This window comes from Triplophysa dalaica, chromosome 18 (assembly GCF_015846415.1).
Source record: "Triplophysa dalaica isolate WHDGS20190420 chromosome 18, ASM1584641v1, whole genome shotgun sequence".
Classification (NCBI taxonomy): Eukaryota; Metazoa; Chordata; class Actinopteri; order Cypriniformes; family Nemacheilidae; genus Triplophysa; species Triplophysa dalaica.
The window spans coordinates 4,324,617-4,430,722 of NC_079559.1; the positions used below are offsets into that span (position 1 = coordinate 4,324,617).

The window sequence follows — 106,106 nt, forward strand, 5'->3', positions numbered from 1 at the left end:
CGGAACAAAACACTGTTAAACTCACTATAATGTGTCATTTCCCATTTAATATGGTAACACCCGTTGAGGCATGCTGGAGTTACGTCATCGGTGCATGTTGGTGTTACGTCATCGCTACTTGCAGATTGATTTAGATTTGTATTACTGCTTGGCCCTACTACGTTCAGCCTGGTAAACTTATATAAGAATTTATCGTAAAGGTAACGTTAATTTACGACTTGCCGCTGGGTATTTTATCTGCTGGATTTTAAGCCCAATACGGTTGCTTTGGCTACATCAACTGTCCTCTCGTCAACAGCCTGCTCTCAGCCAATCACGACACAGAGGGCGGGACTTGTGGCGGAAAAAAACTAGCGCAGTTCGAACGTCCCCGCGCACGCGCTCTCTGAGCTCTGCCTCTTTTATGTCTCGCGCTGCTGGCCGCCTCCCGGTTTCGAGCAACACGGAACAACAAATGTGAAAAACAAACACAAACATTATTTTTGACTTCCCACACGACCGTCCGATTGAGAACTCCCTCCCTTTCATAAATGAGCCATGGCGGTAAACTTCGGCAAGATCGTCGTGGGGATTTATGTGGAGATAAAGCGTAGCGATGGTGAGTGGATATTTGGGTCGCTTGCAAGCGTCCGTTAAAGTCGTTAACACTGTTCGGCTAACGGGTGGTAGCGATAATTCACACATAAACCCGACAGAAACGATAGTGTTTGGGGATAAGACCTGTTAAAAATCGATTTGTTGAGTTGGGTCTGTTAGTGCTGGTTGCCAGGGAAGTTAGCGAGCTCATGTGTCAGTCAACAGGCAGTGGTCGTTACACGTTAGCCATCTGCTAAGCACGGGTTGGTTGTTCATATTGTGTATGATCATATCTGATGCCAGTCCAGTAAAGTTTTTTATCAGAACATCTACTTGGTTGGGAATATTGTATTTAAATCTTGTGGTTTCCAGACTAATGTCTTTTACTTGCTAATAGATGTTTGGTTTTAGAAATTGAGTGTAAGTTTGTGTAGACTAAGTAGTAGAGGTTGACACAAAAGAGTATGTAGATTGACATTAGTATTATGTCATGTCTCTACCAGCCAAGTTACTGTGGGTCTGATTTTACAACAGGGAATTGTTTGAGGTCATGACATATTAGATTATCCATCTGTGTAAAGATCTGATGTATGTTTCTGGACAGATGGCTGTTTCCCAAGTGTCATGATCTTAGATTGATCAGCAAGTCCACTAAAAGCTGGCGGTCTGTTTATTGAGTTATACATTTTATTTATTCTGTACACAAAATCATTCTGGTGGGCATTACCGCTCTTAACCTGTTGTTATTCTGTAAAATGTGTTTTTAAATGTGATGTCTCTCAGTATATAGTCACTGTGTACAATACAGTGTTCTTGACTTATAGTCAAACTCTTAGCTAGTGAACAACATCAAGATCATTAGATGGTCTGTTTGTATCTGGTTTGATAGACGAACAGATTAAAATGGTATCTGATGTTATCACTTTGAGAAGAAGACTGTACAGTATTAAAGATGGGTTTGAATGGCTTCAAGACGTAAGAGAAATAAGTGGGCCTGGTTCTGTTGACGTAAAAGATAAACCACTCCTATTTCTTAAGGAAGCGCTGTTTACAATGTGTTGTGCAATCCTGACAAGCTCTCAACTCTTGACAAGCAATCCTTGTGACATCTCCGAAAAAGAGGATGTCTCTAGTGTCATATGCATCATTCAGAACTTGTACCGAAGAAAAGATGCATCTGTACCTTGGATGCACAACTTGTGTCAATGTGAGAGCCATCTCTTACAATGCTCTGCACATCTCCCGACACTTGACTTTATGTTGTTTTTTGACCAATTTATTTTTTGCTTTCACCTGTCTATATCAGATTCAATATGCCTGTCTAGCTATTCTTAATAATCCATTCGTCAGAACTCCTTACATGTTCCTACAAAATCAGCACAGACATTAAATACGTAATAAGTATTTTGTACATTAAAGATGTTTATTTATCCACGTCATGCAATAAAACTCAGCAGATTTAAATTGGATGCAATATGATATATATGTATGTGTTTATTAGATGTTGGGTTGTAACTTTTCTTTTGACTTGATGTTGCAGTAGTTTTAAATAGCTTGTTTTATGGCAGGATAATAATATGTCCTTTCTCCGGCTAATGCTGCTCTTGAATAATTGCAGGGATGGCGACATGTGAGGAGGAAAATCTCTGAATAATAGATACAGAAACACGGCTGTTCGTGTTCTGTACCTCTCAGAGATGTTTGAATAGTCGAAAGCACAACTTCGGAAATGTTCTGAGAACTTTTCTTGCTTTCATGGCCATCTTTATCATTACCTTTTTATGATTTCTTCAAACTTTGTTTAAAATTTAAAATGCTTGTCTTTAAGAGGTGTTGTATCCCTTACAGGACGAATACACCAGGCCATGGTGACCTCTTTAAATGAAGATAATGATAGTGTCACTGTGGAATGGATAGAAAATGGAGACACTAAAGGGAAAGAGGTGAGAGCTTTTTATTCCCATGTTATTAATAATAGATGATAAAACATTCTGGTTCTGTTAGGGTTTAGTTAGTATAAAACTTAAGAGCAAACTCTTATATTGGACATGTGCTGTTTTGTTTTAAAATATAAATATTGCTTTCATGTTCTCTGTGCAGATCTCCTTTTAAAGATTGACCGATTTACATGTTTGGCTGAAATAGATTTCTTAGTGTCATCTTTACAGCTGTGTACTAAATATTTTGTCTTATTTACAGATTGATCTGGAGTGCATATTTTCACTAAATCCAGATGTCGCTCAAGAAGAGGAGATTTCTTTGAGTCCTGTTACCCCTCCTCCTCCTGCACCCAGTTCTGTTAAGGTTAACAAAATCCCTAAGGTCAGTATGAAGATAAAGTTGCCTTTTGGTTTTTAATTCATTGCATTTTTTTAATTTATGTTTTATATGTGCAGAATCGTAGAACTATTGCACCGGGAAGGAGTGAAATCCCATCAAGAGACAACAGAGGTAGATTTATTTCTAATAATGCCTAGGTGTTATAAGGCTTGATTTGCTGACAGTTGTGCGTTCTGTTATTAAGTTGCCTCGACCCGGGCACGGCAGGCCCAGCAGCAGCCAGAATCAGCGCCCCCTCCACCAGCACAACAGCCGCCACAGAGCCAGACCCAAAGTCAGCTAACTCAACTGCAAAACGGTGATATGACTCTCTTCATTTGTTTTAAACGTGTTCCCGCCAACCTCTGTTTCCCCCAGGGAAAACATTGAAAACCGAAGGGAGGCCTCCTGTAGAGGATGCACTGTGACACACATCCTTTTAGAGTCTGGGTCTCGCAGTGAACTTAAAGTGCTCATCTGTCCTTGTCATGGCTCGATCTCAAGGGGTGTGGCTTGGCCCTTTCTATGAACATCAGATTTTTTCTAGACTGTTTGTGAGTGAGCAGCTCTGACCTGACTTTAACCTCGCCTGATTAATCCTCTTGCTTTGAATTTATGGAGCTTACATGTTTCTGGCGGGGTTCAACTTTTTCAGTTTTCTCACTGACTAGGCGGAGTAAGAACCAATCCTGACCAGATTCAGTCCTGACCACTGTTTCAAATTCTAAACACGCATTGAGGCTTCGTGATTCCTATTCAAATGTTTTGGAAATGAAAATTTGAAAGGATGTGCATATTTAATTCTGTATAAGCATTCGCAGGACAAAAAATGGTTTAATTGTTGTAAGTGACAGAATGACTTAAATTAGAATCAGAAAGAGCTTTATTGCCAAGTATGTTTGCACATACAAGGAATTTGGTGACAGGACACCATAACACAATAGAATACAGTACACAGATGATTTAAATAAGGGCCTATGAGAATACAAATTAAGAAACACAATACAACAAACATTAGATAAGATATAGAGAGTAAAGCCATGTGTGTATGTAAATATTTACAAGTAAAAATAAGAATAGACTATTGTAAAGGGTATGTGCTATATACAGCAGAATGAATGAAATATAATTTAATGAAAAAGTTGTATAAAAATAGATTTACCACTTAAATTGAAATTGAATCATGAGGTGTTAAAAAAATTCCCACCTGTACTTTAGTAGATGAGTCATTGTTTCACTTATGTATTGTTTGAAGTGGTTACAATTATTAAGTCACATGAATATTAATGACTTCATTATAGGACCTACACGTTAATGCCATGTGGTGCCCAATGTCACTGTAGCTCTTTAAAAAGCAGGTGCCAGCTATCAAAGCTCTTAAGCCACTTAAATTCTACTTTCAAACACAAGTGGAAAGAGGCAAGCAGGAACTGTTGTTTTATTTAATGCTTGTGTATCACTCTCTAACAGCGAGGAGGAAGTCGAATTGTGTGAAGGAAGTGGAGAAGTTGCAGGAGAAGCGTGAGAGACGCAGGTTACAGCAACAGGAACTGAGGGAGAAGAAAGCACAGGTCAGACGTCTCATCTTTCCTTCATTATGCCTCTATAATGCACATGTCTCTTCGGTTAGACAAATCATTTCTGTTGCGTAGTTGGTGTTAGCGTTGAATGTGGGTTGTTTTATTTTGAAGGAGACTGATACAACTGTTCCAAACTATGAAATACTGCAGATGATCAGAGACTTCAGAGCAAGTCTGGACTATCGACCCTTAACCACTACAGATTTGGTAGGTATCCTTAGAAGCGCTTTATTTTATTTTACTTTATGCATTGTGACTAGCATTGTTCAGTACATTTTCACAATTCCACAACAAACATGAGATTTAGTGCTAAGAAACAGAAATCTATGATTCTTGTGTCGACAGATCGAAGAACACAGAATATGCGTGTGTGTGAGAAAACGTCCCCTGAATAAAAAAGGTAAAGCCTTGGAAATGATGATGTAAATGCATTACTTCTATACAATTTTTTGATCGACCTAAATTGATTTCTCAACATGTGTTTTAGAGTTGACTGTAAAGGACCTAGATGTGATCACTATTCCCAGTAAAGATGTTGTCATGGTTCATGAACCAAAACAGAAGGTGGACCTGACTCGATACTTAGAGAACCAAACATTTCGCTTCGATTACGCCTTTGATGACAGCACAACAAATGAAATGGTTTACAGGTACAGGAGCAAATCATTCTATTGATTCTTTTGTTAGTTTAAGAAGTATCCCTCTCGAGAGAGCATGTCAGTGGATGAAGAATAAAGTTTCTGTAATTGTTCTCTCTGCAGGTTTACTGCAAGACCGCTTGTGGAAACTATCTTTGATAGAGGAATGGCCACATGTTTTGCTTATGGCCAAACTGGAAGTGGGAAAACACATGTAAGAAATGTTTTCGTATCATATAGTCAATAAAATAAAACTAATAGGATAAAACAATACAACTAGTCATAATGCTGTGTGGTTTGTTTAATTTTATTATACTATTCTAATAATAAAACAAAGCTTATAAAGATGACTTTGTGTCTTAGACTATGGGTGGAGATTTTTCTGGAAAGAACCAAGATTGTTCGAAAGGAATCTACGCATTAGCTGGTAATTGATGTTTGTTAGATCTTGCGATGTGTTTAATTATTTTATTTCTTGTGACCTCTTTCGTATGCTTGTTCACACAGCTCGAGATGTTTTTCTCATGCTGAAGAAACCAAACTATAAGAAGCTGGATCTTCAAGTTTACGCAACTTTCTTTGAAATCTACAGCGGAAAGGTTCTGAGTTACATTAGCGCTTTGTCTATAGATAACATGTCATGAATACCATGTGAAGGATTTTACCTCTTTGATGAGATGCACCATGACACCAAGAAAGCACTGTCTGTTTAGCAAATTCCACCTGACAGGAAATACATCCTTAGTGTGTAACAAGAAGTTCATCCACCTAGAAAAGTATTGCCACATCCAGGATGATGTAGACAACATAAAGATGTAAATGCTTAAAGCAAAAAGATGAGCTTCATGTTTTGGCATTTAACCCAGCAAAATATCATGTGTATGTTTGGGTACTAACAAAACGAGGGAAATTGCACCAATCTTATCTGGTCTTTTTCAACTTTAGGTATTTGACCTGTTGAATCGCAAGGCTAAGCTTCGTGTGCTTGAAGACGGGAAGCAGCAGGTACAGGTAGTTGGGCTTCAGGAGCATGAGGTCAGATGCACTGAGGATGTCCTTAAACTGATTGAAATGGGGAACAGTTGCAGGTAAAGTGATGATGGGTAAATACAGCCAATGTTTGTGGAATGTATTACGAATATGACGTATAACCTGTCTTCCGTTTTAGAACATCAGGCCAGACTTCAGCCAATGCCCACTCGTCCCGCAGCCACGCCGTTTTCCAGATTATATTGCGAAGGAAGGGCAAGATGCACGGCAAGTTTTCACTAATTGATCTGGCTGGCAATGAGCGTGGAGCAGACACATCCAGCGCCGACCGTCAGACTCGGTTGGAGGGAGCCGAGATCAACAAGAGTCTTTTGGCTCTGAAAGTCAGTGTAGTTTATAAATGTATATCGATATAAATATATTTGCTTTTGTTTGGTTAAAATTATATAAATCTTTATAAGGCAAAATAAATATATTGGCATTCGCCTGACCTGCAATTTCTCTCTTGATCTTGCATTTATCAGGAATGTATCCGAGCCCTCGGCCGTAATAAACCCCACACCCCATTCAGAGCGAGCAAACTCACACAGGTCCTTAGAGACTCATTTATTGGAGAAAACTCCAGGACATGCATGGTACGAATCATTGAAGCTTATTTCTCACATTGGCACTACTTTTGCTTGCGCCAACTTAATTATTTGTGTTTCCCCTTCAGATCGCCACCATCTCTCCTGGTATGGCCTCCTGTGAGAACACGCTGAACACTCTGAGATATGCCAACCGGTCAGTATAGAACACTGTTGTGTATTTATGAAAACTTAAGAGATAACCATCAGTAAAGACCAACATTAAGAATTTTCAAACATGCTTGGTCAGTTTAGCTTTTTGTATTTACTAGTGATTCATTCAACATGCAAGTGCTGATGGGAAAAGTCTTGTTCTAAATACATGTCTCCTGATTGGCTCTGCTCTTCTTCTCTTCTTTGCTTATCTTGACTGTCTTCAGAGTAAAGGAGTTTGGGATTAGCCCCTCTGACATCCCCTTCTCTCAAGGGGGAGGAAACCGCTCTGAACTCTCTCCCACCAACGAGTATGAGCACACGTCTATGCAGCTTCCCACCTTGTTCTCAGTCAGATACACTCTGTAGCAGTGTTGGGGCTAACTGAAGTTTGTGACGATGTTAACTTCAGTACAGTTTTAGGTAGCATGGTAGTAAACTCAGTTGGTATCAGAACAGAAGGATTGAGGAGATTAACGTCTTATCTAATAAACCTCTTTGTTCAAAGGACTCTACGTCAACATATAATTTATATCCTCACTCGTGAAATTTCTATTATAATTATATAATTGTAATAACAGCTATTATAGTTGTTAAAATTAAAAATATTTAGTTGCTTTGCAGGAATTATCTTTTGTAGTTAGTTTTGTACTTTTGTTAACTCGATTGTACTTTAAAGTTTAAGGGGCCTCCTCAACACTGCTCAGAGGTCTAAAAACATCTCATTGGCTTGTAACTAATGCATGGACAGACTCATGCACATCGATGCATATAACCACAGTCTGCTTCATTTTATTAAACATATTTGCAGCACTCACATTAATGGATTTGCTTAATATCAACATTTATCGTCCTGTCCCTGCCCTTCCCCAATTTGCTGTCATGTATTTTTTTTTAACCCTGGGAATGTGTGAATATCTGCCGTTTCATTTTTTTCTCCTTTATAAATTACAGTGTGAATGTCCTTGCAAATAATTGGAAAAAATGTTATGACACCATAAGCAGTCACAATTTAATGTTATTCTCACATTTTAATTAAAATAGCTCAGTGTAGAGTATCGAATGTCACATTAGGTTTAAATTTGTGGCTTTTTTATTTGTTGATTTAAACCCCAGATTATACTAAAGCAACATCTTGGACTTGACTAGCACAAAGAGGCTCCTCGCCCAAACTGTTGGAGCCCTGTGAGCTGTGCCATGGTGTCATTGAGGTCAGTTTGTTAATAAGAAGAAACATCTCATCAACACTGGTGTTCTGTGCCTGTAGAGTGAAAGAGTTGACTGTGGATACCAATGCCATGACAGAGGGTGTCCGACCCAACGCCATCACCATCAACCAGCTGGACATCATGGATGAGGAGTGGGATCTGGGCAACTCCCTCAAAGAGATGACCTCAAACTTCTCTGTGAACAAAATGTAAAACACATGTACTCACTGCAGGTTAATGTTGAATCCCTTTCTGCAAAGCTGCATCTCTTAAAAGCTGTTGCTCATGTATTGACAGGAAGAGGAAGTTTCTCCTCAGCTCTTCACTTTTCATGAAGCCGTTTCTCAGCTGGTGGAGATGGAGGAGCAGGTACTGGAAGACCACAGGGCTGTGTTTCAGGTGCTTATCACTATTACGAGTTTTGTCATTCTTTCAAACCCACTGCTAAGAAGTGTTAATGATGACGTTGATGCTTGGGGCTGACAGGAGTCCATCAGGTGGCTTGAGGATGAGAAAGTTCTCCTGGAGATGACTGAGGAGGTGGACTACGACGCGGAGTCATACTCATCTCAGCTAGAGCAAATTCTTGACCAGAAAATTGAGATCCTCATCGAGCTACGAGGTAACTCGACCTCTGGAATGATCTTTGACTGGTTTTGTCCTTTCATTAGCCAAAGATTTTAGGTTGTTATTTCCTCCTGATGGATTGGTTGTGTTTAATGGATGTATATCTTCTCACATCATCAGATAAAGTGAGGTCATTCCGTTCTGCGCTCCAAGAGGAGGAACAAGCCAGCAAACAGATTAATCCAAAGCGGCCCCGTGCACTGTAGCCTGGAACGCGTATTCGAAGAGGAACGACAAATACAAGAGTCCTGTAGGCTTCTTGGTAGTATTCAGAAGTATTCTGAAAAAACTTTCCTATCATTACATGTGAAATGATTAAAACTGTTAGTTTTTTCTCTTACAAATCAGCCGAGGACAAAGAAGGGGATTTTGTTTATTATTAAACCCTTGTTGAATCGATTTTGAGGAAAGCTTTTCTCGTTTTTTTATTAGTATTGATTTTATTTATTTACTTTTTCATTGTAGGTTAAGGGTACAAACTTGTATCGGTTGATACTTACATGTTCTACCCTTTTGGGTTTCACTGAAGTCCTTTATTTGATCTTCTTCTGAATCATATGCATGAACACTTAGCAACAGTTTACCACTCCGTTCCTAGCATGACTGACTTGGTTCATCTGCACTTTAAATAACCTTGTTTTGGGGATTGTTTTTCATATTTGGCGGTATGTATAGCAGTTTCTGTTGATGGGCTGTCACAGCATTTTATCTTGCTTTTTATTAGGGCATAATAATCAAAGGACTTCTCATGGAAGCATTTAATGTCCTGGAAGTGAAATGCTGAGGTTATGTAAATGAATGTGAGAATTGTCAGCGGTTATATTCATTTTTGTTGGTTTGACCGCTGTTCCCTCCCACAATACCTTCTTTAAGTTTCCCATTTGCTTATGTGCCATATCATGAAGTTAACGGTTTACCAAAACACTTCTCCTTCAGTGTTTTTTTCCAAGACTTTCAACGTTCTCACATCAACTAATAAACTTTGTAATAACATATAAATCTAGAGTAAAACTCTCATAGCAAATGAATAGGAAATACCACTTGTCTACTGCTGTGTGGAGTGTTACAGACACCTCTCAACTTAATAAATAAATAAAGAATCATTCAACAAAATATGCCTTTTTTTCGTTTTGCTGCTTGCTGTTATGAAGAGCCCTTAAACTCCGAATAAAACTGTCTAACGCAGTTTTTATTATTCTTTCACTGTATATGATGAAATAATTTTAATATTAAATATACATCTACGCGTAATTTTATATATATATATATATATGTGTGTGTTTTTTTTTAATATATTTCTATTATCCTAATATGAAACATGCATTTTATAATTTTATTTTAGAGAGAGAGAGAAGGAAAGAAAACTACTGGTTATTTTTGCGTGCTTTCAACTGGTCCTATCTTTTCTCTTATATTTAGAATACATTTTAGCACGATTGTTTTTGTGAATCATGATTTGTTCGTGAAAGATTTCGTACGCAGGTTTCACACACAAATTTGTGCGTACGCATGCTAAGTGAATGAGAGCCAATGTTTTCTTGTCAGATTGAACTGGGGTACAATACATGTAATCACTGGAAAAATAATTGTCATGTGAATAACGACAGACAGGTGGGGATGCAACTGGAATTTTTGACAAACTGGGATGGAGGTTGAATTTGGCAGCATACTTTCAAACAGCTCCCACGTGGCCCATAGAGCTTTGGACAGAGTAACTTCTTACTCTACATGCCAAGAAATCAGACTGACTTGAAGCCTTTTCTTACATATTTGGATTTTCAAGTGGTGCCCCAACCATGTAAAAAATGATGGCAGACATATTCTCAATTTTTAGCTAGAAACTGAGAATGTGTCTGTTCTGATGCTTCGTTCTTTGGGCCACCACTGTTGCTGCACTGACCTGTACTGTAGTGTTCATTCTAAAAACAAATGCAACTTTATATTAGACATTAAACACCAATTTATTTGTTTAATTGGTGAACACTGTTATTATATGGTAAAATTATGATGAAATACCACTGAAAATGATCAGTAAGCAGCAGATTACACATGGCTACCGTTTTGTCCATCTCTGTAAAAAAGAGTGATAACGTTACTGAATGTGTGTGTGTTAATACTGTCTGTGGTACTGATTGTAATTAAAGACAGTATTGCCATCTTTAATGAAAATGATTTGTTCAACTGCCTAAATTCACTAGCTTACGTGGGGTAAAGCAATGGACGTAATCATTATGTTACACCATGCTATTAACCAGCTATCTAATTTGAACATTCTCTAATATCAGGATACTGGCTGTGACGTCACCACGCCGTAACGCGGACGTAACATTATCGTATCTATAAAAAGTTTGGTTAGGTGTATAGGCCAACAGCATACTAAAAGATAGCTGTCAAATCACGTTTATATTTTATTATGAGTTGTTTGTCCCCTCCAGAGAGTCCAGCGACCTCCAGTCACAGATTTTTGCACCTGGTTCAGGGGTCAGGGAGGAAATATGACGCAAAACTATTTCAGAAATTAAATTCGCCGACAGACCCCCTTAAGGACAACATAAAATCGACAGAACCGAAATTAAAACAACATGTAAAAAAGTATATGCGTAATAAATCCAACTTTGAAATTGTAGGAAACATGGTCACTGTTATTTTATTTTAAATGATAGGAATCCTATCTGTTCAATCGATGTATATTCAAATATAATAAATAATCAAGTATTACTTTGATTAAAATATTCAACTTTGCAAGTGCAAGCGCGACATAAAATCAAATTTTCTTGCATTACTTTTATTTTGAAATGAGCACATCCGGAAGGCGTTGTCGTCGCATCTTTGAAGCGTTTTCACGTCCTGCATCTCATCTTATCCACGCTGTTTCCGATCGTGTAGCTAAAGCTCCCTCAACTCGCAGCTTCTTCTCCGTTGACGTAAACGCTTGTGCGTGAGCGTATGTCGTCCCGTTTTCTCCTCTCCTCTCTTGTTTATAAATCATATAACGTTAACAATTCAACTTTTGTCGTCACGGAAGCACCTGCTGCGTGGAGAAAAGACATCACCACGTAAACAAAGGTAACGTTACTGTTGTTCAGAAAATGACACTGTTACCTCACTGGACACAGATGTGCAACGTTACATGAATCAAATCACGTTTTTAATGTCGCCTGACACGTTTGACAGACTGTTATCAAGCTGATGTCATCATTGCTCGGATTGTTATCATGCAGACGTCATTCAGCAGTAGGATTTTACATGGGCTTTTATAGATCTTATTATTATATTCTACAGTCTGCCGGTGAGTGTTTGAAGAAGTCGTTCAAAGCAGTTCATGGATATATTTTACTTACCGTTTGTGCATTTGTTTCTTGTAGATCAGGTGTTTTCTGGGGTGGTGGTTGAAAACAGGCCATTTTGTTCAAGTTGATTTGTTTTCTCTCTCTCTCTCTCTCTCTCTCTCTCTCTCTCTCTCTCTCTGTCTCTCTCTCTCTGTCTCTCTCTCTCTCTCTCTCTCTCTCTCTCTCTGTTTCTCTCTCTGTCTCTCTCTCTCTCTCTCTCTCTGTGTCTCTCTCTCCTCTCTGTCTCTCTCTCTCTCTCTCTCTCTCTCTCTGTCTCTCTCTCTCTTCTGTCTCTCTCTCTCTCTCTCTCTCTCTCTCTCTCTCTCTCTCTCTCTCTCTCTCTCTCTCTCTCTCTCTCTCTCTCTGTCTCATGAATAGTTGACATTCTGCATAACTTGAAATTGCAACACACACAGTTTGTACTGAATGTACAGTATGCATTTTCTTTGGAACACACCTTTCTGAACATATGTTATTCATTATATTTTAAACCATTCAGTCAGTGTATGTCTGTGAGAACTGGAAGCTTTTAATAACTTTTCTCATCTTGCACAGATAGGATTATACCCATAGGCATATAAATAGCAATAGCAAAGCATAACCAGCATATTCTGGTTAATGGTCACATGCTATTTAAAAAGCCCTTCGATTTGTCCTGACCGGAGTTCCTGCTTAACTTTGTTCTCTATGTGTTTTTAAAATGTTCTGCCGTATCGTCCTTGACAAACACATGTAGCCCCGGGTCATTCTGTACTCCATTGTAGTTTGCATGTCTTGAAATCATTTACTTAATAGGTGCATGCAAACTGTTACACCACCTCACAAGACATATGTGACCTGGACTACAAAACATGTTTTACGGGTCAATTTATTGAAATTGAGATTTTTACATAATCTGAAAGCTGAACAAATAGCTTTCTATTGATGTATGAGTTGATAGAATAGGACAATATCTGGCTGCAACCGTTATATTGAGAAATACTGCCTTTGAATTTGTCAATCAGGGGCACTGTGGCAGGCCATCCACTTACAAAAATAAAGTTTTTATATATTTAAGGTGGGAAATGTACAAAATATCTTCATGGAACATGATCTTTACTTCGATAAAATCAATAATTTTGATCGATACAATGTACTTTAGTCTTTTACTAAAAATGTTAAGACTGGTTTTGTGGGTCACATATTGTTATAAATAAAACACAGTTCTAGTTGTAATTTTTAGTGACGATCACTTATAAATAGCAATGTTTTTGTTTCCATAGATTAAATTGCAGTTTCATACACAATTCCCGGAGAGTCATGAGCTCGCATAGGAAATCTGCCCGGCCTCATACGGATTCTGATTCGGGTTCCTCATCGAGCCGTGACTCGGCCGCACCCGGCATAGAGGAGGGCGCTGGTCTCTTTTCCAAGCTGATGGAGCTGCCGGTAGCCAGACTGTCGCGGCAGCAGCTGAGAAGGTTGGAGGATCATCAATACAGCAGTGAGGGACAGTCCGTTCTTGAGCCTTTCATGCAAAGATACTGGTGCTGGCTAGTGAGTAAAGTGCCTCTTTGGATGGCCCCAAACCTCATCACTATAGTCGGACTTGCTACTAACATAATAAGCACTCTGATACTGGTGTACTATTGCCCTACTGCCACCGAACAGGTACATGCTCTTATTAAACACACATATAGTAGATTATTTTGTATCTACTACGTGTGATGATTTTCTTTTTTTTGTGGATTTTTACATAAGGCACCTACATGGGCATATCTGGCCTGTGCTCTGGGTCTGTTCATCTATCAATCACTGGATGCCATAGATGGGAAACAGGCACGACGGACCAATAGCAGCACTCCGCTGGGCGAGCTTTTTGACCACGGCTGTGACTCTCTTTCTACAGGTCTGTTTCATTTGTGTTTGCGAGTACATCTTTATTGCTATGATATTGCACATCAACTTAACTTTAATTATGCACATTTTATTAATCTTTGTGCTGTCTAAAGTCTTGATTGTTGTGTGTTGCAGTGTTTGTGATTCTGGGCACATGTATAGCAGTGCAGATGGGTACTCACCCCGATTGGATATTTTTCTGTTGTTTCGCGGGCATCTTCATGTTCTATTGTGCCCACTGGCAGACGTATGTTTCTGGAACGCTGCGCTTTGGCATGTGAGTGCTCTGGGGTCTTGGTTGTGGTGGGGTCATCATTAAATGTTTGGAGATTTCGATGAGAGTAAGATGAAAATGGTTTCCTTTCTTCACTTTGACAATTCATAAAGACAGCTGTGTGTGTACTTCAAAAGAATGCACATTTTGATTCATAACTGAATCTGTTTGGCGTTTGCTTGTGCAGAATTGATGTGACTGAGGTTCAAATCTTCATTATAACCATGTACTTACTGGCCGCCATCGGAGGAACAGCTTTTTGGGAGTCTGTGGTAATTTAAGAAGACTTTAATTATTTGTAATTAATTTCATTATTATTTATATTAGTTTGTGAGCCGTGTTTTAAATCTTTATATCTTGCTGTATAATCACGGTCAGAAAATCTGATTCTTTTTTGTATTAATCAGAAATTGTAGTCGTTATTCCTTTTTATTTTTTTAACTTGTATGTAAACATGTATACATATTAAATGACATGACTTTTGAAAGGAGACGTCAGAGTAATTTGGATTATTTCATTATTTCCCAGATCCCTGGGATAAATATCCAGGTTAAAATAATCCCTGCCCTATTCACTCTCGCGGGTGCCGTTTTCTCCTGCACAAACTACTTCCCGGTTATATTCACGGGCGGAATGGGCAAAAATGGATCGACTATTGCAGTAAGTTCAAAATGAGCATGTTATTTTTGTGCCACTCAATAATGAAGAGAATTTCAAGCGATGACTGTTTTGACATCAATTCTGTACTAGTTGCATCCATGTTTGTATTTTCTTTAGGGAACTAGCGTGCTGTCTCCATCATTTCATATAGGAGTGGTCATTACTCTTGCCCTGATGATCTATAAAAAGTCTTCAGAACAGCTCTTTGAGAAACATCCCTGCCTGTATGTTATTGCGTTTGGGTTTGTCTCGGCCAAACTCACCAACAGACTGGTGGTAAGATCATAGATGAAGACTAAATATTATAACTAAATATTACTATTAAATTGCATTTAGTAAAATAATGATAAATCGTATTGTAATACTATAAATAATTAGTATATATAAAATATGTACTTTTATTTACTATATATAATTCTATGTAAATAGTATAAGAGTACTATTATACGTAAATAGCAAAGTATATAAATACTATTACATATTTTAATATAATAAACCTTTTTTAGCTGCTTGATTTTATCTGGTAAATTCAATTTTGGATTTGTATCATTTAGGCTAGGTCTTGTCCTCTGTAGTTTATAGAATTGAAGCATATCTCTGTGTAAGACAGCATTAGTATCAGTTAATCCGATGTCTGTGGTCTGTTTTGTTTGCCAGGTTGCTCATATGACAAAAAGTGAAATGCAACGTAACGATTTGGCCTTCGTGGGACCAGCGCTGCTGTTTCTGAATCAATACTTCAACAGTTTTATTAATGAGTACTGTCTGCTGTGGATCGCTCTGGTACGTCTGTTGCCTGTCTGTCTGACTCATGTGAAATTTAAAGGGGATATGGCATGCAAGACATGATTTTCCTCGCGCTTTTATCTTAAAGAGCTCTATGCACTCTTATGTTAACCATGCAAAGCTCCTCGGTTTTTGACTCTTTGGAACCGAAACGCTTTTAAAAAAAAGTGTTTTTTCTTTCTTATGATTGTGAACATCTTTTCTCAGGCTTTCAAATGGTGTAATAGCATCAGAAAATAGCTCCACACGACTTGTGTGGTGTATGTCATGATGGTACAACTAAAATATAATCGTATATATATTTCTCATATTTTGGTTCCGAATTGAAAATCGATATTGAAATCAATACAAAACATTTGTTAACCCTTATTTTTTTGTGCATGTTGTTCTAAAAAAAAATACAATACAAATTAAATCAATTGATCTAATGTGATTATGTCACTTATTGTTAATCAATAGCCAAATGACTATTTAAGTTATGTCTTAGTAAACACATAGTCAGTTTTGATGAAATCAAGGTTCAGAGAGAGTGTTGAAAACACTTATGAAGTGAAGAAAAGTGCACATTTATAAAATACTCATATTTCATATTTCTTTCCTGTTTCCCTTTTGTTCGTAGGTTCTGTCAGCATTTGATCTGGTACGGTACTGTGTGAGTGTATGTAACCAGATCGCCACACACTTAAACATCTGTGTCTTCTCCATCCAACCTCCCTCTCCGTCCTCACTTAAGCCAGATAGCAGAAATCACCACTAACCTGTGTCCCTGAAACACTTTCTCCAATCGGTCATGCACTTCAGTGAATGTAAAACATGGAGTCTGAACGGTTGCAGTTAGGAATCACTGTAACGTGGTATTTCGTAATGATTCAAAAATATATGAAGAACGAAAGGGAATTATGAAATCGTATCAAAGTATGATTGTTTCATCTTTAGTTCACCGATTATTTTGGCTAGCTTTGTCTTGCCTTTGTTTGTTTGTGAGTATGTGTGCACCTTTGATTGTTTAAAGGTTTTATTTTATAGTTGTAATGTTCCGAAGTGAACCAATATTTTGTATTTGGAAAAAGAGTCATTTTTTTTGCATCTGTTTTGGCTAAATTCATAATTTATTTCAGCAAACAGGCAACACTTGAGATCAATTTGTTAGACGTTTTTGGGACTCTGTAGGTGTCAAGTGATCATTTTTGTTGCCTTTCATTGGTACAAGAAATGGGAATTTCAACCTATGCCAGTACACGTCACTCTTGCCGGTACAAAGGAGTGTTGTTGTCTGAGTAAATCATAACACACAGAGTCTGAGCGATAAGATTAGAGCAGATTTTTATAAGAGGAAATCTTATGACAAGCAGGTCAGCCAGAAGACTTTCAATTATAATGTCAGACATGCAAGCCCTGGTTTTACGATGCTAATATTCAAGCAGTTCATTTGATGACAGTAATAATCTATGCAGTATAAATGTATCCGTTTGCTCACTATGCATATGAATCTTATAGTGTTATGGAAGGGATTAAACTTGTTTAACTATGCCTGAGAAAAACGGTATCGCTAACAGTATTCTGAGAGTGTCATTTTATCTGAAAAATTACTGGCTTAGATATGACATTCAAAAATAGTTCTGAGTTTGATTTCTAAGATAACACTATACATATGAACTTTTAAAGGGATAGTTCACCCAAAAAGGAAAATTCGGTCATCTTTTACTCGCCCTCAGATTGTTTCAAACATGTATACTTTCTTTGTTTGATGAACACAAAGGAAGATATTTGGAGGAATGTCAGTATCCAAACAGATCTCACCCCCATTTACTCTCATAGTAGGTAAAAAAAATACTATAGGAGTCAATGGGAGATGACATCGGTTGGGCTCCAAATATCTTCCTTTGTGTTTAGCAGAACAAAGACATTTATACAGGTTTGTAACAATCTGTGGGTGAATAAATTATGACAGAATTTTCATTTGACTTTGATTCTAGATAACAAACCTAAAAAGTAGTATTTGTGGTTTAAAGAAATAAACGTGACAACCTGTGCTAACTTATTTTGTGCCTTTTATTTCTCACAGTCTGTAAACTTCTCTAATGATAATAATAATGATTCATTGCACAGTTCTCTATGCACAGTAAAATTGAGCGATTTTAATCACGAAGTTCAAACAAATTCTGTTTATAGCATCATAATTAACAAAGATGTAATTTCTTATGCTGGAGGTTGAGTTAAAGTCTTCACATTTGCAAGTTGACACTTGTTATGATTACATTTATCGGATATGTTTATTATTTTAACCCTCTTATTCTTTTTTGGTAGAAAACTGGATTTTCAAAGTGGGTGGACATTAAAAATATAGTTACGCATTGTGTGCTTCCAGGGGTAACATTTTTAAATTCCCAAACATAGTGTACATTTCTCTAAATATGTCATTGTTTTGCATCTACCTCCAAGTAGTTACTTATGTTATTTTGGTCACTGGGTTTGTTTCATGAACAAATTTTAATACTGTTGTAGTTTTGCGTTGTGAATGTTATTTAAGTGGTTTGTCTGTGTATTTGTATCTCCTCTGTTAACATCATACGATCACTCTGTAGGCCAACCAAATGTGCAGTACACACACAGTTGAAGCAAGTAATGTCTCCCGCTGCAACTATATTTACAGACATGTCTATCTTATCAGGTTTTTTGTTGCTCTGTTGAAACGTTTTAATATACTAAAGGACATGAAATAAAGATTGTTATATTTATGTTAACAGATTTCTTGATCACTGCCTCTGTTTGTCTTAATGTTTAATTTACACAAAAAAGATGTACGATGGGTTTTTATTTTTTTAGGATATGTATGCATTGCTCGTTTCCAAACTCTGCTGTACTTTGAAATGGCGTGTGTGCGTTTGAAAGTCAGAAAGTGAAATCACGCTAAATGAAGGTCAGCTGATTTTGGTCACAGGACTTTAAGCAAAGCATCACACACAAAATCATTCACACAGAACAAAACATTCGATTTTCGAGCACACACTTGATTCTCTCCTACTAACTCTACTTATTTGCATGTCCAGTATTTCCTAACATTCATTTCTGTGTCTAATAGAAGCTTGTCTGATGATATTTGTCCATGTCATCGACTAACACGCTGTGACCTTCTGGGCTGTTATATCTGATGCTGAACAACAGTTAACCTTGCTTTCTATTCTTTGTGTCTGGATGTGTAGATAAGATGGTTCTTTGCAATGGGCTTTATCACCGTTCCTTTGCTTGTGTTTAAGTGTTTTTTTGCTTTCTCATCTTTGGCCTGTTTGTTGGGTTGATGTTTTCTAAGCTCCATGTTTCATATATGTGATTGTTTTTGATGGGCCGTTGATATAATTTGTCTGTGATTGAATATCTCTGGACCGGCTCTATGTGAGGCATCATGTGTTGGTTCAGAAGAGGACTCTGCGCTCTCCCTGTGGCTCTGGTCATCTGGTCGTCCGCTACATTACTCCTCTCGTACGCCACAGCGGTCGTATTTGGGCACGCTGACCTGATCATTCCATACATCAGGTGAGTTCTGCCTTCATTTCATTGTGGCTGCACTTGCAATTTGTGTTTTTCCCTTTTATGTTGGATATGTGTTGAGTTGCATGTAAAGTTAAATTGCAGGGATAACAATGTCATTTTGGGAACACTTGAAATGAACTTTTTATTTCTGTCATACTGTGTTTTGTTTGTAGTGACACGGGCACTGAAGTTCCTGAACGATGTGTGTTTGGCTTCATGCTTTCAATCTCGGCTTTCTTGGGTAACGTTTCTTAGATCACTCACATTTTAACCTGAATCTAATTGTTAAAAATTTGCTTGTTTTTAAGCTTGAACGTTTAAAAGATATTGAAGGTTGGACAAAAACAGCAAGAAACAAACCCGGACCGCCTTGTCAGTTTGTTTCTCTTAACACGTTCAATGACCTAATTTAGAAATAAAATGATATTTAAAGACAATGTTTGTACACCAGTCTTTAAGCGTGGGTTTGTGTTTGCAGGCTTGGGCACAATGTATGTGCGATATAAACAAGTTCAGGCTTTGATATCGGCCTCTGAGTCTGTTTTACAGCTGATGAACTACGCAGGTCTTCTTTTGGGCATCTTCAGTTCTGTAGGGATGTGTGTTGTCGCCAACTTCCAGGTAACACAACCGAAACATAGACGTTCATTTTGAGGGCATGGCTATATTGATCTGTGTGTAATAACAGTCATATCTCTAAATGTATTTACGTTCTTTCAGAAAACAGATATAATATCTGTACACCTCTTGGGGGCGGGGCTGACCTTTGGCCCAGGGACATTGTATATCCTGGTTCAGAATGCTATGTCCTTCCGCATGCAACCACGTTTCCACGGCAAAGATATTCTATGGGCACGTATGGCGGTTGCATCATGGTCTCTCATTAGCATAATAACATGTATCCTTTTATATGTGCTGTCTGTGAAATAATAAAAAAAAGTCTAAAAGTGCAACCGTTTTGAAACTCTGGAATGCAAACGTGGCATCTTTTGCCTATAGTTTTTAAAATCCATTTTTATGATATTATTACTTTAATAAGTTAACTAAAATTTTAAGTGATCTTTAAAAACATTTAAAGAAAATTTCGCTCAAGATGCTCTTTGTAACGTTCTGAGTCTCTTGATAATGTGGATTATAAGTGCATGGTGGGAGAAAATAATAATACAATCGAATTCTTCAGTTAATATTTTCAATAAAAATCAGTCTCTGTCTTTTGGACCCACCTTGTCTTACAAAAATATTCCAGGTTGGGAGACTCGTATTGGTAATGTTAAGCGCACAATAATAGCCTATTTTACTTTAACTGAATCTAAGTATTCATATCCTCTGTGTTAATGTATGATGCCCTGCCTGGTGTGGACGTGGCCAAGAAGTTACACTGGCAGCCGGGAGAGAGAGTAAGACAGATTATGTGCTTGACTACCTGCTATGTTTCCATTTAATATTTCAAACACAAAATAGATTGAAATTCTTAATGTTACACTAACATTTATGTGATAAGACAGCATGATACTGTTAGAAATGTAAACCATTGTCTAACGTGTAATGCTTTATTGTCACAGTATATCACATACATATCTATTCTGATGGTTTGTATGTGATGTTATTGATAACAGATGCGTGTACAATCTCCTCATGTGTGTTGTAGGGTTTGGTAGCTCATCATGTAAGCGCTGCATCTGAATGGTCCCTGGCGTTCTCTTTCATCAGCTTCTTTCTCACATATATACGTGATTTTCAGGTGTGTTTCATGCCATGCGATTGTAAAATGATGATCTGGGGATCTGTTTGACTGTACGTTCTCTTTTTTTACGCAGAAAATGAATTTGCACGTTCAGCCTGTTCTTCACAGTAACCATCTTTATCATCACTATCCTCACTATGAAGGGAGGGAGTGTGTCCAGCATGGAGAACATTCACCCCTGTTGGCTGGCACCTTCTGAAAAACTCTGCCATCTTGTGTCAGACATCAAAACTGCAGTGTGTGTACAATACTTCACAAACAGATGCTCTATCTGTCCAAATCTGAATAATCCTGAAGTGGAAACGTATTAGTAGAGAAGCATTTATATTTCTGGTATATTTCAGCATAGCTGCATTGTAAATGTAATACAGTTACTAACTTTTAGTACCGGTAAGTCTTTCTATGTTACAGGAACCATCTGGAGATCTTTCAGTGCTTTAACAGTAATTTGCTAAATGTTGATACGATGAGATCTACATTTGTTCACAATTTGTGTTGTTTTTCATTGAAAAAACATGGAGACATTTTAAAAAACCTTTTTTATTTAGCATGTTTTCACTGGCTCAGCTTTTGCAACTTTATGGTCAAAAACTACAGCCAAAGCTTCTAGCTGAAACAGGTCTTAAAGACATTAAATACAGCAGCTTATTACAGTAGAAAATCCCCCGACACCCGTCAAGACCCGAACACAAATGACAACAGCAGTAAAACTAACAGACAACAACCATAAATAAAAAAATAGTCCAATATAATTCTATCTACAATCTTTAAAATAATTATACTACTTGATTTATTTCACAGCAGATTTACAATCAGACATTTGGCGAGTCTTTCCGCTAATGTTTCTTTGCCTCTCTCATCTTTTTCTGGTATTCGGTGATCTTTCTCTCAAAAAATCCTGGAACAGAGATAAGATGTTTCGGGAAACCTTGTTAATTCAAAATGTTAATTCAGATTCTGTGTTGCAAAGATTCACAAAAAGTATTTTAAATGCAGCAATTGGTTTGTTTATTTCAAATACACGCACACAAGTTCTTAACCCTTGTGTCTGTTAGACATGTTTTCTCGCCAATATCAAAGACTTGTCTTCTTCAGTGTATTTTATTTACAGAACAGATTAAAATTTGTAAAATGATTCACAAAGTCTGACATGCAAACGTAGTGACAGTAATAAATTAATAAAATTGATTAAATGAGGCATCTAGTCAAAAGAGGGCGTGTCTTACCTGTGCCATCCTGTGATGAGGGTCTCTGCTCCACCTCCTGAATGAAGAGGTCGAACATCTGTGTCTGTATGAACTTCTTTACAAAATGACGTGAGCTTTTAGACTCTATAGCTTTATAAAAATTCCTCTGCTGGAACTCGCCCTGCTTGTCCTTGTCGTTCCGCACGATGTGCTTGGCGAAGTGGCCGACAGTCTTAATAAAGAATGGCAAAAAAGCTTCTGGGACCACTTGGTTCAACTCCTCAAGACCTGCAATGATGAAAATGAAATAAAAAATTCAACCTTGCTAGATTTACTTAAAGGGGTCATATGGCTCGAACACATGTTTTTCTGTGTCTTTGGTGTGTTATAAGTTGCCCCTTTATTAGACATGTAAAATAGCAAAACTTTTAAGTGTCGGAACAAAGGATGCATTCTATCTAAAAGCGAATGCTCACCCAGACCTAATACATTACATATTCGACCAATCACTTTGAACTAGTTAACTGGCCAATCATAGTACACCTTGCCCTTCAGAGCGATGAGCTTTGTTAAAATTCTGCGCGTTTTAGAAAGGCGGCCAAAGAAGAGATACAAACATTTTTGAACCTTAAATCGTGTATACACATTACATAACATCTAAAACAATGAATGTATGGTTCATATCTTATTAATGTTGGGTTAGTGCGATTTCATGTGCAATGTTTCTTGCTATGATTAATTGCTTGAAATGCTAACATTCCCGCCTTCTATAAGTACTCAAGTCCTTTTAATACCACTTCACATAATACATAATATACATAATATGACCCCGCCAAGTAGTAACAATCCTTACTTGATTTGTCGTTTTTGGCCCTGAGGGCCTGTCTGATTTCCTCTTTGAGTTTGTGAGGTAATATTGTGTCCTCATCTCCCACCTGTGTGAAGAAACATTCCAACCTCAATCGACAAATTTCAGAATAAACGTTCAAAAAAACTCTTCATTACATGCACAGGATGGCCAAACTTACACACTTGATAAACGTCTCCTTTCTGTCTTCTGACAAGTCAACAATAAGCACCTATAAGAAAGTTTGTGAATTTAATCAAGATTGAGATTTCAGTGTTTAAAACTGTTTGCAAAGTTTCATTAATGGCGCTGACCTCTGTCTGGTCAGTGACCTGATCTGCCAGGCGTTTCTGGACACCCAGCAGGTATGGTGTGGGTGCCATGACGACGTCGATGAGGATCTCAGGAATGATGGATATGAGCGTGTGCTGCCAGATGAACGGATACAAGAGAACAGCCACCGCGTGGATCACCTGAGATAACGTACTGCCGAGAGACAGAGAAGATGGTGAACTTTTTCTATTAATTTTACAGTATTTCCAAAACAGGCAAACATGTTTAATTTAAGGCAAATATATTTGTCTGCAGTATAATGAAGAATTTGAATCTCAAGCACTATTTATAAAATCATATAATAAAAAAAAAGTTGATTGAAAGCTGCATCTAATATAGTGTTTTGTATACAAAAATGTTATATAGTTAGTAGACACACTCAACCCTGTAAGTCAATGACGCCCTCTGTCGGTCATTTTATGAATAATGTCAAGTTATAAAATACCTCTTTGAAACAAGTTGAAAATAAAAACTTTGAAAACATTTTTTTTTTAAAAGCATTTAACTTTGTTGTTTTATTTTCTGGAAGCAAATGTGATATAATACCTCTAGTTTTTGTGGAACTAAATAATAATAAAAAATGGCTGTATTTAAACAGTGTTCGCTGAGGACTTTATTTACAGTAAGTGTCGCTATTACAAATCTATGCCTCAAAACACTATGAATACAATGGTACATGTGCAAACCTACAGATAATTATTTTCACAGTTTTAGAACCGCTAATATGCATATTGTGTCCATAAGCGTCTTAAAGTCTATATGACTGTGTGTTTGTGTGTTGTATTACCCAAGCTCCTCAGCGATGAAGATGATTCTTCTCTCTAGTACAGTAGCAGCAAACACCAGGAGCACCTCCTCATCCGACAGGCAACTGAACAATGTGCGGAAATCAACGTGCTCCAGCCAGGAATCTGTCGGACGAGTCAAACTGATGGTCTGTAGATAGACAGACATACATTTTTTTTTTAGAAATAGCACTAGTATGAACCTGAAGCTACTGGATGTGATAACCACCTGCCTCATCTATAAACGCCCTTCTGCCAAACTTCCAACTGAGGTGCGCATGAAATTACATATTTCATATTTCATATATCATAATTATGTATTACTTTTTATAATCATTTAAATAATTAATTGACAAATTAAACAAAAATATTTTTAGTAGTATTGAGGTTTTTCCATCAATATTTTTTTAATAATTTAAGCTTTAATAATAGCTTAATATGGTTTCGTACTTTCAGAGTAACTACTTTGGTGGGGAAGTTTGATAAGAACCAGAAATAAATATATAAATATTTTATATAAAAAAGTATGTAATTTACATTAAATGTAAACTTTTTTAAAAGAGATATACAGTTTCAAAGTAGAGTCCCCGATACTTCTGTTCCATATAGACCTCTAAATTTCAGCAGAATAATGAGCGATACTATAATGTGAGGCATGTGAAGATCACTTGAATGGAACGTTACATACAAAAATGTGCTCAAGGAGAAATTCAAGCAGAACGTAGTCAAGTCCATACACAGCATGAAGACATACCTGCAGAAACATCTCTGACCTTCTACCCTGCGGTAGTGTATTAGCTCAGCTCTTTTTCCTGCAGCTCTGACTGTGTGTTTGTGAACAGCGTGTCTATGCCTGCAGATGTGCTTGGTTGGCTTAAGAGATGGATTATATTACACCGCCTTGAATTTACTATAATTTCACTCCATGGTTTATAATTACTAGGTCACCAGCTCTTATTCTCTTCTCTGGTTTTACGCCCATATTTTATTTCCTCTTCCTCTCTCTTGTTCTTGATAGGAAATGGTTGACAAATGCCAGTTCTAACAAACCTGTTTTTTGACAATTTTTTGCAATTATTAGTTAATATATTGCCCAACACTGCCTTTGTAATCTCTTATGAAAATTAACCGTAGTTTTGGTAACAATGTTTACCCCACATTTCACCCATGGTTTTCCTACAGTAACCATAGTTAACCATGGTATTTGTATTAAAATCAATCTAATTTAAAACGTGCTTTACCACACTTTTACTATAGTAAAAATATAATTAATTTTGATAATTTTATTCACTGATGTGTCATTCACATTGATTCTATAGTGCATTTACGAGGCTAAAAGAGAGGGTTTAAGGACATTTTTTTATAGTTTAAGCATCTTTTAGCATGAGCAGTGCAAGCAAGTCTAGTTAAGGAATACTCTGTGTTCTGTCTCTATATAGATTTTTAAGCATTAACATTTAAATCATTAAATTTTGTGAAACGTGTTTGATTCGCATATGGTGGACATAGTTCCCTAATACAAACTTTCTTATCAAAATGTATTGTTTTAGCGCTAGTTTATACCTCTGTGCCTCTGTCTGGAATAAAGCTCTTGATGCTAACGGTGTGTCCGGGGGCAGGAAAAGCAGACTCTCTTAGGCTCTGCATAAATGGATAGATCATGGCCATGGAGATCTTTCTGCGCTTCTCCACCTCATCAAGGATCTGAAATGTCAAAGAGGCAAGTTGAACAATAATGCAAACAAATATCGACAAATAAAAAATATTTTTTCATCAACAAAATAAGGGTTTTCATCTACTTGAGAAGTTGATTTATATATAACCTCATTAGCATACAAGTAAAAAAATATAAGCAATCACTTTCCAAATAAGGTCACTGGCTTTGTTGTTTTTCCTGAACAAACAAACTCATTTCAAAGCGAAAAGCTCTTACCGTAACAGTACCTGAACAAAGTCCAGCCGTAACAAACATTTACCAACAACTGTAGCATTTTAGCTACATATTTATGTCGTGTTTGTCTGCATGTGGAAGCCTGACAGATGTCTCTTTATAAACAATAGGCATGCATTTGTAGTGTGTTTTTCAATTTGTCTATTTATTTCAATGTGGTATGTGTCGCAAAACCAGCCTCTGTGTTCCAATCCAATTTTCGCTCATCAACATCACTATTTGGCTTTTGTGGTCTGCGTGAATCTTTTGACCTATTAAAATGCAGTGTAAAATAGGTAACAGTGCAAAATAAAAAAATGTTAAAGAGGACGTACATTGGAAAAAAGTCCGAAGCAGGCTACATTACTGATGATACAGTACGCTTCCGGTGGACGTGCTCCCTTCCCATAAGGCTAAGCATGAAAACAGAAACAAGACAAAAAAGTTACTTAGAAACATAACATCATATGCATTTATTTTAAAGGGGTCATATGACACGGCTAAAACAAATATGATAGTTTGTTTTAGATGTAATGCAATGTGTATACACAATATAAGATTAAAAACGCTGCATTTTTAACATACCGTGCATGTTTATATCTCCTCTCTGCCCCACCTCTCTAAAACGTGCAGATTTTTTACAAAGCTTTGAAAAGCAAGGTGTGATACGATTGGCCTGTGAACCGGTGATTGGTCGAATACTGCAAGCGTGTGACGGAAATGTAACGCCTCTTACCATAATTGGAACATCAGGTTCCTAAGCAATTGTACTGGCAAGTCCGCCCACTTTACTTGCGTATACATGTGGGTGGTCTTAGTCAAATCATACCACAAACTGACGTAGATTTGTGGTGGGGTGGTTACACGAGGCGCTTCAGGCAGGGGAGCGTCCGCTTTTAGATAGAATGCATCTATTGTTCTGACACTTTAAGTTTTGCAATTTTATGTGTCTAATACATGCATGGGTAACTTAATAACACACCAAAGACACAGAAAACACATATTCACGCCATATGACCCCTTGAAATATTTATAAGAAAATATATAGCATTTAACAATATCTTTTTAGGCGTTACAATAGTTTTTTGAGAAAAGTGTGATGTGACAAAAAGTTTTGTGAGTGATGTTGCTATGTGGTGGTTAAGGTGTTCTGAGTATTGATATTTAATTAAATAAGGCCTTAAACACAAGTTCTTACAAGTAATATTAAAGAACCAAGTCAAAATTTACCAGCAGCCTCCTACAGTATCCGTTCTTTCTGCTTCCATCAACATCTGTAAGCACGAAAGAGAATGTTTCACTGTGAAGCAGAGAAAAGGAGAGAGTGAAATGGAGAAAGTGAAAAACAGTGCGCCCACAGTGCATGCTGGGAAAAATGATGTGTCCTGCGGTCACAGTACCTGCAATATTCTGTCAAAGGTGCCCAGTTAACACCTTCTGGAAAGCAAAAGAGTTTGAGAGCCTTTAAGGTCTTCTCTTCCTCCTCCTTTTGAAATCGGACCATTCCATCCTTCTGTGGTTATTAAAGAATAAAATGTAAAATGAAAATTCTTTTATCATTTACCAACTCTAATGTCATTCCAAACCTGACTTTCCTGCTATGGAAATCAAACATGTTAGGTATTACATTCTCGTGTTTATCTTAGTCTCTTAACATGCACATTTTAAATATTCAGTAATCTGATGAAACAAAAGTCTACAGACTGAGAGAAAAATGTAAATACTTTAATAAAAAGAAATCCGACACCTGAATACTTTCTAAAGGTACTGTACATGTGCCTACACGCAGAGCACATGGTTCTGTCTGTATCACCTTAGGGAACTGGTAGATGATCTGTGGTTCATACGTCCCCTCTTTTGTAAGTTTAGGAGTAACCACCACCAGATACTCGAAGAAAAACTGCCCACTGGCGTAGCGCTGCTCTTTGGACTTTTCTTCAACGGGAGAAAGCTCTGTGCTGACAAGTAGGTCTGGTTCCTTGGAAGCTCCTATAATCACACACATATAAGATTCAATGGTTGCCTCTTAATGATTAAGAAAATTGTTCACTTATAAATATTGTTTTGTTTTGACCTCTTTGACTTTCTGTGGAACACAATTTATTTAAGAACTTTACTGCATGCTCTTTCCAATAAAAAAGACAGTCATATGGCTTTTGGAATAGAATGAGAATAAGTGAATAAGTAAATGATGACATCATTGTTTATTTTGGTTGAACTATTCCTTTAAGAGATCAACACATGTTCTTAAACAAGACTGTAGTTTCTTTTATGTTAATGCAGATGATATCTGGTATTAACCAACTGTTATATTCTTCAACGATTAAAGATAAGGCTTTATAAAGAAAGAGCACAGTATCAAACCACGTGTGGACTCCACTTTAGATCAAACAGGGAACGCTGCACCACCAACAAGTACAAACAAATTCCCGGCGGAAAGAATTGAGTTTCTTAACATTGCTTTGACAGCCTCCCCCAACACAGAGCAAACAAAGCCGAAGGAATACCATAGGAGTCCACTTTAGTCTTGTTCTAGCTTGACTTGTGTCACCATGGCAACTCTCAATGTGCCTTTCTAGAAAGGATAGAACAATAACTGCTGCTGACAAGTGAAAAGACTAGAAATGCACTGAAGAACACATTCAAATTTTGTGCTTTCAGTAACTTTGAACCTTCCTGAGACTTTACCTTTTATTAAACTCTAATGTTTAACCATTAAGGGTTAACTTGCCCGTTTCTCAAACGTTTGACTAAACAAGAATATGTTGAGATTTTTTTAAATTTAGGAGTAAATGTATTTAAGATGACATAAAACTAACACCGCTAAACGTAACATAGCTTTGCAGAGTCATTAAAGTTATAAACTGATTTGAATTCATTCAAGTGCTTATAAAAACACTTCGGCACATTAACTATACAAAACGTACGTGGTCAAACATATTATGCAAAAGGAAAAGAACGGTCTAATGGGATTATTAAAGCACATAGACTGTGTTTGTACAGATTATTAAGTACTTAAATAACTCTTTTCTTACTGTCTTTGTTGATTTTCCCACGGAAGGACGAAAACATACTACTGAACCTCTTCATGGCTCCCATCTCTTGGTCTTGATCTTCACCTGGAAGGAAGACACCTGAGAAATAACAGTACAGAAACAAACAAGTTATGGATTGGATTATCTCCTACAATGTTAACAGAAATGCCTCCGGCACTTAAGATCGTATACTATTACATGCATTATGTAACATAAAGAGCAATAACATTTGTCAGCATGTATGAGTCTTTTCTGTCAGTTAATGTCAACACAACTGTTCGCGTTAGTTCACTGAGCTGATGTTAACAGATACAACTTTTAGAAACGTATTAACAAATCCTGAACAAATATCAATAAATGCTGTTGAAGTCCTGTTTATAGTAAGTTCATGATAACTCATGTATAACAAATACAATGTTTTGTAAAGTGTCAGGCTTTGCCTGATTTGTAAGCATTCACATTTAGTTTAGTTTATTTGTACATTTTCTTAAAATATATATTTACTGTTTCAAATATATATGCAAAACAAAGGTCATTGCTCAACCTGCATTGCATGTCATTGAACCGCATTACAGCATGTTTGATCAAACATCAATATCACTGATCCAATATTGTTACGCAACCAGTCAAACCAGCACAATTAACTGTCATATTTAGTTTTTTAGACATATTTTTACCAGATGTACCAAGACTATCATCATCCATCACCTAAAGTTACATATAAAAGGTGTTCAAGCAGCTTGCTCAGATAGTAACTATATAAAAGTTATTAACACAAGTTTTAAAGTCTTTAAGGAGTTTTTCTTACACGCTTGAGAGTAATAGAATAGGAAATTCACAAAAGTGGCAGTATTATTTACACAATGTCTAATAATTATAATCTCTTTGATATTAACATGAATTTTACAGAGACACTTTCTACAGAAGTGCAACTTACTCCGGTGTTTGGCGGATTTGTTCTTCTTTCCTCTTCTTTTTACACTAGAAAGAGTCACTCCGTTCATATTACAATCGCTTTGGTACTCAATTTTGCCAACCAGCGTGATATTTAGATAAAGATCTACCGAAAGTATTTCCCACGGTCGGTGCGAGATCGCGATATTGCCAACGAGTGCGCGCGATGTGCGTATGCAGAGCGCTGCTCAGGTTCAATTCGAGAGTCGATGTACTGAAGCGACTCTTGTGAACGATTCTTTTGTGCCGAGCGTTTGTGAATCACTCAACTGTAGGTTATGTTTTGAAGTGTTTGTGAACATAAAATGGGTCTTACAATTCAAAAACGAAAAGGTTAACCTTACTTTTAAGACTTTTATTATTTTTTTGATTGTATTTAACATAAGGATATTAATAAACAAGTGTGTTACAAAAAAAATAAACATTCATAACTTCTACCAATACAGATCAACATTTTTCATGACATCATTCTGCACTTTAGAAGGCTGACGTCAAGGCACCAAAGACAGCTGCGCATTTTAAGGCGCTTTCAACTTATTTAAAGATCGTGTTGACTGCTCTTGTTTTCTCTTAAAAAAATAAAAGGCTCTCCCCGGGGCAAAGGCCTTATATGCTTTGAGTTTTCCATTCGCTCAGCGTTGGCAAAAGATCCCATATATGAACCACAAGAACTTTATCTTAGAATCGAACAACAACCAGGTTGACAGATGTCATGCAAAAGCACTTTCTGGACACCATTTCTGAAAATAGCTGATCAGAGGTTGTGTTTATCCTTTCACTGTCCGACCCACTTCCATTAGTGGAAAAAGTTTCACTTCAGTAAACTCCAAAGGTTAAAGTCCTACCTTTGCTGGTCTCAAGTCCACCATCTGACAAAGCTCGTCTCTTTTCTATATCTGTCGTACCGTCTTCTTCTGCTCCTTTAGATCTTTCTGCAAAGAAGGACAGGACATTACCGATGTGTTAATTCACCAATATGTGCATCTGTCAGTTTATTTACAGAGCTTTTATGCCTAAAGTAAAGAAAGGTGTGTAAACTGTAGGACTCACGTCGTTCACCTCTGAAAGAGGAAAATAAACGCCTCCTGAAATTATTCTCCCCTTCATCCTCCGATGGTCTGGCTGCAGAAGTCAAACAAAGGAATCAGAAGTCTGTCTAGTTGTGTTGTTTTGAGTGTTGTTATTCAGACTCATTCACATTGCAATGCATATATTATTGCAAGTTTACTTACGCTTAGAACGCATGGAAGAGAAAATCCAGGTTCCCCTGGGTGTTGTCATGGTGTCCCCTGTTTACAAGACAAAGTCGTGTTCAGTCGTCAACTTTTCTTTTAGCACACAGATGTCCACAAAAGCTACACTATTTTTTGTCTCCATATGTGATTAAATTACGTAAAATCAGTTGACAGGAAAGTTTCCGAGAGAGCTGTGCTTCATGCTCCTCATGTGTAAAGGTTATGATTGAAACTCAGATATAAGAAACGTGTATTATTTTTCCCAGAGAACAAGGTCATAGTCCTCTGGCACCTTAAGTAAATATTAACAAACTAAGTCTCCGTCATTAATGGTATCACATCTTGTTTGAGTTCAGGACACACCCAATACGGCAGGCATGTGGACATCACAAGAATAAATAATCTGCTTCACCATTGCTATACGCAGTTGTGCCAGCTGTATACAATCTCGCTTTTCTCTTGGCATAAGCCGCTTGCTGTTACCTTTATAGGTTTTTTCACATTTTCATATTCAGAGCTCAGTAAACAACTGCAATGTGCAAAAATGACATGAACGTCATGTTTATCTTCATACTGAAACCCTTCACATACACTTTACATGCCACACAACCACAGGAAGTGACAGAAATTCAGTTGCTTTGTAGCAGAAAGATCAACTAGTTTGTGAGTTTGTCACATGTGATGAGAGCTTGCGGCGGCACCAGATGTCAGAACTCAGTTTTTAACGTAAACTACACTGACTAAAACAATTGTGTAATGATAAACTGCATCTAACATTCGTATTTTATTGCACATTTTTTAATCACAAGTTGAGTTGTTGTTTATCCCCAGTACTTCAAACAGGAATGTCCACCCTCTCCCATACGTTTATGAGCATGTTTTCGTGAAAGACGTGGTCATTTGGTATAATCTGGGTCTTTTTATAGCATACTGTATTCCCCACAGGACGGCTTCAGGTCAGCATTAGGTCTTCCTGTTGCCCCAATGACTCTATCTCAGTTATGTGGGAATATTTTGAGGTTGCACTTCATGACTTTTGCATGATGCAGTAACCTGGTAAAGATTTGGAGTTAAACATGCTAATCTAAACTTATTCAACTTTATTTTTGGCTTTTTATAAAATGGGACACATTATTCCATTCTTCAAACAATGATTTCTTAAATGAATTAACATACATAAAAACGTTTTTTATTATTTTGGTGTGAAGTATAGCTTGTAACTGGCATGGAACAGCATGTCTCCATAATCACTTTGAACCAGATATACAGTGAGACAGACTGACAGACAGACAGAGAGACATGGATATGTAAAGACGTGGGCTGTGTTGGCGGGTGGAAACCAGTGAACTCCTCTAGCCCAGACATCAATCAATCATTGACTTGTTCATTTACTCACACATTCATTCTCTTGTTCTCTCTTCTTATTCCAAATTAAAAGTCACGAACTTTAACAAACAACACATTTTTTGTTGTCATTATGAATATGGTGGGACACAACCAGTACATGATACATGTGTCTGAACTATAGCTGTTTTACTCCACAGCACTGAGCTTAAAATGATAGTTTACCCAACCCTTCCCGCCCCCCAAAAATCTGTCATCATTATTTATCCTCATGACATTCTGAACCTGTACCACTTTCTTTTTTTCTCTGAAACACAAAATAAGATATTTTGAGAAATGTCACTGTGGTTTTGTTTCTAAAGAATCAATGATGTCCATTGTTGTTTGGTTATACCAACATTCTTTAAAATATCTTTTTTTGTGTGATTCACAGAGGAAAATAGACATATAGTTTGTAATGACGTGAAGGTAAGTAAGGGATGGAAGAATTTTCGTTTTGGTTAAACTATCCCTTTAAACCTGTTATGTCAACAGTGGTTTACAACCCTTTGTGTATTTTTTTGCCTTCTTTATCAAAATAAAAAGATGAATGCCAGCTGTACTCTGTGAATGACAGAGAATAAAGTGACAAGATCTGGCCTCAGATCAGTTAAAAATAATGGGAAGGTAATGTTGACTCTAGAACAGCTAAAAGGAATGTAATTCTCTTTTCAAAAGGTTCAAAGGAGGGCAAACAGATGTTCCTGCATGTTTCTGACCCCAGAAATAACAGTGCTTGCCTTTAACCCCCTAAACAAGGTCCTCTTTAAGAATCAGTTTCTTCTTAAGTGTGTATTTAACCACACATCATTATTGTAACCGCAGTCACCCTTTAACCAATAGCTAATCTAAAAATATAAATTCCATAGTGAAATTACAGAATGGTATATTGAAAGAAAAAAAATATAGGGAAAAAAGATCTTTCACAACCACATAGTCTGATTAAAAAGAATTGTACTTAGCTAAAGTTTTAGAATCAAACTCAAATATTTTTGGAGTTGAAGCGCTTTAAAAAGTCTTTGGATGAAGTACATAAATTGACTGTCAGTCAACAGACGGACAAGCATCAACACGTGTAGGCTACAGCACCCTTCTTTTTAAAGCAGGTCATTATTTAATGCTAAGGCTTCCCTTTTACTGCACAGAAGGTTTATATTTAATACAACATCACCTAAATCGTGTAATAGCCTGTGAACGTGTGCAACAGGCTTGTTCATAATTGTCAAAACTTTTCAAAACACTTTTATTAAGTTCCTGCTTAACAGGACGTAACTCTTGCATCACATCCAAGTGTAAAAAAAGTCTTAAGCATGAAATGCATGAAATGTGTAATACATTTGAAATTTCTTTCTCATATCTTTTCTCTTTCATATGCTTTTCTTTCTCTTTAGAACTAGTCTAGAAGATGTTTTCAACTGTAATTTAATGCTGTCCTAGACCACTTCCCCAAACATCAAGCCCAGGTGCTCCTTTATCTGACACAATCATCGGTAAGCCCTCTAGAGGGCAATAATATGACAAAGATGTCTGTTTAAAAAATCTTAAAAACATCAAGATTTAGATATGATTGATTGTATACGCAACTTTGACGTGCAATGTTTTTCAAATCATGCTCTCTTTTATAGTAAGCATACAGTAAAAACCAACTAAGGTTATTACGTTTCATCAGGAAGTTCAGTGCTGAGTGTGTGCTGTTTCCACTACAGGAAATACAACCTAGCAGTGAGTTAACGTCACGTGTCACCAGCATCTACAAGCCTTAAAAGTTAAACCATTCAACTTAATTGTGTGTTTCTGGAAATCAGAAAAGGTATTTAAATGGACTGTTACTTGCAAAAGACACACATGTCTTCATTTGCACAAACTTCACTGTCAATTGTAGTAACTTACACATTTGTAAGTACTTAAACATTTGTTCAGTCTAAAAACTCACTCACAATTTTTCTTTTTTAAACAAATAATCGCAAAAGAGGTTAAAACATAAACATTAAATAAAAGGGGACATAATAGACAGTTCCACTCTCAACATTTCTTTTTTTTAATAAGAGGGTGACTTAAAATGGTGTGCACCTGTTCAGCTTATTCATGTTATGTTCATCAAATTATTTATTACATCTACCTTATTTTACTATACTATACTACACTAATGCTTCCTGTTTTCAACAGTTTAAGCTTTATTCAAATTTTAAACACAACTAATAAACAGGTGCTTTCTTGAAGAGAGAGAGTAGTGTGTTTCTACAAAGTGAAAACACGGTTAAGACTGTGAATAAAGGTGATATTTCATTAGCAGATGCATGTGAAAATCTGTATGAAAATCTGTTCAAGGTCACTTACCACAAAGCCTCTCAGTTACTCCCGCTGGTAGATTAGGTATGTCGGCAAACTTCAGATTGACTTGAGAAAATATTTACCTCGCTATAATAGTAAATGGACCACAATGGCAAGTTGTCCCATTTCGGTTTACCTGATGAACCTGTTTTTTATTTAATATCCCCTGACGCCCATGGAAACAGTCCACACCTCACAGCCTTTCTTGTGTCTTTGCTCTCTCGCAGTCATTCTGCAGCTGCCCTGTGTGTGTGTGTATTTACTTTGCTGTGTTGGAGTTGAATTGCTTTGTGGCTTCTGCTTTAATTTAGAGGAAGTGTTCATGTAACAGAAGAACTGAAGCGGACTTTGACACATGCAAAGCAATCGTACAGGGGATTTCCTCACAATATATTCTGATGTTAAACAGCCTAGGTTCTCGTCTGTTTTATCATTTTCTGTAATATTTTTGTTGAATATTGTAAGTCTTTAGGTGCCCTAATCAAACAGCAAATAAAAATGACTTCAAAGGCAGTCATGTGAAAAACATTGTATGTGAAAATTTCGTTTAGAATGAAGGTATGGAGTAAAAATCTCATGTCTGAGGGCGATTCTGTGTCTGCTTGAGTTCTTGTCTGATTGTTGTATAAACAAAACAGTCCATACGTGGACTAAACACATACGTATAACAGGATTAACTGTCTCACTGTGCTTGATAAGCCTGTTTTTCCACAAGGGTTTTTGCTTCTGCTTATTGACATTATAAAAACAGAAATGAGAGTCAATTTTAATAAAAGCTAACTGTCACAACACACTTTCACATTTCCAAAACATTGTATTTGTGGTTTTAATCGATACTGTACATTTCACTTCAATGGCTGATAAAAATAAGCCACTGACATAAAAGCCGGTTTGTAAACCAGGTAGTCATTCTGGTCATCTCAGAAAAAGTTATTTGGACTGTGTAGAGATGCTTAATCGATAAGATGAATCAAACCTAATCTTCTCTTCTGATTTTTTCCCCTGTAGCTTGTCAGAATGATGGGGGGTTGATACTACAAGTATAAATATACGGCACATTACCTGAGACCAAAAACACAGATAACCCTTATATGAAATCTGAACAGTACAGTATATGAAGTAACTTCAGCTTTCAATCAACTTAAAATCCTCCATTAGTTTGTTCATGGACAGGCCTCCATCTTGTTGCTTCCCCACAAGTGACAAGGAAGATTTTTTCCTAGCTTCTATTTACATTTCTCATCATATTTGCATGACATGACCTGATTTAGATCTTTCTGACAAAAATTTTCATTACCTTATGTAAAGCACAAAAATATATAAACAACCCATTGTGATTTGAATGATAGAATGTAAATATATATCTCTTAAAACACACAGACATATTCTAAGAAAACTGAATAAAAAAACAATGAATAAAATGTATGAATTGAATAAATAATTAAACTGCATAGACATCCTTTGTGCTAGACATTACAAGGACTATAAGTAATAGAACCAACAGAAAGTTTCCATTTTGCAGTTAATTGATAATATATTACCTCAGATGGAATTAATGAATTCCCCTTCCTTGAGATGGGTGGGAATGATGATGTAATCGTCGTGCTTGAATAAAAGCCAATGAAAGAATCTATCTTTTGGACAAGGCATTAAAGGGACAGTTCACCCAAAAATAAACATTCTGTCTCGAGTTGGGGTTCCAAATCGCTATACATTTATTAATTCTTATGATTAGGAAATATTTCTTTACAAATTGCATTGATATTTTGAAGAATGTAGGAAAGCATGTACTGTGTACACACCAGTACTTCATGTATCTGCTCTACCGGACTGTTTACACGCATCATTTGCACTCTATACTGCTCACTTGCACACCAGGAACATTACACTGAATGCTCATTTGCACTAATGGACTACTTTCATAACTGCATTAACTCATCTACTGCACTGTAACTTTCATAACTGCATTAACTCATCTACTTCACTGTAACCTTAATAACTGCATTAACTCATCTACTGCACTGTAACTTTAATAACTGCACTAACTCACCTACTGCACTGTAACTCATCTATTGCATTATTGCATCTATCGCATAACTAACTGCATCTACTCATCTATTGCACTATAACTTCAATAACTGCATTAACTCATCTACTGCACTGTGACTGTATATCTGCATCTACTCATGTATTGCACCGTACCTTTAATAACCACATTAACTCATCTACTGCACTGTAACTTTAATAACCACATTAACTCATCTACTGCACTGTAACTTTAATAGCTAATGTCTGTAACTAATGCACACTCAAGTCACTTGCACTATTGTATAGTCTATATTGTTATCTGTTCATAACCTCCTGTACATTAATGTTCACAGTATATAGCCTTCTGTATATATTGTTCATAGTACATACCGATTGTCATATTTTCATAGTACATGCCCAACGTAAATTATTTTCCTAATATTGTATTCTGTATTTATTCACACTGTATATCTGCACTTGCTAATTGCACTTCTGGTTAGACCTAAACTACATTTCGTTACACTGTACCTGTATATGTGTAATGACAATAAAGTTGAATCTAATCATCTAATCTAATCTAATCTAAGCAACAGTTCTGGGGCACTTTTGACTACCATTGTATTTTTTTCTTCTATGGTAGTCAGTGATGGCCGAGAAGAACTGTTTTGTTACAAGCATTCTTCCAAATATCTTTCTCTGTTTTCATCAGAACAGATACATTTAATAAGTCATTTAATTTAACAGATTTGCAACAATTTGGGGGTGAGTAAATAAAGACAGAATTTTCCTTTTTGGGTGAACTATTCCTATTCCTAGAAATATTCATACAGATCATCATTTAAAAAGCACAGATATGACACTTTCTGTTGTGTACAAATCATTATTTAAAAAGGTTCGATGTTAGAAAACAAATACATGACTGAAAGTGGTAGAAAAGAGACCAGTTTGACAATACACAGCTTGAATGAAAACTGTGACCTGACCTTGTGACTCAGTGTGTAGTGTGTGTACGAACAGCCATTGTGAGCTATATGAAGAAGATTTCTATATCTCATTCATTTTAATGTACCACAAACAGACAGAACATCACTCTAAAAAGTGTTGGGTTGTTTTCTTGTCCCATGATGGATAAATAAATAGTGGACAGAACATATTGCTGGGTTAAAATCATCCAATGTTGGGTTGTTCTTAACCAATATCTTTTCAAGCATCACGCACACCTGTGTGGCAGCTCTCTCTGCTGGTGGAAGATGGTAATGCACGCGTCACCTGCACGCTCCACTGTCTTTCTTCAGCACTTTTCAAAGTTCCTCTCGTCCCGTGTGAACACAACCCGCACATTTTACATTTGCACTACAACGCAGACATCGATTGAAATAAATGTGTTTTCCTAGAAACACATTAACAAGGCGCGTTTTGAGATTACCTAAAATATAAGTTCAATGTGTGGTGAAATTGCCTGTGCATATTGTTTTAAAGTAAATATCTAGTTTATATATTCACGTCACTGAATACCAATTGACTCGAATAACTTAAAAATGCATACTAGAACTAACTCACCTGGTCGTTATAGCGCTTGGATTCTGAGTGTAATACACGTACTAGCCATTAGTTGGCGCTTCTGGCCCTTTCCCTTTTCCAGCCCCTTCTTCGCTCGCGCAAGGAATGTGCTTGCGTTGCGCAGGAAACCGCTAGTTTCTCAAGACTTATAAATGCGGTGTATGCACAGTTACTCTTATTAAATTCACATTTTAAGAGAAAGTCACACCTTGTAGAGAAACTGTTTCATTATAGCTCGATGTAACCCTTACCGACAGCCACCAGGAATATTTTTGTGGAGAGTGGGTGTCGTTTATCCGAGGACTTGAGTTTTATGTTTCACTCAGCGACCGTTGACTTCTGTGCCAGCATTAAATCTACTTCATAAGACTTTTTTTCGCCGAGAAAAGGGGAGTTCGCTTTGAAGATGTCCGTGGCGGGCTTAAAGAAGCAGTTTTACAAAGCCAGCCAGGTTTGCGAAATACTTTTTCCCTGTTGTTTTCTTCCATTGAACCGCAGTGCCGTGCCAGTTAGCTTAGCTAAAAGTTAGCCTGCTAACGCTGCGCCAAACTTCCCTCCGCTGGTCAGCACTTTCAAAGTGTTTCGTTTGCTTTTGCATGGTGTATGTAACAAGTTATTGACCTGTTCGTGTGTGTATTTTGAGATTGTGTAATGTCATGCATTTGAACTATATAAACTGCTTTCTTTGTGTTTTATTGTTGGATACTGTCTTAATTCTGCTCTAGTGTTACAATGCGTCGGCTTTCTTTTGCATTATAAATAGCCAGTGTCACTTTAATGCTACATTCACGCCTTAGTAACGTTAGATGTGATAATGTGTTGCATTTGTGCAGAAGTGCCGGTTTGCTTGAGCCAGATGATGAAATACAGCGCGCCCGTTTTAATATAACGCTCCATTTGCCACGTTTAATGCAGTAAATGTTTTGGCACACTGATCGTAAAGTTGAGATTGAATCATGAATACACATAACAAAATCATTTCAGGAAAAAATGTGCATGTATTTATGTGCAAAATAGATGTACCACAGCATCAAATCTGCCCAGTATAACCGCAGTTTCCCTTTGACTTCACTTTAAATACCATCTGTTTGCCAAGTACATTTTCAGTGGGTTTTTGTGTTTGCTTTTCGTGTTTCCATGGCTGTAGGTCACACTTTAAGCTGACGAATGTAGGTGGAAACTGTTAGTTTGCTGAGCTGGTTTTCATTACAGTATTCTGCATAGCCAGTTTTATGTGGACGTACAGTGTACACAATTTTGTAGACTATTGTAATGTCCCCTAAAATGCTCAAATATAGTTGTTATTGAATTTACTTTTTTTGTTAGGAGAAAAGCAGTAAAATAGTTACGGAGATTATGGATAGTTGACAAATAAACCATCAGCCAACATAAATGTTATTTATCTTTGATATGTTTTTTCTAAATGTTTGCTGTCACACGATAGGACATATGTAATGTTTATTTGTCAAGTACACTCAGTTACAGTGGTTTTCTTGCCGTCTTTAATAGATTTAATTGGTTGAATTGGTTTAATTTAGTCTGAGTCAAATTTGGGTCTAAAATATATACAATATATATATATATATATATATATATATATATATATATATATATATTTTTTTTTTTTTTTGACAGATTCCTAAAATATGATTGTTGTCAGCCGGTATGCTAAATTTGCTAAGCACTGTACATATATGTGTGAAATGGAGGAGAAACCTCAATTTCATTAAATAACTACTGATGTTTTTGTAAGTTGTCATAGAATTTGTTCATATTTATTTTAGATGAAGTGTTTTATTAAACTAGTTCCAGTTAAGACTAAAACACGTTTTTCTGTTTATGTTCTTGGCTTTGGAGCAGCCATTGTGGAGGCATAAAAAGTGTTTCACTTTCAAGGGAGTCAAATCTGTGATCAGGAAACCCTTCCCTTGAATAGATTATATTTTAATTCTGGTGGATCAAAGGATTCTTATTAGCATCTTGCAAATGCATAGATTTTATTCGAAGCGACAGAATGAGAGTGCATTAAAGGTATACGTTATTGTGTGTTCTCTGGAAATCGAAGCCATGACACTTTATGTTGCTAACACAATACTTTCCAGTTGTGTTACAGAAACACCTACAGCAGCCGTTCCAATCAGACACTGGAGAACATTTGTTAATAGCTGTCGTAGGTTGTTTATGGCATAATTGACTCAACGCAGTTAATGTGTTTTCGACAATTTGTTAGTTTCGTTGCCTGTGGTCTTTTTCCTGAGGGCACATCGCAGATGTATAGGAAACAGTGCATCTCAATCTGCACTCGGCAGGAAGGGACAGTTTCCTTTTCGAAGCAGACTCAGATCCCCTTTGGGGTGATGAAAAAGTGAAGACTGAAAGTACTGTGGGGCAGAGAAAGCGGTACTGGTGGCGAGTGTTTGGGACTGAGAGGCGTAGTATGATTCATGCAGCATGATTCTGCTTGGTTCTTTTTTTTTATCGAACTGAAGTGCTGCAGAAAACATATTCCAGCGTTCCACAGTAATCAATACTTGACCGAGACAGGAGACCCCGCCAAAGACAAACTCTCACACCACCAGTCACTCCCTCGATCCAGCTGAGAACGGTTTAAGCTTTGTTGTTGTTGATTTGAATGTAAATGTAAATGAATATGTATTTGAAATTGTGGCACTTGAATTGGTTATTTTGAATGCATTCTTATATGCATGTTAAATGCTGCTTCATGAAGTGTTATTGACAAAAACTACAGTTTCTCCAGTTCTTATTCTCAGTGGGATAATGTCAGCCTTAAAGGGCAAGTGTGTTATTTCTAACAGAACTGCGAAAATACAACTTGGCCTGCTAGCTGGATGTGTATTTGTGTCAGAAGAGAATTTAGCCTTCAGTATCAGCATTGTGTCACAGCCGAACCCCTGCATTATCTCTTACGCTGCTGATAAGGCCTCTTTTATGAAAAAATATAATCAATGTGTTGCTCATAGTGTGAGTTGAGCAGTTGCATTGTGGGAGTGTCTAAATGAGTTCATTATTCTTGGGGGGACCAGAGAGTCCTCTTGTCTCTCTGGAATTTTCAAACATATTTTCTGGAATATGCATGAGCTAAATTGACGTCATGCCTTTAGCCCATTATTTTTGTGCAGTGGCTCTATTTTAAATACTTTCTGGTAGTGAATTTGCAGTATTATTTAGCCTGGACGCAAGTTCTTTCAGTACCTCTTTCAAACTCTTATAATTATCATCATAATTGTACAATTGAAACTCTTTGATCGGTCTGATCAGTTTTTTTCCTTCCACAAGGACTGAACTGAGATCAAATAGTGATCTAAGTGGAAAAGAAACCAATTCTCTTATAGTGCAAGTTTTATTTACGTTTGGAGCTTGATCAGTGTAACAAAAATTTGAATCTGTTGTTTACATCATAACTGACATTTACGTTAAGCTGCAATCCGCAACATTTACTTTTATATCGCCATCTCCGTTTGAAATGTAAAATAACAGGTTACTTTACGTACTTGTCAGTTTGATATTATTTGACTTCAAAACACGTACAGGTATTTTCTGCAAAAAGGAACCTGATAGGTGAAGTTATAAATCATTATTTTAAGCTTGCCATTGCAAAATGTTCTTGCACATTAATTGTACGACGACATACTTCGTGGGATTTTTGTGAATTAAAATGGACAAACCATAAGCACTCATTCCCAGCAATTTAAAAAGGAATGGCTCTTCAACATCAAATATTTATTATAGTTTAATAATATTACTAAGCAAGCACAAAACTCCCGATAAGGTCAGAAAATCATCGCAAAACTTGAATCTTTTAAACTGCCACTTTACAGGAAATACAAAACAAAACCTTTTTCACTGCATTTCTAATATTATAATACTTTTTTGCAAAACCCACATACAAACAAAACGGACGACCAATGATTTATATACAAAAGAACAAGAAATCAAAAATGGAGTCACAGAATGATAATTTTTGAGGTGAAGTGTTTAGTTGATTGATTGCATGCCTTAAAGCTCATCGCTCTGAAAAGCGAGGTGTGCTATGATTGGCCAGTTAACCAGTGCTTAGTTATTGGTCGAATGCTGCAAGCGTGTGATGGAAATGTCACACCTCTTACCATATTTGGAACATCAGCTTCCAAAGCAATTTGACCGACAGGTACGGCCACCTTACTTGCGTATACATCTGGGCGGTCTTAGTCAAATCATACCACGAACTGATGTAGATTTGTGGGGGTGTGGTTACACGAGGCGTTTCAGGCAGGTCTGAGTGAGCAATCGCTTTTACATACTATGCATCATTTGTTCAGACACTTTAATTTTTGCAATATTATGTGTCTAATATGTGCATGGGCAACTTATAACATACCAAAAACACGTAATCGTGCCATGTGACCCCTTTTAAAATACGGTGTTGAAGAAGTTCAATGGCAGCAGATTATAACATATTGATTGGATGTAAATTAAAGGCCTAATACACCTGCTTAAGTGAAATTAAAACCAAAGTTCTGAACTGACAAAATAATCGTCTTTCAAATCGACATTTAAGCTAAAGGTATGGTGAAAACATTTGGTAAAAACGATTTTTTTTGTTTAAAGTTTACTTTTACATGGAATTGCCAATAAAAAAAAAAAGTTATGGATTAAAACTTTGGGTAATGTGACGATGTGGTCTGTGTTAAATTATTCGCTGTTATATTTCACAAAACTGACCTCACCTTGATTTGAATGTTAAATTAGTGGGAACTTGAATACGTCAGTCACGGAACTTCACTATCTATGGCCTTCATCTAAACAGTATCATGTTTCCCCACCTAGTTTATTGTGTTGACTCTATCCAGTATCTTTCCCCACACCAACATATAGGAGATGTTTGGACACGGCTTGCCACAAAACTCCAGTTAATTATTGATATGTTTCCTTTTGTGCCCTGATCTGCTGAACGAACTGAATTGCACAAATGTGCAAACATGCTCGAGGATGTCGAAGAGTGAGGAGGTCACTGCAACAGACACCTCCATGCCAACAACACACGTTGGGATGTAATGGAGGGCTCTTGTTTCCAATCTTTTGTCTTGAAATAGCAATGCTTGAGAAGGAATTGACCACCTAGAGCCTGTCTATCAAATTGATGTCTATGACTTTTGTGTATCTGTTTCATAATACTTCCACAGCAATCGCTTTGAGTGTCATAGCAGATGTTGCAATAGCTTCTTTGAGTGTTTTTAGGCAGAGTCTAGGAAACCATTAGTTTTAGATCTCTACAGGTCTTAAAGACCAAAGTTAAATATGGAATATATATCACAAAATTGTTGTTTAAGAAGTCCTACGAAAGTGAAACATTTTTGTGTTGAACATTTCCGATAGCCAAAAAACAACATAAAGATGGATTTCTCAACATTTCAAGTTGCCACTATAAAATGACATGTGTTTGAGATTATTGTGTTATGTAATCTGAAAAACATCCAGCGATGAGATAAAAAACAAGGAAACTACCAACATATGTTAGTGTAGACCTAACTTTGTATGCTGTTTAATGGTTGTACCATCACTGTCATTGGTACTCTGTTAGCTTGTGAGTCGTGACATAAAAACATGTGTTTCTCAGAGGAATAACAGCTGTGATGTCTGAAACAGGTTCAGACACCCCTCTATAGTTCAATTGTTCAGTAGTTTTGATGTTGTTAAATAAGCTATTAATGTTTGCTATACTGTATAATACACACAATCATGTGCTACAATTCAATTTAAACGTCAGACCTTTAAGTGTCATCCCCCTTTTTTTGAGGGTGGGGGCTTAAAGTGATTTCAACTTTTAAATAAGATTACCTCTGGAATGGTTTGGTCTAGAGACCTAATCTTGTTTTAAAGAAGAGATTCTACACTTAATTGTAAAAGTGTATGGATTTGAAAAATGAAATAAAAAGTGGAATTTTCCATAGAAAATGGATTTTGTTTTCCAAAAAATATGGATTTGTTTTCCATATAAAAAGTTTTTCCCCCCCATAAAAACGCAATTTTATTAAACCGCTGAAAGAGTTATAGCAGTTTAATTGTACATTAATAATAATAAAAAAATCTGTAAACATTGTTTTATATTACTAAAAAATCTCATCAAAACTTTTTTCATCAAAATACTGCCAGAAAATTAAAGACATACTTGCAAACAAGTTTCGTTTCATTTTTCTAGAGGATATCACAAATAATTGGTTTCTGTGATACTTTTAATCATTACACCAACAACTGCCATTAGGTTTCATAAAGGCTCCAATGGTTTACTGCATACAAAACACAAATTAATACATTTAATCAATATATATAAGAAGGACGTTCTTCGATCTTGCCAATGATATAGAAGTTTTTGAGATTTTATTTTTAGATTTACAATAAAATATGATTATGAATATGTAATATATATAATGGTACAAAATGGGCCCATATGTAGATCAGTTGTATTTTAAAAAAAATTACTTTTACTAAGTGATTACTATTGCAAAACCGTTCCGAAAAATAAAACTACAATCTTCTAGAAATTGCAAAATTTAGAGGAAAACATACAGTACGTGGGTAGGAAAGTGTAAAGTGACAGATGGATGTCAACCTGGCTTGTGCATTTCTTGTATGAGAAGTTTAAAATCACACCTTCTTCTAGGACTTTCTACTTTCTGACATCACAAACCTATATAACCATTATATAATCAGTTTCAGAATCAAGTGGGCTGAATCCGATTCTATTTTAAAGTCACTATTAGGGGCTGGAAATAGTCCAGGCGAATTGCACTTTCGTCATGCGTTTTGGGGTAAAACGAAGCTCGAAAACGTTGAGAGGCGGTATAGACGGTATATAGACGAAATTTTCCAACATGGATGCTCATGCGAGTATAATGTAAGCCTTTATTTTGGCTTTAATATGTATTTAAACATCAAATGATCATTTTGTTAATGTTAAATTTAATGTTGTGTTCAGTTTCTTGTTTTGCTTACTTTAAACTTTTTTAAAATGTTGCTAAATTTTGCTCAACGTATTGCACAATAGAACAGCAACAGTGTAGCAGTGGTGTCCCATATCTTAGGGAATGTTTTAGCCCTTGCCATTCTGTTTCAGAGAGGGGAGAGGCGTAGGTGAAGGGGTATAAAATAGAATTGGGATTGGGCCTTGGGTCACCTGTCAACCCTAAACGCAAATTTCATTTTTAAGAGTGACTCAATGATAACTATTTTTTTATTTCATGGACTATGCTTGCACTGCGGCAAAATCTTTCATACAGAATGTCTGTTATTTTGCTTTTTAACGGTCTTCACTTTGTTTTTTGTCTTGTTAGTTTTATACTGGTAAAAGAGACTACATAGTTGAGCTCTATGGCTCGTTGCAGGTTTGTTAAAATTACTTCTCTCTGTTGTGTCAGATGGTGAGTGAGAAGGTTGGTGGTGCGGAGGGAACAAAACTGGATGAGGAGTTCAAGGACCTGGAGAAAGTGAGTAGAAAGTGTGTTGGAGGTAGTTGGAGGAAAACGCTCTATGAAGACATCCGTTTAAATACATTAAGGCCTGGTTTTACAGACACAGCTTTATTTTAAGTCAGGACTGTGACTCAGTTAAATGAGTATATTTCAGTAGCTTTTAAAAAAATGACATAGTAAAAAACATCACTGGTGTGCATCTTGAGAGACATAACAATGACAACGACATGTTTAAAGATATGTCAGGACTGTTTATTCTCAGTTAAGACGGATCAAACTTTCATTTTTGTCTGGGATTAGTCTTAAGCCTTGTCTGCGAAACCGTGATTGAGTGATTTGATCTCTGTCCCATACGTCCATAATTGGTTACATGTTTAAGAATATAATATATAAAATAAACTCAGAAAGAGGCAAGAAGGTTACATGGATGGGATTTCTATGCTTTTGGTGTTTAAACATTATGGCCTGGTTTCACAGACACGGCTTAGCTTAAGCCACGTGTTTGTTAAAAATTATGAATCTTATGTTGCTTTTATAAAAATGCCTTTAAAGAATACATTACTGGTGTGCATGCTGAGACAAAACAATGGCACTGATATATTTTAATATATTTCCGGGCAAGTTATATACAGTTAAGACAGGTCACACATTCCATTAAGACTGAGACTAGCCTTAAATCTGTGAAACCGGGCCAATAAGTCATGCACAAATACTTCCACAGAACTCTGGTAAAGATGATGTTTACCCCAGAGCAAAATCAGGATAATTGCAAAAAAGCCTGTGTTGCAGTGAGGTTTTTCTTAATGTTAGAATAGGTAAGAGTAGGTCATGCATGTTAACTCTTAATTCAGGAAGATTTTATAAGAAGTTTATTTATAACCGAATAATTAAGCTTACATCAATGAAAACAAAAATTAATGACATCTAGAAGATTCTTCAGTTTCTCTGACATATTGTGAGGTATACTCCTGCGGAAAAGGTAAGAGACCATTTCAAAGACCATATTCAGTTTTTATGAATTTACTATTAATAGGTATGTGTTTAGGTAAAATGATAAATTTTGTTTTATTCTTTGAACTACTAACAATATTTTTCCCAAGTTTCAAATAAAAATATGGTTTCTTGTTGTATATATTTGGAGGAAATGAAAACTGGAGCAACTACAAACAACAGTCAGAATAACAGAAAGGATGCTCTGTGTTTTCAGACCTCAAATCTGGCAAAGAAAACAAGTTCATATTCACTTAGGAATACAACCGTTATATTTGTACGTGTATTTAGGAAAGGTTAAAAAATGTGATAACCTTTCATGTGTCTTTCACAATGCTGTTGGATGACTTTGTCACTCCTGAGGGTTGATTTTGTTGAAATTCAACAAACACTGGACTTGAATGAAAACCAGAAATTCAGATTGAATAAAAAATGGGAATGGTCTCTTCATTTTATGGGTAAAAATGAAGATTCCAGTATTTTAGTAGAGAACCAACAAATAAATATTGCTTGTATAAATAAATATTTTGATGTTGTGTCTGGCCTGTAGTGATGTATATGTGTGTTCTGTGTGGTGACCTCCCCTCTGTGTTTTTGTAGAAAGTAGATGTGACAAATAAAGCTGTGATGGAAGTTATCTCTAAAACATCAGAGTACCTCCAGCCCAATCCAGGTAAGAGCTTAAAAAAAACTAATGCACCAGTGACCAGGTTATTACATACTCTCTGAAATATTTACAGTATATATTCCAGTATGTATCCTAGATATATCATGACATTTGAGCCACCATTGCTGTGTATCACACCATATCCAATGTCACCCTTAGGAAGTTTTATTACTGGTAAAATCAGTGTTTTTTGTTGTTACTGTACAATGTTTCTGTTCGATCTGTTCCGTCTTTTATTTACCTTCTTATTTGTCTATCGCAGCATCTCGTGCAAAGCTGTCTATGTTGAACACCATGTCTAAAATCAGAGGGCAGGTGAAGAGTCCCGGTTATCCACAGGCAGAGGGGCTGCTGGGAGAATGCATGGCAAAGTACGGCAAAGATCTCGGAGAGGAGACGAACTTTGGTGGGTTTTGCTTAAAATTCACCTGTCATATAAAAAACAACCATGCAAAACTGTTAATGTATCATTTGTGTGCAGGCGGTGCTCTGTTCGATGTCGGTGAAAGTATGAAGAGGTTAGCAGAAGTGAAGGATTCTTTAGACATTGATGTCAAACAAAACTTTATAGACCCTTTACAAGGCCTTTGTGACAAGGACCTGAGAGAGATACAGGTGTGCTTTCTTACATACACGGAGATTCTAGAATACTTGCGTAGTTAAAGAGTGCATATATCGAATAAATATGTTTTCAAGGAAAGGAGAGCTAACTTAAGTATTGTCATTATGTATTTATTAAAGCAGTTGTGTCATATAGCATTTTTTATTGTTTCAGCTTTGTCTGAGTGTACTTGATTGTAAGGGTGTTTTTTGACCTTCTTTGTCAGCACCACCTGAAAAAGCTTGAAGGACGCAGGCTGGATTTTGACTATAAGAAAAAGCGTCAGGGGAAGATTCCAGATGAGGAGATCAGGCAAGCCCTGGAAAAGTTTCACGAATCTAAGGAGGTGGCCGAGATCAGCATGTACAACCTTCTAGAAACCGATGTAAGAACTCAGCGTTTGACAGCTTTATACTTAATTCTGTGTATTTTAAAGCCTGAAGGCAGGGGGTTGCTCTAATCCTATTAACAGCACTGTAGAATTTAGTGTTTGTAATGTAATGTACTATCGTGTGTACTACTACATAATTCAATTATGTAGCTCTTGAACAAATACTGGGAATGACTGTCGCTATTAGTGGTATTAAAGCTGAACCTGTTTTCTTATACATCAGCCCATCAATGGGTCAGGGCAGATAAACTAATAAATCCATCGGTCACTGACTTTTTGTCAGCGCCTGAGCTCCATCTGTTGGTTTAAAATGGAAATATCATTTATCAAACACTTATCCAACGGGACAAGAGAGAGGAAAACAATGAAGATTTTTATCATTGTAGGCCAGAAGCAGTGGCATATAAAGGAAGTGAAAAAAACATTTTGTTCAGTCATTGAAGCAACGGTAATACATACAGTGTTTTGATTCACAGTGAAAGTTTTGTGTAAACAGTTGCAGAGCAGTCTAGAATAAGTCTTGAATTAATTGTTATTCATATAGTCTGGCTGTTTATGAAAGGTATTGTGGTTGGCAAGTGTTACCATAAGCATTCTATGTGCCTGTGTAGGAAATGAAACAAAGAAATGAAGAACCACAAACCTGAATATTAAACTTTAATTTTAGGTATACTTGGGTATAATGATACTTTGAGCGAACAGGCTCAGGTTATTTTACATTGAAGATATAACAAACAGAATTTGCTGTAAAGAAAGGCTGAAATCATACGAACCGCTGCCTTTTATGTGAAGTTGATGTAAATATTAAACGGTTATTAAGAAAGGACTGAAGGATAGGCTCCCTGTTTTCACATCCACCCGTTGAAAAAATAAAAGTGACATCTAGTGGACACTAGTATCAATAACATTCACGTTAATGAATGTTCAATGCTTTCGGAAATATGATTCACCGCCTTCGAGAATAGATATCATAAAAAAACCGATTCATTGATTTTTTGCCCTGCCCTAATGTCTATATCTGTTTTCTTTGTGTGTGTTTCTGCAGATTGAGCAGGTGAGTCAGCTGTCGTCACTTGTTGAGTCACAGCTGCAGTACCACAAGCAAGCTGTTCAGATCCTGGAGGAACTCTCTGATAAACTCGGAGACAGGTGTGTGTACGTGTGTGACAGCATGTGCTCTTAAGAAACGTTAACTAGCAAGAATGGAGTGACCTAAATGGCTTCTTTAACCAAACAGGATGAAAGATGCCCAGTCTCGTCCTCGTAAAGAATATATCCCCAAGCCCAAACCTGTTATTGAATTTGGAGAAACCAACGAACAATCGAACGGTGGTTTCACCCAGACATCTGCCCCACCTGCACGTAATTCAGGTAAGACCAGAACACCTTTCCACACATGCACTTTACAACACATTCAAACTGTTGCCGTTCTGTTGTGATTTTAAAGTGAAAAATGGAGCCGCTTCAGGATCAGTAAAGATCGTCAACATCTCTGTGACACTGAGAAGACCACACTAGAGAGAGAAAGACACATTGTGCTTTGTGTTCCCGGGGCTCGGTGGCAGGGTGTGATGAGACCGCCTGTCCACGTGTTTGCGATTGTGCATGTGTGTGTCGGACAGGCTAGATGGGCAGCTGTCAGCTGCTCACTTCGTCATCCAGTGACCCTGTTTTGTGTTCTTTTCCCATTACATCATTAGCCCCAAACCACCAGTTTGGCAGAATGACATCGAGGAAACCCAGATTGCGTGAGTCTGAGGCAGTATGCATCTGTATGTGTGCGCATGGGGAAGTGTATGTGTTTGCGTGCGTCCTGGGTGGGAAAACGATGAGGTAACAGGATGTGATTTATCGATATTGTGCATTAAAATCAAGTTTCCACAGTTGGTTATATTTGAACTATAACTATATTTGAATCTGCTGTGGGTTGCACAAACTAGAGACTGCAGTCCCATCATTTAGTCCACGTCATATAGTGTTAAAAATGAGGTTTATGAAGGGAAATGTTTTCTTAAACGCTTCAGTTCTCTCTTTTAGAAAATGTAAATTGCGTAAAGCGAACGGGTTACAGTGAACTGTGGGGAGGGTGCTTGACGTGAAAGTGTCTGCCTGTGTTCGTGTGTGTGCATTTGTTTATAAATGTGCACACGTGTGTTTGTGTGACACTGCAGCTCCAGCTAACCGAGTGAACACCTGCTACAGACTGAAACTTGGGGTCATCTGACATTAGACCCAGGCTTTGGCCCCTGACCCCTGACCCCTCACTAACACATCTTAATCCAGATGGTTGCAGTGGGATTAAAACTGTGTTTAACACTAACTCGCATAATTGTTTTATTTAAAGCAGCCGCTCAGTGAGGGTGTGATTTTGGATTAACTGACCTGTTTTGTTCTCAGGAAACTGTAATAACATCCATTTTTTGTGTCCTTTTCTTGATGTACCACAAAGAAAAGTGTGATGGTGTTAAAGAAAACAAACCACTTGAAAAGAATGGAAAATATTTCAAGTTTTCACTGTATACTTTAGGAATTGAAAGCATCTCTAAATAATTTTCAATATTCACATCATGGGAAAATGTATTTGTGCAGAATGTCAGATTTAGAGTTGTCACGTAAGTATTAAGTAGGAGACTTGAATTACTTAAGTACTTTAAGCGTTGTGTGTTTATCATCTTGGAATTAGCTTATTCTATCTACATACACCGCGGGTCCGTTTACCTGGAATTTGCCATGATATTTCTACAGTATCCCTAAATGTACAAACTGCATTTTGTAAATACTTCATCTCTTTCGACAAAGAAGCAAAAACACGATGACATCTTCGTTCTTTGTCAGCCACCGTAGTTGCTCCGAAAGTAAGGGGTGGAATTAGCCGTTGGTTGCAATTTGCATACACTGAACCTTACATTTTTTTATGTGTCTTCATTGGTCACCTGTAATGCTATTATTGTGCCAATATTCCTCATTTCCCAAATACATTCCATTCTCATGAAATCCCTCTCCATCTCTCCCCTCAGCAACGGAGCAGCCTTGCTGTAAAGCAATTTACGAGTTCGAGCCGGAGAACGAGGGGGAGCTGGGCTTCCACGAGGGCGATATCATCACTTTGACCAATCAGATCGATGAAAATTGGTATGAAGGCATGCTGCGCGGCCAATCCGGATTCTTCCCTCTTAACTACGTGGAGGTCATCGTCCCTCTGCCACACTAGGATGTCCCACGCGAAGGAAAGAGGAAGTAAGGGGGAGAGAGAGGGATGAAAAATGAAAGGAAGTAAGCTGGAGGAATGTGAGGTAGGGAGAAAGGTGTCAGTTGAAGTCATCTTGGTCTTCATCCTCGCCTGTTTTCACATTGTTGCCGTTGATCCAAATGTACCTGTACTTGGGCACTTTTACACATCGGTTTATTTTATAAGGGTGGATTTTGGAAATTGACAACTTTTCACATTCCAGGACTGAGATGCATAAAGAGACTGAACGACCGACAGCGTAACTTTGTCCTTGAGCTAAAATGTCCGAAATTTAACTGGCTTCATTTGTCTAATGTTTTTCATAATGTCTGATACCGTTTTGTACAACACTCGTTTTCTCCCTGTGGTGAATTTCTGTCTTTTTAAAGAGTAGAAAGAAAACTCTTAGTCTACTCGATACAAGTCCTCTGTAACAGAATTGTGAATCGTTGCATTATGACTCGACCGGTCCCTTTACTGCCCACTGCTGGTCAGGCTGTGACGCGGACCTGCCTCAGATAAAGGAGTAATCTTCATCTGTGACACATTAACTCAGCACAGTGGGGCCGTGTGTGCAATGTCCCAATGTGCAGCAATCCTGAGCCACAGTTCCTTAGAGAGGATCTAGTGCTTTTATACGCTCCATTATTGAAATGTTTTTCTACAGCTTGTCCTCATCTAATAATTTCATGTGTATTTTTTACAAGGAATTAATTGTAAAAAAAAAACAAATTACATGCTGAACTGCACCTTGGTCCTTGTGTTGTAAAGGTGAACTAAAGGCTTATAAGGGATGTGTTTTCTAAAACAGCTGTTTTATTCTTGCTGCACTACAACCGTTTCTAACGTTTTAAACACTCATTTTTATATTCCATTAGGGAGATACACCGTTAAAACACTACATGTTTGTTTTCAGAGGGAGGAATAGCCAAATTGTTAACTCTATGGAATTTAATAAGGGTTTGAAATGTCTCCGTAATCTCTCTCTCTCTCTCTCTCTCTCTCTCTCTCTCTCTCTCTGTCCCTTCCTCTGATATCAGTTTACTTTTCATCTGATGCTGCTGGCAGTGTCCTACAATTTCAGGTGTATATATAGGCGTGTTGAGGGAGGATTTTGGCTCATACGCCTCTTATTTGAAGGAAATTTGAACCTGTTTAGATGAGAAAAACAGTTCTTCAGTGTTCAGAAAATCATGATATCATGCCACGTTACATTTACATTTATACATTTGGCAAACACTCTTTCCCCCATCACATATGATGTTAAGTGCTTTAGAAATGTTGGGGGTCAGTTTGGATCCAGTTAAATGAAGATCAAGGGTCTGGTGATATGGTATGAATTCTTTAAAATACGACACCGTTAAACTCCCCAACATCTTTTGGCGGTTGTTCCCTCTACCCCCCAGTCTTGTCTACACCAAACGGCTCTCAGTTTTCCTCCCAGTGTGTGTTTACATGTTTTGTGCACAATTCTTTTTGCTTGTCAGCATGCGGACAGGCCACCTCAATGTGATGAAAATGTGAACGAAACAGAAGGCGATTACCGTTTTAGTGCCTTTTTGATGGCATGAATGGATCTAGAACACCAAACAAAAGTCAGTTTGATTTACACGATAATATGTCGTTTCTGTCTGTCTGTATGTGTACGAAGGGCTTTTTGGTTTCAGTATTTGGCGTGAGCTGTAACCAGCTGTACAAGCATGTGTACAGATGTGCCTTTAAGTTTGCAACACTACACGTTTAAAAAAAAAGCAAAAGGGTTATTTCTGTCTAATCCAACCAGAATAATCTTATGAAAACAGATCATTCAGGTTCGACTCCTTTAGTATTATATTATTTTTTATATGTATACAAAACTATTCAACTTTTTTTATTAATAACTTTTGCATGTTAGCTTAATAGCATAGCAGGCTGATTTATGTTGTAGTTTTAAAGTCTCCTCTTGTATGTCTTGAAGATTAAACTGCATTATGTTGTTATTCTTAAATATCCCGAACCTTAAACATTTGTATCTTATTGTGTCCTGTTGTCTTTAAGTAAATAAATTTAAGAAAGTGAGAGTATGAACTTTGTTTTTCTTCATAGGAACGTGACGTTAGCGGTTTTAAATCAGAAGCAAATCGACTGATGTCTTTCATTTGTTCCAGTGTATATTTCAGGTATTCAGCAGGTAAAAGGCATTGTTCCCGAATTAGGGAGTCAACATGGCACAAATCTAACCACAAACAAACAGATTAGTACCAGTATAACAGTAGAGAGAGAACTTATTTACCTGTCTATCCTAACTACCAGACTTTTCTACCACAGAGGAAGACAACTTCACAGCACAGATATTGCAGAACCTCAGAAACCATAGCCAGTGATACAGACCTAACAGTCCTAAAGGCAACAGTTTTGACGGAAGCATATGTGATATATCCATCACAAAGGCATTTCATATACAGTATAACAGTGCACAGACGGTAATGCACAGGGCGGGAGGTCCAGAGTCAGCAGTGACTGAGAAACCAAACAGTTTGACACACAAACTAACAGAAACTGCTCAAGTCACTGAGTGTTGCGCAGTTGGTTGTAACAGAAACTGCTCAAGTCACCGTGTGTTGCGCAGTTGGTTGTACACATGCTCCAGGATCTGAGCGTACGCCTGGTCTTTGGGTGCATGGCCACTCAGCGAAGCCTGAGGATGAGAACATATAAAAGCGTTTTGGGGTACAAATGAAATTTCATGTAACTTGTATTATTGAATCACGATAGTTGTTTGTGTGTTAGTTGTGTGTGTGTGTGTTAGTCGTGTGTGTGTTAGTTGTGTGTGAGTTCGTTAGTCGTGTTGAGTGTTTTAGTCGGGTGTGTGTGCGTGTGTTTTAGTTTTGTCGTGTGTGTTTTAGTCACGTGTTTTAGTCGTGTATGTGTGCGTGCGTGCGTGTGTGTACAGGAAATAAACTACATCTGACCTTAATTTTGTCCAGTATTGAGGTATTAGGACTCCACATCTGACTGAAGTGCACCAGGTCTGGAGCTGACTTATAAAACTCCACCAATAGCATCTACACAAGGAAAGTAAGACGCGTATTAGCCTCAAGACATCTATTTAATAATCTAATTTATTTGTTCCAAAAGGACGTGCTTAAAGGGTCAGTTCACCCAAAATTCTGTCCACATTTATTCACCCCCGAGTTGTTCCAAATCTGTGTAAATTGATGTGTTCGGATGAAAAAAGAGAAAGATATTTGGAAGAATGCTTGTAACCAAACAGTTCTTGGCCACCATTGACTACCATAATAGGAAACTATGCCCAGAACTGTTTTCTTTCGTACATTCTTCAAAATATCTTCTTTTGTGTTCAACAGAATAAAGAAATTTACAAAGCAATCTTTCCTACTATGGTAGTCGATGGTGGCCAAGAACTGTTCGATAACAAGCATTCTTCCAAATATGTTTCTTGAATAAATGAAATAAATAAATAAAAACAGATTTTTTTGGGGGGGTTAACTATTCCCTTAAAACGACTATTCCAGAGGCATGGAACTGTTGAGAAGCTTGCAATATACCATGGCAGTTCTTTTCATACCATCTCATTCAGGACGTCTGTAGTCAGGAAGTTGTCTTGCACGTACGTGACCTCTACAGCCACTGGGATTCCATAATCATTGGGCCGTTGCTAGGTAGAGAAAGACAATAAAGAGTAAGCCACACGTTCCTCTTGTAAAAACATAAATTCTTTCAGCAACATTATAATTATTATCACCGTTAACTCACCCTAACGGTGACTTACTTTTTTATAAAAATTAAGGGGAACCATTTAGCATTATGTCCAACATCTCTTTTTGTGCTCCACAAGAAACAAAACCTACAGGTTTATAACAACATGAGGGTGAGTAAATGACAGAACTTTTATTTTGGTTAAACTATTCCCGTCTCTTACCTCTGGAGGTGGTACCACCCAGAATGGCGTGATGGTGGAGGCCACACCCTGGTTGCCATGGTAATATGGTCCTATAGGGAAGAGGAACACATGTCTAACTAACAAAGATCGGTCAATAAATGACAGCTTGTCCAGTGACCATCCATGATCCTCCATTACGCACCACAGATAATCCCCAGACAGGGCTGAAAGCCATTACTGCTCCCTTGTAGGCGTAACTGGTGATCCATCTGCGAATCAATGTCCTGCAGTGAAGGAAGGGCGGGGCCTCGTGGGTGACTGTGATACCATCCAACCAATGACAATCCCCTCATGAAGAGATTTTGACAAATCTACGATAAAGTTTGTAGTTTTTGAATTAACAACAAAGAATGCACCAAAATAGTAAGGAACAAGGATAGACTAACCTCTTCTTCGATAGCCGGGGCAGCGTCTTTATCAGCTAACCGTGTGCGGCAAGGGAATGCCCGTAAGACAGTCAGCACTGCGTGAAACACAATTATGAACATATAATGGACATTTTGTGCGTTTCGAACCTCTGATTGGAACATTACAGAAAATATCACGCTTACGCTGTGTGTTAGTGTCCCATCGGCCTCCTAAGTACCCTACCACCTCACTTGTGGTCAGGTGACAGTGGAAATCCTGAGTGGAGGTAAGTAAAGGTTATATTGGCTTTGTGGTTATCTCAGTTAGACACCCAGAATGTCATTTTTAAATCGTTAATATTGATCGTACTCTTGATGGGATAGTTGTCCCAATAATATGAATTTTGCCATCAATTATTTATCCTTGTGTTGTTAAAAAACCTGTATGAGAGTCTTTGTGGAACACTAAAGAAGATATTTTGAGAAATGGCTCAGTGGTTTCGAATGGAAGTCAACTGTGCTAAGTGTTGTTCTGTTACTAGCGTTCTTCAAAATATATTTTGTGTTGTGCAGAATACAGAGTCATGCATGTTTGAAATGACACGAAAGGTTCGTAGATGATGAAAGAATTTTCCAGTTTTGGGGGAACTATCCCTTTAATTTTATTTCATACCATTAGCAGCAAGACGTTGCTAGAAACAGCTACATTAAAAGGCTGGAAGCGGTTGATCGCAGAAAAGGCAGAAAGCTCAACGAGCGTGTGAGGATCCCTGAGAAGACATGATGGTAAAAAATAAATTTGTAAGCACCGGAACACGCAAATCAACATTATTTTATATATTACTACGCAGTCTAAAAATGCTTTGGTTGTTACGACCCATGGCTGGGTCAAATATGGACACAAGTTAATTTAAACCAAGCTAAGTTTATTTGGGTTTGTCCATATGAAACCAAACCGCGGGTTAAAACATCCCTGTGTTTTTCAGAGTGTACAGTGCTTTGCAAAATTAGCACAAAATAAATTTTTATTGGACCTAAACAGGAGGCTTTAGAGCATCAGGCTGGTAAATTGAGTTGCAGTAAATGTCATCATAACTGCCGTGTTAAACTGTCAGACCATTACAATAAACTACTTGATTTCGAACAAAAATGTTACACCCCAGAGTTGTTTAAATACGCTGTTTTATTATCATGGGAATTACCTTGCAGCATCTCTGGTGCCAAGAGTGCAATACCTGACTGGAATTCTCTCTCTGTCTCTCCTCTGCATCAGACCAATGTCTGGAAGAAAAGATACAAACATTATAAAGCAGAGCCATAAACGGGTAAAATAGGATAACGTGTCTAGTTCTGAAATTAGGAATCAATGTAGTTGTGAATGTTTGTGTCATACCATGAAGCTCGGGTTTGGACTTTTTTATCTTGTCCTCTGTTGGCAAAGCTGTCTTCCCCTCTTCCTCATCTTCATCGCCTATCTCATCATCCTCTCCTTCGCTTATCAGGCTCTGTAGCAAACAAAACAAATCTTACACAGAATGCCAGCTGTAACAACAATTTGGCAAAAATGTCTAAACCATCCCATTTAAAGGGATAGTTCACCCAAAAATCACCTCCGACTTGTTCAAAATCTGTATAATAAATGTGTTTGTTCTGATGAAGACAGAGAAAGATATTTGGAAGAATGCTAATAACCAAACAGTTATTGGACCCCATTGACTACCATTGTAGGAAAAATTACTTTATCCTGTTAAAAACAATAAATAGAGATTTTGAAAAATGTAAGCAAACAGTTCTGGGGCACTTTAGACTACCATTGTCATTTTTCCTACTATGGTAATCAATGGGATCCAAGAACTGTTTGGTTACAAGCATTCACCCAAATATCTTTCTGTGTTCACCTAAAGAAATGAATACAGGTTTGGAACAACTTGAGGGTGAGTAATTCATGACAGCATTTTTACTTTTGGGTGAACTGTCCCTTTAACATCCTTTAAAATTCTTGTTCAGTATTCATTTATAGGTCATCTGTTGCTCACCATGTCAGCACTGGGCTGGTATTTGTGAAGCCAGGTGGTTTTGTACTGGACCAGTTTCTGTCCCCGGTACCGCACCGAGGCCCAGCCGCATCCAGACTTCTTAGCCGGGTTGACCAGTCGCTTACAGTGTGTGGCCCAAGCACTTGGGGAGTTAAAAATCTGCCCCGTCTCCACCCAACGGATCTTCCCATCGTTTAATAGATCTCCAACAAACTTCTTACCCTGCGTCGGAGTGCATAAAAATACATTGTCCGAATGCCATTTTATCTCATCGCAATTTTAACAAGGCATTTTGAGCACAGACGCAAAAACAAATATGAAAATTGCTGGACGGTACCAGGTAGTGTATGGTGAGAGCGCCATCTCCGGGTTCCACCAGACCATCCTTTAAAAGAACCCTTAGTGTGATGCCCCTTCGGGTCAAGAGGGAACCTCTTCCAGATGATGCCTTCAGGTCTGCATCTTCCGTCCCACTCAACTCCTCATCGTCTTCATCGGCTCCCTCCTCGACCACCTGAGGGGATGACGGTGGCTCTGAGCCTGAAGACAATCAGACAGAAATAATGAATACGTTGCAGGGCAGAATACATTAACATGCCTTTATCAGGCAGAGTGAATTGCTTGGTGCATGCAAATGAGGTGGAGGGATTTCTGTCAGGGACACAAAGACGATCCGTATGAGATGTATCTAGATAGACAGAAATTAATTCTTTTCAACAAAAAATGTCCAAGAATGACTGAATGAAAAATCGATTTAATATCTTGATACATGTTACTATCTTAACATCAAGACTCGAGTCCCGTTACAGTACACCAAGTTAAAACAGCGTTTTCCCACAAACTTCTGCAGGCTATTAAAAAAAATCTTAACAGGAGAAAAGTCAGGACAGTGGAGCATCATGTGGGGGCAAACTGGTATTATTGTAGGACCAAAAATATATATATGGGACAACACAGCGACAGCGCACAGATGGAAAGCAGTGTCTGTCTGTGCCATCTGCGTTTTATTGCCTAACGTTTAAGCCAAACCGCTGTGATACGTGTATCGAAACGCTTCATCGCTCCAGTGTTTTGTTCTCGCCATCACCGCGGCCTAGCAATTATTAATTCCCTCGCTTATTAAAAATATTATTTTTTTTATTCTCACCCATTTCGCGGTAATCGTCGGCAAACCCTTTGATGTTTTTCTTTCGGCCACTTCAGTTCTGCGACATATACAATGTAACACTTTTGTGCGCGCACTCCCCACCAGGATGTTATTCAAAACAATAAAATGAAGGCGTGTGCATGTCTGCGGTGTAGTTTCCTTGTGTGGTGTTTCTTTAATGTCAATTCCCCTCCCCTTTTCTCCCTCCTACCCGTCCTTGTCATTTACTGCCCTTATAAATTAACGGTGTCTGTGGCGATAGTCTTTCCAGCACGGGGATGGATTTGTTGTGCGTTCTTACGTCGGACGGAACGTACGCGCGAAATACTGCCAGCAAAAATGGCTCATATTGTTTGTAATCTTCTATATTTATGACAGTTTCAAATCGCGGTCAAATGAACATTCAGCTGGGACTCGGACAGATTCTTGGGAATATGCGTGTGCAGTATGAGAATTACGGTAATGAATGATGCGCGCTGACCCCTAGGTGGCGTCTTGAGACTAACTTTTGTCATATGCCTGAAAATGTTTTTGAGAACTGTTACACGTGAGTGAAATATGACAAAGATCACAAAACTGTCACAAACTCCATCAGATAACATAAAATCCCTCAAAAAAACAAATGAATTTATAGGAGGAAGTCCACACCCCTAATTTACATGAATACATTTTAGAACAATTTCCGTCCACAGCAATGATACAAATTTAATTTCTTAATATACTTGTTTACACAACAAAGCAATTATGTATAAGTCTTCAGGCCAGTGGATCGATTTGACTTCAACGCCCCCCCTCGTAGACAGTGGAAAGAGCCACCCATCGGCCCAAAGTCGGAATCCAATGGCGTGGGTCATTGACAAACTGACCCAACTCTCCGTCCCCACTCCAAACTGTCAATAGATCACTAACTTCCTAACAGACAGGTAGCATCTAGTGAAGCTGCAAACTCACATCCGGGACTCTCACAATCAGCACCTCAGGGATGCGTGCTCTCCCCACTGCTCTTCTCCATGTATGCAAACGATTGAACTGAAAAAGACTCCTCTGTCAAACTCCTGATGATGACACTACCATCATCGGCCTCATCCACAGTGGAGACGGGTCTGTCTACATACAGGAAGTTACAGAGCTAGCTGTCTGGTGCAATTTACAACAACCTGGGGCTAAAAACAGTGGAGATGATCGTGAACCCCCCCTGCACTACCATCTCTCACCATCATGAACAACACTGTGGTTGTCATTCAGGTTCCTGGGCACTACCATCTCTCAGGACCTGAAGTGGGACACTCACATAGACTCCGTCGCTAAAAAAAGCCAGTTCACACAGTTCTACTCTGCCATCATCGAGTATGTCTTATGCTCATCCATAACTGTCAGGTTTGGTTCAGCTACTAAATCAGACATTATGAGACTACAACGAACAGTCGGGACTGCTGAGTGAATACCCAGATGATACAAACAAAGGAAACTCAATTTGTTTGGTTTCTCGTGAATGAAGTGAGCATCAAATAGGATCTCAATCTGTTAAAAAAGATTCCCTGAGAAGAGGAGTCCAGTTTATGTCCTAAATAAATTCAACCCTTTCACCCATCGCACTATTAAAATGATACCGAACATGATGTTCAAGTCTTCACAACATGACAATAAATGATAAACACAGCATTAAATGTGTAAGCACATTCCCAGTGGTCAGTGTCTGAAGAGATGAAAGGGAAGGGAAGAGGGGGTTCAGATCCTAAGTATCAGCAAGCCCCGGGGAGAGGGCAGGATATCTTTCCTCAGGATCTAGCAAGGAATGTGGGTTTCATTGCATCATGATACATCCCCCAAAGTTTCTGTTGTTGTATGTAGCAACTCCGCAACTACACCTTGTGTTGATTACTTCGCCAGCTGTCTTACAACAACCATATTCAATATTATTTTGAGTTATAAATTACTTACAGTGACTGACCTCTCAACCATAGAGTGCAAATGCAAAAATGTCAAATTATATAGGCCTAGTATAATTATGTGTTATGATTATGGCAATCTAAAGTGCCAACTTGTGACCTGTTGTTGTACAGTATATGAGTGGGTATATAGTACAGTTTGCAAAATCCCGTAATCCGTCTGCTTACTAAACTTACTGATTTGCTCTACCAGTGAAAGGCGTTTATTCATTTCTTTTCAAAAGATGACATTCCGGAAGTTGGGAACTGGTGCTATTTTAAAACCTCGAATTTCCCCATTTGTGGTTGCGTGTAGTTTCTGTGCGTGCGTGAGTTTGTTTGCGCCAGTACCAATCTTATTGGGAATGGGCGGGTCTCCGGCAGAGCGCATTAACCTGAATGCAGGTGTGAGGGGGAAGCCAGCAGAAGCAGAAGTAGACATTTGACCGCAGGAGTTACAGTTCGTCTAGTTCGAGTCTTTTATATTCATGTCTTAGCAGCGCGTGTTTTCCGCCATGTAAGACATTTCAAAGAGAAGTTATGACAGTAAGTCCTCTTGATTTAAAGTCGTTGTAGAATTTTGCTGGATTTAAATACATCGTTACCTAGTTCTTGGGAATACATTTTGTACTAATGGCAACGCCAAAGCGCACTCCACGCGTTAGATCTCAACTGCCACAATGCTACCACGAAGGCTTTCTGGAAAAGAAGTCTATAAAGGATAAGGTGAGTGAACATGAGTGCGTGCGCTTTTGCGCAAAGGTGCGCGCGCGTTCATGGTTATTCATTTGTTTATTATGTTACACGTCCCCGAATCCAAACAATGCACCAATGTATTAGGGTACTGGAACATGATAAACGGGGGAGGTTATTTTTGCATTCGTATTTATAAAGTATAGGGAACACTCGTATTTTGTTAGCAATAAATCATTTACGTAAATTAACCACGGTTTAACTATGTTAACCATACATTTATTACGGTCTCGCCACAATAACTGTAGTTTAGTTATATTAATTGTAGTAATTTTATTTTATTGCATTTAGCTAGGTTAGTCTTCCTATAAGGGTCGATTTATCTGGTTAAATGTCGTACAGGATATTGCCAGTCAAAAGGGTTCATGAAATATGACGTGATATACAAATGCATGACGTATTTCGCCTAATTTGAATATCTAAGAACTTTAAAGTTCTAAACTTGTTTGCATTAAAGGAATAACTTGGGTTTAGATGTCTTTCAGCTGCTGAATTCATAAAAGCCTATGCCTATTCCCATAATTGTTGGTTATTGTTCACTTTACTGTAAGCTGTAATCAGATCATCTGGGTTGTAAGGGTCACATGGCGCAAGGTACACAAGTTTATTGTAATACTTATAGGGCTAATCTTTAACGTAAGCATGTAAGAGCCGAGAAATGGTCATTAGAAGAGATTAAAAAAGGCATGTTATATGGGTGCCAAATGAGTGTGCACAGGTGTTTGTTTTAATGTCAACAAAAACTGTTTTTTATTTAAGATTGATATTTCGATTATTTTCTTTCGTTTTACAAATTACTTCTATTATCTTTAGTTGTGTTAATATTTTTATTTTTGGTTTGTTAGGTTATGAATAAGACTTCAAATCAGCTTTGAATTAGGCTTTAGTAGACCAATTTAAAAGCTCTGAGGTTAAGGTTTAGGAGAAAAATCAGGTACATGTCATTTAAATTAATTTAACTCTTTGCATGCAGGCATGTTGACAATGGATAACATCTAACAAGCATATTTTCTGAGGTGATCTTTGTGATGGGAAGAATGTAACATTGTTTCCTTAATTCCTTTCAAACTGGTTTAGTTGTTCCACGAAATGTTTTATAAAAATGCATGTCAACAATGACGGGCATACTGATTTTGCGGTGTTTACATTTCCTTGATTATTTTTTAATGAGCTTTTATTCTTTTTTTTTGGCACAGGTGGGACGTAAACTCTGGACCAGTTTATGTGGAAAATCACTGTTTTTCTTCAATAGTACCAAAGACAGTGTTGTAAGTGTTTTTCCTCTCTGAATTTTAGGATAAAACTGCTAGAAGACATTTGAAAGTGTGTCTGTTTTTGTATGTGCATATTTGCTTTCATTGTGATTAAATACATGTTCATAGGCCTTCATACAAGCTCGTAGGCCTTTGTTAATTGTATACACTGTATATACTACAATTGTAAATATATGTTTGTATTTAGTTGTGTTTATAATAAAATCAGCCACTAAGAACCCAGCATAGAAAGCCATTCAATATTGTTTAAAATGCATTTACTGTTAATGTACACTTCAAGAAGCTGCTTAGAAAATAAAGAGTACAGTTTTGCTCATTCTAGGGTGGGTAAATGTCTAAACCCTTAACCTTTGAATGATGATGATCAGATTATTACAATGCAGATATATAAATTAACATTATTTATGTATGTGTGTGAATGCAGTATATAGAAAAGCTTGATCTGTCAGATCTCCTCTCTGTGTCTGATGATGGCTGTCGTGACCGTAAGCTGGATTCAGCTCGATTCACTCTGCACATGAAAAATGACGATATCAAAATGATTGTGAGTGTTCTTCCGACCTCTCAAAGCCTTACAGCTATCTACAGTTATTTACACCGGATTATAAAGTAAAACAATATGATTTATCTTGTCCTTTATTTTCGGATATTCAGGCTCCTTCTCTTGAAGCTCGAGAGCTGTGGAAAGGCTTCATGCTATCAGTTGCTAAGGTCAGTTGAGAAACGTATTACAGAATGTTTACACTAAAAACCTGAAATAAACAGCTGTAAAAATGTGATGTTTTTTTAACCATAAAATTGTAAACTTATAGTAAATTTATTTTTAAAAGCATTTTAATAGATGTCACATCAATATTCGCAAATTCTTTGTGTGGGGATATCATGAAACGAAATTCTTGTATCTTGTGTAAACTTACTGAAGGCATTTAACCTTCATGATATGATTTTATTGTGTTATAAAAAACATTTGTGAAGAAATTTCTCATTCCTAGATAACGGTTCACTGGAACTTAAAGCTTTAAAAGGACAGAAAGAGTGTCTTTTGTCGAAATTTGTCGGGTTCTAGGTTACCAAACCTTAAAAATAACAGTGTTTCTGTCCCTTAGCTGTCACTCCCTGCATCTCTGAACCTTCTTCCTGGTCAGATTCACATGATGAAAGAAGTAATCAAGAAAGAGAAAATAAGACTCGCATCTTATTCATCGCCCGATTGTCACCTCTATTTACCTGTCATTTCAGAAATGCCTGCGTAAGTGTCCATCACACCCTTCAGAACAAAACATTACGCTTTTGTTCTTTTCATTTTTTGTTTGATGAATGAAAGCTCATGATTGTGTTTTTCCAGGTGTTATTATAATGTTTCTCGGACGGAAGCGGAACTCAGACTGGAAAAGAACCCTGAACGGGGGAATCTACTGCTGAGACCCAGCAAAGAGGGGGCATCTTTTGCCATAACCACCCGAGAAGATGTCAACGGGTAGAACATTCATATCTACTCCATGTTGTGGGTCTATTTTGCAAAACTGTTGCGAAGATAACTTGGTGCACAGATGGGAAAATAACCGCAGTGAACCTTGAACTTTGCTCAAGAAGACATGTTACATTGTAGTCAGCGTTTTCAAGGAAATGTTTGATGTTATATGAAGTGTTTTTTAACACGTTATGTTGTGCCCAACAGATCGGTGTTCAAACATTATCGTGTGTCTCGGAGGCCTGAAGGAGGATTCTCAATAGATATTGAGATTCCTGTAAGTATCCAAATTATAAACCACCACTATTTATAGCACGGTCTTGAAAGATTCTGTTTTTTAGGTACAGCATTATTTTCATGACTACATTTGTGTTACTCTGTAATTTTGATGAGTTTATAATTAAACTTAGTTTACTGACTTTAATGTGTTAGAGGAGAACTGGCACTCCCGGCTATTCATCATTGGAGTTTTGGTTCCTTGACACTGTTGCCGTGTTTGCATGCTCATCGGGAGACTGCTGATATTAGATGAATTTACAAATTCCATTTACGTTGCTTTTGTTAGTATGGTCCTCTCCCTTTTTTGTTGCCTTTTCATGTAAAGCTGCTTTTAAATAATGCAACATTGTAAAAGCCCCTATATATATATAAACTTGACTTGACTATTATTCTAAAAGGTAAATACAATTTTGGGATATAAGATAAACTTGGATAAAAAATAGTTCAAGCTTGGGTCAGCCGCCCATCTGAAAAAGTAGGTGTATATTTCAAAGATTTTTTTTACAGGTGTGTGCTTGTTGTGCAAGCAATAAGGAAGTTCTGATAAGAAATTAACTGGGTTACAATAGTTACACAACAAACCTTTCTCAGAAAACAAGATCTGGAGGCATTAGGGTCATCCCAAGTGTTTTGATGCCCAGCACTTACCCCAGTGGAAGACCACTTTAGCTTAACCACTTAAAAGGCAAAATAGTTGAACTAAAGAAAATAATAACAAGTGCATGAAGCAAACATACAGTATTCCTAGCTTTTCATCACAATCAAATATTGTCCTGTTACTTGTGTACACTGATGTAGCCAATTTGAAAATGTTGTATTTAATATTTATTGTCTGTAAACACACAGATACCCTGTAGCACTTTGCATGACGTTATAAACTGCATGGAGAAGAAGACCAATGGTGTTTTTAAACGTTTCTTGATGGAGGATCACTATGAAGAGACTATCAGTAAGACCATTTTAATCGTTATTTTGTGAAAGAACTCTTATGGCAAATAAAATAACAACACAAAAAGGACTAGTATATAGGAAAATTTGAATGAAAAGTCAAATGTCCGTGGCTCTGGTTGATTTACGTAAATATGTCAGTCATGCAGATATACCTGCTGGTAATGTATAATGATGTACTGATGTTATAAAACAAATTTTATTTGAAATTGTTTCATTCACATGATTCTAGAAGCTGATTTGCTGCTGGAAAATATAGACATGGGTTTACAGGAAAATTCCGCCATCAGTACATCAGTACATGAGAATATTAAAAATAGAAAAATATTTTTTTGGTTCTTAATAAAATTATATATATTTTTTTAAAATTTCAAAAGTTAATTCAATTCATAAATCTATGCGTATTTAAAAACTCAAAGAAGTCATTTTAACGTCAACACAAGTCTCAGGAGTTTTTGTTTTGTTTGTTTTGTCTTTTTAGAACTAAGCTCTGAGCTAAATTGTGTGCTACATAACAGCATATAACTTTGGTGGTCTCAAATGTGTTTTTTTGTCTATCAGAGTATTTTAAAGCCAATGAAGAGAATGGTGAACTAACTGTCCATGATGTCCCAAACAGCCATCTGGGTTCTCCACCAGCACCACCCTCGAAAGCAGGTATTATATCTTGGAATGACCCTTTAGACCACATTTTTTTGCTGAATCATAGTGTGTTCAGTGTTTATCTGTTAGGAAAGACAAAACTTACTATCAATTATACAATTTTACTTGCTTTTTTGTAAGTGAAATAACAACACCATGAAGATTACTGGCGGAGGATCAACATCTTAATGAAACTGAAAATGAAAATAGCACCTGATACGCTCTAAACAAAAGTAGTGCAATATAGCACTAAAAGTGGTTCTTGGCACATAATCATAGGGGAACTCCTTTAAGTGCTTATAAGAACCATATTTTGGTGGTTCGTCATAGATTCTTATGCTATATAGAACCGCTGAATAACCTTACAGGGATCCTTTATGTCAGTTTAGCGTTTAATGAATAGGCAAAAAATGTCAGTCATGCAGACTGGTAACATATTTGCAAGACTACGAATGAGGATAAAGTTTTGGTCGTATGTTTTTGTCACATGTTTGTTTTTAAAGCTGTACTAATGGAAAATATGTGTGACATATCTACTATAAAAAATACAGTGCTCTGAAGATTAGTTGCTTGTTTTTGTTAATCTGATTCATAAATCTTTGCTATTTAAATAACTGATTAAAAACATATTCTTTCAACTTTTACTACAAAGTTTTGATGTCTAATGTGTTTTTTCATGTTTTTCACATATGATGAAGCCAACGAGGAGACTTTTGAGACAAGTGTCTGTCAGGCCACCAAAGGCCCTTTGCCTTCTCCACCGGCACCACCCCCCAAACCAGGTAATATATCACCATTGAACACCACACTAGTTAGTGAGTATGTAGTCTTAATAGATGAAAAAACAAAACAAGACATTTGAACTGTAACTGTATTATTGCATGTTTAGTCAAGAGGGATCAAATACCTGATGTAGACACATCGGAAAGCATCTACCTCAATGAACCAGGTAAATGTGAATCAAATTCTTCAATCATCTCAGGGTTAACAGTTCTCGTCTCCTATGGCTTTGGTTTGATTGATTGATTTTGTTATTCAGGTTCGCCGTGTGAGTTTAGTGAGGATGAAGGAGATTTTACTTGTACTGGACCTCCTGTAGTGCCACGTCAACCAGGTAAAAATCTCAGCCTGTCCGAAACCATCTCCGGTCCGGATTTATTATAAGACTATTTTAAATTGTTCACAGATGCTGTTAGCGCATTATACTATTTTGTTTTCACAGTGCGACTGCCTCATCAGAATTCTATGCCCTCACTTCTGAGCGCAGGTGAGTTCACATTAACGTTATCTGGCCGTATTTGATCAAAAATAATAAATAAGGAGACTTTTTCAAACTATTGCTGGTTTGATCTGGAATTGTCTTTAGTCTCTTTTTTCATAAAAGCATTTGTTTAAGTACATTTTCTACACTGCATATGGTTCAATATGCTCATTGCTGTACTGTGACCGCTTCCCCTTCTTCCAACACAACGTGCACAATAACACAGATCATTGGATTTACTATAAAGCTACTTTCTGCTTTGATGCAGGTGGTGAAAAAGTAGCCTTGAAACCTCCCGGCTACCCAAACCATTGTCCCCGAAGCCAAAGTGTCTCAGACATGTTTGAGAACAAATCTCAGCAAGGTTCTAAACCTCCAGGCAAGTTGACATATTTTATTGTGCTAATGCGTGTCACTGTTATTGTCTGCTCTCAAAATAAAGAAACATTTCCTCTTTGTGGAATCAAGGAACCAATAACTCACTTTGGTTTCGCCCATTTCAGCATTGGCAGTGGAACTGAAGCTGTTCTTTAAGAACCGAAAAGCCATTCCGGAATGATCTCACTCGTTTGGTATATTAACCAATGACACTTATGATTGTACATCTATACCAGGAGAGATGGATCTTCTTCCACATCTGCAGGCCAGGATGGAATTGGCGGGAACTTTGAACTCTTTTATAGACGCTGACCGTAAATCACTGCGTCGTGTGCGTGTTGTCATCATAACTCAAACAAATTATGTGTTTCTCTTGTACTTATTAACTTATTGATAAAGGATTGCTCAGAAATCAGTCACATGAACAGTAAAGCGCATGTGAAAGGACAGTGACACTGTTCTGACCTTCTTAATGTCAAATAGCCTGCCTATATAGCTCTTTTAATGGCTCTGATACACAAATCATTTCCTATAAAGATCAAAGTGTTGTTTGTTGAGCTCTATTGTCGATCTTTCATATCGTCTATTGTTCCAAGAGAAAAGTTGCAGGTCTTCTTATCTATGTATAAAATTGTAAATGTTTTTCTGTGTAAACCAATCGCTTGTTTTATAAACTAATGTTAAGAAGAATACATGATCGCTGAACTTGTGTTAGTGCTTGTTTTTGTGTGACGTGTTACACAAATATGCTTGGCATTTGTTTTATTGACGTAACAGTTGGTGTAATATGTATGATCGTACAGGTCGACTTCAGTTCCTGACAGAAATATATTTATAATGTCTAACAGCATTGCGGTTTATATTAACAAGAGGACAGCAATGCAAAGAAACCCAAATCAAATCAAAAAAGGCAAAACCAGAAATCGCTTCTGTAATATTTACAAGTATTGCAGCAGGCATACAAAAAAAATCAACTCTGGTAAATATTTGCATTAAGAACACTGAAATGCATGTGTACCATTCTGGGTGATCGAGAACACACACGCGCACAAACACACACACACAAAACCACATTGCCCGTGCACAAACAAACTCCTGAATTAAAAATCTATGAAAGGCATCAAACTTCCTCTATGATTCGCTTAAGGTTATTTGTGCTACTGTGATACTAGGTGTATGTTTAAAAAGCCTAGCAGAACTGGAGGCATATACTGTTGATAAAGACAATGTGTAAATACAGTTGCAGCTCGGATTTCGAACATTAACACCAACATGCTCTCTGCTGTGTTAAAATATGGCCTTAATCGACAAATACTGTCACTGCTAATGATAAAATGCAACTTTTGGCTCTATGGACACGTCATTTCAAGCTAATAAAGCTCTTTGCATTAAAAAGAATACCCCTTCATGTCTTAATTCAGGACATTGAAAGGCACACGATCAGGATCGGGGATCTAGTATGAGGGTAACAAGATGAGCTGGAAACAGATCACCCCTTGAGCTGGCATGAAACGGCGGGCTTCTTTTGCACCAATGTTCTCCAAGCCTGTGCAAACCGTGACAGTTCTAAAGTGTGTTTATTTGTCTGTGAAGGGCCGATGGGTGAGATCTAGGTAAGGCTGGCGTTGGAGCTGCTTGTGTTGCTGTTTCTTTTCTGTCCGCTCAGCACAATACTGGGCACCTGGAGGCCCGTCTGCACTGAGAAACTCCCATTCCACACCTGTAGGGGGCAACAGAGAGCTTTAGAGTGTTTACGTGAAATTTTCAATTCACGCAAAGGGCTAAACGGCTTACCATAAACGCTGGTATAACAGGCTGCTGGAACTTGGTTCTGAAGGTATGAAGGAGAGTTTTGTTTCTAGCGTTGTAGAAAGACAATGCGCCTGTGTGTACAGAAACGAAAGCAGCACCTTGAAGACCTCTCGCGCAAACACCACACCATCTTTCCCCCATTCTTTTTTAGGAACTCACCCTCTTCGTAGTTGCAGTAAATGCCGATGCGATCTGGAATGGGGCAGTCTAGCGTTCTGGCTTTGTTGTTGTACTTGGCTGTGAGGCTCTGTTGAAGCCAGTTGTTCAGGTGGATGCACCATGAGGCGTTGCTTTTCCCCAGCTGGTCGAAGCGACCCAGAGACCGATAGGCGATCCCTGCTGCGAATGTTTTACTCTCTCTATCGAAGCGCACCTCCCAGTAATGTTGCCCCGCATCAATCATAGTGTCTCCTGGAAAAAGGAGACATTCAAAATGTCAGTTTAACGTCAACTGGCATAAAGATACGCAAGTAACGTATCCTGCAATGTTATGTCTTAACTAGAGATGGCGATATGAAGGGAACGTTTTGGACTGTGGCTTAAAGGGATAGTTCACCCTCCCAAAAAACTTGCATCATTTATTCTCCCTAATGTCAATCCTGTATGGCTTTACTATTCAGAACACAAAAGAAGATATTTTGAAGAATGTTGGTAATACTGGTCCCCATTGAGTTCCACTGTATGACATTTCTCAAAATATCTTCTTTTGTGTTCAACTGAAGAAAGAGGTGTATTCAGTTTTTGAATGACATGAAGGTGAATAAATGACGACAGAATTTTTATTTTTGGGCTTTAAGGTTTTACCAATGTTTTGTTGTTCTTCAATGAATGACATCAATTGTAATTCGCTATTACGTAACATGTTTACTCACCCAAAACAGTGTAAGACTCTGCTGTAAAGCGGTCTCGACCCACTCTAGCAGAAGGAGCTCTTTTGGGTGACATTCCAGCTAGCCTGAGGGTCAAAACAAGTCGGTGTGAGCATGACAGTATATGACATATAGTCACATGACTGAGCAAACAAGCTAGATAAACTGCCTTGAAATAAATATTAGTGTATATTGTAATTTATAAAATGTACACAAGTAAAGCATGTGTAAGACTGGCAAACCGTTTTCTCTCTAACATGGTTAGCAATAATCAACACATTATTCTGCTTTTCTTTGTTACAACTTGCTTTGTAAAGAACAACTGGCAGTGTATAACTGTTATAAAACAATTAACAATGGTGATTCATCCGAGGTGCGAGAATAACCTGACCTGGCAGGAGAATGCATGGGAGAGTTGGTTCTGTTTTTATCTTTCCGGATGTCTTGAACTGCTATCTTTCCACCGCTACTGTCCCATTCCACACTGAGATCCTCCACCTTCAGGTTCTGATGGGAAGAACCTGCATCCAATTTAAAGACGAATGCTGAAAGAAAAGAAGAGGTGAAGACAAAAATGTAGAGTAAAAAATGTTTCAATCAATTTTGTATATCACTGCTGTTCTTCTGAAACCTTGTCTCTTAATATTTTGTAATTTTTATGTTTTTGCCATAAATCATTATTATTAGTCACCCTTTATGTTCGTAAATGGATTTTGAAAAATATCTAACCAATAAAAAGGATTAAAACGTGCTTGTGGGACATTCTACCAGAAACGTACATTATCTGTCCTTGAACTGTAACAGTGAATATGTCAAAGCCAAAAAATGTCTGAGTGATGTTTGATTTCTGTGGTCAACTGCTCCAACAATTGTTTTATGTACTAACTAAAGTCTATTTTCACTGAGTGACTGTTGTCTCTGAGTAGGTCTTTAACTGTCAGTTTAGCAAAGATAGTGCTGAAGTGACCATTGTAAGTCTGTGTTTTCACAGTAAGGGAAAGAAACGTCATGCCTCATTGCCTTTTGTGAGTGTATGCTTATGTGTACACTCTTACCATGTGTTTCCAGAGAAACCGGCTCTGAAAACTCCCCCGCTACAGCCTTATTACATGCCTTCACCCTAAATGTCATGTACCGTGTGTCAAAACGAAGACCTGCAAAACAAGCCATGACATCATGGTTACCATTTTACCTAAATCTACTCAAAGAGAATTCCCAGACACAAACATTAGCACTCACCCGTGAGCGTGTACTCGGTTTCTTTTATCCCTTCCACCACCATCCAGGGGTAGTCTTCTCGAGCGCGCGGAGGACCTTCGTGATTGGTTCTCCGATATTCAAGGATGTAGTGGTCGATTTTGGAGTCATGTTCAGGTAAGGTCCACACCACTGCGACAGTGTTATCAAACACTTGGCATTCCACCAACTGGATCTCTGGCGTGGCGGGCACTGAAGATGAGAGAGATGGAGAGATTGCTCACTGAACAATACTTCTGTACATAAAAAACAGCCAAAGCCGATCTCAAGTCTTAAAAATAGAAAACGTTTACATAAAAACATAAAAAGTACTTTTCAATCAACTTTTTACAAAAACATTTTCTTAAAGCAATCTAAGAAAAGTGGTGCGTGTTTACATTAAATTTTAAAGGTCCAGTGTATGGAATTTAGCGGCATCTAGTGGTGAGGTTGTGAAATGCAACTATGTTACCCTTCCCCTCCCTTCGAAGCACTACGGCGCCTGACATAGAACTAAAATATCGCCACGTTTCTGCTTTTCGTTGTTTGTCTGTTTAGGGATACTATAGAAGTGGACACACGCTGTATGGAGTTCAAAAAGCTCATTCTAAAGTAATATAAACATAGCACTTCATTATGTAAGGTCTTTATACACCGCTAAAACATAGTTCTGTCTGCTATCTTGCATTTCTGTCGATAGATCCTAAAAATTGACACATTGGACCTTTAAAACGAGCCGTTTTGCTCTCGCATTGACGTCAAAACTGTTTCGCATAATTTGGCACTAATAAAACCATTTACATGCAAGCAAAATTCAAATCTGGGCTTGTTTTGCTCCAAGCGTCTCTCATCGGTGCTACTGACCTGGAAGGAATGTGATGGCCCGGAGCATGTTTCGTTCCTGAGTAAAGTCCACCATCATGTGATTCATACTGTCACTGGCCTTTGCTCTTAATGACAAACGAAATGCTGGAGCCATAGTGACGCTACAAACATACAGATCCATCATTAACATGACAATAAACACCTCTCACACACTTAGAATGGGAGAATGGGAACGTGGCTAGTAAAAAACTGAAATGAGGGCACGAGAATTCCCGTCATGCACACACTCACACACACCCGGGGAATGACACGAAATGACAGAAAACTGGATTTTGCTTAAGGAGGGAAGAAATTAAAAATGAACAAATGATCTAATGAGCACACTTTCCAGGAGGAGAGGGGATGAGTGTATAAAGACTCTAGAAGCTCTAGATCTGTGCTGAACTCAAAAATCTAAGTATGAACATCTGTAGTACAGTACCTATCCTTTATGCCTTTGGCCGCCTGCAGCAGAGGGAACAGACAAAAACAGAAGAAGGGACAGAGCGAGAGAGAGAGAGAGAGAGAGAGAAAGAGAGAGAGATGGGGAGCGAGAGAATCTCGTTGAGTCTCAACAATAAAACAATACATCGGTCATACCAGCACGTGTTAGCAGGAAAAGACAGCTGCATCTGCCACAATTTCTCACTTTGTTAGAGAAAGAAACAGCGGTGGCAAAGAATGTCAAACACATAATGAAATAATCATCACAATTGCTTTGACACAGCAAATGTTTGAGGCCAAACCTCTTATTAAATAAATCATTAATTACACTAGAGCATGTATCCCCAAAGGTAATGTTGTGGTACACACTGATGTCATTGAGTTTAAAGACATGATTCATTTTGTTGTAAGAGTGTAAACATGCCAACATGCCAAATGGGGTGTACCTGAATGAAGCTGTCATTCTCAGATGAGCAAAGCGTCTGATTGGCTAATTCCAGCAGCTCTTCTGAGCTCTCCAGGGCATTGGTGCATGCGCTTAGTTGATTCTTGAAGAAGGATGAGAAAAATTGTAATATCAAGAATTATTTATATCCTAAATATCTTTCAGGATTTTTGATTCACAAGATCATATAAAAGGTTACTTTAGCCTGTTAACAGTCGGAGCCTTTTTTGAGCCTACAAATGAAAACGCATGTTTGAAATAAAATGGTGGTAACTCATGAATTCTTTGGAATAGAGATTTACGGTTGGTGTTGTTTGAAAAAAGGAAAGTAGCTGATTATTGCAAAAAAATCACACACAAAACAAAATTAAAGGTATGTTGTTAGGTTTATTGTAAAAAATAAATAAAAAAAAGTTTATGTGTTTTTTGGATTAAAAAATTATTTTAAAAATACGAGCCGCAAAAGGATAACAAAAAATCTAAGCACACTCTTTATAAAAAAGAACCAATTACTCTCCCTACATAAATTATTTTAAAAAGCACCAAATAAATCTGTATTCTAGAGTCTTAGACCTTTCCAATGATATATAGTTTGTCATGATTCGATTAGAACTTACATGCACAATATTTACGCAAACGTAGGTGTCCCGTATACGGAACGGGTGACAGTTAACAGGCTACAAGACTTTAATCTATTTTAATATTCTCGTATTATTTGATTATTACAGCTCTACTCGCATACATAGTAGACAAAGTGAATCTTAAGTCTCATCAAGTTGAATCGTTACAAGCATACAAAATCAGCGGTCTTGTATTTTGCATTCTAATGATTACTCTTGGCATTGAAAGCATAAATTTTGCATGTCATTTTACTACTAGTTTACTGCTGTCATATTGTTAAAGCATTTCTTAATGTAAATGCAAATAACCTTAAATAAAATAATGGTTGGTATAATTACATGAAGTAAAAATGACTATAGTAAAATGCAATCAATAAAGTGAGTAAGCAACGGACTATATTAATATTTCTGTGATGTGATTCACCAAATAGTCTGCTCATCATGAAAAATATCTGTTTTTTAGGTTCTTTAAAAGTCAACATATAAGAATATGTAAATACTATTCTAAACACAGAGAAATTGGTTTTGAATATACTGTAATAAACAGGCACTTCAGTGACAGAGGTAAACAGGTTGTTTTTAGTGGTGAAGCACATGCGCCTGCGAATGCTTTGTCTCAGACATACAGGTATACAAAAATCCTCTCTGGATTACACACACACTGTAATCCTTAGGGATTGTGTGTTATCCTTCTTTTAACATGCGCAGACGCATAAGCTCTCACTGAAATGGTCCGTGTACTGATTTTACCTCATCGCTAAATTCTGTAGTTCACTTTTGTAGACATTAACATAGATCTGTATTAAAGTGTGGTCAAAAATGCAATCTGTAAGCAAACTTTCATGCTGCGACTAAATGGTCGTATTTTGTGACTATTTTTCCTGCCAATTCATCCTAAAAATTACCAGTACTGTAACTGCTGTGTATGGGAAACACAAAGAAGCAACAGACCCAACCCATCTGAACTCGACACCAAGGTCTCTGTTACAACTCCTCTGGGAATCCCACATGTCTTGATGCATTAAAACCAGTTTAAACCACATTCTTGTGGACACACAAAGAGCTCTCACCTGTAGCTCATAGGTGCGACTGGCTCTTTCTTGTTTGATGCGTGTGACCATTCCCTCCTTCAGTTCATCCAAGACGGCATGGAGCGAACTAAACTCCGAATCCAGATCCTCCTGCACCCGGTTTGCATTTGCCTTCAGACACCAAGATAAGAACAAATGTACGCTTAAAGTTGCATTGCCTTGAACTGAATTCCTGATGCTTTTTACTGATTTTGTGGAGGGCCCAGCCACATACTGTATAGAGTACAAAGTCAGTTTCATATTTAATCTATTTTCTTATTTAAAATAGAAAAGCATACAATTTCTGTTCCTTACATCTAAGTTTTGCAGATTCTGCTTTAGACAGCAAATGAAATTCTGTATTTCCTCATTCTTCAAAGCCAAAGTAGTGATGATCTTTCTCAGTGACTCCTGAAACAGGTAAGTGACATCAGAAATGCATGTATTCACTAATACACAATATAATACAAAACAAGTTCCAGTCAAAGAATTGGGGGATGCAGAACAGGCACCGTTTTTATTTTGTTAGATGTCATTCAGAAAATACTTTCCTAATGACGTCAACATGTCCACTATTTTGAGCAGGGGCGTTGATGGACACGCACATACCTGCGTGATGCGCCAATGAGATATTACTGTAGATGAAGTCAGATATTGCTGCAAGTTATCTCACACCATGCTTATGGTAAATATATCGCATTTCATTCAAATGCATTGTATTAAGTCATTGATAATGAGCCGGGCAGAAGCGGCTTTATGTCCGGGGCGCCTCCCTGAAGTCAGAGGCTTGTAACAATACAGGCCGGTTTAGGGTTACTCTGCAGCAATATTTGTCCTCGCTCGTGTTTGATTTTCAGCTTTGACGATTACACAAATGTCATGTCCTCTCTTATGAAAGATGTCTTTTGTGCAGACTTGAAAACAAGTAAGTTGCACGTTTTGCGTTTAGGATAACCGGGGCGCGGTTTCTCGATCGGACTTGCCGTTGTTCATTAACTTGGGGAAATATTCACGCATGCGTTTGAAACATCGTTATCCGTATCCATGCTAAATTATCACTTTTCCAGATTTTTCTTTTACAGTGCACTAATATTTCGCTGGCACGACGAGCGGATGACATTTGGAAGTGAAGCTACGAGCTAACCGTATTTCGTCTTTAGTCTCTGTATTGAATCCCCGATTGAACGCGATATCCTCCTCTGAAGGGTTTTAAAAATAACATCTCTAAAACTTACCCTCTGGTCGTCCATGCTGTCGACATGCAGCACCTGTTTCGGATATTCTCAAGATATTTATCCTGGGTTGTCCGTCAAAGACCCTTCGTCCTGGTACTGATGTTGCTATGGAGTGTTGCATCTCACTTCACCGACTCTGTAGAGCCGAGAAGGTTGTACGCATGCGCAGAGCAAGGTATGACGGGTAATGGAGTTTTCCTAGTAGCATTTATTTCTCGCTACACCACAAATGCGCTAGCGTCATGTTAACTACGTCAGTTATTTTTAGAATGTCAAATAAAACTACGTGAGAATGAACTCTATTTAATAATGAATGCACTTTTATGTTTGCAGATGTATAATGTAAATTAGTTTATAAATGCTTATTAAACCATATTATATTTTATATATATAATGTTGATCAATTTGTGGTGAAATCATAATACGTGCAGAACTAATTTAATTGTAGTTACATAGGTTGAGTATTCTGTAAATATGTTTAACAAATAATATATTTATAATTTCATTTTCAGAATAAAAAAGGCTTTGCACTCACAGTGTTTCTGCATATAAGACCATGAACAACCACTAAAAATGCCTGTGGCACATACGGACCACTTTACTGAAACCATGGGGATGGAGATGATTGAATTATCTTTTATTTGTGGCCGTGGGTCTGCTGCATATTGTTCATACATGTTCTTTCATCCTTTGTATCAGGGAGAAAAAAAGAAACCAAAGATTCTGATGAATCCTCGAGTCCTTTAGCAGAAACCACAATGAGGCTTTGAAGTTTATAGTAGGGTGTGCTCAGTAGCGATATCCATAGGGCTCACTGAATCGTAAAAGTTTCATCTCATTGACAGTACTGAGGAGGTCATGCATGCGCCTGGCTCTCCGTTCTTCCAACACCAGCCTGCGGGAACGTTCTCGAGCCGCCTGCTGCTCTGCCCGTTTCTCTGCACGCTTTCGTCTCAACCAGCTAAAGAAGAAAGCAAGAATGAGAGAGATTTTCATTGGTTTTCCGACCTGTCTACATTCAGAAGTCTGAACTCACCGTCTGAAGGCCTTCTCGCTCTCCTCTCGGCTCTGCAGGCAAAAGCCGCTCTCCTTTTCCAGTCTCTTCATATCTTCCAGCTGTTTCTCTTTTAGCTGCTGTTCCTGTTTTTTCTGAAGCCAGATTTTAAAGGCCTCCTCTGGGTCGCCACAGTCTCTCTGTCATACCAACAACACCATGAAGTCAAAATGGACAATTATTTTTTTTAAATACATATTCCATTGTGTATTATAAGTGATATTATCTCTCATTGCATCTTAAGGTTGGAACTACATTGAATGTCCAATGGTCACACATACATCACAATGGGGAAGAAACCACCATTGCAACTTCCATATCATGCTGACTTTAAAGCCACAGCCGGCTTAATCTTATCCTCAGACACCATATCTATAAACTACAGTCAGCTTAATGCCATTTGATTAAACCTACACTCTTAAAAAGAAAGGAGCTACAAAAGGTTTTTCCAGCGATGCTAGAAGAACCATTTCTGGTTCCCAAAAGAACCATCCAGTCATCTTAAAATAACTATTTCTTTCTAACTTTTATAATCTTAATAACCTTTCTCCACTTCAAAGAACCTTTTGTAAAACGGAATTGTTCTGACAATGTTAAAGCAATCAATAAATACATAAATTAATAGTTTTTCACGTTAAAGGTTTGTATAAGACCATTTGTTTAAAATGTTTTTTCAAAGGCAAAAAGCAGAAATGCGAGACAAGTCATGTACAGTTGTTAAACGGCTCCATCTAGTGGACACACCTTGCAGCTCATCATTTCCATTTCTTGTGCTTTCTGGACCCTCCTCTCATCATGTATTTGCTCTCTCTTCCTCATAAGCCAGGATTGGAAGGCCACCTCGTTCTCCTGACGCCTCTGCTCTTCTTCCTCTTTTCTCTTTTGCTCTTCCTGACACACAGGATGACCATAGAGAAGAAAACACAGTGTGCTAGTGACCTCAAATCATTATTTATCACAGCGTTGTAAAGCATTACAATGACAGAATAATGATTGATGAACGAACCGACTGCTCTGGTTGTGTAACCAGGACCCACCTCTTTTGCTCGCCTCTCTCTCTGCTCCTGAATTTTGGCCAGTAATTCCTTCTGCTGTGTTGAGAGTGTAAAAGTAGAATAAGAGGATGCTCCATTTGCCGACTGAACCCTACGCTTTGTGCCCGGGACCCATGTTCCCCTTTGGGACTGTCTGGCAGAGCTAGGCCTGTTCTTGCGCTTGGCTGGAGGTTTGGGGACGTACAAGGACTCAATGCCGGGCGGAAAAGGTGAGGTAGATTTTTGTCTCGGCGAAGATACAGGACTCCTACTAAGATCACTCTGGGATCTGGATGCTTGCTGGTTTTCAACCTGAAACGTTGCCAAAGGAGGAAGCAATCCTTGACTTTCCACCTCCTTTAGACTTACCAGGTCAAACTTTCCATCTTTTTCCACCAAAACCCGTCCTTCCTTTGTAGCCCCATTGTTCTCAACCTTAGGGTCTCCAGACTCAGTCACCTCTATGTGAGATATATTTAGTTTCTGCATTTGTTTGGAGACATCCCCTTCTTCCTCTAAGTCCCTACAGAGGGCGCTGTTTCTCTCCTGGGTGTCAAACTCATGGGCAGGCACCACTAAGTCCACCAAAGTATCTTTAAACTGCAGACGTCTGCGGCGGCTCTGGTCTGGAGCTTCTTGGTCTTTCAGTTGCTTGTTAGCCTCTTGGAGCTTATCTAAAATGTATTTTTTATTCTCTTCATCAAGCTCTTCGTCATTCTTCAACGGTGGGGAGGTTACAAAGTTGTCCCTGACAGGATCTAAGACACGCTCTATTGGCTCCATGGGCGTTGGCCATCTTTCCTCTCCATCTTCTTCCAAATCTCCGTTTTTGTGCACTTCCCTCTGTGGGTCTCCTTTAAACTCTTCTTCTTCAAGTTCTTTGTCAATCTGAGCTTCGATATCATAATCATCAGGATCCTGATGAAGAAATAGAGAATCACAGAATAAGAGCTGGAGTAACTAGAGCACCATTTGCTCAGAAGGGTGAATCAGATACATAGAGCGTATTTGTTGAATAATGCATTGCCATCGGACATAGTTCTCTGGCTAAGTGAAAGTGTTTGGGTGTCAGTGGGATGGATTTCAAACACAGCGTCCGTGTAACAGAATGCCACACACATTAAAACATTATTCCAGAAGACAGTCTCAGAGATATGGACCTGTCTGTCTCTCACTCACTGTTCATCATTATGTATGCAGATACACACCCCTCACCTGTTCCTCACTCTTGCTCTCCTCACTGATAAGCCAGTCCAGGTCTTTCTCAAAATCATCCTCGTACTCATCGTGTCCGATTTTCGCTGCAGAAACACTCATTCTGTGTTCCTCACCATAAAAAGATCCTCACCAATGCAAAGCAAATTACAAACGGTGCAGAAATAAAACCTGTAAACCTGTGTCCCATCCAAACAAACCAAAAGAACAAAGTGAAGATTATTTTGAGTGCTTCGAAATCATTTTAAAGTAAACAGTTACACTTTGTGCACTATAATTAAGTCTCAATACGTGTCAAATTATATTATGGTAAACCCTAGCATACAGTTTAATGTGTACGCATAAAATTACTATGATGACATGAAAAAGTACTTAATATACAAACGTAAGTTTGTAACCATGGATCTACATTACAAATGCATCCGGGCAGCTTTAAACAACTTTTGTGTTGAATATAAGAGTTTCAGAAACATATACACAACTGATGTAGCTAAATCTGTAAGCAGCAACAAAAATGTATAATGTAGATGTTATAAATTCAAACATCAAATGACAATATCTTATTTTAGCCTATACTTCAAAATTGTTGTCACTGTATGTTTTCTGGCTAATATTTTTCTTCTCATTCGGACACTTCATAGGGCCTATATATTTATTAACTTGATAAAAAAATCTATTCAATTACTATTTATTTGTTTGTTATACACTCTATCCAAATATGTCAGTCCTGCTTTAAATGCACATCTTGCGTGGCTTTATTTCAGAATTACTGTATTGTTGGACAATTGCTTAATAAAATCAGATAAACATGCACTTGGCCTATATATTAGAACACAGACTTAATACATAGTTGTGTGGTCTTTGTTTTTGATAGATTTGATTTGTCAGCAGATTTTAGACACCACTTCTTCACAGTTTTATCATATAAATAATAACAAATAACTTACCTCCACAAATGATGTCTGTTGCTGTCTTGTGTTATCCTCAAAATAATGATCAACGACTTATTAGTCGGCCTATATATTCCAGAGAGTAGGTCTCTGCGCACCTGTACATTGGAGAGCAGGTCGCCCTAATCCTCTGCTGGCCTCAGTTTCAATGTGGCTTGTAACAGGTGTTGCCCTAGAAACGCACAACAATGCCTGTCTAGGTTGCGCGCGCATGCGCAATCTTTAGGTAAACGTATACGGGAGATCCAAACAGATTTTATCTATGATACAGTTGGTGGAAAAACAAATAAGGTACAGCAGGATATGCTGGTTTGTTTGACTAAAATAAAGTTTTAATAAAAAAACACATTGGCCAAGATAATTCGCACATTACATTCTTGTTGTTTTTAACGCTAATTTTCAGTAATACAGAAATTCTCACTTTTACATTTCACAATAATAATTTTCATAAAAGAAATGATATAAAATAAATTAATTTGGTTATTCCCAAGGGCCACAATTTTGCTTGCACAATGCTGGTCAAATTTCACAACGCACGCTTTTATCTTGTTCCTTTTAACGATTGTGGGATATGTAGTCAATATGGGAGATACAAATCAGTTCGCTGACGAAACATAAACTCAATTACCCGTAATGCACTTCAGCTCGCATTTCAAGCACCAGGACACGCCTCCTCGCTCACAACTGTGACAGAAGCTACGTGCAGACAGCTTATAGTGACAATACTCTCATTTATGACCCTGTTCGCCATTGACAGGTCGTCTATAGATACAGTTGTTTGCGTTAAGTAGACAAAATGACTTCTGTAGCTTTATACACAGTAAGATCAGCGGCAACGCTGTGTAAAGTGTACCGCTCCGCGCATGGTACCGCTGGTTTTCACTCTTTTCTATGCTCTAAACGTGCCTTTCTTCCGGGAGGAAAATGGTCATTCATAAGAACAGGGACGAGACCAATGTCGCATACAACGCAAGGCTGGATCTCATTCAAACGTTGCTGTAAAGTATTCCTAGCAGCTGGAACGGTAGTGGTCCTCGGTGACCTGGTTGGAGGTGGTGTGAGTCGCTTTCCGCAGGCAGAGATGGCATCTAAGATATCCAAAGTTGAAGAAGGCGAAGGGGACATACGGGAGAGATGCAAGACGTTCATGTCCCCACCAGTCACTGACATCAAGATCCTAGAAGAGAGGAAAGATGCGATGTCCACGAGAATGGAGATGGTGATCATGGAAACGCAGGCTTCCTTCTGTAAAGCCCTTGAAGAAGTGGATGGAGGCACGTTTAAAGTGGACAGATGGAGTCGAAAGGAAGGTTAGAAGTGTTTTCCTAATACAACACTGTGACTTTTTTAGTCATATTTCCTGTAGGCTAGGTGACAAATCCCCAAATAAGTGGCACACAAGGGTAGATAGTCTAGTTCGGCTGATCTCAACTGGAGCTTAGCATAACTAGAAGAATATTCATATTTGTTATGAAAATGTTAAAGAGTAACCATTTACAGTTTTAGTTTTGTCGTATTTATAATAAGACAACAATATTGAGACCCCCAGTTAAGAAACTTAAATGGGACAAACATTACATTCCCAAATATAGACTAACTCGTGTGCCATTGGATTTGAAATGTTCAACAAGGTATCCTATACGTTTGGCCAAATAATGTTCATGTAAAGTCACAATATGTCTTTTTAGGTTGCACTTTTAAGCAAACTAATAACATGTTTGTATTTAATAGGTGGTGGAGGCATCAGTTGTGTGATGCAGGATGGAAAACATTTTGAGAAAGCGGGTGTAAATGTTTCTGTGGTTTCTGGGTATCTTACCGAAGAGGCCGCCAAGCAAATGCGCAGCCGTGGAAAAGTTTTGAAAGGAAAAGATGGTGAGACGCTTACTTCATTTTAATATGAATCCAGTTCCTTTAAACGTTCACTTTACTTCTAGTTTTTAGTTTTTAACTGTCACGGGTGTTTCGACATTTAATGTGATGATTCATGACTGATGAAGTTGTGTTCTGTGGGGGACTGTGATATCTAACCGTCTTGCATTATCAATGTGTTCCAGGGAAGTTGCCGTTCTGTGCAATGGGTGTGAGTTCCGTCATACACCCAAAAAACCCTCACATTCCCACAGTGCACTTCAACTACAGATACTTTGAGATCGAGGAGGCAGATGGTGGGTGTTTTTCCCTGGTCATTGAAGATCTCGAGCTCTGCCAAAGCTGTGAAGGAGATGTTGTTATCTCCCCTTGCACTCATTTCTTCTCTTTCTCATTCTCTCCGTTGAACTTATTTTTACTTCTACTCCATAGGCTCAAAGCAGTGGTGGTTTGGTGGAGGAACAGATCTCACTCCTGTTTACATTAATTTGGAAGATGCTGCACATTTCCACAATACGTTGAAGTCAGCATGTGACAAGCACAATCCTAAATATTACTCAGACTTCAAAAAGTGGTAAGAGTTTCATCACCGCTGCAAGGATAGTTTAATTTGGGTGTGTTGCAACTCATACGGGTGTGTCAGGGGGTGTGAGGGGGGATACGTGCTATGTGTGGTGTATGAGGAGTCTATCTTCTGGGTGTTTTTTAACTGTTCAGAAGTGATAAGGCATTTAAATAGATTTGTAAACAAAAGCTTGGGAGGAGCACGTTCATTTAATCTGACCAATCCCAACGCTAAAGAATAGAAGAATCTATCCCTCATTCACCATTTTATATTTAAAACAGATGCTCATATAAATGAATCCAATTTGCAATTAATTAGGAGATATTTGAGACACACTATTTTTAAGTTTAGTTTATACATTGATTTTATTGTGCAACAAAAAAGTAAACGATTATGTCAGTCAGCTGATGCTAATGTCAAGCTCAGGCCAAATGTCTAACCTCGCATCAGTTGACTTCCATTGACTTCTTTCCCCAAGGTGTGACAATTACTTCTACATCCGTCACCGAGGGGAGACGAGAGGCATCGGTGGGATCTTTTTTGATGATTTGGATTCCCCCAATCAGGAGGAGGCCTTCAACTTTGTGAAGAGCTGTGCTAAAACTGTAGTGCCCTGCTACCTGCCCATTGTGTACAAACACCTGAATGACTCCTTTACCCCTGAGGAGAAGGACTGGCAGCAGGTCAGACGAGGCAGGTTAGTTCAAGAAGAATTTCATATTTTTTGTAGATTGTGTTTAGGCATGTAAATGTTTTATGAAGTTTTTATATTTTTTACTTTATAAAATGAATCATTTTATTGATAATCACTAGCATGCAGTGAATGTTTTAGTTATTATTATGCGTGTGAAAAATAAAGTAGTAAATCTATAACCGTGTGAAACTCATATATTATGAGCCTGTAATCACCTTGTGGTTGTCTTTTGAATTGAATCTGATGTCATTTGTCATATAGACACAAGTACACAGCCGCTAACCAAACTCTCTGTGTCTCTTAGATATGTTGAATTTAATTTAGTGTATGACAGAGGGGTGAAATTCGGCTTGGCCACACCTGGGTCTCGAATCGAGAGTATTCTGATGTCTCTACCACTTACTGCAAGGTAAGAGATTGTGTGGACTGATGTCTTTCATATCAGCAGCTTCCTCTTTTTGTGCATGACCCCCCTGTGAACCTTAGGGACTCTAATTGTTCAAATTGTCAGTTGTTTATTCAATAGTTCAATAGTGTTATATCATATAGCCTTTCGTCCTGAGGTCAAGTTTAAATTTGCACATTTTCATGTATGTGTTGAAACTCCGTTCACAAAGGGAATGACAGGCCAAATTACCTTGACAACGACACACATGCTCTCTGAATCCAGCGCTCGTTTGTTTAAAATGAACAACATTTTTGATATGTCTTGTTGAATATTGTGGAATTATGTCATGCATTTTAAACATACATTCCAATAATCTAAATTATCTTATACTATACTTTAACTTTAATCTTAAATCATATTTATCACTGACAAAAATAGTGTAAAACATACAAACAAAATTATTGTACCATATTTGCTTCAAAATGCGTCGTATTTCAAGATTTGATCACAAATGGAACTCACTTCCTTGAAGTGCCCTTGGCATGTTCCCTTCGCTAACAGACTTCTGAAAGGGCCATTCGCGAAGGGATTCAGGTGTTCACTTGCGTTTGGAACGCCCCTACAAATGGCGTCCCTGTCACCAAGTACATACATGCCGTTTGGAAAATGCCTAATGTACATGTTATAGAAAAAATTGCAATAATATTACACATATTCCTATTATTTCCTTTTTTTTCTACTTCAGTCACTACTATCTGTATGTATTAATGTTTATTGTAAGGTTGCAAAACTGTGATAAATGCAATAGAAATCATTTTGAATTAAATATATTTTATTTCAGGTGGGAGTACATGCATGAACCCGCCAAAGGCACCAAGGAAGCAAAAATGCTGGAGGTTTTACGAAACCCTAAACAATGGATCTGATTCACCCAGTCATGAATAATTCCTTCAATGGGTGGGAAATGTGGAACGGGGAGGAGGTTTCTGGAAAAGTCTTGTGAAATCAAATACATCGGCAACTCTTACGATATTGAAAATGAAGAACAGTATTGATTAAAATAGAAAATGACTAATTACCTATTCTGACGGGACATATGTCACCGTTTTTGACGAATTGATTCTGTTTGCTGACTGAGTGCAACGCTGCTCAATTATCGGCTTGGCTGTAATGAACTATCTTACACTGCCATTGGCTGTATGGATTCACCGGAGGGGCAGTGTTTGCTCTTGAGGTTGCGTTACTTAGTTACAGCCTTGTTTCTGCTTGCACTGCTTTAAACATGACTGTATGTGTATTCAGAACCTATCCAGAACGTATGTTTAAACGTTCATGTTTAATGTGTGCTGATGCTAGCGCAAAACTGTTATTGCTTTTCTAACACTGGTTATTGACCTGTTTTATATGTCTGTCTTTGAAGAAATTCGACCCTGTCATGAGGTTACTAACACATCTCTATTCTGTCTCTGTTCTGGTTCTTTTAAGATGCAGATATTTTATGCAGACAAGGTGTATTCTCAGGAAGATGTAATTTTGTTTATTATACAAGGAATAAAGCGACTTTTATACATGAAATCTAAGCAGTCTGGTTATCCGCCATTCAGTTTCATCTTCAATTCATCTGTATCAGCGCTGATGAGAAAACTGTCTGAAATATGTTCAAGTTCACGTAAATCAAATGTCTCCAAGGTAACGTTCTCAAGGTTTGGTGTCACAATTCACATTACTTGAGCCAAGCCAGCAGGGAACCTCATAAAGTTAATGTGTTACTGCAAATGACTTTATCTGTGAGCTTGTGTAAATGGAGGCAGTGCCATTCAGGTTGTAAATCTGGTAGAAAAACACATTTTAACTTCACCCATTTGGATCCGCAAACCTGAAACAACTATAGCTATACAAATATATCGGTAATGTAAGATGGTTGGAATGAAAACAAACCCAGAGAATAAAACCAGAAGAGTAAGGGCCAAAAAACTTTTATTACAAATAATAGTCAGGCTTGATCATTACAAAACATTAATTTGTTAATACACATATATACAATTTCTTTATCTATCTCTGAGTAAGGCATAAGCAATAAACACCACCACATAAAGTATCAGCCTGCAACTATTCTGCAACAAATTCCATCCATCAAACCCACCCAGACATCATCACTGCATTTCAAATGATGGTGGTCTTATTTCACATAACCTTTATAAACATAAACAAAATTATGCAAAGTGAGGCTGTTTTGATTTTCACAAAGCTTTTCCGAGTTAGTGCTGGTGATGGATTTTATTGCATATTTATGTTGGGCATGACGTCATACCAAATATAAACTGTAGAAAGCAGATAAGTTAAACCAAACAGCATTCCTAATTCATCACATCATAAACATTAATTCATATTCCTTTACAATAAAGAGCAATTTGTGCATCCGCTCATATTTACTGAACAAGTACAAACGCATTGATAATTTTCCCATCGAAATGTACTGTTTTCTCACACACTCAAGCAATCACACTTTCCTGACATTTAATACTGAGGGTTTTCTCATTGAGGTTTTGTCTCCATTATATTCTGGGGAAGTGGGAGGGTTTGTTCCCATAATTTAATCCTTATCTTTGATTCTCTTGATTGTAGTGTTTAAAGTACTCTGATCAGACTCTTTGTGATAAATCAAGAATAAAAGGTTTAGAGGTAAACAGTGTCTGTTTCCCTTTAAATACACAAGTCCACCCAAAAAGCAATGGCCAAATAGTAAAATATGGATATTAACCCAACATCATAAAGGGAAAGAATATATGTTTCTTAAACACAATAAAGATATACCACAATGAACAAAGAATCAAATCAGCATGGCCAAGTTATTTCTAATTGTGACTTTTTACATTCTCTGTGGTTGTTAGAGAAACAGAACAAACGTTATTAACCCTCTACACAAATCTAAAAAAGCGCGCTTCCCCTGAGCTGGTATATAATAAATCTTGCTTATCCTAGTTTTCCTGCCTTAATGCTTGGGATGCTTAATATCCCTGCTAAGTCCTTGGCCACAATAAAGATAAATTTCACAAGGCTGTGACCATGAAAATGCTCCTACATTATGGTAAGTATTCTCTAAAAAAGGCTCTGGTGCATAGCCCATTTACCACGTATTGACATTTAACTCAATGTGGTCTAATGCAAATGGGACACTTGCCTGTGAAAACCCAGCTAAACTCGATTTCTTTGATTTTCTGATTTCTACATACTGTAAAATCATTCTTTCATATAAAGAAAATATAACCTTTATATCTTTAATATAAATCAAAAGATTGAAATCATCTAGTGAAATAAATGGCTTTGATGCTCATAATTAGATTATGGGACTAGTCTGGATTTTACAGAGAGGGTGCAAATGTTTTGTATTTGCCGCAGCAGACACGTCAACAAAACCTCACATACGTTGACTTGATGCCCACTGGACAAAAACAGCTTGGACCTGTGCTGATTCAGTATTAACAACCACAATGCTACAGAACATCAGGGCCGAGGTTGTTTAGTCGTTTTGCAATAGGTTATCAGCATTTGATAACCGTTTAAAACTCTCAAGCATAATTAGTAACTAGTTTACCATTCAAGTGTTTTCAACAAAGTCACAAAATCTAACACACAGTGTTTAAAACCTCAACTAAAAACCAAATCAACACCAATTTTTCACTGAGGTTGTGAGCCCGATGGATACAGATACATATGCATTTACAAACGTAATAAACGTAACCTTTGAAGGATAAAACAGACAACATCATGTCAGTAACATTAAAACTTACAACCTAAATTGTTCCTGAAAATGTTTTTTTCTTCTTCACTGAATCTTTAAATCATGGGTTTTCAAATGGTCAGATAAAAGGCCAGCAACAAATGAAAAGTATTCAGTTTGTTCCTGAAATGTTTTGGCAACCACCGCTCTTAGTAACTAGGAAGATAACAATTTTAGAGGAGCTATTATAAATTCTGCAATCACTTCTGAAAACGATCTGATGAAGGGCAAACAAACTACACGTAGTTGAATGACCGGCTCGTTCATTGTTAACAACGTCCATGTAACAGTTCTGAAAAAAATATTGCGTTAGCTGTGGTTCCCTTTATATTAAATAAACAGGTTTACTAGTGATGGAATTGTAAATCAAAGCTGTCGGAGTTAGTGGAGAAATATTGATAGTAATAAAAATAAGCATTTCCCAATCCTGCAAAACCTCCACGCTTGGCTTGAAAATGAAACAAGACGACATACAGTAAATAACAAATAACAGGCTTACAAACTCATTTACACATATGGCTGGATAATTTCCTAGGAAGACAGTCACTTTCCCTGGGCGATGATAACTGTAGCACCATGGTTGCTGATGATGTCTTCATATTGAGGAGGAGGCTCTGCTTCAATGTGTACATCCGTATGGCCCACAGCTTCCTCGTATGAGGGGGGCGGGTCACCGCGACTGCCCCGCCCAGGTGTGAGGTCAGCACCGTGGTAGGCAGGGCTACTGTGAGCACTGATCTCAGAGTGAGGACTGGCGTCAGGATGAAAGTCCCGTCCCCACTGGTCCATTGACACTACAGATAGGGTTGTGTCTCTTTGCGGACGCCCAATGGCAGGGCTTTGCTGTGATCTTTTGCGTGAGTGACATCTCCAAACGGTGATGGAAACTGCGGCAATAAGCAGCACAACCAGCAGCAGGGGTAAAATCAGGTAAAGGGAATGAACTCCGCCAGCAATGGATTCCAGTCCTCCAGGCATGGGGCTGCTCTCACGCTGGTACTCCTCCCAGAATCGCTTCTGTGACCGTCACGATATAGAAGAACACGATTAGCTAAAGGCATAATTCTATTGACATGAATTCAAAACAAAAACCACAATGGCATGACCAACAACAGAGACCATGGCTTTTTGTAATAACATAAACATACCGCAGAACACAATGCAATATATTATGCCGTCACGTGGGTCTGTTAATGTGTATATAAACTCCTTTTGAGCAAACATCCCTCGCAGCACAAATGATTCATAATTAACTCTCCCAGATTCTCAGCAAGTGAACTTTTCCTGTCAATAAAGCTGACTTCCTGCATAGCGTACATTCCGCAGACCTGAATGCGAAAGAGGAAGTTCACGTACACTGGAAAAGCATAAACACGAATGTAACTTAAACCCACCGTTTTCTCGTCGTTCTCAAAAGCCTCTCGGGCTTCTTCATAATTGCAAATTTCCTCCCTGCACTCTCGCTGGATGTTCCCTTGTTTCATCTCCTCCAAGAAAAAGTTTGCTCTCGGGAACCTTCGCAGCACCGAGTGCGCGGCATCTGCTGGCAGGAACACTAGGAGAGAAACAAACAAACAATAGGCAATAACAAATAAAAGAGGGAGGCTGATGTGAGGGGAAGAGGTTTCTTTGAAATGGTTGTTTTCCAGGCATAGGGTGCTTATGAAAGACTAGCTTGCCTCAGCACTTACAGTGAGAACTGAAACAGATGGTGTATTCTGATGGAGGAACATCTGATTAGTTTCGGATTTATGTACGGTAGACCGAGTTGCTTGGTTGACCATACAAAATTAACATCGCTTGACAGATCTAATACAGGTTTGGCGTGATATTTACGCGAGATCCATTAGATACAGAAGTAACTAAGGTTCATAAAACACACCCACTAAATATCTTGGCAACAAAACAAAACAGCATACTTAAGAATATAATAGCTCTAATATAATGTAGTATAAACGGACTTACCAGCTCCCATGATTCCTGCAGCTTTTCAAAGAGGGAAACGACCTTGGAATTGATAGAAGAAGAAACAAACTAACTTATATGTACTCCACAGTCATCCAAAGATACACCTAAATGCTGTGGCATTACGCGAGCTCATTCAGTTTCCCTTTCTCCACCCCTAATTTCGCAATAGGTTTAGGATTACCTGAAATAAACACCGCGGATGGGGTTCATTTTGTGAAATCACAACAAGCAATAACACGAAACATAAATCATTCTGTTGGGCTGTTAGCTTCCTAGCACGCACAGGACAACCGTTGCCAGGACACACACAGAAACGATTAGATTTTGACAAACGACTATTTTTTCACTTTAATAAAACACAAAACCGGCCTCTTGAGGAGTCAAAATGATAATACATAAGGTGTACAACGATATGTATAATTATAATGGTGTTACTATTATTAATTCAGTCCCTATTCGTCATGAGTAACGTATCGACTCCGTGACTGAAGCATGTTGACACGGTTTTCTCCGTGACACGGCACAAATTAATATAACAGTCAACGTGACCAAAACTATGCTTTTGTATATGATGGTAAAGTTGAACATCTACTTAAGATTAGATTAACCGAATAAGACAAAACATTGTTTACCCGTTACACCCAATGTGTACAGCGTTCGTCCAGATTCCCGAGGTTCCGCCTTTGCGCATGCGCGGTCAGCAGCAGCCAGAATTAACTGGAGAGTGATGAATGCAGAAAGCTTCTGATGAGGGGGACATTTCGAGGTGATCAAACCATAATATATGTTAACATATATAATATATAATGTTAAATAATCTTTGTAGTTTAAGTATTACTACAATAAATGTCCTCTTTCACACAGAAAATGAAGAGAATATCTTAATTGTGGCATATTGAATCAGGGTCCATTTTACATATATTTTTTGGCAAAAATGTATTACCTGTTATGACATAGTTGTTAATCCGACTCAAAAGACAATAGAAAAAAGGATAAAACATTCCCACACAAAAGTTATTAAATTAAAATTGTTTTCCTGCATTTGTATGTCCTTTAAGATGAACAATCATTAAGACCCTGTCTTTGTTGTCAGATTTTCCTTGTAATGTACAATTTGTATTTTTAAGGCTGTCTGTAAATATCCCCCTCACTGATAAATGCAATATTTTGATCATTATTGTCCACACGACGAATTAATATATCTATATCTGTTAAGGAAATCGCCCTGTGTAATGCTTCTTCACGAGACGCCTTTTTAATATTAAATTTGGGCTTCTTGCACATCATTTCAGTAACATCCAATAAAACATATTCACGCTTTTCTGCGAAAACTTTTTTTCCGTTTCCATTTAATCATTTAACTAACAGATGCCTTTATCCATTTAGCTATTTATCAAACAGAAACCAGCAATATCAGAGCGCCTGAGAATATGTTTCTCATGTTCTAATCTAATTACTCTGATGAATGGTTCATTATCAATGTTTTGAAATAGGGCAGAGGCCATTTTTTTATCTGTCTGTTTATAAAACAAGAAAGAATGAGAAAGAGGAAAAGAGCGAATTAGAGATAGAGAGAGAAAATATACCAGTTTTCAACACACACAGTTACGCCAGATGGGAGGCTCCTGGGAGCGCTGGCTAGGCACTAGGACCCTGCAGGTGCAGAAGATGTTTCAGTAATGTGCGGTGCAGTCGCGTTGAGGGGAGCTACTCCACATCTTCAAAGCACTGATCGCAAATTAGGATCGTCGGAAAGATATCCCCACTCTTAGGATACTCGTCCCCGGTGAAGTGACACAACCTCGGTTATCCTCGAGGGCGCATCCAGGCGACATGGCCTCATCCGTGAGCGGCGCGGAGGAAGTGCGCGTGTCGACGTTGACGCCCCTGAAGTTGGTGGGCTTGGTGTGCATTTTCCTCGCGCTGTGCCTGGATGTCGGGGCCGTGCTGAGTCCGGCGTGGGTCACCGCGGAAGAACAGTACCACCTGTCCCTGTGGGAGTCTTGCTGGAAGCCCGCGGCATCTCCGACCTGGAGGTGCACCAGCACGCTGGGGACCGGTGAGAGGACCCGTTACTTTTGTAACTTTTCTATACACAGCCAGTTTCTGATGCACATTTGGATAGGTTTGAAAATAAAAACAGGTACAGTGCGTTTTTAACTTTGATGTTAGTAGGCTCAGCAACGTCTCCTTGGAGGAGACTGACAAAAGGGGCTCTTCTCTCAATAGTGCATTATTTAATGTCATTGTTTATCTTAAAAAAGTTAATTTTCTATTGTACAGTTTAAAATATGCACGTATACTTCATAAGATAAAAAAGATCCGACAGATGTGGTTTTAACAAATGCTTTGGGGGGAAATCATTCATTCTGTTTAAGGAAAAAGCTCCCCAGCCTTCAGCAAGTCAAGATGAATCTCTTCACAGATACTGTGTCTGGGTAGAAAGCTTCATTAATTGTTTGATATTGATCCCTCGCATTTAATCGAGTGCAGTGTTTATTCACAACTTGTTTTGGAGAAGGGCTATAGAATGATGTGGGAATGTGGAAAGGAATCAGTGGTCCAGCTGGAGTTTCATTCTGCTTTTGTTGTCTTCAAAATGAGCCTTTGTTAAAGTCCCCTCACCGGCCAAGGAGTAAGGTTAACTTTGAGAGGAGAGCTCCCAGGAGGCCGTAACATGGACAGATTAGTTACCAAGGAAACAAGGGGTGCATGTTAGAAATGTCATTTCACTTTGAACAAGAAACTTCCTTTTTGGAAGGGATGAAGGTTTGCTGTTTGGAGCAGTCCATAACAGTACCCTCTGCATTTTTACCTACAGTACGTAGAGCTATTAGTCAAATGTTTGTTTTGATGAACACAGAGAAAGATATTTTGAAGAATGCTTGAAATCAAACAGATCTAGACCCCCATTGACTCCCATAGTAGGAAAAATTACTTTATCATTTTTTGTTGTTGTGTTGAACACACAAGACGACGTTTTGAAGAATGTAGGACAGCAAACAGTTCTGGGGCAATTTTGGCTACATTTGTAATTTTTCCTACTATTTAAGTCAATGGGGTTGAGATCTGTTTGATTATAATTATTATTCCAAATATCTTTCTCTGTCTTCATCAGAACAAAGACATTTATACAGATTTGGAACAACTCGGAGGTGTGTAAATGATAACAGAATTTTCCTTTTTGTGTGAAGTATCCCTTTAAGATTTAGGATGTTTTTTTAAGCTTCATGTTGTGGTGACAGCTTGTTTGGCTCTGGACCTTGTCCTGTCATTTTTAAAAAGCACACTTTGACTCCATATAAAGTCATGAAGCGCCAGTCTGGGTGACTGGCTGTTTCCCTCTGCAGCACATTATTGATTTGGGGCTTTCTGTAATCAGTCACTCCATTTCCTCTGTGTTCTCTCTGTTATGGGCTGTGCATTAAACTAAATCTCATTAGCTTCACAATTACCTGCCGATTCTGCTGCCTAGACCAGAATATTATCTTGCTCCAGTCGTTGAGAGCCATGATTTAAATCGTAAACATTACTCTCTAAAAAAACTGTTAACATAACACTCTCCATTTTTCGTGCACATTAAGCCGGACGCTGAAGTTGGGAAAGCTCCGGGAAGAATCGCAAACAACAGCAATATGACCGGAGTGTGCGAGACACCCGTAGTGCTGATGTTATGCTCCACTGGAGAGGGGGCAACGGTTAAATAAGGAGGGGGGTGCGTGACCGTCCGTTCAGTGCACTATGCACCCCGTCTGAGGAATGTGTAGACATTGTGTGTTATTGATGGAATTCACTCACTTGTATGTGACATTGGCCTTCTTTTTCTCCTCATCGTGATATTAGATTGAAATAACTAGCCAAGAGGCACTTGCTTGCTGAGAAACAGATTATAGGAATGAATGTTTGATTTTTATCTCTTATCCTCATTTCAATCTGTAAGCTTGTAGGTTTTTCTGGATAAGCTCCGTTGTACTAAAGACGTAGCTATACATCAAAGTTACAGAAATCCAAGTCTCATATGGGGAAAATTGATGTTGTTGTTGTTTCATGGACTTCTGGTGGCCATCCAGAGAGGTCAAGGGTCGAGTTGTCAGAATTTGTTTTTAAATAGAATGAAACATTCAATCCGAAGTTTTGTTTTCATATGTCTCTCCAACTTCCTGAAGTGATAGATTTATTTAAAATCTGAATCTCTAACCTTATTTGGTCAGAGAAGCTTTGTTTTTGTTACAAACAACAATACAGTCAACAGAGAGTAAATGCCCCAGAAACGTTCTCAAGCCTTCTGAGAAAATTATGTTTTGACAATTAGAAAAGATTATTTTCCTAGGATGATAAAAAAATCAGTTTACTCTGACAGATTCAGAAGTTTTTAACAGTCAGCTTTTATAATCATATTAAATACTTCTGTCCTTTCTTTAGTAATTTAATCATTTATCAAATTAGATAGACATGGATGATTATTGATTTGTCAGCTATTTTTTTTTACTGTGGAATTATATTTCCGATTGATTTCCATGAACCAATCAATGAAAACTCAAATCTCAAACATTTTCAAACTATTTGAAATTATTGTCCCCTAATACAGAGTTGCTTAAGAAACAGTCAAAACAACAGCTTGCTTTTTTGGACTCTTTTATTTATAAAACATTTTAAGGAATTTCAATATCAAAACAATAAGCCACTGTTATTATGAATGACGTATTAATGCATTCTTTTAGTGGAAAAGTGATTGCTAAACACTCCCGGTCTCTGATTTATTTCAGTGTGGGTGATGTTGCAAATTCGAAATCGATTGTTTGGTTGTTCCTGTTTACTGGAAAATGAATCACCCCATTGAGATTAGATGTATTAGATGTAAAACACATGTATTAATGTAGGCATTTGTTTTAATATTTACAATTTACAAGACATGCTTGGCTTTGATTTAATTTAAAATAGGTTATTCCATTATGTTTTATTTTTCTGATTTATTCCAGTAATATAAACCAATTTATCAAATTCAATTGGAAAAACTGTTTCCTTCCTCGGTCTAGCTAAAGGGATTGTTTACACGTAATGCTCTTCCCCTGTGCCATCTTAACCTAATGAGATTTTTCTGGAGTCCCGATGTGCATGTGAGATTCCACACATTTACTCTCATGTCATCAGATATGGAGACATCATACTGTTTCAGGCACCCCCACATCCTCACCCTTACTGCAAGCCCGCGTTCCATAGAGGATTCAGTGCTATTTCAAGGCTATACTCTAACTGAGTGTCTCAGAGTGCTTGAATGAAAGGCAAGAGGGACAGAAGGAGGTAGAAAGGGGAGGAGGGAATATATTACGGGATGCCCCATTTAGCCCACCAGAGAAGCCAATAAGTTCAATGCAGCCAACAGAGGTTCAGTGTTGCGAAACCCGAGATGTGCGCGTTCGTGTTACTGTTGGCCAGGTATGAGTACAAGGATTCCTACGGTATGTGTTTGAAAAATGTAAGATATTTATGGTTATTTTGGAGGTTTGGATGAGCTTTGTGTCCCTTAAGAGTTTACTGGCTCATCAGATAGAGTTGCATGAATACAATTTGATCTGAACTTCAGCTCAGACTTAACAATAGATAATTGTCTTTATTCAATGCAGAAAATAAACATTTACAGCACACAGTGAAAAAATATGAACACATAGGTTTATGTCTTCAAAAGGTAAAAAAAGGCACAAAAACATAGCCCAAAGTGAACCGCTGCCTCTAACAAAGAAGATCTCAGAACACCTACAATTAAGAATTGATGAACTGCATGAAGCTCAGACGAGTAATAAAAATATGCCTAGAAGCCTTGACGTTTATCAGTCCATGTTGATCTATAAACGCAAAAAGTTCAACACTGATGCTGAACTACACTATAGGCTGTTAAGTATTCTTTTCAGGGTATAGAATGTTTGATGAAGGTTATTTATATAGACATTTCCAGCCATGCACTGTGGATGTTTACTGTACATGTTTTCTTGTGACATAAATCATATCAAATTTCATGATGAATGAATGCCAAAATAAACTTTTATGCACATCATAATGCATATTTCGCATTTTTAAATTGGTGACTTCTATGCACTTATATACACGCAATGTGAAACTGATGTTTTTATGTATTTATGTAACACAGACTGGCAGATTGCCACATTGGCGTTGTTGTTGGGTGGAGCGTTCCTTATCCTCCTTTCCTTCCTGGTGGCCCTGGTGTCTGTCTGCATTCGTTCCAGGAGACATTTCTACCGACCGGTCGCAGTTATGCTGTTTGCTGCAGGTGACGTAGACGCACAACCCGCACACATTAATAAGTTGACTTCCCTTTTCTGCCCGGCAGACGCATTAAATTATGGTTCATGTATTATGAATTTCAAATGTGCTGTTGGCTGTACCGCACAACTGCTGTAGGTAATGGAGCAGGAAATAGCGAATGCATTATTTTGCATCCACCCCTCATAAAGCATCAAAACAGTTTTTTTATAAGCCACGGTGCACAGCTGCTTTAGTAATAAGTCATGCCTGATGTGAACGACAAACGAGGGAACGATATTAGGTATCTGAAAGAGACATTTTCCCATGTCTTTTGAGGGGAGATTTACATTTCTTTGAAGTTTGAGACAGCGGATTACAGGTTTTAATTCATGTTCTTAACCTACTTTTGTCTCTTTGATGATCGGAAAATTCAAAGCCTACACTCTTCTGTGTTTCTCACAGTGGTTCTGCAGGCCTGCTGTCTGGTGCTTTATCCCATCAAGTTTATCGAGACCATCAGTTTGAGAATATATCACGAGTTCAACTGGGGTTACGGTCTGGCCTGGGGCGCCACCATCTTCTCCTTCGGAGGAGGGATTCTCTGCTGCCTGAACCCCAAGAACTATGAAGAATACTACTAAACCTGCTACGATACCCACGATGCACTTCAATGTCCACTTCACTGTTGTTATAGCAGCTTATGCACTGAACATTTGTTCTCTTTGTGGACCTGATATGGATTTTCCAAACACGCAGAGTAAATGGCAAGCTGTTAAATTCAGATGCAATTTCATTTTATTTTCCTTATTCCCCACCATTCTCCTCATACCATAAATCTACAGTATAATGCAATTAAACTCTGTCATTAAAATCCGGTCTACCATTATTATCAAGTAATTTTCCTCATGTCATTCTAACACATCACTGTTAGATGAGCATCTCCAGATGTCAGGTTTTTATGTTCACTGGAATACTGCCAGACTTTGATATGATCAGTAGGGAAGTCTCCATCTGTTTTGGAATCTGAAACGGATCTAGCAAAATCCTGATAGACACAAATTGACAGTCATGGCTCGACATCACGGTTAGGAGACAAAAGGTCACATCATAACGGAAACTATAAAGACTATATAAAACCCTTTTACATTAGGAACTTCACATAATATGAAATGATGTTATAGTAAAAGCACACCGCTGTGGCACCTAGATGACAGATGTTACGTTCGCATATGCCAGCAGTCGAACATAAAATAGTGTAATAGACATGAAAACATAACTCTTCTTGTGATAGTAAGATGAAGTGAAACATTGAGCAGACAATGTACACAGGGCACATACTGTTATCTTTAATGTCAGCCATTGTTTTTTTTGCGCATGATCAGCTTTCTGAGGTCTGCATTTCTCATCTTTTATTTAAAGGGATTTGATAGAATTGCATTGTAGAAAAATCTAGGTCCAAGTATTGCGTACAGACTAGTTTATTATAGTCTTCTTTTACACAAGCATCAATACAGGTAGTTAAAGACAGACTAAGAGGTTTTCCTTTATTTTTTAAGGTTGCACAGTCTGTTGCGTGCATGGTGTGTATAAACAATTTATAGTTTTTGAGCGGATGTTTAAGCAAATTTTTTTGTATCCCAGACAGTCGTGACATTCTGTACCAATTTATAAACTAACCAAATAAACAGCTAATAAGAAGGATGTGGTATACTGATTGTCAAAATGACCTGGGCAGAAAAAAGACCAAAACTTTCAAAGCTTTCAACAACCCAGAGGGTACAGTGATATCACATAGAATTCGATCCTTTATTAAGTACAGCAACGTGACGCATTTGCACAGGAAATGGACATCTTAAACACAGAATACAGTGTGGCATAATATGCATAAAAGTACCAGGTATAGGTTCATATGCAGGTCTTATAGTGTTCTTCATTCAACGAGAAGAGCTCTCAGCGAGCACATACAGTGTAAAGTCTACATTAAAATGATTCAGACCTCAGCTCATCTCAATACACTGGATGCGCCGTGGGAGACAAGCCCTGTGCACGGGATTGTTTGGGCATTTTTTCTGTAAACACGGCAGTCTTATTCTGCTTGGAATGGTAGCTCGGTAAACCACACCTCCTTCACATCTGGAAGCTCCTCCTTTTCCTAAATCCACACCTTCCCAGTCCACTCCAGTGCCAATCATTCAATCCCTTTTGCTCAATTCTGTATAGTCAAGACACCCTCCCGTCCTCTTGTGAAGCATCTTCTTTCAGTAGAAAAATACAAGTGCAGGAAGCTCCTCAAGAGGCAAGAGAGGGTGGGCTCTGATTGGATGACAATTAAACAGGATCAGCGTTTCTTTTTAAGTGGGGTACGGCTCAGTTACTGCTGGGTAAAGCTGAGGGTACAGAGGAAAGATGTTTTGCTCGATAATAGCCGGGCTGAAAGAAGATTAGCTGAAAGAATGGGGTCCATGGCCCGTCGGGAAGGGTTGCAGTAAAGGCGGCCGGCAAGCTCAGGTGTTGCGTGGCATTTCGCACTGTTCGCAGCGGTGCAGGGCGGGGTGGTTGAGGAAAGTACAGCTTTCACAGTTCCATTGAGCGCCCTCAAAATCTTCGTCTCTTTGCAATGGCGCTGGCTGCACTAATTGAGGGAGACAAGACGTTATGAGACGTGTAAGATCTGCATAATTTCTGACTTTCATTATTAACATCCGAGTAATACGAGTATTCTGCCACACCCTTGACATTGCAGAAATTAGGCCACCGGCCCCACATAGCAACAAAAGAGTGATAGAACAAGGGTGCAAGAAATGCTAAAATAATGCTATATTTAATACCCTCCACCGCACTGGTGTAATCGGAGGTCCGGAGGTTTCGAACAGGATATACAGAAAGCAAAGGGCTAATTTTAACCCAAGAGAGTAAAACCAACAAAAAACCCATCTACCATATATTTCAGTACAGCAAGAGATCAAAGTTTAAGAATAATGATGGTTGATTGAAAATGCTGAATTTACCTATTGGTGGTACAACAGGGCCAGGCTGAATATTATCATAAAAGTTGTTCATGGCTCTCACATCAAACTTGCCTAAACACAAAACAACAATAACATGACTAAATGTTCATATTATATGTCAAAAGGATGACTGGTTTTATGGTATTGTTACCTCTTGACTGCAGCGAATCAATCTCCTTCAATGAGCAGTCAATGTCGATCTGGAGCTGTCTGTTTTGGGACCGAATTCTAGTCATGTCCTCAGGCTGGAAAAACACAAAATTTCCCCTTCTTATTTTTACGGTCACTTCAATTGCACACAAAATAACTCCAGACATTCTTTCACACATCAGAGGAATGATTTCAGGTATGTTTGCTTATATGCAAGACTTCAAGCAAACTTGTGGATAGAAGTTCAGCACCCTTTTAAAGAGATATGTTTACATTAGGGCTGCAAAAACTTACAAAAATTGCAATGTGACAACTTCCTTGATATTGCAATATACAAAACACAATACAATAAGGCATAACATGTCTAAAGTCAATTTAAACTATATACAAATATATTTAAAACTGTCAGAGCCTGTGGCCGTGTGGACAGAGCTCCAGACACATAGTTGTCCCCGAGGCCCCACCCCCTTCTCTCCCACTTCACCTCCTCTCATCTCTACCAATATAAAATAAGAGGCAAAAAGACCAAAAACAACATACTGTGAATATATATATATATATATATATATATATATAAACACAGTATATCTATATAAAACTAAACATCATATAGCCAACATATTTTTATCCTCTCTTGGCAAAGCAAGCATCATAACAACGTTTAAACACGAACAGCAATGCTTTATGCCGCAAACAAAAACAAATCTGACAAACCCATCTGATATGCATATTGCAATATTTCAAAACATTATGCAGCCCTAATTTATGTGCAATAAAATGGCATGTTTCATGCGTCTCTCTGTTACCCGCGGGATGTGGCTCGTGCTGTTCACCCGTCTAAATCGTCTCTGCAGGGCGTCAAATTCCTTTTCATTGACTTCCGCCTTGAGCTGCTCCAGTTTCTGCCGTTCCTGCATGAGCTCTTTCAGGAGACGCTCCATCCGTGCGCGCTGGTGCAGGAGCAGTGCTGCAGATGAAACGTACAAACCAAAACTGTGAGGCACACTTCCCATATTTACTGTATCCGTCAAACAAACAATAAACGGATGCAAGGATATGGATTAACCGAATGATTTTTTTATAAATTCATGCGTTTAAAAAATGATAGAAGATTGTTCAAGACACTCGTTTACATTTACAGAATGCGCTGTCGGTTTATCCAAACATTCAAGGTATACATTTTATTGTCTCAAGCTGCACATTTAATCTCCGAAACCCAAATGCAAATCATTTTCAAGTAATCATCCTGTAGTTTAACCAGTAGAGCATGGGTTCTTTTAAACACACAAACTGATAAAAACACATACTTTGAATGCCCTAAAGTTCACTTAAATGGCATCCTGCCAAATGGAAAAATAACAAAGCCTTTTGCAATCTCTGTACATTAGCATCACAGTGCAAGATTATTGACTTTGGTCAATTTTCCAGTTTATTCTGCACAAGAACTGCCCACACAGGCAAGAAGCCAACAAGACCAATAAGAGCTCCAGAAAAAGTGACCCAAATACAGTTTGTAGGCATTACGAATTCATATTTAACATAATGATCTTGTAGGCATACACAGATTCATACCTTGTGTATATGCATAGTCATCCGAGCCCGAGCTGGAACGTCTAGGCATGTGTTTGATCTGGCTGCAGATGCTCCCTGGCAGCGCAGAAATGGGCAGGATGGGCGGAGGGGCACCGTGACGCTCACCCTGGTCCACTATATTGAGGAGGGATTCCGTCTCAACCGTCGGAGAGCCTGATGAATGCTGTGCTTGTCCAGGAGACACTTTGATCTTGATGATGGCTGAGGTGGCAGACTGAGGAGAGGAGGCGGGCCTGGGCCTCGCCACACCTTGGTGGATGTACAATCCTTGATGAATGGAGGTCCCTGGAAGTCCGGTCATACTAATGCCCCTAGATGGAGAACTGGGGGAAGGGCTGTTGGCCATGTAGATCGATCCCTGCGGTGCATGTACGGGGGAGTTACTACGTGGTCGTTGTCCCTCCAGCGTGATCTCGATCTGGTTCTTCATAGGGACTTTGGAGGGTATGAATGGCCTGTGGGACCCTGGCGGGGGCTGCTGGTAGGACAGGCCAGTGAGGGTAGGAGGACTTATGGGTAAGAACCCATGGGGCGATTGCTGGACTTGATGTTGGGGAGAACTGTATGGGGATTGGAACGTCGGAGTAGCGTAAGGTGACTGCTGGTACACCTGCGTCCCTGATGTTGACCAGGGAGACGGCTGAGGACTTTGAGAGGGCGAGGGCCGCATGTACACATTGTTACTGCTGTTACAATAGACACCGGGAGGAATCTGCAGCGCTTGGGGTGCAGAGGGAATGTTTTGGGAGAGGGTTACTGTTATTGGGGTCATGTAACGTGGGACTGGGTTGTACGTGGGCGACATGCCCTGGATACTTGGCGGAGGAGTGGGGATGTTCGGGCGTCCATGGTCGTTCATAAAAATGGGATTGAATCCCGGTGAAGGCGCCATGTTGGCGGGGGCCGAGAGAGGCTCAGGGTAGATGCTTCGAGGATGCTCGATGTGACTGTCGCTTGAACTGTGCACCAAAACCCGCCCAGAGGCGTTACCTTTAGCTCCTTCTGGAGCAGGATAACCCACGCTAATGCGCAGCATGTGGTTGCGATTCATGTGTAGCTCATCCGAGCTGTGGAATTCCTCATAAAGGTATCTATTACTCTCCTGAGCCAGCAGACGGCAGCAGAGGTCCAGGTTGTTGTTGTTCTGAAGAGGAAATGAAAGACAACGAGGTGAACATTTACTTTGCACCTGACATGCAACCATTCTACTTAACTAAGACCATTTACCCAGTACGACACTGCAAAATATGAATGACATCATCTAACAAACAGATAAAAATCAATCTCCACCATAAAAAAGAAATGCAGCCAATCAAAAGCCTACTTTTTGCATTCACAGTTGCCGATTCATACCTGAAGAAGGCACTGAGACACAACCTTTTCAGGAATCTCAGGAAAGCGCTGCTTGAGGTCCTGCAGTATGTGGTAGTCCAACTGAGGCCCTCCCTGCGCCATCCTGAGCCCAAAAGCAAGTCACTGAGTCTGCAGCCAGGAGCGCAGCACCTGCTCTCCTCTCATCCCCTGACAACACACCAGAGACACGGATCAATTTTGTTCACCCATGTACAATGCTAACAAATTGTGAATGAGTGTGTGTGCAGTGCTATGCCAAAGGGAAAGAGAAAACAAAGGGAAACCATTATGCGTATGCACCAGACAGCATCAGACACGCGGCTGCGCAGTGGGAACATATGGCGCACCACGAGAATTGCCCGCAGCTGGAAAACTGCCATTTGTTGGCAAAAAGAAGAGATTGATAGACATGCAAGGATACAATCTTTGCCGGTTTTGTGTGGGGTGTGGTAACAAGTGCTCGTGTTGTGTTTGGCGATCTCACCGCACCAGGCAACGACCTGAAATACGAGACACCATACGCGTCTCACGTGTACAATTCCCATCAGCTCAACGCCGTTGTGTATACATTTGACAGGTGATGCTCATCGTCGCACTCAAAATGACAACGATCTTTACACTTTGTTGAGCGGTGACAAATTCATTCGACCTAACAACACACACTGTGCCACGGACATGTCATAGAAGTTATAAATGCAGCAACAAACAAAAATGCTGATCACAGGATGGTGCAAAAAAATGTGGAAACAGCTCATTTGAAATATGAATTTCCTGAACTAAAAATAGAAAGAGGAAAATATAAACTGCTAAGTTAACATGAAGTTGACAGCCGCCTCCTGCTAACTGAGCCAGTTAGCAAAACATTTACTCACAACAACAAAACAACAATAAAAAACGAAGACTCCAATGCAAATCAATAGGAATGCAGTCGGTTACCTTTGTCTGCCGTCTCCGATCGCAGTGAAACCCCCGCCAAATCCGTTTAAGAGCTACAACTCAATGCTATTTTTAACGTTAAGTTACATGATGACAAAGATAGAGCGCGCGGGGTCAACGCGGAGAACGACGTCTCTAGTCTAAACTACAACGTTTCGGCAACATTCCTCAACGTACAGCGGTAATATCATCTTTCACAGGTGTAGTTATAGCACTGACTTGTTTCCTGTAGAGGATAAAAACACTGGCTGTCAATTGTTAGCTTTAGCATAGCCGTCCGGTTAGAGGCTCCAGGTAAAGTTACAAACGGAAACGCGACGCGGGCCGCTCCCCTGTCAAGCCCCAGACAGAAACTGCTGCGGGAGCGCATGATTGTTAATGCCTGACTGTCAGTTTCGGTGCAGGTCAGACGGTTATCGCCGTGCAGGTAGAAGTATAAAAGCCAACATACCGTATGCTGAAGCCTCACGGCCATTGACATCCAAGCAAGGCTAGTTTTTACAGGTGTCGGTTCAGCGCATTCTGGGGTGAACGGAAACGATAGCAATGACCGATGGGAACGATTCACCACAGGCTTCTCCAGGGATCACGGCGGCTGGATTGCTCACGAAACCGTCGTATTGACGTACGCCTAGTTTTCTGTCGTTCCGGTAGCGAGTTTCTCGTTTTACGATATGATGTACTTTTCTGCCCTCTGTCGGACTGGGGTTGAACTGAAAGTGAAATGGTTCATCAGTTGATCAGATAACAATTTTTACTGAATTATAACAGTTAGTCGCGTCGGTCGAGCCCAACAATGGCGCCCCCTGGGATGTCTTAAATTTCTATTTAGTTCACGAGACCCGTGCTTGTATAAACGGGTGTGAATAAATACGTGGTAAGTTTCATTTATAAAAAGCCCAAAAAGTACTAAATACTCAAAAAGTTGAGTTGCTTAACCAATTATGACCAAGGACGGGAACGATCCACGTTTTTGAATAAAATTAGTTATATTTATAAAGAAATATTACTTAGTTTTATTTAGGGGTTCAGAACTGTTTGACTATTGCAGAAGAGCCTGAAAAAATTGACTGGTCCACCATAAGACAAATATCGTCGCTGTGAAAACATACAAGCACACAAGAAATCTTACATTATTTTATTCATCAATAGGGTAAATTACAACATGTAATGGTACAAAATTGCACAATGCAAATTCCCAAAACAAACAAAAACACATTAGTTATGCATCTCACATATTATGGAATCATAAAGCATCTTTATATCTGGAAAACAATCCACCATTTGGTACAATTGACGAAAGTTTTTCTTTATGTATATGGTCTTTTCCAAGTAGAATACGAATTTTGTGAATATTATCTATTTGCAAAGAACCTGTATCACTATCCAAAAACAAGACCATTTTGTCAGTTATAGTAATACAATTATAAAACGTCTTAAAAATCAAAACGTTTATGAGCAACTGAAAAATAAATGTACAATTGTTTCGGACTTATCTTTACAAAAACAGCACACTGGTGAAAACCCTTCTTTAAATTTAGCAATAAATTATTATAAATATTTGCAATAAATAATTAACATGATTACATTCTTCCCTCTCTTTTCAGAATATGTGGTGAGATATCAATAAATACGTTATCCCAAATAATGTCAAAGAAACTCACTTTAAAATAATTTACAGATATAATCCTTGTAATGTCTTTATTGCAAAAAGAAACCTATGTCCAAGTTCGCTTTTTTTCCCGAAATGGAAAAAACACTTTACTTTTTAAACGATTGCATGTTGTCGAAGTTAACAAACATTTTAAAACACTTTTCATTGGGTTTTAAGTAGTTTTTTTTTAATTATAACAGGACCTAATGGACCAGTAAGATTTTTGCAAGAAATATTAAAATAGCTATGCAAAATACCTAATAAAAATACAATGGTAAAGATGGGTAACAATTGTCGAGATAACAACTGTTGATGTATTTATTGTCAAAACATGTTTGGTGGTAAAAAAATGCAATGCATTGGATTAGGTCACATTTCCTACATTTCACCAAGGGAGATTTATCACTGAAGCAGCTATAGATGATGTCATAATATTATTAAACAGCTCAGAGAAACCTGAGATTTTTATTCTTAAATGGATGCATTGAGTTTAAACATTAAAGTGATTATAGAAATGCAGTTCCAGTGTTTCAGGACAAATTTGGGAATACCTGATTATGGTAGTACATGCATGATTTTATTTTTCTAATCTTTGCAGTCACAAGACTCACAGCTGGTTGCTGTTTCATAGTTTTAATCAAACACATTAACTGAAGTCTAGATTAAGATCAAGATAATTTTTCATGGCCATGAAAACCATGACCGCAGCATCAATTTGTATGTTTCTGCTTAAATACATAGTGGAAGATCCACA

The 106,106-nt window shown here is 38.1% G+C and overlaps 13 protein-coding genes across 20 annotated transcripts; 7 read left to right on the forward strand and 6 right to left on the reverse strand.

Annotated features, from left to right (window-relative positions):
* The first annotated feature begins 381 nt into the window (after positions 1 to 381).
* kif2a (kinesin family member 2a) lies at positions 382 to 9,830 on the forward strand. The gene is given in 21 exon segments (XM_056773058.1): positions 382 to 598; positions 2,425 to 2,519; positions 2,776 to 2,898; positions 2,973 to 3,027; positions 3,101 to 3,214; positions 4,366 to 4,466; positions 4,587 to 4,682; positions 4,821 to 4,875; positions 4,963 to 5,125; positions 5,237 to 5,327; positions 5,477 to 5,540; positions 5,621 to 5,712; positions 6,059 to 6,201; positions 6,282 to 6,486; positions 6,628 to 6,738; positions 6,819 to 6,886; positions 8,150 to 8,256; positions 8,259 to 8,299; positions 8,388 to 8,489; positions 8,577 to 8,712; positions 8,838 to 9,830. Coding segments are annotated over 21 exon segments (2,109 nt in total). The 5' UTR covers positions 382 to 537; the 3' UTR covers positions 8,924 to 9,830.
* A 1,572-nt stretch (positions 9,831 to 11,402) lies between these two features.
* cept1a (choline/ethanolamine phosphotransferase 1a) lies at positions 11,403 to 17,685 on the forward strand. The gene is made up of 9 exons (XM_056772505.1): positions 11,403 to 11,783; positions 13,309 to 13,696; positions 13,787 to 13,934; positions 14,060 to 14,201; positions 14,386 to 14,470; positions 14,727 to 14,858; positions 14,976 to 15,134; positions 15,516 to 15,641; positions 16,264 to 17,685. Exons 2-9 carry the CDS (start codon positions 13,346 to 13,348, stop codon positions 16,399 to 16,401), a joined length of 1,281 nt encoding a protein of 426 aa, XP_056628483.1. The 5' UTR covers positions 11,403 to 11,783; positions 13,309 to 13,345; the 3' UTR covers positions 16,402 to 17,685.
* An 835-nt stretch (positions 17,686 to 18,520) lies between these two features.
* LOC130439873 (DNA damage-regulated autophagy modulator protein 2) lies at positions 18,521 to 21,298 on the forward strand. Its single transcript, XM_056772506.1, has 7 exons — positions 18,521 to 19,178; positions 19,349 to 19,416; positions 19,654 to 19,796; positions 19,896 to 20,073; positions 20,490 to 20,572; positions 20,824 to 20,916; positions 20,993 to 21,298. The coding sequence occupies exons 1-7, from the start codon at positions 19,048 to 19,050 to the stop codon at positions 21,116 to 21,118; spliced, it is 822 nt and encodes a 273-aa protein (XP_056628484.1). The 5' UTR covers positions 18,521 to 19,047; the 3' UTR covers positions 21,119 to 21,298.
* A 145-nt stretch (positions 21,299 to 21,443) lies between these two features.
* dennd2da (DENN/MADD domain containing 2Da) lies at positions 21,444 to 35,226 on the reverse strand. Of its 4 annotated transcripts, none has more exons than XM_056772502.1 (16): positions 34,946 to 35,226; positions 31,223 to 31,279; positions 31,041 to 31,112; positions 30,836 to 30,922; positions 29,037 to 29,120; positions 27,815 to 27,990; positions 27,402 to 27,514; positions 27,232 to 27,301; positions 26,337 to 26,414; positions 25,635 to 25,775; positions 24,074 to 24,222; positions 23,268 to 23,439; positions 23,135 to 23,185; positions 22,960 to 23,041; positions 22,146 to 22,394; positions 21,444 to 21,817 (listed from the first exon to the last, which is right to left on the reverse strand). In XM_056772502.1, exons 2-16 carry the CDS (start codon positions 31,269 to 31,271, stop codon positions 21,756 to 21,758), a joined length of 1,635 nt encoding a protein of 544 aa, XP_056628480.1. In that variant the 5' UTR covers positions 31,272 to 31,279; positions 34,946 to 35,226; the 3' UTR covers positions 21,444 to 21,755. The 4 variants fall into 4 exon arrangements, with proteins under 4 accessions (XP_056628480.1, XP_056628478.1, XP_056628482.1 ...); XM_056772500.1 differs by having other exon boundaries at positions 29,037 to 29,135; XM_056772504.1 differs by lacking the exons at positions 30,836 to 30,922; positions 31,041 to 31,112; positions 31,223 to 31,279; positions 34,946 to 35,226 and adding an exon at positions 29,974 to 30,188.
* Positions 35,227 to 38,596: 3,370 nt separating this feature from the next.
* On the forward strand, positions 38,597 to 53,937 carry sh3gl1b (SH3-domain GRB2-like 1b). Of its 2 annotated transcripts, XM_056772937.1 has the most exons (10): positions 38,597 to 38,978; positions 45,943 to 46,011; positions 47,587 to 47,659; positions 47,916 to 48,059; positions 48,135 to 48,268; positions 48,481 to 48,639; positions 49,691 to 49,794; positions 49,883 to 50,016; positions 50,346 to 50,393; positions 51,663 to 53,937. In XM_056772937.1, exons 1-10 carry the CDS (start codon positions 38,934 to 38,936, stop codon positions 51,854 to 51,856), a joined length of 1,104 nt encoding a protein of 367 aa, XP_056628915.1. In that variant the 5' UTR covers positions 38,597 to 38,933; the 3' UTR covers positions 51,857 to 53,937. The 2 variants fall into 2 exon arrangements, with proteins under 2 accessions (XP_056628915.1, XP_056628916.1); XM_056772938.1 differs by lacking the exon at positions 50,346 to 50,393 and having other exon boundaries at positions 38,599 to 38,978.
* A 69-nt stretch (positions 53,938 to 54,006) lies between these two features.
* Positions 54,007 to 59,760, reverse strand: mpnd (MPN domain containing). 2 transcript variants are annotated; one of them, XM_056772935.1, is made up of 13 exons: positions 59,348 to 59,757; positions 58,538 to 58,740; positions 58,201 to 58,422; positions 57,558 to 57,669; positions 57,367 to 57,445; positions 56,838 to 56,934; positions 56,369 to 56,441; positions 56,204 to 56,280; positions 55,960 to 56,128; positions 55,797 to 55,867; positions 55,443 to 55,532; positions 54,826 to 54,918; positions 54,007 to 54,551 (listed from the first exon to the last, which is right to left on the reverse strand). In XM_056772935.1, the coding sequence occupies exons 1-13, from the start codon at positions 59,349 to 59,351 to the stop codon at positions 54,465 to 54,467; spliced, it is 1,377 nt and encodes a 458-aa protein (XP_056628913.1). In that variant the 5' UTR covers positions 59,352 to 59,757; the 3' UTR covers positions 54,007 to 54,464. The 2 variants fall into 2 exon arrangements, with proteins under 2 accessions (XP_056628913.1, XP_056628914.1); XM_056772936.1 differs by lacking the exons at positions 54,007 to 54,551; positions 54,826 to 54,918 and adding an exon at positions 55,647 to 55,721 and having other exon boundaries at positions 59,348 to 59,760.
* A 1,832-nt stretch (positions 59,761 to 61,592) lies between these two features.
* Positions 61,593 to 68,990, forward strand: stap2b (signal transducing adaptor family member 2b). The gene is made up of 15 exons (XM_056729537.1): positions 61,593 to 62,001; positions 63,225 to 63,296; positions 63,727 to 63,846; positions 63,957 to 64,013; positions 64,409 to 64,551; positions 64,648 to 64,779; positions 64,981 to 65,050; positions 65,899 to 66,001; positions 66,562 to 66,657; positions 67,341 to 67,424; positions 67,532 to 67,591; positions 67,682 to 67,756; positions 67,865 to 67,909; positions 68,172 to 68,282; positions 68,407 to 68,990. Exons 1-15 carry the CDS (start codon positions 61,909 to 61,911, stop codon positions 68,460 to 68,462), a joined length of 1,317 nt encoding a protein of 438 aa, XP_056585515.1. The 5' UTR covers positions 61,593 to 61,908; the 3' UTR covers positions 68,463 to 68,990.
* Positions 68,991 to 69,028: 38 nt separating this feature from the next.
* fsd1 (fibronectin type III and SPRY domain containing 1) lies at positions 69,029 to 77,037 on the reverse strand. Its single transcript, XM_056729536.1, has 13 exons — positions 76,877 to 77,037; positions 75,957 to 76,052; positions 75,642 to 75,773; positions 73,953 to 74,054; positions 73,505 to 73,527; positions 73,063 to 73,184; positions 72,202 to 72,411; positions 72,018 to 72,116; positions 71,354 to 71,507; positions 70,966 to 71,048; positions 70,253 to 70,504; positions 70,076 to 70,164; positions 69,029 to 70,001 (listed from the first exon to the last, which is right to left on the reverse strand). Exons 1-13 carry the CDS (start codon positions 76,889 to 76,891, stop codon positions 69,891 to 69,893), a joined length of 1,488 nt encoding a protein of 495 aa, XP_056585514.1. The 5' UTR covers positions 76,892 to 77,037; the 3' UTR covers positions 69,029 to 69,890.
* A 460-nt stretch (positions 77,038 to 77,497) lies between these two features.
* On the reverse strand, positions 77,498 to 81,622 carry ccdc181 (coiled-coil domain containing 181). Its single transcript, XM_056729533.1, has 6 exons — positions 81,127 to 81,622; positions 80,180 to 80,358; positions 78,968 to 79,882; positions 78,675 to 78,821; positions 77,913 to 78,070; positions 77,498 to 77,837 (listed from the first exon to the last, which is right to left on the reverse strand). The coding sequence occupies exons 2-6, from the start codon at positions 80,279 to 80,281 to the stop codon at positions 77,666 to 77,668; spliced, it is 1,494 nt and encodes a 497-aa protein (XP_056585511.1). The 5' UTR covers positions 80,282 to 80,358; positions 81,127 to 81,622; the 3' UTR covers positions 77,498 to 77,665.
* Positions 81,623 to 81,788: 166 nt separating this feature from the next.
* On the forward strand, positions 81,789 to 86,223 carry cpox (coproporphyrinogen oxidase). The gene is made up of 7 exons (XM_056773211.1): positions 81,789 to 82,439; positions 82,861 to 83,004; positions 83,187 to 83,297; positions 83,434 to 83,575; positions 84,045 to 84,263; positions 84,565 to 84,669; positions 85,490 to 86,223. Exons 1-7 carry the CDS (start codon positions 81,926 to 81,928, stop codon positions 85,572 to 85,574), a joined length of 1,320 nt encoding a protein of 439 aa, XP_056629189.1. The 5' UTR covers positions 81,789 to 81,925; the 3' UTR covers positions 85,575 to 86,223.
* Positions 86,224 to 86,608: 385 nt separating this feature from the next.
* On the reverse strand, positions 86,609 to 91,101 carry prrg1 (proline rich Gla (G-carboxyglutamic acid) 1). The gene is made up of 4 exons (XM_056772521.1): positions 91,030 to 91,101; positions 90,395 to 90,436; positions 89,824 to 89,984; positions 86,609 to 89,446 (listed from the first exon to the last, which is right to left on the reverse strand). The coding sequence occupies exons 2-4, from the start codon at positions 90,402 to 90,404 to the stop codon at positions 88,973 to 88,975; spliced, it is 645 nt and encodes a 214-aa protein (XP_056628499.1). The 5' UTR covers positions 90,405 to 90,436; positions 91,030 to 91,101; the 3' UTR covers positions 86,609 to 88,972.
* Positions 91,102 to 92,051: 950 nt separating this feature from the next.
* tmem47 (transmembrane protein 47) lies at positions 92,052 to 97,551 on the forward strand. Its single transcript, XM_056772522.1, has 3 exons — positions 92,052 to 92,456; positions 96,543 to 96,683; positions 97,121 to 97,551. Exons 1-3 carry the CDS (start codon positions 92,231 to 92,233, stop codon positions 97,297 to 97,299), a joined length of 546 nt encoding a protein of 181 aa, XP_056628500.1. The 5' UTR covers positions 92,052 to 92,230; the 3' UTR covers positions 97,300 to 97,551.
* An 894-nt stretch (positions 97,552 to 98,445) lies between these two features.
* Positions 98,446 to 104,383, reverse strand: tab3 (TGF-beta activated kinase 1 (MAP3K7) binding protein 3). Of its 3 annotated transcripts, none has more exons than XM_056772520.1 (7): positions 104,150 to 104,383; positions 102,763 to 102,930; positions 101,389 to 102,553; positions 100,623 to 100,783; positions 99,818 to 99,911; positions 99,667 to 99,738; positions 98,446 to 99,285 (listed from the first exon to the last, which is right to left on the reverse strand). In XM_056772520.1, the coding sequence occupies exons 2-7, from the start codon at positions 102,862 to 102,864 to the stop codon at positions 99,254 to 99,256; spliced, it is 1,626 nt and encodes a 541-aa protein (XP_056628498.1). In that variant the 5' UTR covers positions 102,865 to 102,930; positions 104,150 to 104,383; the 3' UTR covers positions 98,446 to 99,253. The 3 variants fall into 3 exon arrangements, with proteins under 3 accessions (XP_056628498.1, XP_056628496.1, XP_056628497.1); XM_056772518.1 differs by having other exon boundaries at positions 98,446 to 99,290; positions 104,150 to 104,381; XM_056772519.1 differs by lacking the exon at positions 104,150 to 104,383 and adding an exon at positions 103,699 to 104,118 and having other exon boundaries at positions 98,446 to 99,290.
* Positions 104,384 to 106,106: the final 1,723 nt, after the last annotated feature.

Coding starts and splice junctions, on each gene's coding strand:
- stap2b (XM_056729537.1), top strand. CDS start 61,909: ATGGCAACGCCAAAGCGCACTCCACGCGTTAGATCTCAACTGCCACAA. Junction 63,847..63,956: donor ATGACGATATCAAAATGATT/GTGAGTGTTCTT, acceptor TCGGATATTCAG/GCTCCTTCTCTTGAAGCTCG. Junction 64,552..64,647: donor GTCATTTCAGAAATGCCTGC/GTAAGTGTCCAT, acceptor GTGTTTTTCCAG/GTGTTATTATAATGTTTCTC.
- fsd1 (XM_056729536.1), bottom strand. Junction 71,508..72,017: donor GGTTTCTCTGGAAACACATG/GTAAGAGTGTAC, acceptor CTTTTCTTTCAG/CATTCGTCTTTAAATTGGAT. Junction 70,002..70,075: donor CTGTTATACCAGCGTTTATG/GTAAGCCGTTTA, acceptor TGCCCCCTACAG/GTGTGGAATGGGAGTTTCTC.
- cept1a (XM_056772505.1), top strand. CDS start 13,346: ATGAGCTCGCATAGGAAATCTGCCCGGCCTCATACGGATTCTGATTCG. Junction 14,859..14,975: donor AAAATGGATCGACTATTGCA/GTAAGTTCAAAA, acceptor TATTTTCTTTAG/GGAACTAGCGTGCTGTCTCC. Junction 15,642..16,263: donor GTCTGCTGTGGATCGCTCTG/GTACGTCTGTTG, acceptor TTTTGTTCGTAG/GTTCTGTCAGCATTTGATCT.
- tab3 (XM_056772518.1), bottom strand. CDS start 102,864: ATGGCGCAGGGAGGGCCTCAGTTGGACTACCACATACTGCAGGACCTC. Junction 102,554..102,762: donor TGTCTCAGTGCCTTCTTCAG/GTATGAATCGGC, acceptor TTTCCTCTTCAG/AACAACAACAACCTGGACCT. Junction 99,739..99,817: donor TGATTCGCTGCAGTCAAGAG/GTAACAATACCA, acceptor TTTTGTGTTTAG/GCAAGTTTGATGTGAGAGCC.
- cpox (XM_056773211.1), top strand. CDS start 81,926: ATGACTTCTGTAGCTTTATACACAGTAAGATCAGCGGCAACGCTGTGT. Junction 82,440..82,860: donor CAGATGGAGTCGAAAGGAAG/GTTAGAAGTGTT, acceptor TGTATTTAATAG/GTGGTGGAGGCATCAGTTGT. Junction 83,005..83,186: donor AGTTTTGAAAGGAAAAGATG/GTGAGACGCTTA, acceptor AATGTGTTCCAG/GGAAGTTGCCGTTCTGTGCA.
- dennd2da (XM_056772500.1), bottom strand. CDS start 31,271: ATGACAACACCCAGGGGAACCTGGATTTTCTCTTCCATGCGTTCTAAG. Junction 29,136..30,835: donor TGGACTTGAGACCAGCAAAG/GTAGGACTTTAA, acceptor GTTATTTCTCAG/GTGTCTTCCTTCCAGGTGAA. Junction 27,515..27,814: donor TCATCTACCAGTTCCCTAAG/GTGATACAGACA, acceptor TAATAACCACAG/AAGGATGGAATGGTCCGATT.
- sh3gl1b (XM_056772937.1), top strand. CDS start 38,934: ATGTCCGTGGCGGGCTTAAAGAAGCAGTTTTACAAAGCCAGCCAG. Junction 48,640..49,690: donor ACAACCTTCTAGAAACCGAT/GTAAGAACTCAG, acceptor GTGTTTCTGCAG/ATTGAGCAGGTGAGTCAGCT. Junction 49,795..49,882: donor TCTGATAAACTCGGAGACAG/GTGTGTGTACGT, acceptor TTAACCAAACAG/GATGAAAGATGCCCAGTCTC.
- LOC130439873 (XM_056772506.1), top strand. CDS start 19,048: ATGTGTTGGTTCAGAAGAGGACTCTGCGCTCTCCCTGTGGCTCTGGTC. Junction 20,074..20,489: donor TCTCATTAGCATAATAACAT/GTATCCTTTTAT, acceptor ACTGAATCTAAG/TATTCATATCCTCTGTGTTA. Junction 20,573..20,823: donor ACTGGCAGCCGGGAGAGAGA/GTAAGACAGATT, acceptor TGTGTGTTGTAG/GGTTTGGTAGCTCATCATGT.
- tmem47 (XM_056772522.1), top strand. CDS start 92,231: ATGGCCTCATCCGTGAGCGGCGCGGAGGAAGTGCGCGTGTCGACGTTG. Junction 92,457..96,542: donor CACCAGCACGCTGGGGACCG/GTGAGAGGACCC, acceptor TATGTAACACAG/ACTGGCAGATTGCCACATTG. Junction 96,684..97,120: donor AGTTATGCTGTTTGCTGCAG/GTGACGTAGACG, acceptor TGTTTCTCACAG/TGGTTCTGCAGGCCTGCTGT.
- mpnd (XM_056772935.1), bottom strand. Junction 56,935..57,366: donor GGCACCAGAGATGCTGCAAG/GTAATTCCCATG, acceptor ATGTCTTCTCAG/GGATCCTCACACGCTCGTTG. Junction 56,442..56,837: donor GCAACGTCTTGCTGCTAATG/GTATGAAATAAA, acceptor ACCTCCACTCAG/GATTTCCACTGTCACCTGAC.
- ccdc181 (XM_056729533.1), bottom strand. CDS start 80,281: ATGAGTGTTTCTGCAGCGAAAATCGGACACGATGAGTACGAGGATGAT. Junction 79,883..80,179: donor AGAGCAAGAGTGAGGAACAG/GTGAGGGGTGTG, acceptor TTTCTTCATCAG/GATCCTGATGATTATGATAT. Junction 77,838..77,912: donor AGCGAGAAGGCCTTCAGACG/GTGAGTTCAGAC, acceptor TTTCTTCTTTAG/CTGGTTGAGACGAAAGCGTG.
- prrg1 (XM_056772521.1), bottom strand. Junction 89,447..89,823: donor TTGAGAACGACGAGAAAACG/GTGGGTTTAAGT, acceptor TGACGGTCACAG/AAGCGATTCTGGGAGGAGTA.